General features: G+C 37.1%; 1 protein-coding gene across 1 annotated transcript; it reads right to left on the bottom strand.

Annotated features, from left to right (window-relative positions):
• Positions 1-45577: 45577 nt before the first annotated feature.
• Positions 45578-101306, bottom strand: slc6a2 (solute carrier family 6 member 2). The gene is made up of 14 exons (XM_036584161.1): positions 101012-101306; positions 95696-95827; positions 95295-95535; positions 67267-67405; positions 65704-65838; positions 63866-63969; positions 60164-60288; positions 59107-59219; positions 57736-57864; positions 55494-55593; positions 53276-53376; positions 48826-48993; positions 47978-48049; positions 45578-46306 (listed from the first exon to the last, which is right to left on the bottom strand). Exons 1-14 carry the CDS (start codon positions 101304-101306, stop codon positions 46283-46285), a joined length of 1878 nt encoding a protein of 625 aa, XP_036440054.1. The 3' UTR covers positions 45578-46282.
• Between the last annotated feature and the right edge of the window lie 13061 nt (positions 101307-114367).

The following is a 114367-nucleotide window of genomic DNA, read 5'->3' on the forward strand; positions in this document are numbered from 1 at the left end:
GTGTGGAAAAACTTTTTTTCTTTGAGGAACTGAAATTAAGTCTTCCAAAGAAATGGCAAAATTGTATGTAAATTATAGTTGTTGGGGCTTCTGTGTAATTATCTGTTAAATACATGCATTCTGCTTTTTCCCCCCAATGCTGAAAAATGAATAACTTATACTTAATGTCTGTGTGTGTGTGTGTGTGTTTATGTATACATGAATACACGTACACCTACTAATTCATGGAATTATCTAATCGACCCATCATGTGGCAGCAGTATAGTGCATAAAATTATACAGAAACAGGTCAGAAGCTTTAGGTAATGTTCACATCAACCATCAGAATGGGGAACAAATGTGATCTCATTGATTTTGACCGTGGCGTTATTGTTGGTGCTAATATCTGGTTTAAATATTTCAGCAGCTGCTGATCTCCTGGGATGTTCACATACAGCAGTCTCTAGAGTTTACTCAGAATGGTACAATAAAGAAAAAACATCCAGTGAGTGGCAGTTCTGCAGACAGAAATGCCTTGTTGATGAGAGAGGTCAACAGAGATTGGCCAGACTGGTTCAAGCTGACAGAATGGCTACAGATAAACAATCTGTACGATTAGGGTGAGCAGAAATTCATCTCAGAATGGACAACACATTGAACCTTGGGGTGGATGAGCTACAACAACAGAAGATGATGTCAGGTTCCATTTCTGTCAGCCAAGAAGAGAAAGCTAAGGCTTCAGTGGACAGGATCACCAAAACTGGGCAGTTGAAGACCAGAAAAACATAGCCTGGTCTGACGAATCTCAATTTCTGCCTAATAATTAATACCAATCAATCATCTCTTGAATGCCACAGCCTATTTGAATATTGTTGCTGACCATGTGCATCCCATCATGGCCACAATTTACCATCTTCTAAAGGCTATTTCCAGCACGATAACGCACCATGTCACAAAGTAAAAGTCGTCTCAAACTGGTTTCATGAACATGACAATAAGTTCAGTGTTCTTTACTGGCCTTCTCAGTAGAACACCTTTGGGATGTGGACAATGAGAGATTCCCAGCATGAAAGTGCACCTGAAAAATCTGCAGGAATTGCATGATGTCAACATGGACCAGAATCTCAAAGGAATGTTTACAACACTTGGTGGAATCAATGTTAATGCCTGAGGCTGTTTTGAGAGCGAAGGAAGGCGCTACATATATATATATATATGTATAGTAGCACTTTTATTGTTAACATGAGATTTCATCTGGTGTTTCCATTATTTTGTCTGCAGTAGAAGCATGCAGTTGTAAGGTACGCATAACTATAGTAGATTTGTGGTAGGTTTTGTTTCACCTATTTATCCTATTGAATTTTTCCACTGTGACTTTCTGGCCAGAAGTATGTACACAAACAAAGTTCCAGCAAGTTAATAGTTTACAGTAAACTCACAAGCAGAAACTGACTAGGTCTGGTTTCATTTGACTGTGTATGAAAGAACAACCATTTCATTTGTGCACATTCTGTATTAAAAGGACACATTTATGTGCAATAAACAGTTTATATTTACTCAGGGCAGACTATGAATCTTGTTTAGTTTATGCATTTTATCAAGTAGCTGTCTTGGTAAATAATAAAGGCAGAGAATTTATAAGGATAGCTTCACCACTGGAACTCAGCCCAAGGCATGCTTGGAATTATGGCATCATACTCGTCCTGCCTTTGGCGCTACAAGCAGCCACTGTAATAACATTAAAACCAGCTGCACCAAGAGGACTGAATCTGTGTTTGAACAGTTTTGTGAGTCTGTTGGGTGATCCTGACATATTCTCATTTGTGTGTTTTGGTGTTCTTAGAAGTTGGGGAGATGGGCCCTGTTGTTAAAAGCTTGTAGGAACGTTGGCCTTAACATACTTATAAAGTATTTTGTGCTGTTTTTCTTACAAGAGTATACATTTTAGAAGTTCAGTAGAAGACTGCTGTTTTCTATCAAGGAACCGGAAAGAGCAGGGCCTCTACAACAAAAGTAGAGCCTGTAATTACTGCAGGCCCTTCTATTTTAAGACACTACCACCAATCCACCACTTGTATTTTTTCCAGCATTCATTTTATTCTTTTTCCAGCAGACATGCTGCTTGCAGTCGTGTTTTCTTCTTTTGGTGTGTGTGAGTGCCTGTGAGAGACACTTAAACCCCCAACATTACCAATACATATAATTTGTCATATTGTCTCACTTTCAAATTGTTGTTTCAGATGCTGTAAAACTAAGCAGTAGCCAGAAGTTACTTGTTTCTAAAGGTGTTATTGTTACTTTGAGCCCTTTTCTGTCTTGTCCCTGTGGTTTAGATTGCTACTGTCTAATAAACATTGGTTTAGTTGTGCAGTGAGTGACTGTGGGGATTATGAGCAATGTCTGAGAGCAATACCATCATTGTAATTACTAGACAGTCAACAAGCAATACGTCTGCACGGATGCACAGTCGCATTGTGCTATCGATAGACAAACAAAGTCAGAGATAAAGTCTTATAGGAAACAAAAAGATTAACATGGAGATTAGATTGAGGTACTAAATAAATAATGTGATGGGTCATAACCTACACTGTGTATCAAAATGTTGTAGACACCTGCTCATCCAAAGTTTTTTTCCAAAATCAAGGGCATTAATAAGGAATTTGTCCCTTAGTTGCTGCAGCACCATCACTACCTCTTCTGGGACAACTTAAATCTAGATGCTGGAACATTGGTGTGATGATTTGATTGCATTGAGCCACAAGAGCAATAGTGAGGTCAGGTACTGATGTTGGAGGAGCAGTTTTGGATCACTCCATCTCATCCCTCAAGGAACTGGATTTCCTTCACTTCAGAAAACACAGTTCCTCTGCTTGACAGCCCAAGGCTGGGGGGCTTTATACCCCTCAAGCTGACGCTTGACATTGGACATGGTGATATCAGGTCCCTGTGTGGCTGCTCTAGTGTCCCACTGCATTGGCAATTTCATGTGGCTGTTTCACGGTTTTATTTGTTGACTTATTTATTTACTTAATTACTTACATATTACTGAGGTGTGTGTTGTTGTGCTGCGTTGGTTTACATTTTTTGTAAAAGTTAACTCAAGGGTGTACATTATGTTATTGAATTTTATATGTATGCACACTAGCATAGTTGCTGTTATTTTATTTCATAAGAACCTTTACTGAGTAGATTGAAATATTAGACACCAGAAGTTATTTTGAGATGATTTTTGGCAACTCTGAGAAATTATTAAATGATATAATAATATAATGCACTATACCATAACTATAATAGTATAATATAATTACATACTTATAAACTGTAAATTACCTGCTATAATTGAGTTCAGGTGTGTCAGCCACACTGACAGGTGCATAAAATTAAGCAAAATTAAGCATAAAATTAAGCACATAGCCTTACAGTCTCCATACACAAACACTGACAGTACAAGGGGTTGTACCAAAGTGTCAGTGACTTTAAACATGGCACTGTCATAGGATGCCACTTTTGCTACAAGCCAGTTTATGAAATTTCTGCCCTGCTAGATCTTCCCCAGTCAACTATAATGAAGCCGTTGACCACACAAACTCACAGAGTAAAGCCATTGAGTGCTGAAGTGCATAGTGCATAAAAATCCCATCACTCTCTACAGTGTTCCAAACTACCTCTAGAAGCAACATCAGCACAAGAACTGTGTGTCAGGAGCTTTATGAAATGAATTGTCATGACTGGGCAGCTGCACACAAGCCCTAAGATAGCTATGCTCAATAGCAAGCGTTGGCTGGAGTGGTGTAAAGTGAAGTTTTTTTTGAGCAGTGGGAAACATTCTCTGGAATGAGGATTTATGTTTTACTATCTGGCAGTTTGATGAACATATCTGGTTTGGCAGATGCCAAAAAAGTTTGGTGGAAGGACAAAAATAGTTTGGGGCTGTTTTTCAAGGTTTGGGCTAAGCCCCTTAGTTACAGTGAAGGGTAATGTTAATGCTACAGCATACAAAGACATGTAAGACTATTATGTGCCTCCAACTTTGTGGCAACAGTTTGGGCAAGGCCCTTTCATGTTCCTGCATGACTGTGCCCCTGTGCACAAAGCGAGGTCCATAAAGAAAAACATATTACTTGAATCCAGTGAGACTGTGATTTGGAAAGTGGGCTATTTTTATGCTATGAAAGTTCAAAGCTGAGACGGGGGGGAAAAAACTTTCCCATATGTTATCGCAGTGCACTCCAGAGGAAGGCTTGGGGTTTTAGACTGTAAGAAGTTCTGAAAATAGCTGAGGTCAATCAGTGTCATGTAGTGCTGTTAAAAGCAGAGATCATGCTATTTTTATCCAAGGCTGACCAGAATACATTCTTTGTTATCTTCTGCAAGTAAATTTTGGAATTAAAAATCATTCACATGGTGGGATACTTAATATAGTGCAGTTAGTAAGAAGAAGAGAGAGTGGACTATGTTCCAGGAAACAGAGGGAGGGGCATCTGTGGTCAGCTTCCAGCTGTGTCACAGGAAGTGGTGAACGTAATCTTCCCCTCAGAATTTAGACTTGCTATGTTGTATTTTCTCTCAGGGCTGAGGGCTGTGGATCGAGAACAGCCCTCGATGAGAAGTGCCAGGAATCAAAGGTCACTTTCTCAGCACAAAAATTCTATCAACAGCATAATATTATGCTAAAAATGTTTTTCTCTAAACCAAATATTTTCTTAAACATTTTATGAAGTAACCTAAAGAACGTCGATAAAATTTACCAACTATTTAAGTGTCCAAATACTATTTAGGGCCATGGTATCTTGCTTGATGTAATCTACTATGCATAAAAAGTGCCAGATTTTTCTGTTTCAACACAAACACTAAAACAGTGAGTAAATTGGGTACAGAACATATAAGTGCAGAAAATTAAAGGGCAACAAAATAAGTTGGGAGTTATTAACAGATAAGATGGGAGTGGGTTACCCAGGCCTGTCACCTGCAGAGAAGGCTCTTCAGACCCTGACAGAAGGCATGCAGAGACAACAAACTTCAGGAGGAAGTGCATGCCACAGTTACATAAACAGTTTTCAGTGTCTACATTTGCTGATATATGATTCTTAGAAATCTACATTGTTCTGATTTGTTAAAAAACAGCAGAAAAGGTCTAAACTTAAGGTCTGACACTAAGGCACTGGAAATGCAGCATCTGGCACCCTCTTGAGGTTGACTTTGTATTTGACATTCATATGGCAGTTGGGACTGTAAGGAAAACTTTGCCTGTGCAATAAATTTATGTAACGCAAGAACTGATGTTTAAGCTGTTACATCATCTAGGTTAATGAACATTTCACTGAAATACTCATCAAACTCCTACCATTGATTAGCACCTACATTTCTTTTATATTGATTCTTTGGGTTACACTTTAATTGAATTCTGCTACATAACTCTGACATAACCATGACATGAACATGGCAAATTTCATATGTAGTCATAAGTTTCATGACAGATTATATCCAGTAATATAAGAGTGTCACTTTATTATTACTGATGATTCTTATGACAGGTGTCATAATGTCTAATAGATGTCAAAATTATTGCATCTGTCATGAAAGTTAATGAAACATGTCATAGAAACATGTCAAAGACACTATTATATTACTGAAGAAAATCTGTCCTGACAACACAAAATGGCATACGACATCTGCCATGTTTATGCCGTAGTTATATCAGTGTTATGTAGTGGAGTTCAAGTAAAGTTCTACCATTATTTGTTATGTTTCAGAGCGTATGTACATATATAATTTAGATATTAATATAAATCACTGAATAATGCAGCTTCCATCTTGGGGACACCCTGCTCTGCACAATTACTTCTTGAGCTCTATCAGGATTCAAGTACTTGTTGATTACAGTTGTGCAGGATCAGGTGTGTTGGGGGCATAGAGTACCTAAAACCAAGCAAAGCAGTAGGTCACCAGGACTGGAGCCGAGAACTCCTAACCTGTAACATGTAGCAGAGCTCTGTGGTTTTGGTAAGTGTTGTGATTATTTGTTCTGGTGACAAGACATTGTTTTTGTTCTAACTGTTTCCTTTCTTTCTTGAGATCTTAACCCCTGCCAGCTGGCCCAAAGTTTTGTTACACACTTCTATTACCTAAGAATAGCTCAACCAGGTTGCATTAAAGTCCCTGTAGTTACTGAACAATAAGCCTTAGTATGCAATAGGCCTAGGATTTTAAGGGGTTAAGTGTATGTGTGATATAAACACAAGCAATTTGTGACACTATCCTGTAGATGTAGCCAAAGTTCCATTAGAACGGTAGGTTCATTCTAATAAGAAGCTTGTTCAAATGCCACAAGGAGGCAGTGTTTGCTTATAATTCAGTATTTGTGTTATAACTGGATAGTTAAATGAAAGGCACCGCGATGCTGGCTTATCACAAAATGAAAAAATCTTTAAATCTGTCACTTCATTCATTCATTCATTCATTCATTTTGTTATTTTGTCACTGTGTTTCCACTCACTGGCCACATAAATGAAAACCCCAAGCCTGTTTGGCCACTCATTGGCCACTTTATTGGAAACCTCAACCTCGTATGCCACTCACTGGCCACTTTTTTGGAAACCCCAACCTTGTGTGCTACTCACTAGCTACTTATTGAAAACCCCAACATGTTGTATAATATAGTGCATATTGTTGGCATTGCTGAAATAATACAAGTTTCAAGATTCTTTATTGTCATTCATCAGCACAACAAATGTACAAAGAGAAAGAGTTTAATTTGGCTCTGTGGTATGGTAATATATTAACAATATAAATTAAACACAAACAATCAAATAATAATAATAATAATAATAATAATAATAATAAATATAAAACATGTCAACAGAATATACAAGCAATGTTGTGAAAGTGTATGCACATAGTGTGCATATGCAATCAAGCTATGTTTTTTGCAGCAAATATCTGTATACTTTGTCATTCTTGCAAAAACACATCACATTTTGCAGATCAATTTGGCATGTAAGTACTGTAAACTACAATTCCTGAAAAGTTTATTTAACAAGTCAAAGGTACAGGTATGTGATGCTTATCTGATGCTTATATTCTCAAATTCTTGAAATTATTTTCAAATTTTAAAAGGAATTCGACATTGTTCTGGCACTTCTTTGAATCTTGAGCTGAAGCGTGAATTGGCTTGCTAAATCACAATCAGTGAAGGGCCCCATGACCCCCAGTAAAGCACCCAGCTGTACTGCTTGATCCCTCCTTGGAGCTCAGATCAATCCAATAACTACAGCCCTTTCACTTTACCAGGCTTACAGACCTAAGCTCACTCTTCATTGTTTCAAGCTCTTGAGAGAGTCTAGTAGTAAAAATGGTGGGCATGCATTGAGACAGTGTCACAGTGAAGAGGCTTAGTGTTTGTCTGTAGACAGATTAGACTTAATTAACATTTTCATGGTGGTCTTAAATAAGACACCCCTGCTAACCTCCTTTGCTAAGTGAGGATGTGTATAGTGGCCAAATATATAGTATATTTTAGTATTGCATCCAAGTAGCCTTTTCAAGAACTTATTTCTGGAATTTAGTTAAGGAATAATTCGGTTTTTAGCCTTTTGAGGCACCCTACTACATTGGGAAAAAGGTGTCGTATTTGGTTATTATATCGTAATATTAGTGCATGTGCTTTCATTCTTAGAATTAAGGATTACATAAAAAGGGAAAAAAAACCAACATCAGTACAAAGAATCAAACACAATTTTCACTATAGCCAATAACTGAGTGTGAAAAGCTAAACTGCCATACCTCCTATATAAACGCACATAAAAGGTAAGGAAATATTTCATAAGAACTATTGTAATACGGACATTTCACAAGATGAAACGTAATCTCATTTATCTATAAGGATAGACTTTGTGCATTTTTGAACAGAACGTTCTACTATGATAAACTTATCAGATTTGGCGATTCTAAGCATAAACAGAGGATAGGCCCGTGTAGATTAAAATAGTATTTTATGAGGAAACTCATGGAACCATGTCATTTTGTTTGAAAGTTAGCCAGTTTGAACTAAAGACACTTTTATGTACAAGGGTCATTCTACAGAAACGTCCATTTTTGTGTCCCTAGCGTTTATAGATATATTACACTTAGAGTTACAATTTATTTATATTTTAAAATAAAACTAAGTTATTTTAACTATTACACCTTCTTGAGCCATCAATTAGCAAATATTATTATTATTAATAGCAAAATTGTTTTTTTAATCAATTCCAAGCACCACAAAAGTGCTTGTCCCCACAGTCATGTGTGAAGGGTGAGGCCATATTTTGAAGAAAAAAACATGTTTTTCTGCAATTTTAACTACAATAATCTATACATGACTATGAAATATGTGAATTAACTGACATAAAGAAAACAAATGCCAAATAAATATTATAAAATATATAATGAAAGTTGTTGTCCCCAGGAGTTGTGTTACTGGTGTTTCCGCGTAACAAAAATCTCTTATTTTGAAATAAAAATCACACATATTCTGAGGATCTATGAAAAAAGCACATGGTAAGTCCACTGTGTCTTTTCAGTTATCAGACGTTTTTTCATTTAGCTCATGATTTCATATGAAGCTTTTAGTCGATATCACTGGTATGACCTACTTTATTCTTAGACAATTGTGAAAAAATAGAATACAAATGGATTAAATTACATATTTTAGTGGATATTCCATGATTGACAACATGTGGTTTGATGCTCTGTAGCAGCCATTTTGTAAAATGCATTTTTCATTAAAAATGTCATGCGTGTTACTGTCACTGGTGTTACCTTTCTTATGTGTTATGTTCATTTATGTTTAGATCTAGTATTTGAGGAGGAAATGGAAGGTATTTGACTTCTTGTGGATTAACCACTTAAATGGCCAGGGCCCACCAGTGGGCCCAAAGTCTTATTACACTACTATAGCCTAAGAATAGCTCAGCCAGTTTGCATTGAAGTCCCTGTAGCTGCTGAATAATAAGCCTTAGTATGTAATAAGCCTGGGATTTTAGGGAGTTAAACTCAAATTTGTTACACAGAGTGAGCATAATCATCATCTTGGTATAAGAAAACATGATAAGGATCCAGTGTTTGCACCATTAGGATCTCCTGGCTTTGAAAAGAGTCAAAGTTTTGTACTCCAACTTTGTGAAGCCCAAACTATAGTTTTGCAGCACCCTCTGTATTTGATGGAACTGGTATCTGTATTAGACAACAGTATACAGACAAAAGGTATATTTATTTATACATGTACTGGTGTATAATCAACTACTTTGTACATTCTTAAAAAGAAAGAATGCACTGATGAGCCCAGAAACACCAACAGGCCCTGAAGACCATGTGGTGGATTAGAGAGCATTCTTTTACTAGTGAAGAAAAAGTCCTTCACAACAGTTAGCCAGATCAAGAACACTTTTCATGAGGTGTCTGTGTCAAAGCCGACAATCAAGAGATTTCACTAGAGGAAATACAGAGGGTTTTCCACAATATGTAAAGCTGTAAAGACAGCATGACCAGATTAGAGTTTGCCAATTTTTTTTTTTAAAAAGCTGTACAGTTTTGGAACAACATTTTAAACAGATAAGACCAATATCATCTTGTACCAGAATGATAAAAAGAGAAAAGTATGGAGAAGGGAAGGAACTACTCATGATTCAAAGCATTCCACCTCATCTATCAAGTATGGTGGAGGTAGTCTTATGGCAAGGACAAGTATAGCTGCCGGTGGACCTGGTTCCCTTGGATTTGTTGGTGATGTGACTGCTGACAAAAGCAACAGGATTCATTTTAAATTTTAGAAAGTGTTTAAAGTGCTATATTATCTGCTCAGATTCAGCCAAGCGTTTCATGCATTGGATAGAGATTCACAGTGCAGATGGACAATGACCAGTGACATACTGTGAAAGAAGCCCAAGACTTTTTAAGACAAAGAAGTGAAATGTTCTGCAATGGCCAAGTTAATTACCTGAGCTCCGTCCAATCAAGCATACATTTCACTTACTGAAGGTAAAAATGCTCAAGAACAAGCAGGAATTCTATTGGTTTCGGACTTCAGGCAGTCATTGACTGCAAAGGATGTGCAACCAAGTATTAAAAATGGCAATAACCCCAAATTAAAGGTCTGTACTTTGAGATTTTTGTTGACTTCACATTATACAGTAAGTAGATTCTTTCAACTTGACAGGACTTTTCATATTTTTAGCTTCATACTGCATATTATAATATTTTCAAGAATTTTCAATGGTTACTTTCATTTTTAATAATAATGCGTACTACATGTTCAATTTATCTCTATCTCAAATAAAAGTCTTGATTATATAGTACAGTTAAATTTAGGGTTACTAGTATGTGGTAAGATCACCTATAGGTAATCTTATTGCAGTACTAAGAATAATAATCTGATATATAAAATATTTCAGAATTATTTTATGTATTTTTTAAAATTATATATATTTTCTTCATTGTGTGATGTGTGAGCCATTAGCAGGCCCTAATAGTAACCAATGGTTCTTCCATTGAAATGCCCCAAAGAACCCTTTTTGACACTTTTAGTTTTAAGAGTGTAGAGAGAGCCTACAAATGTAAGTGTGAGTGTATCATTATTGTGCAAACTTTTCGCAGTGATGATCAAAAATAAAAGCAGGTCTAAGCAGTGGTTTTGATGCAGATGCTGTGGAACAATTCTAAAAAGGTCACATCCAGTATAATGGGGAAAATATACAATTTTAAGAGTTTTTGTAATGAATGATGCTCACCGCCAGTATGTCTGAGTTGCAAAAAATCCATCACTGTCCTTAAATGATCTTGAACTGTTGGTCCCTGACCCAGTGTTCTTTTTTATCGTGTGGATTTCCCTGAAATTTAGTGAAGCTTTTGGAAAATAAGAGACAAAGACATATCTAAGTGTTCAGATCCAGACACAGATCTAGAGGACAGACCTAAGTGTTCAGATTAACTTGAATGGCAAGACACAAGTACAGAAAAGTCATCACTCAAACTAGAACTCTTAGGGACTAAACATAATGTTCTGAAGGGCTTTTCTTTTTCTTGAGATTATGATACAGAGCCAAATTTATTTTCCCAGCTTTATCTGTCACACTTTATATATATTGTGGGCCTACACCTGTGTGCACCAGTGTTGTTATAATCACAGTAAATCTTAACCTTTCATCTTGAAAAGTCCACTGGAGTATACAGCACTGAGAAATCTAATTTGCCAAAAAGATAGATTGCACATCCTCTAAACATGATCCCATTCTGTCAGCCTAACAGCTCACCCTCAAATCCCTTTTGGACAGACATTTTCTTTAAAATAAAACTGTTCCTCAGACCCTGTCAGCAAGCATTAATGCTAGCCAGATGAAAACTGTTTCAAAACTTTGATCCCAGGTAGTTGTCAGTGCACACCTTTGCTGTTGTGCTCCCAGACTCTTTAGTTGTTGCCATCTGTCATGGAGACCAAAGGGGCACCGGAGCACCTGAAGGCTGGAATGTTGTGATTTACTGAGTATTTTTACAGTCCCGCAGTTTCATCCTTCTTTTTCACTGCTGTTTTAGCCGTGTTCTGACTCCAGATGTTCCACTACAGCACATAAATCTACAAAGATAAGAGACTGCTGATTTTCCTTTCTTTAATGGCACTGCTTACATGGTCCTTGACACACAGTGGTACCATGTTGCAGTGTTTGTGGGTAGCAGCTTAGTGTGCGGTTCACCTTCTCTGTTCAAACTAATAGCTGAAGCTATGCAAAGCTGAGGCTGCCACGGAATGTATATGGAAAACCACTAGTAAACTGTAAAACAATTGGCTAAATTTGACATAACCTGTTTGATATGGATCATTCTAACTATCTGGTTCAGAGTTGAAAACGCATTTTGGACTTTTAACTGACTTGGATTTTAGACTAAAATCCTTTTGCTTTGAATGACCCTGTACCTTAATTATATTTATTTTATTAAAACAAATAATAAATAATAATAAATAGAACTTTAATCAGTTTGTCATGTTTGGAGGAAGAAGGACTGTATGATGCCAAGAACATCACACTCACAGTGACGTATGGAGGTGGGAGCATCATGATACAAGACTGCTTCTCTGCAAAAGGGCATTACACGTCATCAAAGGACACCTGGATTGATATACCAGGACATATCAGAAGACAATTTAATCTCATCGGTCAAGAAAGGGAAGAACATGGACGTTTTAAAAAGGCAGTGACCCCAAACATAAAGCCAAATAGCTCAAGACTGGTAAAGAAGGTAAAGGTGCTTGCATGTTTTATCGGTAAGATTCCCTATAGATTTCTTTGTTCTATTTTTTAGCAAACTTGAACACAATGCCTCATTTTTGTAGGTCTGTTGTTATTTGGTATGCAAATGCTAACTCTCTTACAGAAAGCAAGCCTTAGATATTACTGTGCTAACACTACATGTCTGCGTAGTGACATTTTACAACATGCCTCCAACCTCCTAAAGTTTGAAAACAGAATTGTAAATTTACTTTTATTATTTGATATGTTCTTTACATCATCAATCCCTTGTTCTGTATCAACTCGGCAACATTGTAAATGAGGGTAACCCTCAATGTTCTCCAAGATTAAATAGGTTGATTGATTGATTGATTGATTGATTGTATCAGAAAGCAAGATATTATGCGGATGATAATATAGTTCCAAGTTTAACATAAATGTGTAAATAAGGTCTATCCATGCCATTTTACTATTTTTAAATAGTTTATCAACATAATTCGAAGCACATATTGAAGATTTTGGCATGTATTTCTGAAAATGGTTTGGGTGACTACTGACCTACAGTGTTTGTTAGCTCCGTTAGCCTAGAAGCTCTGGTGGTAAACTAAAGAAGCAAAATTTGTCTTTGCTGATCGAAATCTGGAGTAAGAGGAAATCATGCTGATTTGATTTTTCACCCAACTATTCCTTTAAGAAATGTTTTCTGTATCAAATAATTATAGATTTCAATACCATAATCCCTGACCCATCAGAGTGTATGTGTAATTTAGCTAAGCAAAGCAGAACAATAGTAGAACAGTAGAATTTGAGTAGATCAATACAGTTTAGCTGAATGACCAAATTCAGTTTCACACTTGACCATAAAAAATAGCATTTATGGTCAAAAGTGCATGTATTCACTTGTCCAGCCATAGGCTCAGAGTGGGGTTCATGAAAAAAGTTTGTAACTAGGTAAGCATCTTTTTTTGGATTTGTCAGCTCAGCTAAGGTGAAACTTCAGAGCTGGTGTTCCTGAGTAGGCAGTGCAGCCGGGCATTGATGTTTTGTGCTGGGGGCGGCCTCTTGTTTTTTAAGCACTGCTAGTTTTGCTCCAGCCAAACACTGTGTAGGCTACAATGTGTATCTGTAAGCTCTGTTTGTGTTTCAGCATCATGTTGAATATACAGAGAATCAGACACAGCAGTACTGTTAAAGTTTTAAACACCCCAGTGTCACTGCTGGACTGAGAATAGTCCAGCGTCCTGGGACTGATTTCTGAAGAAAGACTAGAGGATAACCAACACAAACTGTGCAGCGACATATAAGCTATCATCTTTGACTTTATATTTATGGTGGACTGGCATGCTAGGAGTGTCTAATAGAGTGGACAGTGAGTGGATACAGTGTTTAAAACTCCAGCAGTGCTGCTTTGTCTGATCTACTTATACCAGACACTTCAGTGCTGAGAATGATCCACCACCCAAATAATACCTGCTCTGGGATGGTCCTCTAAGGAACAGAGTAAAAGGGGGGCTAACAAATTACGCAGAAAAACAGATGGATTCTGTAATTATAGATCTACAAAGTGGTAAATAGTAAAAATGATAAAATGCACAATGAGTGTAGGTGTACTTAATGAAGTCATTGCTCAGTGTATATTGCGATTACTCCTCATGTCACTGAACAGGGCTGTCGCTAAGCCAGTTTTAGCGATGCTTTAAATGTACATTATTAATTTAAATCATCAATATTTTTTTCTCTGTCTTTCTTCTTTATTCAGCTGTGCCATAATGTGTCTGAATTCACAATATTTTGTAATAGCTGGGTGCAAACTGGGGGAGGCGCTGCTACTGCTGCTCTCATCCACCTCTTTGCTACCAGAGATTTTCTAACATAGCTTGAAGAGCAGATGGCAACCCTCTACTGTTTACCATTGGTGAAAAGTGTAACCCATGGCTCAGCCAATCACATCAGATCTTGTAAGTTGAATGCAATCATATCAAACTTAGGGGAGCGGATTTGGTGGTTATTTCACTGAAAATATCAGTGGTGTGAGAGGATATTGGTTCCAAGCTGTGGTTACAGAGTGAAAATACCTACCTACAATGCAGATTTGTGACAAATTGTGGTTAATATAGCAGCTATCGAGTTTTCACTGGTTGCTTCTTAGCTAGATAATTCTAGGTTTAAGTTGCATGAGGTAAAGAAAATGGATAGGCTATTTAACTAAAAAAAAGAAATAAATAAAAATAAAATAGATAAATAATGTTAGCTCTTTATATTCTTTGTTTTCGTATTTCTCTTCAGTATTTGAACAAATCACATCAGTAGTTTCCACAGACTGTTGTTTACAGTAAGATAATGCCAGTGAAAAGATCATACGATGTTAATTACATCCCCTAGTTCATCAACTTGCAGATGGACATTAGAAATTTGTTTTGGAGAGGTGACAGCTTTGATGAAGACTGTTCAGGTGAGAAGATTGTTTCAGTTAAAATTAATGATACAATGGATTGATAATCTTCAATTGATAAAATGGATTGGATCTTATTAAGCTTTGGGTTCTTATAAATCTGATTTAAAAAAAAAAAATGTGGTTCTAAACACAGGCAAGGAGAGGGTGAGAATGAAGCTGAAGGAGACTGACAGAGCTGAAGGACCAGGTCTGATCAAGTACTAGTCTGTAGCCTGTGTATTTGAATAAAATATTTAGAACCTGCAGTTTTAATAGAGTGGAGATAGTATTGCTTGACGTTAGTACTGTTGCTTGATCTGTGCCTGATGTAAATGGATGGATAGTAATCAAATTTAAAACTTAAATATCCAGGGCCCACCAGCAGGCCCAAAGTTTTTCTTGAACACTTCCTTAACCTAAGATTAGCTCAGCCAGTTTGCATTGAATCCCTGTAGTACCTGAATAATAATCCTTAGTATGTAATAATGAGATTTTCGAGGGTCAGTGGGATGTGTGCCTAACACAGGAAACTATTAATAGACAGATCTTCTTAAATGTTATTTTCTTCTTCTTCTTGTCATCTGTCTCACCTGTCTGTAGTCTGTAGCCCCACTCTCTCATTAGTCCCAGGTATTTCTGGTTTGTTCCTTGTGTATTTATACCCCTAGTTGTGTGCTTTGTGTTGGCTTGGCATTTTGTTCTCACAGGCCCTGGTTATTTCATATACAGATCCTTGTAATATGACCATTCACACACTTTAAAAATTAATCATTTTAAATTAACACTCTAAATGTAGGTATTTTGACAAATACTGTGTGCCAGAGTTTCTCATCAGGTTGAATAGGATGTTTGTCAACACAGCAATGGTAGCTACAAAAGACAGTGTTTGTAGGAGTGTGAATATCCCACTTACAATAGTCTAACATTAAGTCTGATGTAAAAAAATACTGATGAGATGTGTGATAATCTTTGAGAGTATATTGTTTGCTACATCTAGTAGATGATATAGCAAAGGTCATGAACCTCTATGTGTACAGTTTGCCTGAGATATTAGATATTTACTGCAGTTTTTGAGCTGGTTGGGGATGGGCTGTGATAGAGAGATTGGGAGGGTGAAATAAATGAAGAGAAGAGAGAGAGAAATGGTGAAGATGATGAGGAAAAAGCAGCTCAGGCCTGGAGATGATCAGATACAGATGGCCAGAATAAAATCAGCTGCGTTTTGTCTTCTGCAACAGCTACATTGTGGAGAAAAGAGAGGAAGAAGCCAAACGTGATTAAACAGAGACGGACCTCCAGAACAAGACACACACACTGCTCTCTCTATCCCCTTTGTTTCTCCTTTACTCACTTTCTTCCTGTCCATCTCTTTGTCTTTCTTTCTCTTGCTCCCCCTTTTCCTACTCTCTTTCCTCTTTCTTCCTCTCTCTATAGCCCCCTCTCTCTTTCATCCATCTCCTTGTCTATCTATTTCTATCTCCCTCTCTTTCTCTTACTCCTCTCTCCTTTCTCTCTCCCCTCTGTTTTTTCTTTCTCTCTTCCCTCTGCTTTCTCTTTCTTTCTACTCTGTCTCTCTATCTCTTGCTCCCACTTTCATCACTCTCTCTCTTTCCTTTATCTTCTTCTATCTCTCTATTCCCCCCTCTCTCCTTCATCCATTGCTTTGTCCCTCTGTCTTTCTTTTTCTTTCAATCCTCTCTCCTTCTTTCTCTCTCCACTCTGTTTTTTTCTTTTCTCTCTCCCCCTCTCTCTCTTTCTTCCTACTCTTTGTCTCCCTCTCTCTTGCTCCCACTTTCCTCACTCTCTCTTTCCTTTATCTCCTTCTATCTCTCTCTATATGTCTTTGTCCCTCTGTCTTTGTCTTTTTCTTTCACTTTTCTCTCATTCTTTCTCTTTCCCCTCTCTTTCTTCCCCTCCCCCTCTCTCCTTCTCTCTTCCTCTCTCTTTCTCTTTCGCTCTCCCTCTCTCTCGCTCTCTCTGTCTGTCTCTCTCTCTGTCTCACTCACTCTCTCTCATTCTATCTCCCTCTCTCTCTCTCTCTCTCTCTCTCTCTCTCTCTCTCTCTCTCCCTCTCTCCCTCTCTCCCTCTCGCTGCCTCTCTCTCTCATTGTGTTTTCTCTGTAGGTCTGTAGCTGCTGAGATATGATCTGTGAGTCCTTCAGCACCAGGCTGGATGTCCAGCTCTAAGCCTGCCTCTGTTTGTTTCCCTTTAATGTTGACCGTGTTGTCACGGATGTTGATGAACTTTTACACGTGGGAAATATCCCCACTGCTGCTACCGCTGCGTTTGCTTTAGCCTGATTATGTAACGAAATGCAATCTGATCAGCACATCTGATAACATACCGGTCTGTCATGCGACTTTTATTTAAATCTCTGTCGGAAGTATTCTTTAATTTATACAAACATCTAGGGTTGATTGTATTTCTCTGATGATAACACTGCTTCTTGGAAAGGGATGAGACAGTTGTCAAAAATCTCCACTTCCTTTTCCAGCCTACTACAAAAGATTTTCTTAAGATGTAGATATGAAAACCTGAGAAAAGAACAATGTGCTTCAAAAAGAAAATATACTAATGCTACCATTGCCATTTTGTTAGAGATTAGATGTAAGATAATCCACTTAAAAAAGGAAAGTGAAAGTCAAATTTAAGTAAGTGTAAATAAAGAATTGTTTGTAGAGTTCAAAAAACTTATTAAAAGATACAAAGAAAGTGGGGCTCCTAAGAACCATGCAAGACCTGGTAGACCAACAAAACTCTCAACATCAGATAAACAGCATTTAAAGCATTTCATCTTAGAGAGCTAAGAGAAATCAAGCTCCACTCTTTCTTCAGATCTGAAAACATCCACAGCTGATTCTGTCCATTCTTCCACTCTGAGAAGACTGTCTTTTCAGGGTCTGAAAGGATGTGTAGGTGTCAAGAAACTGTTGCTGAGAAAAAGAAACACAAAAACACATTTGCAGATTAAACAGAGAAGCTGCGGATGGTCTCAGAACAACAGAATGACCACCCCAGAGTCCAGACCTCAACATCACTGAAAGCGTTTGGAATTACTTGGATTGTGAGCAGCAGAAAATGAAACAAATGTCTAAGACTGAACTTTGGAAAAAAAAAATCTCTGTGTAGATTTCTTTTAAAAGCTGACAGCAAGTCTCCTGAAAAGAATGGAAGCTGTAATAAAGGCAAAGTGTGGACACACTAAATACTTTTATATTATATTCTTATATGTTATGCTTAGTTGTCAAGTCTCCTGCATAATTTTCTGTTAAAACATTTTTTTCTATTAATTTGCTCAAAAATCTGTTTTTTTTATTATGCTGCAACATAAATAACTTTTTACATTATGCTCTGTATGTGGGATCATCATTCCATATATACAACAAAGGCATCAAAGTGGTCTGGTGGTTTGTGTATTGATGCTTTTGGGATGTTTTTTGTTATTTTGTCATAATAAACCTCTTAATACTGAAATAACTGTATGCTGCTCTTCATGCATGTTAATGGAGATTTTATTCAAAGTAATTCTGGGTCATTTCTATTAGTTCCTTTGTTATGCAGTGTTCACATGTAAACAGCAGCTGGTATTTTTAAATGAAAAACAACAACAACATCAACAACAACAGGAACAACAACAACAGCAGTTAATGGGTTTTGATATGACAGTGAAGATAAGCAAAATGTTAAGCTTATGATACACAGGAGTTATGATTTCAGATATCTCCATTTGATCAAGAATGTTTGAACTGTAGCTTGATGACCTCCAAGTTCTTTACTTTCAAACGTTTCTTTGAAGTTTGATGTTCACAGTGCAAGTACTGACCACTTGCAAGTATTTGGGATACACCTACTTTAAGCTCAGACCGTTTATTTTCTTTGGCTGTTTAAGGTGTTTGAACGAAATGTCAAACATTTCCACTTGAAACAACAAAAAAGAGAAAGTGTGGCCTCCGGGCTCTGCCTGTCTTTGTTTGAAGCACGGTAAGATAAACACAATTAAGATGGTAAGTGCCCTTTACCTGTCGTTTGTTCAAATAAAGGAGATCCTGAAGGGATTGGCCTGTGTCACTGTGTACTTTACACATCTTGTGACCTCTGATTAACACATGGACAATACCACAGGAGACTGTCATGCTGTGACTTCATCAGTGATGTGGTGGGCTTTGTTGATGTTGGCGAGCACTTTGCAAAACACATAAATGGATGTTTCATAAACACTCATGACCCGACGAACCTTTGCCTATCTCTGCTCCTCAACCCTTCAGCACTTTCTTTCGCAAGATGACACACGTCAGGCCTGGGGGTGAACGCTAATGTTCGTCAAGGAAGAAATTGTTTATTGGCCATTTCCTTTTCATGACTCAATTGATGCTATAAGATAAAGAGCATACAGTAAATGTAGCAGAACTGTGCCAAAGTGCACTTTACATCTTAATCCCTAATTTACGCAAAACTGCGACCTGAACAGTTACTCATGTGCACCTGTAGTAGCACTTTGGAGAAACATTGTTGAAGTTTTAGATTGACAGGGTCACCATAGCAGCAGTGGCAACTCTTTGAACCCAAAGCCACATCAACACGCCCTCGCAGCAGACAAAACAAGATGCAGAAGTGCAAACACAAAACAGCTGCACAGGAAACATGCGTGCCGGGCACCGTTAAACAAACCTCCATGGTTCTGTGATGGACTGGAATAACCACGCTCCAGCAGAAACACGTGCAGAGTGTTTTCCATGGCTTACATTAGGCCTGAGTGGGTGAATTTAAAGTTAAAGTCCTACGCTAAACCCTCCATCACATGGGGTGACTTTCTTATATCATCACTGAGAACCTTTGAAATAAGATCAAAATAGCACTTTTTAGACAAAGTTTATTGTTAGCACTAAATATGTAAAGTTGTTAATAGAAATGCTTTGATGCTACAAAAAATCCAAGACCATCTCTGGGTGGCTAATCTGCATAATTCATTGGTTAAGAAGTAAACAAAGTATTTTAGAATGGTTTGATGTAAAATGCTTCATTACTAAGTCAGAATCGTTCATAGTGGTGATAGGAAACATGTGCCCAAAGGGTTAAATGCCTCTAAAGGCTTCCTTATAGACCCTACATGAAATGGTTATGAATACTCTGCATAGTGCCTGATACACTGTTTTACAATAGCTTTGAGATGTAGTTTTGGCCTCAGTAAAAAAAAAAAATCTGTATTTAGACCTATTATTATATTAAGAAGGATTAATTAATAGCATTAGCATTAATAGCAATAAGCTACATATATACAAAATCATGTATAAGGTACTTGTAAATATGGCACTTAAGTAATACTTGCTTTTTTAATGTGTATTTTTTATCTTTCGGTTTTTTGTTGATTAATCTTTTTGAAATGAAGCTGAAAGATTATGATTTAAAATGAGTTTAATTTTAAATAAAAAAAAAATCCCCGCATTTTCCTGTCACTACAAAGCACAGAAAGTTTTAATTCATAGACAGAGCCTGATTTTAGTCACACCCTGCATTTTTTTCAATTTTTTAATTAAATCTTTTTGAAGTGAAGATGAAAGATCAAATCAATAATGAGTTTAATTTAAAAAAATCCCTCACATTTTTATGTCACAACCAAAACACAAGAGTATTAATCCATAGGCAGAGCATCATTTTAGCCACACCCCTGCATTTTAGAGCAGGAAGAGAGACTGCATCACTGTCCCTCATGGCCACATGGTGAGCGGTTAGATTTCATTGTTTTGAAGTAAATGTGTGCCAAAGTCTGAAAATCAGTGCGTAACATTAGGAATTGTCACTACCAAAACATATATTCTCTATAATTATGTAAACCTTTTTGTGTTAATGAAATGTATTATGATTTTATGTGTTCGATTCTGTCTTTGCTAATCAAGTATTGGCTACATTTTAAAATGATTTTTGCTCAAAAGAATTTGGTAAAGTTTCAGTAGTGTTATGATTGTTTTGGTAATGACAAAATGGAAAGTTTAATAATTTGTTTTAATAAAATAAGCATAAACAAAGCATAGGGTCACTCAAAGCAAAAGGATTTAAGTCTAAGTCGGTTAACTCTGACTTTTCAATTTGGTAGAATGAGCCATTTAGTGACACAGTGCTTTATTACTATTACTATCTAAAGGATAAACACTTTGATATATGTCACAACTAGTATGTAATTTCCAAGCTACTTTTACTACAGTAATCCAACAAAAATCAATTACATGCATGTTTGGAAGGCATAGATGGGAACTCATGCCATCCTTAAACCTCTAGGGTGTAGCGTTAGCTGGTAGGCCTCCGAGTGTTGATGTCTGGGGATATAGAATTTAATTTAGAATTGAATTATATGGATTTAGAGTATTACAGTGATTTATGTACCACATTCTCAGACATATGATGGTAAAATCTCAGTAGTCTCTAAAAACAGATGCCATGGATGTGCCCTGTTCAAATCAATTTCTCAGCATTTGATTATGTTGTATCATATTTTAGGTTTACATTCTACATGCATTAGAGCAAAACTGTAAAACAGTACAGTTCAAATAAAGGTTAGTAAGATTCAAGAGCTGTAAAAACTAGTTTTATGGGGCTGACTTGTTTTGTTTTTTTTGGAAGTGACCTTTGGAGGCGGCCATTGTGAAGTGAATGAAAGCATGCTGTAGATGGGCCTCCAAACACAACAGGGATGTATTACAGTAACATGACTTTTGGGAACTTTAAATCCTCATTGTTGTGTCTTACTGAACCATCAGGAAAAAAACAAATGTTGCATAGACAAAGGAAATGACACTTGCTTTCAACAGTTGCTTACTATACGTGATAATGCACTCGTAAAGTGTCTTACATAAAAATCAGTTGTTTACTAACTACAGTGGGGCCAAACATCTGAAACCACTTTGAAAACCTAAGATTGTTTTCATTTAATCCTGAAAATAAACAACATTATGTTTTAGAATTTTAAAAATAATTAAACAAGCAATAATTACAAGAAGTAAAAGGACGAAGGAATATTCAAGTCACTAATTTTAGGTCACTGTATGCAGGATGAAATTACTCCATAAACATTGAAATCAGAGCAGCCAATGATTTAACACGCTATGTGATCATCACACATCACTACATAAATATCTATTTTTAAATGCTCTTTAATAATCTTCTGATTTCCATGTGTTAGGAAACAAAATACAGATCGTCAGTTGTCAGCATTTATGTATGAGCAAGAACTCAAATATCAAGCAACCTATTGACATAACTGTAAAGGTTTTACTGTAAACTGTAAAGTAATTTACTGCCAGCTTCTTTGCCAGTAACATACTAAAAATAAGAGGTTATGGACTCTTGACATTTTACTGTAATTCTACAGTATTAAAATTATTTATTTATTTATTGGTATTTATTTGAGAGATATATTGTGAATGAACAAACTGATTATAAACTATTATTACTTACAAAAAAAGATTAGTTGATTTACATTTGACTCTTGTAAATAAAGGGATTCTGATTCTGATTCTGGGAGAGATCTTACTTTACTCCACATGTGTCAGACTCCACTCTTTGTGGGTCAAAACGTTGTAGACTTCAGCACACAGCACACATCCTCATTAACTACACCTGATTCAGCTCATCAGCTAATTACCTAAACCAAAGTGAAAAAAACATATAAACAAGAGTCAAATGATACAGTTGTCTCATCTCCCTTTTCTTTTGCAGTTGGACTATAGACCCACGCATAACAGAACCGGAGGCTCATCCGGGATCACAACCCAGGAACTATTAAACAGAACTTCTTAGAACCATGTTGTAACAATATGTCATCTTCTACCCAAGGTCTTTTAGAAACCTTAAAGTGTGTTAATATTCATCTTCAAACAAAATGTTCTATTGTGAAATGTGACCTTTGCACAATACTGCTTAATTTAACTGATTTATTACATTTTCAGCAATGTCAACAGCTAAGCTAAGACAAGCTAACTTAGCCAGCTACAGAATCATTGAATATTACTGAACGTTATTTATGGCCAGACATTTTATTAATATGGATGTTAGTAAATACAGTCACCCGGCTTGGAGCTGCTTGTTAATAGTTTTGCCAGTGTGGTCTTCCACATAGAATAAACCAAAACTCTTTTAGGTTCAAGAATAAAAAAAGTACAGCACCATCCACCAGATGATCAGGATAGCATGTGTCTGAATTAAGTGTTCCTCATTAACCTCCTTTCAGCTCTCTTCGCCTAATAATTGTGACTAATATACCGTTATAGTTCTCACTCCAGGCTTGGTCTCAGGAGTCTTGTCAAAGGTTTGTTTACTCAGCTGTTGGAAGAAGTAAAACAGCTGCTAAGCAGTGATTGGTGATATGTCAATTATTATTTAGCAAATGGTCAATTATGGTTCACAAGATGATTTTAATTTAGATCATTTAGATTTAGATAAGAACCATAATGGGACCAGCCTCTGCCCACAGGTGATGATACTCTCACCCGTTTACATGCCTGTTAAATCTTCTTGTCAATAAATTACAATAATAGTTAATAATAATTGTCCTTTGCTTTTTCAATTTTCTTTTGTAGAGATTTCTGGGACTGGTCATTTTTTACACACAGAGACTTGCTGTAAATTGTACAGTAAACTGCTGAATGGACATCAGCTTCTATAATTCACGGCAGAACACAACATACCATAATTTAAGTAAACAATTATGCTGTTTTAAACATTTACTGTAAAATCACAATGATTCTTTACTAAAGATATAAGTACTTTATATTTCTACAAGTTATACAAAAAGGTATTTGGTGTGATAATTTGCTGGATTACTCAATGAGTATTGTTTATTTTGATCAGCCAGTTTTCTCATTCATATAAGCCTTTGCCCTGAGGAGTGTTAGTTGAGGAATAAGAGTCAAATTAGAGATCAAAATCGGTTGCTTAAGAAATAATTTGTTTCAAATATAAACAGTTAAGTAGTAGACTTAGACTTACACATGTAGTTTTCAACAGCTTGTGTAGGACCTTCTTTAAATCTCTTGGAAAAGTATCTGAGGTGGTTCCTCTTTGAGCTGCTTGAAAAAATGAGCCCCTACAATGGAAAACTATGTATTAACCATTCCAACCTGTCTTTGTATTATCAGTTATTTTGTTTTCTCATTTATTTTGTACAACCTTTTATACTGAGAAGCCAAACTATGCTTTATTTACATATGTAAAGTGTGTAAAGTTGCATCAAAGCAAAGAAGGGTTAGAACTTACAATAGACAATTTAAATGTATTTGTTTAGATGTTTTGGGTCACTTCATGATTCCATATGTTATTTCACCGTCATAGTGTCTTTGCTATTATTCTAATGTGTAAAACAGTAAAAATAAAAAAGACCCTTCATCAAGTGTTTCTGAAGCTTTGACTTGTACTGTATGAGCCTTTAATGATTCACTTTATGAAATAAACATGCTATTGTGCACTACATGGCCCTGACTTAACTACTGTGGTTAAGGCGCTTTTTATTTACAAGTTATTTTTCCACCAGCCACGAAAGTTGCTGGATTTTTAAATCAAGTTACATGGATATGCATAAAATGTTGGCTTTAACAAACTCATCAAGATTTTGACAAACTACTACTTTTACATTTTGTCATTTTACACCTCTGTTGGAAAGCATCTCTTATTTTTATGAGGAACTTTAAGTGTGTAATGCCCTGAAATCATGCAGCCTCTTTAACTTAGGATGGTCTATATGTTACCAGGCCATGGTTGCAATAATTTTTCTTAAAGCAACATAGTGGAGATTCTGTTTGTTTGGCAAAGAAGGGTACCAGAAATGTTTGTTTTTTTTCTTTTCCAAAAATACTACAAATTCTGTCAATATTCATCAGAAATGCCTTATTTATTTGCCTATCCTGGTCAAAAAAGGAAAATAAGTACATTTAATTTTACCTATTACTTTATGCACTGCTTAATTGTATGCTCTGTATGTAAAGGAAAAAATGTTTTAATGAAACTTTTTTCTTTCTTTAGTAGTTTGGTGTCTATTTTGAACTTAATTATAGTACATGGGAGGCTTTCAGCTGTATGTGTGTGTATGTGTGTGTGTAAGTAAGCAAGTTAGTAAGTGAGTAGGTGGTTCAATTTGCTCAAACAAACAACTTCAAGCTCCATTGCCCCCAGCATGTTATTTAGGGTCCAGAGTTACAAAAGTCTACCAGAGGGAATAGCAGGCCAAGTACAGTGCAGAATGAACTCACGGCTGGACTCAGTCTTGCCTCTCTCCATGCTCATCTTTTGGCCTTCAGCAGCTGTGCTAGAGTTTGTCTGATTGCAGTTGTGCCCCCTTGCAATCCTTTTTTATTAGAAGGGCAAAATAGCTTTGATTGGGTGTGACTTCTGCCAGCCCTGGAGGTTAGGAGTCCTCCACCTTTCAGAGAGTTATACACAGTATAACTTTGGGTTAGTGAGTTAGTCCTCATCAGTGTTTAATTGTGTCTCACCTATTAAACTAACCTGGATATATTTACATAAAGTTTCTGTGAGTTGTATATTTGAAGCAAATAAAGCTCTTGTTTGGTTTATTTTAATCCCTTAAAATCCCATGCTTATTACATACTAAGTCTTATTGATCAGTTATGACAAGGACTTCAATGCAAACAGGCTAAGCTATTCTTAGGTTATAGAAATGTGTAATAATACTTTGGCCCCGTTGGCAGGTTCTGGCCATTTAAGGTGTTCACAAACATCTTCTTGTCATTTATAATGCTACATTTCGACAACTTCATCTATTTAAACAGGTTACACTGCTTGAATTCTGAACTCCATATTAATGTCCATGGTCTTGGAAAGGAATGTCCAACAAGCTTATATAGGGGTGAGGGTCAGGTGTCCACATACTTTTGACCATATAGTGTACATTTCTGCAGTTTGAGACCACCAGTCCTCAAAGAACATCTTAGATTTAGATAAATGAAATGAGTGGGTCTGAAGAGTGTTAAAAGTTAAAAGAACCTCAACATCATTTAAAAGTTTTATAACCATCAGCACTTGATTTCCAAGAACTATCTAGGAACGTTTCAAAAAAATTGTCTCCATTTTTTTGGTTATTTTTTAATTTTTCTATATCATTTGAGTACAGTAGTTACCCCTTAAATTATGTAAACATAATTCATGATGAATGGACCAATAGAAACGCTCAAAAATTGCTTGGAATAAAATCTCTTTGCCTTAACTTAACATATTTTTGCCCTCTTCTGTAAAGCTGCCATTTTGGAGAATTTTTTTGGACAGCGTGCTTATTTTTAAGCACCCACAGATAAGAGTCTGGGTGAAGACCCCGAATGAGCCCTCCTGAGGGCTACTACAGGGATAGTGTCTGAGCTCAATTAGATATGTGTGTGGTCTGAGACTTCTTGCAGGGTAGATAAGGTCAGTCTGAGGTACTTTCATTTCATTTCTGTAGACATACAGCACATACCAGCCTTTGATTCAGCTTATTACAGTCAATCAAATTCCAGGCTGGTTTCTATACAGTTGAGTGATTGAATGAAAGTGAAGTTGATGTACATTCATACTGATAAGAAAACCATAATGAAGAACAAAAATGGCATTATCATTTCCACTCGAACATGTTGCATCATCACATGTATCCACATGTAGTGCTCTAAGTAGCAAAGGCTGAGAGACATATGTCTTCATAGAGTAACTTATACATCCTTCTGTAAACTTTCTCAGCAATAACAATTAAGTTTTTGAGCTTACAGTTGTTCCGTGTCATACGATCAGGGTTTCCCCCCACAAACCTGAGGAAGCAGGTTCCCCACATACCCTGGCCTTTCACAACTGGACTGAAAGGTTGAGGAGTAAACAGGAAATGTGTGCTGTACATCACCGCTCTGTGCTCGTGGGAGGGAAATAGAACCCTCCCACAAACTGTGGCAGAAAGGAATGCTGTGTAATTAACAGCACTCTCTATGTACTGTGATGACTGTGAGATTCCTTTGAGCCCACTGGCCATGGTTTAAATAATGATGCCAGACTAGAGAATTGGTCTCTTGTGGGCTGTTCAGGATCAATTGCTCCCACAATACTCAGGCTTTTAATGAAAATGATCTACTATACCTACAGTTGCAAGCAGATGTGCAACGCTGATGTGAGCCAAAGAAAACAGTCTTTCTTTGTGAAGTCAGATGGATAGAATAGTGAACAGTGAAAAATGGAGGGGAAATTAATATAAACACAACAACACGTTCTTAACCCTTTACACTTCAATAGTCTATGAGTGGTCTTTAGCGGTCTTTAGTTAACTTACCCAAATGAATTTGCCATGCTAATGGTACATCAGTCCAAGCTGAGTCTCAAATCTGAGATACGAGTCTGATTCGAATCTTGACTCTCTGAGTTGCGAGTCCAAGTCGAGTGTCTGAGGTGCAAGTCTAAATCGAGTATTGAGTCTCTGAGGTGCGATTCCAAGTTGTGTCTCTTATGCTAACCATACACTAGAAGACTTTTAAAAGACTAAAGTCTGACACCCTCTCACACCTAAAGACAATCACAGAGTTTTTAGACACAGACTATGATTTTGCAAAGACTGAAGAACTTGCAGGGTCACTATTTGCAAGACTGCAACTAGATTTTTGAGAGTATTTCCCATCATGCACCAGGTGGAAATTTACAAGCAGAGAAATCCTTTTTCCTTCTTCACTCTATAGTAGTAGAAATGGAAAGATACGTCAACTGGGCATGTAAAGATCTGGGGCTCAGTCCAGTTCACTGTAGAACTTTATACTCTGGCAGATCATCACCCAGAATTTTTTAATTAACCTGTAAAATGTGCAGTTACTTTTTTATTTAACATAAAGATTTTGCACATCAACAAAACGTGCAGTGATTCAACATTGTTTATTGGATATTATGAACTAAACCATAAAATAAGTAACAAACAAAACAAGAAACCACTGTAACAGAGAGCCAAAAAATGGAAAAAAAAAATATTGAGGCTTCTTCAGTAATGCCATTCTTAAAATCCTCTGCACATTTCCTTACATCACTGTTACAGGCTCAATGAACTTGAAATATTAAAACAGCCAGCTTAAATTTTTAGATAAATATGGTTATTGTTTTAAAGTTGAGTAGATTTGTCTTTTTTACAGGGATTTCAAGCACTCATGCATGCATTCTCTTTCTTTCTCTCTCTTGCTGCGCACATGCGCTCACCCACTTGCTCTCACATGTGGCTCTGGCACTTTACTATTTGCATGAGCCAAGACTTAAAACTTACGATAATATCAAACATGGTTGATTTTGTCGTAGCGTCAAGACAAAAAAAAAGACTGATTTAAGACAGCCGTCCTGACCACTTTACACTAAACGATTGAGATGATGGGAGCATGACGCAACTCCAGCAAGACTCTCGTGATTTTATTCCGACATTGGATATTTGTCTGCGACGGTGAAATCGCTTGAAAAGTTGTTTGGTGTAAGGCCGGCATTAGATGTGAGTGCAAGTGGAGTCTTAAGTCTCTGAGGTGTGAGTGCAAGTTGAATCTCGAGTCTCTGAGGTATATGTCTGAGTCGAGACTCCAGTCTCTGAAGTGCGAGTGCAAGCAGAGTCTTGTGTCTTTGAGGTGTGAGTCTGAGTAAAGTCTCGAATCTCTGAGGTGCAAGTTTGAGTCAAGATCTAGTGTTTGAGGTGTGAATCTGGGTTGAGTCGTGAGTCTTTGGTAGAGAATTTCAGTCTGCACCTGTCAGGTTCAACACAGCTTTAAACAATGAGCTTTTCATTGTAGAAAAACCTTCGGTCAGAAGGACAGAACTGAAGTGCTACGTGCAGTAAATATGCAGCTTAAAATGAAGGGGCAAAACTCATTGAAACGATTGGTTGGTCTGTTATTTGTAAGTGTAGTTACTAGCAAGCAAAACAGCTAATCCAGCTGAGATTTTTGTAAATTTTAAAGGCATGTGATCTGTAACTAAAACTTCAGCTAGATTAGCTGACAATTTTTGCTTGTTTCCTTTAAATACTTAATTTACTACATGTGGTGCTTGATTCTGTCCTTCAGCCTGAAGGTTTTTCTATAATGAAAGGCTCATTATTTGAAACCGTATCAAACCTGTAGCCACGGCAAGCTGCAAGGTGAATGACATTAGAGTAACCCATTAGAGTGGTTGCGACAACTTAGAGGAGCTTTTCCCATAACTAGCTGGAGGGCCACAGTGAGTTTAACTTTCCTGTCGCTCTGGTGTAATGCCCATGTTTAGACAATTTCCCTTTTCTAAAAGAATGAATTGGACTGGAATTTCAGTGAAGTGCTTGGCATTTCCTTGCAGAAAGTTCACTTATTAAACAAGAATGCTAACAAGAAAAAAGAAATATAGAGCATTTTTGCACCACAGCAGTCACCACAGTTGCCAAGGTAATAATGTATGTTAACTACAGTACCCATATCCAGTGCTCTAAACTCTGCACATCACCATAGTAAAACTGAAAGGCATAGTCATACATTTTATGTTGGAAACAAAAGGTTCTATTGCATAAGATTGGTGGTTCTGATTCAGTAAGTTTTGTTCTTGCTTTTATTTCTCTGGATGGAATTTTGCAAGTCTTAAGTTTCAAGTCCGAGTCAAGTCAAAAGTCAGTAAAGTGCACATTCAAATTGAGTCACGAGTCAGTGAAGTGCATATCTGAATGGAGTCATGAGTTAGTAAAGTGTAAGTCTGAGTTGAGTCACAAGTCAAGTAAAGCATGAGTCTGAGTCAAGTCAAGTGAGAGAAGTAAATGTCTGAGTTAGTGTGCCAGTCAATTAAGCGTGAGTCTGACAGAGTCTTAAGTCAGTTAAGCGTACATCCAAGTAAAATCACAAGTCATTAGTCAGTTAAGCACAGGTCCGAGTCAAGTCGCAAGCCACTTCGTGAATCGTGAGTCAGTTTAGTGTGATTCCAAGTTGAGTCATGATTCAGTTAAGTACAAGTTGCCGATTTGACTCCCCATCTCTGATCTCTGCTAGATTACCTTAAAATAAATACTTTAAATAACTTACTATAAATTATTCATTTATAGTAACTATGATATAATAACTGTATAATAAGCCTTCAATTTAAGCGGTTAAACCAATATTAGGATTTATCTTGGCCAAAATATGACACTATTTATAAAAAAGCTTTTTATCTAACATTATCCAGCTAATTTTGAAACAGAGCTCTACAAGGTATCCTCCTGTTTTTGTGTATGTGCTGTTTTGTTCAACTTAATTTAGTGTTTCACAAATTCATAACAAAGACTGCTTGAGCCTGATCATGACAGGTATGGTCAAGCAGCTCCAGTAGACAAAGTTCATTGCTTTCACCGCGTTTCCAGCATATTCAGACCAGAACATTTTCCGAAAAACAACTGTTTCTTATCTTAGAGATTGACTATGAATGCACCCAACATGTTTGGCTCAGCTCACTGGAAAACCCAATGGCACATTAATGTACATCAAAACCCAGAACGTTTGTAGCCTCAGAATCAGCTGTCGGTTGCATTCAGCCCTCAGAAACTCAGCAAGGATAATGTCCATACTTCATTTTTCTTTCGCTGTGTGGTCCAGTCCAACAAAAGCACAGGGAGTATTTACAGTACTGAAGAAGACTATTGATGCCTGACTTCCTTAGTCACACCCCAAGTACTCCCCTTTTAGGGAGGAAGCGTCCCGTGGTGACCCTCGTTCTCTAATATTAGCCTGATGGCTTTTGGAGATACACTCTGGCTTCACACAGAGAAGCTGGAGTTGCAGGACTGCTGGGTGGATTCCTGCTGAAGAAAAAAAGGCAGGAAAACAGAAACACAGATCAGATTCATGAGGACACACTGAGCTTTGTCCATCTGGACATGGTCTTTGTGATCACTCACACATTGAGAAATGGTCATGTTTTATACATGATGATTTTGCATGATATTGAGAATACATCCAAGGTGAATTATTTTATTCCAATGACAATGAACAGCCCAGAAATTCTTGTAGTGTTGCAAAATAAAGCAATAAGCCATAAGAGGCCTTGTTTTACCCTCCTAAGACCCACACTTGTTGTTTTTCAATAATAAAGTGCATTTTTAATTTCTCCTTGTTATTTGTAACTAGTAGCACCTGCTAACTACAGATCCAAGAAAAAGTATGTGAACCCTTTGGTGGAATTACCAACATTTATATGCATGAAGTCATCTTAAAATATAGTTTGGTCTTTTTATTTTTAAGTTACAATAAAACAAACACAGTCTAATGAAACTAATGATTTAAAATTATGTATTGTTCTTGTCTGTATTGAATATATCATTCAAACATTCACAGTGCAGGATGGAAAAAGTATGTGGACCCCTACACTGTAAAAAAATGGCTCACCAGTTCAACCTAAAAAAATGACTTCATTTAGTAACAAGCACTTGAGCTAATTTCTTCAACTGAAAAAGAGACTTATTCAAGACTGAATAAAACTAGGTAATTTACTTGTTACCACATTAAATAATTTTTTAGGTTGAATGTATGAGCCAAGGCATGAAGGAGTCATTGAAACTGGTTAACATTTCTGAATCTACCACTCAAAATACATTGAACAAGCGTGGAGGAAGCTGCTCTCCAAAAAAAAAAAAAAACATTGTTGCCAGAAAACATTGCTGCATGCCTGTTTTGTGCACTGATAAAAGTTGTTCAGGAAGGGGCACTGCATACCATTGTGAAAATATCATTACAATGGTGAAGTATAGTGGAGGAAACATAATGATTTGGGGCTGTTTTGGTCTCTCTGGGCCTGGTCCAGTTGACATCATTAAGGGAAAAATTAATTCCCAGGTTTATCACAGTATTCAGGATCATGTCAGGGTGATTGTTCATCAGCTGAAGTTCAGTAGAAGCTGGGTGATGCAGCAAAACAATGACCCTAAACATCAAAGTAAATCTACTACAGAATAGCTTCAAAAGAACACCTTTTAGAGTGGTCCAGTCAGAGCCCTGATCTTAACATAAGAGATGCTGAGGAATGACCTCTAGAGAGCCATTCACAGCAATGTGTTATCCATGTTAAAGACTTTAAATCAGTAACCACTAGGCACTACACATGGATCAAAATCAATTACACTGAAAAATCACTGTTTTTTCCCCAACTGATTTGTGCTATCCTTTCATTCACCACCATTACTATTACACAAGGAAGCCAAATGTGATGTACTAATTTTAGGACACAGACTCTCAGGAGATTAACATGGTTATAAGATGTTATCAGTCATGATGCAAAGTGGAGGAAAAACCCCTTAACCACAATGATGTAACAGAGCCTCAAGTACCTTATTGATTTTATAAAAACAGCAACAAAATATAATTGTTCAGTGTTGAATATATTATTATGAATAACCTCAATAAAAACTATTTTGCCACGAATTGCAACTTGTTTACAGTAGAACAGTGTGGCTTCCCAACTATGGTTACCAAACAGCAGAACAGTCAGTGATCATTTACCCAAAGATGTTTAATAACATGTTGCATTAATTAATGCAGAACTTATTTGATTTGTGTGGTTTTATGGCCAAGTGTCAAGCATTTTGAACATGGCTTAGCCAATTTGATTTTAGAGCTGGAGCTATCTGTTTTATAATCTGTAGTATACACAGCATTTGGTATACAGATTTGACATTCAGGTATAGTTGGAATTCCTGAGTGAGAATTGATCCAAATCCAAGCCTCCCCTTGCAAAACTGGCTTTAGGACTTTTTAAGTCCTCAAAACATCAGGTGATCCTAATCAAAACAACCATTCAATCAGTGGAAGATTACATTTCTTGAGGAAGAACTGTGCCTTTACTTTTCCACTGTAGGATCACAGTGTAGGGCTGTTATTCTGCTGACTGCAACACGTAATCACATCAGTAATGGCAATCTGGGTTTGTTCAGAGGGGAATGTCAGCAATTAACAGGCTAGACCAGGTAAAGTTCTTTTGGAAAGCCCCATACTTTTTTTGGTTTGTTTGTGTGTGGTTTTTCTTGCTTTTGAAGCCATTCACCATATCAGTGTCTAAAAAATGACCATGTTGAAACACATGCATGTAAGTGCCCTATATGTAGACATACAGTACTGTGTGAAAGTCTTCTGAGAAAATAACACATAAAACTATTTTTCAGGGCAGTTAACTTTTATATGTGCAAAATATACTAACATTAGAATAAATATTTTGAAAAGTGAACAGTACCTTGAAATTTTGCTGTCTGTCAATGTGTTAGCTTAACCCCTTAAATGGCGAGGGCCCACCAGCACACTTCTATAAAGAATAGCTCAGCCAGTTTGCATTGAAGTCCCTGTAGTTACTAAATAATAAGCCCTAGTATGTATTTAGCCTGGTATTGTAAGAGATTAACCATTTCCAGACCTTTCCTAGAGGAAGCTCAAAATTTACAGTCATCATCCAATACTTGGTTTGGCTAATCAGTCTTTCATAAAATTAATTCAGATGTGCTGCTAATGGAATTGAGCAACAGTATTCTTCAACCAAGATATCCGAAAACAAAACATTCCCAATACTTTACTGTATATGTACTTATTCTAATGTTATATACTGTTTGCATCACACTTACTGGTAAGATAAACAATTATAAACTACTGCCTATGTTAATGGTTTTTGAATACTTCTAGTCTCTTTTGCTTTGTATTTAATTAGATTTTTATATGGGTGTGCAGCACTGTGCAAAAGTTAGTTGATTTAATTTCCAGTCAAATCAGCCATTAAGTACAAGTTTCAGCATCAGGAAAAAGCAGAAAACTTTTAACTGGAAATTACACAGAAGCCTCAGCAACTAAACATAATATCTAATTTTTTAGTATTTAGAGCATCCACCCTTTGTTGCGTCCCATTTTCTCCGTATCTTGAACTCTAATTTAGGAAACTCCTATTTTTAAATTTATTTTCCTTTGACTTTCCACTTCCTTATGCAAGTGTATTACATTATATCTATTCTGTAGAAATACTATTTATTAATTCACAGCCCCTGATTTGTTCAGGCTCCTTGAATCATGTCTGTCTTGGCTGCAGTGTTTAACCTCTGTGTAATCAAAATAATGGGAGAAATAAGGAGCTACTTTATTGACGTGTAATGCCTCTTGCTGTCAATGCTGTACACTTCATTTTGGCTTTCACCAGCCCTTAAATTAATCTTTTCACTAATAACATACTGCCTGTCTCTGTTTATGGCTTTTTTTCTAGCTTCAGTCCCAGCCATTGACAAAAGGAAGGATTTTATCAGTGTGGTCACATGGATTAATCTTGGGAAATTGGATTATGAGCAGAGGACAAGGCCTTTGATGTGAGAAGCGTGGCTTAAAAAGTTCCCGAGCTCCTCAATCGCATTATGGCTGCACTGGGATTGCAATTAGGCCTCTGTTTGTGGACAGCCTGCTTGAAGAACATCGTTTTGACATTTTTGGCATGTTAAGGATGATTAAAGGGCTCATATGCTGTTTTTCTTGAATTTTATTTTTTCCTCGAGGTCCATTTGTAACATTTTTGTGGTTTTATGTGTTAAAGACAATCATAATTCATTTTTACATAACCATTTGCATACATGACCTCTCATTATCCCTTAGAATCAAACAGTCTGTTTTTGTTTCGGACTCTTTAAGACTGGTACACTGTAAAACACTGTACTGTAAAATAACAGTAAACTACTGACTAATAGTTGAGTTACATCCACAGTAATTTACTAAACCATATTAACAGTAAATGACAGTAAAATAACAACTATATAATCTCCACAGTCTCTTGGACCACAAGATTACTCTGATGAAGCTGTATTCTGCTGTATACTTACAGTAATAAGCTGTAAGTACAGTAATAAGCAGCCAGTAATTATCTGTAAATTTAAATGTAAATATCTTGATTTTTAATTGTATCAGACCCATAAATATGTAAAATGTTCATAATTATTCACCAGTTTTGCATGTGTGATCCCACAGTAATAAAATAAATAAATTTAAAGAATTACAAGTATCTATTTACTGAATTTAAATGAATACTTGTAAAAGTATTCAGTCTTTTGTCAAGGATTATATTATTATCTTTCTATACTTTAATCTATCTATTACTACCATAAAGATAGTAATAAGCTTAATATGTACAAAATCATTATTTATAGGTTACTTTCTATTTGGAGGTGGTTGTCTCAAATTCTAACCCCTTTCAACGTGAATTTCTTTTTCAAAGATCTCGTTGATTTCTTTTAAAGACTGCATCACTATCCCTCATGGCCACATTGTGAGCAGTAAGATCCCATTGTTATGAAGTAAGTGTGTCCCAAAGTCTAAAATCAGTGTGTAATTTTAAGAATTGTCACTACTGAAACACATATTTTTGCAATTAAGTCAACTTTTTTGTGTTTTAATAAAATATTCAGATTTTTATGTGTACAATTATTCAAAACTGTATTTGCTATTAATATACTGGCTCGCATTTTTGAGTTCTGCTCAAAATTTGTTAAAATTGCAACAACACTGCTGAAACATTTGGTAAAAATTTGGCAGTGTTTTGTTTGTTTTAGAAGTAACAAAATGGAATGTTTAATCATCTATATTAATAAAATAAACATAATTAATTAAGGTATAGGTACAAAACAAAGGGATTTGAGTTTCAAGTCCAAGTCAGTTAAAAGTCTGAAACGTGTTTCAACTCTGACTTTGAACCATTTCAGTAGAATGATTCAAAATTTGAACAGAATGTCTTAAAATTGGCCTTTTTTAAATATAAACACACATATCACAGACGTTTTAACTTTGCTTTTTGGCAAAAGCAACAACTAATAAACAATGCCATTTTTGTCAGCACCTCAGTGTTCCAGCATTTAAATAAGCAAACAGATAAAAAAGTGTGAAACTTTAGTCTTTAAAACACAAAACCTGAATCACGCTTGTAAGGTTTTTTATTAACATGTTAACACCTTTTTAACTTCATATCCCAAAATGCTATAATGCTGTGTGATATAGCTCAGTGTCAACCTCACAGAAATTTACAGAAAATATGTTAAGATGAGTTGATTTCACAATAAATTATGAATACAGTATTTTACTCTGGACAATCTGTGTTAAATACTGTGAAATTCTGGTAGTAATTAACAGTATATATGTAAATGACATCCGTTCTGACTGGCTGCCATACCTTGTGTCTTGTACATAAACCAGGCTGAAACATTATTTATAACTTCAGTGTGAATGGGCAGGTCTAAAGTGGTGTAGGCTGAATAGGCAGATATTGGGAATGCATTGGTTTTTGTGACACCAAAAAAAAAAAACAGAACTCAAAATCAGACAATTTAGAACAGTGTAGATTTCAGATTTGGACAATATGGACTAGGGAGATAGATGCAGAGGGACAGAGGTAGAAATCAAGAGAAGCAGAGGATGAAACTGTGTGTGACTCAGAGCTCTTATCTACAGTGAAAATCTCTGCAGCTCAGGAACGGCTGGAGAAGAGTCTGTGGAACTCAGAGCAAGTCATCTCTTTCTCCTATCAGCAGAGGAAACACAGACAGGAAAAATGACAAAAACACAAATAAAAATGAGATAAAAGAGATCCTGCTGCAGAAATGATATTATCTCCACTTAATCAGTGCTGCTTTTGCTGCTTCACTCTCCAGTCTGGAACACTACATTAAGGCCTGAGTGGTTTAACTCCTTAAACCTCACGGATGTCCACATCCTAAAGCTTGTAATTCAGTTACTATGTGGAAAATAATACAAAATTATTCAATTATGAGTTTGAGGGAGGGATGCTAGGGGATTCCATCCCCCTGGGGAAAAAACTCCCACCCCCCGACCTTTCTATTCTGTTTTGCTTAATGATAAACTGATATTGTAATTCCATCCATGGTTGAGATTTACACACCAAGTTGCCTTATAGGTATTGGGAGTTATTCATTTCAAACCAACAAGTTATGATCAGGCAAATATAAAATGGTTCATAATCTTTGTTTACTTTTTTATTTTACAACTTAACTGGTTATTAGTAAGTAATATTATTGTTATTAAAGAAATTGAAAAAATTGAACTGGAAGTTTTGTGAATGTTACAAGGTTAAAGTCTACAGTAACTATTGATTGATAATGTTATGCAACCGGCATGATACCTGGATTATCCTTGGAGAAATCCAGGGTCAACAAAAAGAATGCGTGTGATCAGATGCTCATTTTAGATGACCGTTCAACAAATGTAGAATGAGACAGTAGAATTGAACATCCAGAATTATGAGCTGAACCATACACACTGATGTGCAACCATCCTAATACCATAGTTAGTTCAGATACATTAAATGTCTAGTGATATAAGCACAAGTGTGCTAAGCTTAACTAGTTAACTGCGCCTCCTAGAAATAGATCTCAGACTTTAGGAGAGGTGATACAAAATATGCACTGACCAAGAGGGCACTTGTACAGTCTGAAGGCATGCAATCTCCCTAGACAAACAATGGCTGTAGAATGGGTCACACTGAAGAGCTCAGTGATTTTAAACATGAAATTATAAAATGGAACCATCTAGGAGCAACAACAGCTCAGCCAAAAGCTGACCACACAAACTTACAAAGCAGTGCTGCCAAGTGCTGCAGTGCATAGCGCGTTAAAAACACCTATCCTCTGTTTCATCACTCATTAGAGAGTTACAAACTGCCTCTGGAAGCACAAACTGTGCGTTAGGAGCTCTATGAAATGGGTTTCCATGGCTGAGCAGCTGCACACAAGCCTAAGATCACTATGTGCAATGCCAAGTGTCGGCTGGAGTGGTGTAAGACAACTTTGGGGATTGCCCTGTGGGGAAGGCCCTTCTCTGTTCCAGGACGAGCACCTGTGCATAATACAAGGTCCATAAAGACATGGTTTGATGAGTTTAGTGTGGAGGCCTGCACAGAGCCCTGACCTCAACCTCAATGAACACCTTTGGGATGAAATGGAACGTCGATTGCAAGCCAGACCTTCTCGTCCAATATCAGTGCCTGATGCTCTTTTGACTGGATGGGCTCAGTTTCCCACAGACACACTCCAAAATCTTGTTGAAAGCTTTCCCAGAAGAGTGGAGGCTGATATAGCCCCATGGGGTAGGGGGGGAGTTAGGCAACTCCAGATTAATGCCAGTGGTTTTTGAACAGGCTGTCCAACAAGCTCATATAGGTGTGAAGGTCAGGTGTCCACCATATAGAGTGCTCTGCATATCCTATTCTCCATTTCTGTTCACTGTGTCAGTTTTGTCAAAACCAAGTTTGCCACATTTACTGTAAATTCTTAGTCCTCAGGGACACTGAAAAGATGTTTCGCAAGGAAATGTTTCCTGGCATCCTGACTGTACCCACGTTTTGCTATTGGAATGTTTTTAGTGTTTTTCAGCTTCTGAATTCTGATCAAACGTTTGCACAAGCCTATATGATTAACAGTGAGACAACATGGATCACGTCTGCCCCACACTAAGGAGGAAAAAATGCAGAAACTTTTCCCATGAAAAAGCATTCACGCACCACACGGAATATTTTCCACTGCCAGCCATACAGATGAAAGTTTCAAATACTTTCCTTGTGTTTTTTTTTGGGGTCCTGTTCTTGTATATTTGTGTGCATGTGCATGCCTGTGAATTTGTGAGGATGTATGAAGAATATAACCCAGATTTGTGAGGTTTCTTTGTACAGATCTTAAGACAGCTATTTATTATGGAGAGACTAATGCTGTCACGCAGTTGTGCATGCAACCAACAGCTAAAAAAACAAGACCAAAGTGTCAGTGTGGCCTACACTGCTATGTTTTTATGTGTTGTGTGGAAATATCAGACATATTGGAAGGCTCACAAAAATAGGGCATCCCACTATGAGCTAAAAATGCACATTATAGTCACCAGTATTGAATTAGCTCTTACAGAATGCAGTTTCTTAATGCTGCCTAATTATCCATAATTGGCCTATTCACGCTCAGCCCACAAACGCGTTCTGTTGTGAGGTTGGACAGGTTTTAATGAATGCTGGCAAAAATTCTATTCGACCTAATGAGAAATTGTAGCTCAGTTTTTTTTTTTTTTGTCAACATACCTACATTAAAAGTGAGTTGTTAATTTTAAAGTATATTTCAATAACACCTTCTAAGAATCCTAAATTCATAATGCATTATAAATGCATTTGTAATGCCTAGCACAAGCTTGTATAATTGCTTATAAGCAGTTATAGTTACAGACTTAGCACTTTGTAAAGTATGATACCACTTTATAATGTCAGGTTTCCTAAAACATTACAATACCTACTTATAACAACATAGTGTGAATGTTATTATGCATTATAACACTACATTGCAATATTTTCTGCATCACAGCAGACCCAGATGTACATCCTGGTAAATATTTGCTGGGTGTAATCACTTGCACCACTAACAACAACAAAATTTAAAAAGAATTGTTTTTTTTTTTTTCTTTTTAAAAGCATGATCTGTTATGTAAAGTGTGAATTTGATAGTGTTTTTATATAATTAGCTATCTGGAAACTATATTGCTAGGCTAGCTGGCTACAGGTGCTAGACTTTTAGCAGTTAGCAACCAAAGCAAAATGGTTAGCAGAACATAGAGCTGATTTATGTTAATCAGCAGATAACAACAGTAAACAATGGCTGGCTTGTTTAGGAACATAGCTAATGGTAGCAGTAACTTTAAGACAGCTTCACTAATTTAAACAATTCCTGTATTGGAGCAGAGCAATACATCCACATCTGATGCTTAGTGTGTAAGACTGTCCCCTCAATGGCAAGAAGCATAGAGTGACTTTCCCACTTCACACATTTTGCATATGATTATCTCACTTCACCTAAAGCCTATAAAGAGCATTTATACTGCTTTGTAAGATTTCATGCACTGAAATAAAATTTCCTTAACATTTGACTTCAATTCACTTTTTTTTATTTCACTTAAAGCCTGTAGTAACACTGTACTAAAGTGTTACAGTGTATTACAACATTAGTGTTTACACTGTTCTTATGAACAGATATTATAGTGCGTTATAGAAACTGACTTTATAAATTCAAGTGCTGTTGCTTTAATAAGTGTTGTGCATATAATTATAATTAGATCGATATAACAGAATCAATAATGCAAGCTAATGCTTGTATGCTTAAAGCATTATGAATGTATGCCAAATAACACCTTATAAATGCATTTATAATATATCATAAATACAGGATTGGTAGGGAGTGTTACCTATATTTTTTTATATGTGTCTGAAAGGTCACATTATTAGGATAGATCAGATGTATTTTGTTGTGTAACAAAACTAACATTAGCATGGTGGCAAATTTGGTGTTGTTTCCAACCTTCCAGCCTTGTTTTGCTTAGCTACAACAATATACGACTGGGCCAGATGAGATCTTGTAATGAGAATACATGTCTGGGGACAGCCTACTAATCTTTTGCTGCTGGACTGTTGCAAAATCTGGGTGTAAAACTGCATGGAATGTGTTCTCTCTACATGTGACACAAATCTAACATGCTTGATTAAAGTTTTTTGGGGGACTTTTCAGACATGATAACTTCTGTTATGTCCATTGGCTAACGATAGGCTTGTTGACCCTGCACCATTACCCTCTACTTTGAGCTCTGCCTTCTCGAAGAGTTGGATTGGATTGGTTTCATAATTTAACACTTAAGTTTACCCCCCTTCCCCTTTTCCACCCACATTTAGCTCAGAATTTCACATGGTTGTCCCCAGATGTTCTTGTTACGAGATCACAATGAGACTGGTAGTATACCATTTTAAACTGAAAACTGAATTATGTGGAGAATCTAAACTCCAACTTTTTTTTGACTGAAAGAGATTTTTGCCAGTGCCCTGTAAAGCATGCTTATATAATATTCAAAATTCAAGACTTTAAAAATAGGAATTATATTTTAGATACATAAGATTTCAGTTCTCACTTAGAATTCATGACATTTTCCAATTCATTTTAATGGGAGGAACAATTTTACTAGTGTTTTACTAGCATAAAATGTTAACATGTTCACAATTGTTTCAGCCAAAAAGATATCTGTAGATGATCATTTAGACTCAGTTTCCATTTCTCTAAAGATATGATGGATGGACAAGGGAACACAGCACTGTCTTTTGTAGTCAATGAACATTGTGCCTGAGGAGAGTATCACTTAACAAAACAGTATCCAGAGCTCACTGTGGGACTATAGTGTGCTATACCATATACATGGACTTATATACATGTTGGCAGTGCCTGGTGCAGCAATGACCCTGATGACCAATCGACCCAAGTGAACTGATCATTTACATAATGAGAATGGGAGAGAATATGCCAGTGAGTGCAGCCAGCACTGTGGTCGTAAAGCAAACTATTTCTGTTCTTTTCTTTGTAGAAGGAAAGAGTTGTTGCTGATGGTCAACAGCCCTTTGGCTATACAGAAAGGGTCAGTAACAGAGACAGACAAAACACAATGGGGAAAGTGACAGATGGCAGAATGACCATGTCAGCCTGTGCTCAGCAAAACACAAATAAATAAATTAACCTTATGGCCTGGCCTCTGTTCCTGTCTTTGTCTGTATCTGGCCAGTAATTTAGAGGCAATTATTAATCAGAGACAAATTGCTTTTGAACCTTCAGATCACTTACCTGCTTAATTACATCACTCAGCTCAGCTCCAACATGAGGAAATGCACTTTTATATCAGCATAGTATAATTTCCCACAAACCCATTCTTGTTCCCTGAAAGACAGACAAAACATTCCCCTCCTTTTTTTGTCATTGTGTGGAACGTTCTTTATTGTGGTAGTGTGCATATTTTGACTTCATCATGGATAACTATCACTCACAATCAACAGAATGCCTGTACTCATTCTGTAAACATTGCTCCGAAACGCTGGGCTGAACAGTCTACATTCACGCGGCTGAGCCGCCCCAGTTACACAGAAGAACATATTTGTTTATTTTTCGTTTGGTTTACCTTTACCTACATCAAACACGTGATATAACAATAGACAGTCTACATTTAAAATACTTTACATTCACGTTTCATTATAAAGAATCTGATAAATACAAGATTAGATATATAACAAAAGAATATATTTATATATATATATATTTTATATATATATTTATATTTTGTAACCCACAGTTGTGGCTTGTTTCCAACCAGTTACCAAGTTTACAATGTAATGTATATATTTGAATGGACTTCCACTCTAATAAATAAAAATAGAAAAAAAAATATAAAGGGGAAAGATTTTGGCACTTAATACTGTTCTTCAAAAAAAAAAAAAATCACACAAAGTAGTCATGGCAGTGACACTGGTACATCTTTACAATAAGACTACCTTCATGAGTGGGTTTAAATTAGTTTATTAAAGGTATATTGGGTCTAAAAATAATTAATGAGCAGTTATAACACATACATAAAAAGGACAACAGTGTCCTATTGCTTGCCAAATAGTGAGCCCACATGGTCTATAACACAAGTGCCCAATCATGGTCCTGGAGATCTACCAGCCTGCAGAGTTTAGCTACCTAATTTAGCACACCTGATCTAGGTAATGAAGGCCTTCAGGGGCATCTTAACATCAGAGCCAGGTGTGTAAGATCTAAACTTCCCAGGGTGGTAGACCTTAAGGACCAGGATTGGGCACCTGGATTTATACTGTTAAACTTCAGATTTGGCTGGTTACTTATCTAAATTTTCTCCATCAGTCAGCATTATAACTGTCATCAGATATTCATATTCATCAGACATAACAGCTCACTGTTGCCCTTTTTATGTGTTTTACTGCTTATTAATGATTTTAAGGTGTTTATGACCTAATTAATAAACTAGCTTTAAACCATTCATAAACAGTTTACAAGGGTAGTCTTATAGATCCTTTTCAAACTTTTGTATTTGATGCAGGGCAAGGCATAGTAGTAGGATGAGAATGAGAATGAGAACTAGGAATGAAAATGTAGACAATATTCTCCTTTATAATGTCTCTGATGTAAAGGACTTATTTTATAGTCTTATTAAGGACTTTAACTGTTCCACAAAAGATATCATTCATTTGGTGGAGCAGTTTTTTTTTTTCCAAAGAGAAGCAAGCTTAACCAGGTCTACATGAAAAGTAGCACTACAGCAGTGGATTGGTGTGCGGTATGAATATAAAGAAGGTAAAAAGCTGTCTGTGAAAGAGACAAAGGATATGTGATGATATCTATAAATAAAATAAATTCTGTTGGTGTCACCTTAGTAAGGTAACACTAGACAGATGAGCCAGTGAGCTGTGATTGTTTTGTCTGGTATGTTTTGTTTGTATAATAAGGTAATATGATATTACAGCTTAAACAGTGAAGTGATTAAACAATGCAAAATGTAAACATGTAAAGGTAAACTACATAAAGACAAAAGTCAACAAGGTATTACTAACTACGACTAACACTTGACTATATTTTAATAAACATTAGCAGCTGCTTTTAGCCAACCTTATTGGGTAACTTGTCATGAGATCCTTCACTTTCATAGTCCTGTAGGTAATACTAAAAAACAGACTGTAGCTTGTTCCTCTATGAAAATGAAAACGGCACCACCAAATCAAGGATGTCTTTTGTGGAAAAATTAAGGTAAATACCTTAATAAGGATGAAGAGAGTCATATCAGAGACATTATAAAGGAGGACCGCTGCTGTATTGTTTTCCCTGCAGTGACAATTTCTGCTGGGTCAAATACAGAAGTGTAAAAAGGGCCTGTTGTAAGGTGGTACTGAGACTTTACTACAAAAACAGAAATTCTGAGCTAATTGGCAGACCTCGATCACATAGACACTCACACACATTCACACATATCATCAGGGGGAGACTGTGTTCAAAGCAGACATGACAATTAAGTTGCATGACAGGAAATATGTAATCTTTGTACATAATCTGTGTAATCTTTTCAAGCTTGCAGTCCACAGGTTTCTGAGGAAACAGGTCAAACACTATGCTACTGACTGCTAGTTTCCCACAATCCTCTATAAGGTAAAAGTGGCCATTCATACACACCCAAACGAACCAAAAAAAGCCTGTGGCTCTCTCACCTTTCTGCTTATTCACTCCACTCTTTTTCCTCACAGTGTAAAATCTCATTGACTCTTTCCATTTTACGACTGGTGGCTCATAAATCAAAGTTTTCTGCAGCCTTACTGTTGGTAGAAGTTTTATTTGTAAATTTCTCAGTGCCACTGATGGCAATGAATGACTTGTATTCATACAGTACTGTGCAAAAGTCAGAGACCACCGGTCAGTTATGTAATTTTAAGTCAGAACAAGTTATTCATTTTTCAGAGTCAGAAAAAAAGCAGAAAACATGAAATGCATTATTCTGTTTTTTTATGATATACATTGTTGGGAGTGGGCTTTCTACATTATGATTGATACTATCTTTATTGGAGAAATAAAAAAGTGTTTACCTTTATACATCAACTGTTATTGTTTTCAAAATCTCTTCATATCTAAAATTGTTATTGCAATTTGGAAGAAAACACTTTATATATTTAACAGAATTAGAATAATATTATAATAGAATAATGTTTGAAAAACTCTTGTTTTTTGCTTATTTTCCATTGATTTGGTTCTTTCTTATGCACGTAACCTACATGTAATCTTCTCAGAAATATCTTCTGAAAATGAATAGCTTGGATGTAACAGCTATTTTGACTGGAAAATAAATAAATGAAGGGTGGTCTTTTGCACAGTACTGTTTACATGGAACATGGACTAAGCCATAATGGAGTTAGCATCTGATTCATGTGGTCTACAAATATAGAGTAATACTGAGTCTATAATGTAATATAGACTCTCAATCACACAATACTACAATACTACCAGGCTGGGAGGGTGAAGGCTAGCATGTGCTTCCTTTAAGGCATGTGAAGCAACATCACATATTTTCAAACTGCCTCTAACACAGCATCATAGGATAGCTCAACACGCTTGGAGGAGAACACTAACTGCCAATTCTGTTATGTTAGCTAACAGATACCCGCACTGGTTAGCAATGCACTGAGAGATAGGGGAGTGAGGGTCATCCAAGAGCAAGGCCGATTATGTTCTACTTTGTTTGAACTTTTATTCGTATATCTATCTTTGCTCTTTTCTTCTTATGACTATGTTCTATGAGCTTTTTGAGCAGTTTCGAGGACCGGACAGTAGTCCACCTGTGCCACGAAGGATAATAATAATAAAAAAACGTGGATTTTTAAGCACTACCATAAAACCTGAAATCCTAACATTATAAAAAAAACATTTGCAAAACTTTCAAATTTGAATGATTTATAAGCCATCAGTTCATTTATTCACACATGAAAATTCATTTGCTAATGTTAATCAATGCACAAATAACATTTTATTAATGATTATTAAGAAATACCTAACACCTCACTAATGATGCATTAACAAATCTTATTACAACTGATTACCCAATCAGAAGAAGAAAATTCTTTGTGTAGTGCAAATTCAATAAAGACTGAAGAAAAAGCAACAAAAGTTGCCTCAAAGATGTAAAAGGTCCTGCATTATCATAGTACGGCATTAAATTTAGCTCCAGATTGTAATTACAGGTTATCTGTAACTCAAGCCTTGAAATGATCTTTGAGGTGTAAAATGTACTGTTCCCTTTTTATCTTATACATATAAACAGAGGAAAACTTTTGATCTCTTAAGGTACAACTAAAAGCATAACACCTGGCCCATTTGGAAAGCTGATAGTATGATGTGCCTTTGGTTTTGTGAATATCAAAAATGCCAGTAATTTAATGCTTTAGTCGCAGTGAGCACCCAAGTTTAGGGTTTATGCGAATGAGTAGCAAATCTATCGATTAGAAAGTTGACAGTAAGGCACTGACATTGTGGTGCATGTCTAGAAAGCAAAAATGGTTTCAGGAATTACCTGCAAGCTAACTTTTACTACTTCAAATGAGGTTCTGTGGTACAGGAAAGAGTGTGAGAGATCCTTGGGCAGTGATAGAAAGGCCAGGGTAATTCTGTTCTCCACCAAACACTGGGCTAATGAAAGGATATCTACTGCATACCTAACTAAAGGTGTGTAATACATTATATCTTGATTTTTTTCTTTAAAAAAGACTATTATGTGTTAGTTTACTGGTCATGCTTGCTGACACACACATGCAACTCACTCTTGCAGACATAAAATTACTGTGTTTTGGTACGTTTCCATCTTTACAGACACTGAATGATTTACATTGGAGGAGAAGGGAGCCACAAAGTCAAAAAAGAAATATAAAATGAAAAAAACCTAAAAACATGGTCATCAAAAGTGGAAAATACCTGTAATGTCCCGGCATGGCACCCCTATGAGGAGCTTTCTGAGGTTTCAGAGGTGTAATGTCAACATAAAAAAAATAAAAAATAAAAAATACAGACATGAAGAACACTGATTTCATCCACCAATAGGAAAAAAAGTCAGCCACAGGACAGACGCAGAGTGGCGTGGACGGTAGGGTACGTGGTTGAGAAATACATAGAAGTCATCGCTTCGCTTTGTCTACCTCACTGGAGGCGCCTTTCTCTCAGGAACCACACGCACAGCACATTCTCTCCATCAGCCACCTGGGATTCGGCATGGCACTTCATCTCCAGTGGCCACATTAGATGGCAAGCCAGTGTTTTAGCTGCAGGTATAGAATGACAACTACCTTAGTATAGAGAGATGAACCAGTGAACTTAATAGCACAGTAGCAGCATATCCAGGCCTAATGCTCTCATTTAAGTGCATACAAACAAAGTTTTAAAAAGCACATATTAAGGAATACTTAGTTGTACTCGCCTATTTATAAATAAATAGGTTTAATGTAACATGGTTCAGGTTTCAAAACATTGACATCCTTAGTCCATACAGTCCATATATGGAAATAGCTGCAACAGTAGACCATAGAAATAAACTGTTTTTTTGATGTCACAAAAACTATGCTTTTACATAGATTCAGTACTCGCAGTACTTTAGCCCTACCCATTTTTAAGGAAGTGTTTCAGCACATTCAGCAGGCTCAATACAGGGAAGCTAATCAGAACAGAGGTCATTTACCTATATCAGTCTTAAACGCACAGTAACTGAAAGAGCCTGTTTAAACCTAAAGGATAAAGAGAGGTTGACAAAAGGGAAAAAATAAAATGCAAGAATATTGTCGGATATGGCCCTTTAAGCAGATGCATGTAAACGGCATTCAAGATGAGCTAAGCATTACAGATTATCTGGCATGTGATGTTAATGGTTTTGATTATCCTATCTTATCTATTATGGACTATCTCTCAACGACATTGTGGTTATTATTATTATGGTTTTCATTACAAGGACACTATTTACTGATTGAATATTGTATATTGGACCACTTGAGCATTTGAATATAAGCCTTATGAGCTTGACTGAGACAAAAAGAATTTTGATGTTGGCTCATCCAAGTAAATATTAGGCTCTGTCATATTCGTTAAAGTGAATAAGTGAAATGTGTTTCAATGTAATATGAATACACTCACATGCAAAAGTTTGGACTCCTCTGGTAAAATGGTATTTTATTGATTTTCTAAGGTAAAACTAAGTTCACATTCTGCACAGAGATCACACTTCTGCATATTTTTAATGCAAAATTACTGTTTATTTGCTGAATTTAACATACTGGATTTTGGAAAAAATAAAAAATAAAACAAAAAATGGCCTATGCAAAAATTAAGGCCCATTATATATTTTATGTATTTTTTTCCAATATGTTAAGCATAAATATATAGAAATTGTGCCTTAAAAAGGTCGTATTTAAGTTTGTGCCCAAAACATCTCATTTGACCAGGGCTGTGCCAGCTTTTGCAAATTGTAAATAAATACATATGTAATGTATATTAAAATGCATTCAATAAATGTTTCTTTGAAATGCGTTATATGCTTTGGTGGCATGCTTTTTTTGTTCCTTTACAGCACTATATTGCCAAACTGTGCAAAGGTGTAAGCTGTGGTAGGTACATGTTTCAGTGTAATTTTGAATGATGTCCATCATGTGAGATTTATGAGACTGAATACCTCTGACAGTGTCTGTGTGCTTTACTGTACTCTACTGGAAACCTGCAGTTTGAACATGCATGTACTTTCCAAGAGGATAAGTTTTCTGGTTTTGAATGAAATAAAGCCCATTGGATCAGGTTGTAGACAGTGTGAGTGATACATGTTCAGATATCAAGCAAAAACAAACATTCTCTGTCAATGTCACTTAGGATCCCTTAGTGAGAACCATAATCTTATGTGACATTTCACTTTAAACTGTAAATAGACTGTAAGCTATAAGAGCAGGTCTTACCTTAAACTGCCTCACATTCCCCTCTGCCACCAAGTGATGTTCATGCTCGGGAGTAATGCAGTACGCTATCCGCTGCAAACGAGACCAATTGAATACAGTTGAAGAGCGAGAAAGCCTGAAAAGTTAAGAGTACTTGGAATGACAAAAAAAGGTTTTAAGGTTGTTTTCCCTTGTTTGCTAAAGTTTGAATCAGATTTTGGATGTTTGAGACACTGTATCATTTTATTTGGTTTGGTTGGTTGCAGACTGCAACGACTGAAGTGCACCAAATTACACACAAGTGCTTGTTTATTGGTTCATTTGCAAGCATTCATGCAAGCTGTTGCCATGTTTTAAGCCAAAAAACTCCAACTTTGCATGAAAATGGAGACATGTAACATATAAATGCATCACAGTCAAAGAAATAATAATAAACATTATTTGATAACAGATCGCTGATGCAATATGTTCTGTAATCCGTGTGCTAAAATTAAAGACAAGTTATTTAGCCGTTATTAACAGCAGCTCATGGTATGAGCATCTTTCAAGAGTCAGACGTTAAAACAGAGAGATTTTGGGGACAGTAAGCATGAAAGCAGAAAAGCATGCTCTGCTACTGAATTGCCTTGTTTGGCGTGGACCATCACAAAAATGTGCCCCCACCAGCAGCGAACCCAACCAGGGCTCATCTGGAAGCCAACCGAGACCCAGACCATTTCTTTAGTGTGCACCTCAGTATGGGTGGAGTGTTCACGCTTGTCAAAACGGACCTAACTAAAGAAAAGGTTCAATAGGTCCGCACCAAACAAGGTGGGTGTAAAAGCACCCTAACACTGTACTAAAATAGATATATGATATATAAAACTAACCTGCTTAAAGGTGCCTGGCAAGCTGAGGAACTTGTAGATGGCGTACAAGGGCACGAATATCATTGAGGACATGGCGATGCCCCAGCCCACCAAATTAGCCCAGTAAGGAAAGACGTAGTCATCATATTTGAGCTCATGGGTGGTGACAATGCTAGCTATGACCACAACCTGCAAAAAAGAAGAGAGACTGTTGCACTGCAGCATAACACAGTGTCAGAAAATGCACATTTAAAGACCATGAATCTGTGTTCTTTGTGACAATTTTGACCTCAGACACTAAAAGGCATGTCCTGCGCTTGTTTCAAACAGAACATTAAAGGAAAAATCACAACACCATGCTCTAAAGAAATGCCATCACCATTACGAGTGCACACTGAGGTTTATTACTGTAAATTTTCCTTCCAACATAAGCATAACGGAAACCTGTGAAACACTATCCTCCCCTTCTTTATGGCTTGTGAGGGCCTTAATGCAAGATGAAATACAGATTCTTTTTTTAAGAGGTGGCTTACATTAACACTCCTTTTTGTCTTTCTTTTGTTCCCCATTTAACCTAACAGAATGAAAAGCTGACAGGCTTGTTAGTAATAAGCAAAGAGTGGAAAGCGTGATCCAAGTCTTAGTCTATGTAGAAAAATGTTTTATCCTGAAAGGATCATATGCTTCTCATAATCCTGTCCACGGAAACCTTTTGACACAAACATCTGTATTTCATTGTCATGAAACATTTGTTATGTCTGCAAAGTGACCTAATCTGCTCGGGATTGCATTTAAAGGTTCTGCTTTCTAGCGTACCTTCATGGCCCTGTGCTTAATATGAAATGAGAGGGAAAGTGTTGTGCAGTGTAATCAATGTGACTGTGCCCACTTCAGTGTGACAAGATCATTATTGTTGATAACGCGTGACTGGACTGTGGTAATTGCACCAATGCACCAATCAATTCAATGCAGTTTTTTTTTTACAACAGGACACAGAGCCACTGGCCCAAGCAGTACTGAGCAAGTGAAATATGAAAGCCATGAAATATATAGATAAATAAATATTACTTTCTACACTAATAGGGACTGCTCAGACTTGTTGTTGTGAGTTATGCTACCTAGACTTCACAGAAGCAGCCATGAAGTCAAGGAATTTTTTTCCAGAAAATAATAAAGGTTATTGGTAGCCAAGCAAAGATCCAACATATATCCTTGGTAAAGAGAGATTTAATTTTAGGCTGTAAAATAAGACACCAGTACCGCCAAAGTTTAGTCGTTTTTGTAACTTCATAACACAATTTGAAGCAATGTAGTTTAATATGAAGCGCATTATTTAAGAGGAAATTAAAGGAGAATTCCACTGATTTTCAAAATCTCCAATCTCTATAATGATAAATTTACAAGTGAAGGAAAAAAAAACATACTATACATATTTTAAGTCAATGTAACCACACTTTTTTCCAAGTCATGTTGGGCCATTTCTTGCGGCTCATTTTATCATTTATTATGAAATTTACACACAAAGTAAAGGGCAACAAGTATTTTCAAATTAGGTAAAAGAGCAAAAAAAAATGGAGGTATGTATGAGATTTTGTTATGACAGCAGCAAAAGGTTTATTTTTCTATATATTTCATGTACAATTAGCTTATTTTGAAGACATTATTTCCCTCAGCATGTAGCCCTACATTCACCAAAACAGAGTCATGTCATCTTTCAGTTCGCTAGCTTTATACATTTAGCGACAGTCAAATCTGTGCCCTCTCAATATTTTTTATGGCTTAGAATTCTCTCTCATGAAGAACTTGCACAGGTACATTCTCCTCTTCAAACACCTTCTCAGCCATGTCTTCAGCTTCTCATGTTGGTCAATAATCTTAAACATGTGTTTTCCTTGCCTTCAATTATCCTATAATTAAGAGAAATTATGTTATGCCATGCTTGAGTGGATTATTAAAGAGAAATTTGACTGTTAATGGAAAAGGTAAGCATGTATGACAATTTCACTTAAGAAAACTCTTAAGTAACACCTAAAGGATTTTTATGTAACACATTTAACCTTAGAAAAATGTAGGAAATACTTAGGAATGCTAATCTTACAGGAAAATTTAACTTAAGGTGTTTTATGCAACTGGGCACAGACATTCAATGCAGAGTATAATGAATCTAAAAGCTCCCTCACAGAAAGTCGTTACATGAAAAGGTTAGAAAATACACTGCTTGATGCCTGAGATGTTGTTTTATGATAGTTTTGAGAAGATTTTGGGCTGAATTGTATTGGTTTTAAATCCATTGCAGAGGGTTACATGCAGGGTATTGTGGGGCAAAATAACCCCCAAAGAATTTTTTTCAGATTTATTACTGTTTTACCATTGTCAGCACTACATTAAAAAACCCAGACTATAAATGTATGTCCACTGATGATTTTGGATTTTGGGTGAATAAAATAGCTGTATTTGTGTTGTAGACATTGCAACCCTTGGTTCCTGTCACCATCACTGTAAAGAAATCCAAATCTTGAGAAATCAGTGGAATTCCCCTATAACACGTCAGCAATAAAAGTCACTAAAAGCTTCTTCACAGGAAGCTATTACATAACATAGGTATAAATAATACATCGCCTGATGTCTAACACATTGTTTTATAATAGTTTTGAGATAATTCTCAGCTATTGAATAATGCAAGTCTTCAGTAAAATTCCCCTTTAACAAGTCCCACAACACATAGGAGCTTAACAAAAAATCATTTTTATTTTTTCAAGGCTATGATGTTAAAATTGAGCAGTCAATGTTGAAACAAGAGACAAATGTGTTCCAGGCCTGGCCCCAGAACTAAACCATGAGTCGGACATCCAAAAACCATGGAAGGGCTATGCAGTTAAGAAAAATATGGGGCAAGAAAATCCATGATACATCTGTCTAGGGGAGTTATATATGTAGGAGAGCACTAAAGGTCTGTCCATTCAGCAAACCTGTATGCTGATTTCTCAACAACATACAGTGCTTTCCTAAAATACAGCCAATACAATGTAATGCACGCAAACTGATGTTCATCAGTTTAACCTTTAAACTGGCTGCATGTCGCAATCAGTGCTGCAGCAACTTAATTTCTTACGTTGATTTTTTGCCGCTTGCCACTACAGATGCATGTACAAAACAGTGCCTCACTAAAAGACCCCCTGAAGTCAGGCCATGAATTAAACTTTATTACTGCAATAACTTGAAACAAACTTTTTCTCAAATTGAAACAATAGCAAATATTTAGAGCTAAATATATACAGTCATAATTTAGAGATTACTTTCTATTGGGAGGTGGCTGTACCAAATCCTAACCCCTAAATTTCAACTTGTGAAAATAATGATACTATATATTAAATTAATAGGAGTACTTTTTTTGCATTTTTTCTTCAATGCTGTCTTTAAAAAGATCATTAGTTATTTTTCTTCAAATAAAGTTTATTTTATCGTAAGTTTCACTTTTAAAATAAAAAACAAGAATTAAAAAAAAACACTCCCACGTTTTCATGTCACTACCGAAACACAGAGTTTTAGTCCATGGTTGGAGCCTTATCTTAGCCACACCCCTGCATTTTAGAGCAGGAAATGGGACTGCATCCCTGTCCCTCATGGCCACATGGTAAACAGTAAGATCAGTAAGTATGAAACAATAAGATGTAGTTAATTAAAAAGTTAACTTTTTTGTGTTTTATTAAACATTATTATGATTTTATGTGTGTACAACTGTTCAAAGCTGCATTTGCTAGTCATGTACTGCCTACATTTTTGAGTTATGCTTAAAATGAGCTAAAATTATCACTACCGAAACAGTCACCTCCGAAACATTTATGATTGTTTTCATAGTGAAAAAATTGAAAGTTCAATCATTTATTTTAATAAAATAAATGTAATTACAACATAGGGTCACTCAAAGCAAAAGTATTTTAGTCGCTTAAAGGTCTGAAATGCATTTTCAAATCTAACTTTAAACCAGTTCGGTAAAATGATCCATATAGCCTTATTTTGAGGAAAGAGAAAACACCCTTTACATTTTTGCCATGTTCTGTCATTTGTTAACATTGAATCAAAAGGAAGAAAGTCAGACTAGAACCTGTCGTTAAAGAGTGTAAATCAAACGTAAATGTAATTCTTTACATAACTATGTAATTATCCATATAATCATGGTATAGCAGGACCTAATTATCTTCAGTCCCAATTTAAATACTTCAAAGGTCAAAATGCTAACATAAGCTACGAAAGCTAGTAGTTTGTAACAAGCAGTCTGCATAATACTAACAAGGACTGGTTTCTTATCCTTTTTTAGCCATGTTATCATATAAATTTCATCCTAGTCAAATTAGCCCTTATTCAAGGGAAGCTGATCCTGGATCAGCATTCTTACTCTAAGGTGATTAATATGTATGGGTCTAATCCTGTTACAGCTGCACTTTTTTCCCATGCCTTCATCATCACTCACCAGTAGAAAAACAGGGCTGACGAACTTCCAGCAAAGCCTCCAGTAGAGTCCTGGCTTGAAGCCCATCATCCGTTCAATGTCCTCACTGAATCTGTCCACGCCTGAGGGGCACACACATACACAAACATCCAGGCATCATTTCCAGCAAGAGAATACACTGATACAACTTATCAGCAAAAATCTGCACTCTCAGCTTGACCTGAAGCCTGTGCTGATAAATTATGCAATGAAATTACAGTGAAAGGGAAGGAGGGGAGACACCAAGACTGAGTAGGAAAGACGGGTGATAAAAAAAAGTCTGTGGGTGATACTGTCAAACTTCAGAGTCTGAGAGCACTTTGATCGGTTCCTGCACTGTTCAGAAACTCTGATTAAAAGCTAGCTCAAATGAATCCTTGCTTAACCCCCTAAGCTCTGGGCTTATTATTCTGTAATAATCTTTAAAATAAGCTATAAAAAATTGGTAACTACTATGAAACTAAAATGTAAGTTACACTATACAGCAGAAGCTCTGCAGTAATCTACCATATCCCTTAAATACAGCACATTCCTGGACAGAATCGTGGTCCAGCGTCTTGTCAAAAAAGTTAAAATGTTGGATTTTACAGTAATAAGCTGTTATTTGAAAAGCATATTGGAAAAATAAGTGCTTTTGTGTCAAGCAGACTGTCCCGAACAGCCTGTTACTCTTACTATTATAATTACTGTTCCTATTACTATGAGTTTTGTAGTGATTGTGGTTTTTAAACTTTACTCTAGTAACACTCTGGATGGTCCTTTTCTTCTTTGGCCTGGAGAATATGAAGTCCATTATTCCCATAAACAATCTAAAAGGTTGACCCTTCACACCACAATACACTTTTCCACTGTGCATTAGTCCATTTCAGATAAGATCAAGGCCAGAGAAGCTGGCGTTCCTGGACGTTGTGGACATGTGACTTACACTGTGTAGAGCACAGTCTTAACTTGCATTTGTGGATGCAGCAATGAAGAGTGTTTGTTGACAGTAGCATGCTGGTTTGTAATGCATTGCCATTTGAGGCCATGCCTCTTTAAAAGACTCTGGCATATAGCATAACTGCATCTGCTGGTGACAAGCTAGCATTTAGCTTGATAAACAAACATTGGTTTCCTCACAGAAGTGTGCAGTTTTGTAAATGTGGTAAGGGTCAGATACTTGAATGGCCTTTCCTTTTTTGAATATTTTGAGTGTTGTATTTATTGAATATTAGCAAATATTTGCTGCAGCACTAGAAACAAGCAGAGATATTGTGTCATAAGTGTAGATTCTAAACCTTCAGTCAACAGAACATTTGTGTTTATAAGTAGAGGAGGAGATATTTTATTATGACTTGAATTTGTCTTTATGGCATCAATGCATTGACATTGAAACAAATATAAATGTAATTCCTTAGGTAACTATGTAGCAAATTCTATAATTGTGTAATTGCATTTGAATAGTTTAACAAAATTACAATATCAACTAAGGATTGAGGGGTCCTGGGATTGGAAAATTTTATATGACTTTTTGATTAACTTTTGGTAATCATACAGTAGCCCCTAGCTATAGACTTCCATCACAGCTGCCTCACACAAGGAGCTTTAAGCATCATGGACTGAGTTGATTCAGGACTTAATCTTAGTGGCTTCAGAATGAACTGCATGTGACCACTTCCAAACCTGAACAAATGTCCTTCAGTCACACACTCTTTTTATAAAGAACATCCATGCTAATCCCATTATTTGCAATAGAGAAAAGTCTTTTCATTTCATAATTGTGTTTATCAACTGGTGAATGAATGCATTTGTGCAAAAGAAATGGAGACAGTCCTTGAATATTAACATTACGTTATTCTGGAATGATACAGCTTCCACAATCTATTTTTTGGTGAAGCAACCCACTGTTGTAGTTGAATCATAAACAGTGTAATTTTAATCCACCTGCTGACTCATAATTTGACAACATAGTTAAAAAATCATAGCTGTTTGAAATGTAAAGGCTTGGGATATCAAATGCAGTCTAATGTCCTGTGGTTAGTAATGTTTTGTGGAAATTTGTTTATTTACTGGTCATTTCTTTTGGTGGAAGGCAGCCCAGAAATGGAAATGTCACAACCATTTCTCAGCATGTGCAAGATGGGGTTATAACTGCAAAACCTGTGATTGGTGCATGGTGAGTAGATGGCATATAGGTTGCAATTAATGAGGAAGCACCTACCATAGAACCAGGACACTCCTATGGCCTCCACGAGAACCCCAAATAGAATAGACGTCCCTGCAGCATAGGTGTCCAGCAGAGTGAAGACATAGATCCCTCCCTGTGGATGAAGCGATTCAGCAGAGAAAGAAAAAAAAAAACTGAGATACTGAAATCTGCTATCAGTGCTGACTATGAAAACTGAAAATCTGGATTTTAAATGATTTTTTTTTTCATGTGCTACAATGTCTTGTTTTTCCAAGTCATTATTGTCTTATGTTTTTATTGTTATTTTATTATTATTATTATTTTAGAAGTTTTTATTTTAGAAGTTTTTCTAAGTATTTCTCTTCGAGCTGCTTTTAAATGTATGAAAGGTGTTACATAAATTATGCTTATTATTAAGTTGACTTGAAAAAAAAACAACAGTTGTTCTTTGTTGTCTTCTTTTTATTATTATTCTATAGTCAAAACAGGTCATGCTACTCCTACAGCTTTCATGCTAAAACAAACAAAAAAAAAACTTTGAACTTTGAACCTGAATAGTTTGCCTGAGCATTTGTTTAAGTACAATTTACATAGGAATGAATGGGGGAATGCTCAACATCCTGAAAGAAAGTCATTCCACATACATCATATTTACTGCTGATACCTCTACCTCTTATTCCACCACAGTCAGTGTACACTCTGTAGTCAAATGTTTTTGGACAACTCATCTTATGCTACCATCATACAATTACGCTGGCTATACCTTAGCAACCAACTGGCATCACAGAGCAATGGCATAGCGACACCTCAGCAGCCCCCTTGGGATACTATAGCAAAGGCCTAACAATACATTATCAACCACCTGGAATACCACGGCAGTGGCCTAGCAACACCTTAGCAACCACCTGGAATACCACAGCAGTGGCCTTGCAACACCTTAGCAACTGCCAGTGATACCAAAGTAATGGTCTAGTAACACCTTAGCAATTACCTGGGATACCACAGCAATGGCCTAGTTACACCCTAGCAACCACCTGGGATACCATTGCAATGGCCTAACAACACATGGGACACCATAGCAATGGCCTAGCAACACCTTAGCAACCACTTAACAATATCCTAACAACAAGTTTAAATACCATAGCAAATACTTATAATTACATTATATGTGGTGAAAGGGCTATATAAATGAAACATATTATTATTATTATTATTATATAAACCCAATTAAGTTTTCAAAATCTATCACAAGTGTTCTGCAACTGCTTTAATCTTGAAGTATTACCAGCTGACTTTGCCAATTTAAAGTTTGTTATTATTTGTCATTTTTTGTTATAGTTTGTTATAGTTTGTTATTGTTATTATTATTATTCTGTGGTACATCAGTATTGCTGGCACATTTTTTGCTTTATTTACACGTTAAAGGTATGTATCATTTCATTTGTGTAGATAAATACTAATTCAGCCTTCTTTTTATCTCTTAAACAATGTTTTGCCTTTGCAGGCCAGAGTATTCCTGAAATGTTCCCTACTGTTCTCTGAGCACATGTATTAAATCATATAAACCATGGCATGCGAGTCTGAAGACAATGATCCTCTGTATTTGTGAACCTTCAGGTCAAATGACAATTCTTGCTCTTGTTTTCTCAGGAGTCTATGAGCAAATTAAATGTTTCCTATGAGCACGAACATGGCGTCTAAGTCTGAATGTTATTATGTCTTTTCCAATAATGGTTGGCGTAGCTCTGGAAGGAGATTAGGATGAACATCAAGCTGAGCATTGTGAATAAGGTCCAAGATTTTGGAGGAATGTTTTGTTGCTGTTTAGACATACTACAATATTCTTCAAAATAAAGGTTGCAAAAAGGGTTTTTTGGAGTGATGGCATAGAAGAACCACTTTTGGTTCCTTAAAGAACCTTTCTTTAACCTTATTATGACTAAGGCTTATTATTCATTAACTAAAGGGAATTCAATGCAAACAAGTAGAGTTATTTTTATGTTATAGAATTGTGTAACAAAACTTCGGGCCCAAGGGGTGGGCCCATGGCCATGTAAAGGGTTAAAAAACAGTCCATAATGTAGAGCTTCTTTACAAATGAAAAGCATTTTTCTAGAATCATACATCCAAACCAGGAACCTTTACAGAACTTTTGTTTTTAAAACTGCAGATATAACTAGTACTATTAATTTGTAAAAAAAATGTAACTTCTAAACATCCAATTACTGAATGATCTGCTGATTTTCAAAACTTTATGTAAGAGAATGAAACGTACTTTGGTAATGCACAGTAAGGCAACCAGAAAGGTTCCAAATGCGGTGATGAAGGTGAACAATTTCCTGTTCCTCCTGAGGATTTTGAAGTCGTCTGTGAGTCCAGTGATGACTGCTTCCATTCCACCCATCTGAACAGAAAATGACACAAGAATGAGCATTTGTGTTTGTGTACATACTGTTTGAAAAATGTGAATGTAAGGAGTGTGAGTGTGTGTCTTATGCTATTTTTTCTTCAGTTACGAATTTCCCTTAAGTGCAATATTTCTAGAACATTTTTCACAGTTTTTTGTTCTCGCAAAATCTATTGTTCTGACATGTTAGTGTTGTTGAGAAATGCTTCATTTCTAAGTATTTTGTAGTTAAAGGAATGGACCAGCAAAAATCCAACACAATTTTCCACTTACCCCAGATGCAGTCAATCAGCCAATCAAGACATGTTTGGTGTCCAAATTTTGCTTCTGTATTTTTGTGTGGTAGCTACTATTCTAATGTACAAACACATTAAGGCAACAGTCACCCAAATCATTTCTGTAAAGACTTCCCTCAATCTCAAACCACATCCATGTCTTCATTAAGGTCACACAGACCTTAGGTTGGCATAGTTTAGGATACAGTATGACTTGTTTTGAACTATAAATATGAACAAAACTTGGGCGACTACTAACTTTTAGTGTTTGTTAGCAATGTTAGTCATTCCAGCACTGAACTAATTAAGCAAAATTTGGACACTAAGCATGTTTTGGCTGATAGACTACATCTAGGGTAAGTGAAAAATTGGGATTTTTTATCAAACCATTCCTTAAAGTTATCCATGAATGTTAATGTAATGAGATTTTATAGTCCATTTATCATGCAATGTTGACACAATGTAAAGGGCAACTGGTTTGGATACAACAACAATGATACAAAACAATATTTCTGAAGTTCAATTTTTCCTAAGAAGTTCCTGGTGCTGAAAAAATCTGATCAATAACTTAATGTCTTTTTTTCTCATACTGCATGAAGATCCTTGTTATGCGTACTAAGTGAAAATAATCTTTGGGTCATATTTCTATATCCATCCGTGCCAAGCTTGAGTTCATCCATCTCTTATGTTCATTAACTGATGAATGACAGACTTGATGGAATACAGTCTAATAGTCCAAATACACCAGAGATATATTAGTAAGATTTAATATATTTGGTGACAAAATAGAGAATGTCAAAATGAAAGAAATGACAGATGAAAGAAAGAAAACAGCATTTCAAAAAGGGAACATTCAAGAATCCCACACACATTGCACAACTGCAGCAATTCTTCACACTTGATTACAAACCACAAGCTACACACAGTAATTATAGATCATTATTATGTACAGTGATTCACTCACAGAGCTGTCGATGCCGAGGGTCAGGAGCATGATGAAGAAGAATATGGCAAAGAAAGTGGAGCCAGGAAGAGTGGAAATGGCCTCTGGGTAGATAATGAACACTAGACCAGCCCCTGCAAGCACACACACACAGACCACCCTTTATATATTTAATCAAAATGGTCTGTCAAAACAGCCTTCCGCCCAGTGACAGCTGGGATAGGCTCCAGCACCCCACTGCGACCCAGAAGGATAAGCGGTTTAGATGACGGATGGATGGATGGTCTGTCAAAACAGTTTAGGTATAAGTATCAAGCCATTAATTTTTCAGCATCAAGAAAAAGAAAAAAAAACATTATATCAAATCTTTCAGTACTCAGTGCGTCCACACTTTGCCTTTAGTACAGCTTCCATTCTTTTCAGGATGAAGTTTTTCAAAGAAATCTGGAGGAATATTTTCCCACACCTCCAAAGTTTCTGGATCCAAGTAATCCCAAACACATTCAGTGTTGAGGTCTGGACTATGGGGTGGTCAGCCCATTGTTTTTAGAACACCAATAGCTTCTTTATTTGATTTGTAAATCTTTTGTAAACAGCTTCCTGAGAGCTACACCTGTGGATTTTTCAGATCTGAAGTAAGAGTGGAGCTTGATTTTCTCCTGTCTCTGATGAAAGCTTGAAGATGAAAGCTTTATAAGTGCTGTATATCTGATTTGAAAGTTTTGGTGGTCTACTAGATCTTGCACAGTTGTTAGGAGTCCCATTTTCTCTGTTTCTTTCAGTCATTTTTTAAACTCCAGATTTGGAAACTTACTTTCTTTTAATTTTCTCCTTCCTTATGCAAGTAGATTATCTTACATCTACTCTTCTCAGAAATATCTCCAGACAAATTAATAACTTGTACTTAATGGCCATTTTGACCAGAAATTAAATAAATTAAGTTTTCTGAGTTTTGCACAGTTCTGTAAATATCCATGAAATACAATCAATTATTGACTAAATGTATGGCAGCCAAAATCTAATATAAATATAATTAAAACTGATGAAGAGATGAAAGAGGATAGTGCACTACACATACCTTCAGTGGCCACTTCCTTAATGCTGACACCATGCTCATGGGCCATGTAGCCCAGCACTGAGAAGATGGCGAACCCTGAGAAGAAACTGGTGACGCAGTTGATAGTGCTGGTCAGGATGGCATCCCTGCAAGAGCACAAAGTAACAATACACATTCAAATTAAACATGTTTTTTTTTGCAGCTTAGTTTCTGCATATGGAAGAACTGCTAAATTTTTAAATTTGAACATGGTGAACATACTACATAGTCTTGCAGGACCAGATGTGACTTTGTAATGAGAATGTGTTGCAACATCTATGAGAAATTCTGGGCTAAATATGAAAACAAACTGATTGGTTTCTAAACCCATGGCCTTGTGAGGCCAATTAATCTAGACTATACTTTAGCTTTGGATGATATCTGTGGGCTAGTGATAAGAGTTAGATTAGCAGTGGCTGACTGTGGCTTCTGCTTTTCACAGTTTACACTTGGACAAAACTAAATTATCGAGCAATGGTCCTGAAACATTATTTTTAAGAATGAACGTTAGCTAACAAGCACTAGTGTTTCGCTAGCTTGCTTGTTTTGCTTGTGTTCACAATTACACTAAAAAAGGACACACTAGAGGAATATTAGGGTATTTTAGGGGGCACACGCTTGTTTGCACCAAAAGTTTAACAACATGTCCCCAGAATTCTTCAAAATTCTCATTACAAGATCTCATCTGCAAGACTACATACTACATACTACAACTCTTTTATTAAAAAAATAAGGACAATTCCTCACTTTCGTTATGTTATGTTATTAACCATCACTTAGCAAAACACTGGGCATCGGAATTGGTAAAATGACTGACGTTCACGATTTTTGAACGTGGCATGATATTTGGTGATACTAGTGCCGGTTCTGGGTCGTTCTGGGCTTTTTATACATTCCACTCACTAGTTAGGTGTCCCCCAATCACACAATACCACCAGTGCTAGGCGGGGGAGCAAGTAACAAGAGTCCATGGAGCCATCCTGTTTAGTGTATTGATTATCCATGCTGGCCATCATAATTTGTGCACGCATGTACAAACTGCGGCAGCTGTCAAGCACCTGATCATGCTAATATGAAACTGTTGGAGGTAGTGTTGCATGTTAATTAATTGTTTCATTCTTGTCTTGGTTTCAACATCATTTGCACTTGATCTTGTCTTAGTCTCAGGGTAAGGTGGACTCAAGGTGGAATTGATTTCAAAACCAGACGATTTTCCTTTAGGAACAGCTATGTCAGCTTTACATTATATTCATAAAGATATCATTTTAAGGTTGCTGTTTCTGTTGGTGAATTTGTAGGTTTTTTAAGCCTTTTTTATCAGCCTTTTAAAATTGTACATGGTGCATTATCTAGCGTGATAATGCGTCATGTCACAAGCCATGTATCAGTGAATGGTTTCAATAACATTAAAGCATTTACATTACATCAGTGGCCTGCACAATCACACAGCCTCAACTCTATTGCACAACTTTTGGGATGAGTTAGGGGCTGTTTATGACAAGACCGTTGCTGTAAACTGTTGCTGTTGCTGTTCATTTTGCAACAAATGTGCAACACAGTCGTTTCCACATGGTACAACATCCCTGCATCCAGCATCTTGTAGAATATGCGCCTGGCTAAATTCATGTTGTTCTGAAGGGCAAAGAAGACACAGCAACTACATAGGTGCGCCTAATAAACTGACACAGTGTATATGTCAAGGTGAAAGGACATAATTTAAGCCAGTGACAACACTACCACTATCTATCATTCCTTCAAAAAGATAATCTGTGACATTTGTTACAACACAAACAGACCCAAACCACGTCCAGTTTGAGTCTTTCAAATGTGTATGACGCATGGACTCTTTCAACAGCTCTCTGATGTTTCCGAAACAAGACGGTAAATGCAAAATTACATTTTTATTGAAACCAGGTCTTGGCTGTGAGCAACATTTCATCATGTTATCCAAAGGCAAGGAGATTTCGCTTTCCCACTAGCGTGGATTCATGGCCAGTGCCAGGCCATTGTTTGTCGAATAAGGGCTGAATAAGGTTAATGAGGAGCGGGGCCCTTCCGCCCACTGTGCGAGATCCCATGTTTAATTGCCCCATCAGACCGTCACTGGGCCAGCGAGCTTGATCCCACGCTGTTTACATGCCTCACAAGATGACCTTGGACAACCTTCATTTGGATATGGTGATTTTTAATTTCACTCTCTGAAATAGGGCCAAAATGAACAACATTGTGCTTGAAGCTCTTAAAATCACATTTGCAGTATAGAGAGTATAATCTGAAACTTAATATATGACAGGGGATTTAGCTGTCTTGATATTTGAGACCAGGCATCTTGGTGCTATACATATATAAAATATATATATATATATATATATATATATATATATATATATATATATGTATTTTTTTTTCCCTACAGTATACAGTAAAACCTATGAAGCTGCATAGCACTCCAGTATTTCTATGTTATCTGAAAGCAATGGGAATTCTTTTTTTTAAAACATAAATTCCTAATTATTGAACAATGATTTCAAGCTTTGAATGGTGTGGTCATGGGAAATTGGCTCCCGAAATTAGTTTTTATTTAAAATATGAATACAATCATCAGGTTCTGCAGGCATGGTGAGGACCACTGCTTTAGACAGTGTTGGGGTAGGTACTCAAAAATAGTAATACATTACGAATGATTCATTTCTTCTCTCAAACTGTTATGGAACTACTTTAGCCTATCAGAGTAAATATCATTTAAAAGGCAGTCAGTATCCCTGCCCTGAACAATGCACAGCTAATTATAGAAAGTAGCCAGTAAAAACAGTCCAGAAACCGTTGCCTCAAAATTAAGTCTTCATTAATAAAATTTAAAGCTTACAGAGCTTTTCCTGAAGGAATCATGATCCATCAGTTTTATATTAGTATGATTAGATGCTTTGACACATTGTTTCAGCATTTCCCAGGCTCACGCGCCACTGTTCACATTCAGTTGCAGTTAGCGAAGTCAGCCGTCGCAGGTGGCACACGCACACACAAATTACACATAAAGCTAATACATATGGTGAATATTGTTCTCTAAAAGACATGTTAAGTTAGTAACTGTAATGTGATTAGAAGATTTTAAACAGTATTGTGTTATGCTACTTTGTTTCAGCAAAAAGTAATCATGTTGCTGTAACATTACTCCAGACAGTAACTAGAAGAGTTTTGCTACTGTCTTACTGTTTTACCTAACATTGCAAAATGCTTTAATATACCATGTTATTATAGGCTGTAATACTGAAAAATGTATTGACATTTTCAGTGTTTAAGCTGGTCATCCTTGATACTTGCCACAGAAACCTAGCTTTACTAGGACACATGCACCTAACAACAACACAATTGCCCTTATCAGCGAGGCAGGGGCAGAGGCTTGGGGCTCCTTCTGTCTGACATGCTCTTTGGAGAATGACACAAAGCAGAGATGCTATTGGCTCAGTGTGAGCAGAAATCTGGCAGCAACTGTAGCTCTGAATTTAATTAGGCAACAGCTCCAAGGAGAAACCTGGAGATAGCTATCATTTACTTGCACTGTGATGCTTTTAACAAACCAGAAAGGTGTGCATGAGACTGACTAAGCTTCTCATTATGCCACAGCACTGGTGATGGAGGTCGTGATATCCAAACCCTATGCTTTGTATCAAAGCCCTGTCTTACCTGTAGCAGTTATTTTCAAATTTATTGTAGCTGGCAAAGGCGATAAGGACTCCAAAACCTGCCCCTAGAGAGTAGAAAATCTGAGTGGCAGCTTCAATCCACACCTGCAACACACAAAGCACACATTCTGTACAGCAAAGAGTGATAGGAAACCCTGCAGTAAGATATGAACAAAATAAAATGCACTCACTGGCCACTTTGATAGAAATAGTTACCTTCTATTTTCACCTTGCTGGTATACAGTAGCGCTTTTGAGGATGTATAATTTGTGTTAAACCCCCAGCTAAACCACACTGCTTGTTATACTACCAAGGCCTGTATGCTGCCGTCAGTCATGTACTGTCAGTTTTGAACCAATTAAGGCACAGAACATGGGCAATAAGACAAAGAACGGTGCTTCTTTCCCAACACCAACATGTAAACAAAAAATTTCCCTGCTCATCTTTACTGGGAACTTAGGTGAGCTGTCCTACTTCCAGGCAAAGGTTATAACTTACATAGCTTGTGAGTTAGGTAAGTAGAATATATTGAACATGGTAAAGATACATAGTCTTTGCGATAACTGTCTATTTGTGGCAAAAGCACTGCTGCCGTCATTCAGTCTCTAGTAGGAACAAATACCTAGGAATCAAGGTGCACTGTTTTACAGTGGCAGAGATAAAGCTTGTACTAAGCTGCTCAAAGTTTAGTTTCTATTGGTAATCGCCATGTCGCTTCGCTCCTTATTTGCATAAAGTTAAACTCCGCTCAACTTTGTTGCGTCGCTGACTCTGCCCACTTCGCATCGCCAACGTTCGCGCCGCCTCCTGTTGCCAGAAATCGCCAGCTTTCATTGAAAATGAACGGCCTCTGGCCACTTTGTCGCGTTGCGCCGCTGCCAGATTGAATGCAAGGTAATAGAGCGCACAGTCAGTGGATGTTTAAATACTCCAGCAGCACTGCTGTATCTGGTCCACTCGTACCAGTGTAACACAGAATAACACATCACCACCACGTCAGTGCAGTGCTGAGAATGATCCACCACCCAAATAATACCTGTTCCGTGGACGTCCTATAGGGGTCCTGATCATTGAAGAACAGAGTAAAAATGGGCTAACAAAGTATGCAGAGAAACAAGGTGAGTGTACTTAAAGTGGTCGGTCAGTGTATAAGGCAAATGATCATGGGAATTAAGCACAGTGTAGGTGTTTCTGTTAAAAAGGACACTTAGCATATGTGTCTACAGATATATACTATTGTGACATGCACCTGTCCCCTGGGCCCCAGTGATGCTGCAAGACCCGAATTTCGAGCCCAGATGAAACCCCATAAAGACAGCAGTGAGGCCATTTTAACTTGCCTCATGTTCGATTCTGGTGGCCAAGAGCAGGGGCAGTGATGGAGGCAGAGCAACAAGCTCTCTGTCCATCTCAGCTCAGGAGCTCAAGCTGCCCTTAATGAGAGCCAGCTGATGCTGAACTGGCGTGGCAACATGGGCACGTTTAAAAGAGCAGAGAGGGAACAGAGAGAGAGAGAGAGAGGGACGAGCAGCAGCAGTGAAAGAGTGAAGAGCTGGGAAACTCGAGTGAGAAAAGGACTGAAAAGTCTTGTTTGAAGCCACTGAAAAGCGGCCAGCTTAGCATCTGGTTTTGTTTGGTTTGTTTGTGTTTGTGGGGTAGATAATGAAGAAGTGGCTGCTGCAAATGTTTCTCCTGCCTCCAGCGTCCTTCCTGAGCCCAGGGTAGCACAGGGTGTGCTTCAACTATATACAGGTATATACACTAGAAAAGTAATGATAACATTCGCATGTTTAATTGTCAGTTTCCAGGTTATTTTAAAATAAATTTAAACTCACTCACTTGAGGGTTGTTGAGCTTCTTTAGGTCAATGTGGAGATACGCACGGATTCCATTCAGAGCGCCAGGTAGAGTGATGCCTCGAATCAGCAGCACCAGCAGCACGATGTAGGGCATGGTGGCAGTGATGTAAACGACCTGCACACATATACATACAAATGGAGTAGCATTAGATTAAAGAGGCACTTCATTTTTAACCATTCGAAAGTATACAAAGTTATGAAAAGATTTATTGATACACGCCATTACTTTACCTAAACTCTAAACTTAAACTCATCACACACTGTTTTTAGGAACACTTTACTAATACTGGGTGAGGCCTCCCTTTGCTCTCAAAACAATTCTTTCTGGCATGGATTCCACAAGATGCTGGACATATTTATTTTAGATTCTGGTTTGAGATTTTTCAGGTGTACTTTCCCATTCTACCCCATTCCAAAGGTGTTATATTGGAATGAGATCTGTTGACTGGGAAGGCCACTGAGGAACACTGAAAACTGTCATGTTCATGAAACCAGTTTGAGACGACTTCTGCTTTTTGACATGGAGGTAGCCATTAGAAGATAGTAAGTTGTGGCCAAGATGGGTTGCGCATGGTCAGCAACAATACTCCAATAGGCTGTGGCATTCAAAAGATAAATGATTGATACTAACAGGCCCAAAGTGTGCCAAGAAAACATTCCCCACACCATTGCATCACCTCCGCCAGCCCAGACTGATGACACAAGGCAGGTTGGGACCATGGATTCATGCTGTTGGTGTCAAATTCTGATCCTACCATCTGTGTGCCTCAACAGAAATTGAGATTCTTCAGACCAGGCTCCATTTTTCCAGTCTTCAACTGCCCAGTTTTGGTGAGCCTGTTCCCACGGCAGCCTCAGCTTTTTGTTCTTGGCTGACAGAAGTGGAACCCAACGTGGTCTACAGCTGTTGTAGTAGTACAGAGTGGTTATCTGAGCTACTGTAGCCATTCTGTCAGCTCAAACCAGTCAGGCCATTCTCTGTTGTCCTCTCTCATCAACAAGGCATTTCCTTCCGCAGAACTGCCACTCACTGGATGTTCTTTTTTTATTGTGCCATTCTGAGTACACTCTAGAGACTGCTGTGTGTGAAAATCCTAGGAGATCAGCAATTATAGAAATACTCAAACCAGCCCTTTTGGCACCAACAATCATGCCACAGTCCAAATCACTGAGATCACATTTGTTCCACTTTCTGATGGCTGATGTGAACATTACCTGAAGCTGCTGGCCTGTATCATGATTTTACGCACTGTCCAACTACTACATGATAAGCTGATTAAATAACTTCATGAATGAGTGGATGTACAGGTGTTCCTAATAAAGTGCTCAGTGAGTGTATTTGACTCCTGTAAGCAGCTGTAATGTCCATAATGCATATTCTAAATAACTATAAACTTGAGACCAAGTGTAGATTTGCAGTATATATATTATCTATTGTATAGTTTTTTTCTGTTGACACTCTTTCTGATTAGTATTTTTATAAATAAGCATAAACAAGACAGACTGATGAAAATTAGTACCAATACATTTAGGATTTCCATACCTTTCCAGAGGATTTAACACCCTTCCACAGACTGAAGTAGAGAATGAACACCACCACCACGAGGCAAAGGGTGAGCTGCCAGCGAGGTTCTTTCAGGTCATGAATCCCTTGACTCTCATGGAAGTGCAGCACTTCACGTCTGGCAATAGAAAACATATGTGTTTGTATTTCAGTCTTATTAGAGTCTGTGATGTTGTCAAAGTTATCATGATAATGTAAGTGAATTATCCTTGAACTCCACCTTATACTATTCTTACCTCTTGGCATGATCCCACAGAAGAACCATTTTTGCTACCCTAAAAAATGTATGGTTCCTTTTTAATGGATGGTTCTTTAGATAATCATTTTTGTGAATGAGATTGTGCGAGTGTGAAGAACATTTTTTTGCTTTCACGTAATGCAACGCTTGTGGAAGAGCTATTAAACTGGCAGAGATCCTTTTTATTATATAAAGGTTCTTTAAACTTTAAAAGGACTTCTTGCACTCACACACTTATTTAGGGTGGTTCTTCTAGGGCACTGCTCAAAGAACACTTTGTAGCACTTTTATTTTGAAGAATATGCTGTACATGACTACTCTGCAAGCTTAATATGTGATGCAATACTGAGTTGGAATGGAATGGAAATGAGTTCATATGGAAATATATTTTATGTAAAGGGAGGCCTTGGGGACTTCAAAGCTTTTAGAGGAGGCCAAATGATTTTTGTGAAATGAAAAATCCATGTCTGTAATTTTTAGGTAATTTTTATTAAATATACTCATCATGCTCATTGTATTTACACTCTGCAAGTACTCTACTACTACTCCTATTTCTTTGGCTGGAAACAAAGGAAAACATTCTAGAAATGATCAACAGAAAATTGTCCTATTTTTTCCACCATAGTAACTAGGTAGATACGGACAAGCAAGCTGTTCAAATGGTTGCATTTCATGTTGTTTGTTCAGCAGCTGGTTTAAAGGCCTAATCCAGGGGTCAGCAACCCATATGTTAAGAAGAGACATTTTGTCCTTTGAAAAAATATCAAACCACCTTGGAAACCACAACATTTTATGTCCATTTTTGCTTTAAATCTGTTACTTACTTTGCTCTGCTTTATGCTTTAGGTCAGCTATAGCTGCTTTTCTTGTGTCTCCAGCATGAAACTTTTTTGCGAAAGGAAAATAGTTTCTTGTAAAATGTCTCTCAACATTCAATTTCTTATGAGGCTGCAGTCAGCTTCTCATTTGTCAGCTTCTTGTTAAAATTTTCACCTTAAATGCTGCCTGAGGTGCCAGAATGTAACTGCTGTGCCATTTAAGGAAGAGCAGGAAAATTCAAACGAGAAGCTGGTGAACGAGAGACTTCAGCTTTGCGACTTTAAAGTGTTTGACAGTTTCTCATTGCAGATGAAACATATCAGAAAACAAGCCGAGTGCTCATAAATGCAAATAAGTCAGTTTGTTCCCAAATCACTGGTGTTCGTTTTAAATCTCTCTTTTTACTTTTTTTTTCGGAGCTGCATGTTGCCAACCCCTGGCCTAATCTGTCCGATTAACCTGATTAGGAACTGACAGCAGAATCAACCAATCACAGTGGGTGGGACCAACTTTGAGAGAGAAAAAATCACTCTAGGCCTTCTAAAAGTTCTTTATACATCACTGACTGTCTATCTAGTCAGTTTCAGGTTCCATCAGTTTCAGTCAGTTGTTAGAATGGAGAACAGCGGCAGCTCTATGTCACAGATCTTTACTGAAGGAGTCAGTGCAATCATGCAACAAGGTAAATACATAATTAGCACTAACATATTGCTAGAATCCCATAGGTGCACTACCTGAAATTAGCATCACTGTGGAGCTGTAGGTGCTTTTTTCCCACATTTTTGACATGTATGGCCAGAAGGTCTAGCACAAATAATCATGGTTCCTGGTGCCCCAAAAAGTATGTATTTGATAAGATTAACACATTTGAACAAACATTTGTGTAATCTGTATTTGCATTGTACATCATTTCCTTCTACACTGAAGTGAAGAGAATAATCAACAACCCACAAAGGTTTAGACAGTCTACTGTCCCCAACAGACTCTGACTAAGTTATGATGTCTACACCACAACATACAAACCTTTCATAATTGGCAAAAACAGAATAAAACAGATGACACAGTTATGAGTCAGTAGTGGTCTGGAAGGAAGGTTTACACACAGATGAGATGAAAGTAAGTCTCTACTAAAGAGATGGTAATGGGAAAGCTTGGGAAAAAAAAACTGCAAGTATCCAAAGCATGCTATTTGATTAGCAAAACATGGAAAACATAGTGTCATATGTTTTTCTGAAGATTGATAATAGCCTCTGGAACTTTTTCAGCAAATTTTTAGTCATGCTATAATTCAATTTCATTGATAATGGCAGCAGCACAGAGTGAACTGTAACATCTCATCTACCTGTTTAAAGAGAAGTCTGCTCCATACACAGTGGAGTTACTTCATTCTGCATCAAGCCAACAGTCCAGAATATATCGCCAATGTCAACATCAGGGGAAAGTTCAGACATCGGGTGATTACAGGTGTAAGTTCCTTAGGTGTACTATCCAAGTAAATCTCACTATTTACATCCAATCAAACTCTCTTTTCAATCAGCAAAGAACAAGACAGTCATGTCAGAATTTTCCTCAGAAACAGTAAGAAAAGAACTTTGGCTTGGCAATTCAAAAAAGCCAGCTCCAAAGAAAAGTGTCTTTTTAAGAGTGTATGTGATGCACAAGATTGGACTATATGTCCCTATTTTTATATATTTTGTGCATTTTTATGAGGATATCTGGACATGCTTCTGTTGCATTTCATGTTGTTTGCAAGTGCTAATTTACTTACATTTTACTTTCAAAAGCAATGATCAGATAATCGCCAGAAGCTGGACTCTTGAAATACTGATAGCATCTTTGGAAATACACTGGGGAGCTGCAGGTCTTGACTCCTATATGGAACTCATCTTTGTTTTTATCTGTACAGGGGGTCTGCTGAGGCCTGATCCAGTATTTTATGGCTTCAATTCTCGTTCTCTGACAAAACACACACTCTCTTTAACACACACCCAGCCCCCATATCAATGTCCTCAAGCAATCTGGCAGATCACAGCTTAGCAATAAGGCCCTGTGGACCCATTCTTCTCCCTGAGGTTCTTTTCCTGTTCTAGGTGGAGGGGCTTTCAAAGTTCCAAGAATTTTTATGGTTTCATAAATACAAAAGTATGAAAAGAGTGAGAGATATATAGGGCCTCACCTTTCCTGTGACAAATATTTTCCCTGCTGCATTTCACTTTCTGTGTCAATGAAAAAAAAAATATATATATAAAAAAATAAAAACCATATCAGCCCCACACCGTGTGAGAAAAGGGCTGCTGAATGCGTCAATCTCGAGAATGGTGCTAACAATTCTGCTAACCTCAGAACTGTAAAAGGAAATGAATTTAAGGCCATTGTTCTTAAATAATAAACACGCCCCCCCCCTATAGAAACATACTGTTTTCTGCTTTTCCTTCCGACATTAGAATCAGGAACATGGGATACTGTTTCCTTGTATTTTCCAGTTTACAGCTCAGAGGTGGGGTCAGTGTGAGAACACTTTTTGTAATATTTAGTTAAATCACCACATTAGTAAAATATATGCTCACAGGCACTGTTCAGTTTGAGAGGATGCCATCCCCCTGGTCATAAAAAAGACTATTCCCGAAGAGGTGGTCATGTAGCTTTCACTTGCATGTGATTCTACATGACCACTCATCGTCAGGGTTGCCAGGTCCACAGTTCTCCTAGTTTGTGTAAGTCCTGTGCTAGTTTGAAAATGCAGTTGCATAAAAACATTACGAAGTTTCTGCTACTGGAGGGAGGCTTTTAAGCAAACTCTGAGCTGGGGATATTTGCTTGACCTGGCAACCCAACCTGTCATAGAGAACATTTAAAATACAGCAAGAACTGTGGATTATGTTTAAAAAGAAAATACAGCATTTACCAAAGATAGATGCATGAAGTTAATGCAACTGAACATAAGATAATCTTCAGGAATTATTTAAATATTTTTTTTGTAATGATAGGTAAAAATAATATAAAAGGCATCACTGCCAGCTGCATCACCAGAATGAGAATTGCTGCAGCGTTACTAACACTATGAGGTTGTTTGTTAACATTATGCCTGATACTCCAAATGTTGCTGGTAATTGCTGCAGAGAGATTTGTCAGCAATAAATAAAATGCCGGTTAAAGAGCTAACATGTCAAAAGGCGCCAATAAATTATCTAGCGATTCATAGTAACTCAGCACATAGTAGCTCAGCACAGTTTTCTTAAAGATCTCTTTGCCAGAAATCACAAAAGTCCATGAGTCTGAAAGGGGATGTGAGTGACCACGATGCTAACTGACGACTGCAGAGCTAGTGAAGGTTTGTTTATATAGTGAGTGGAAAAATGTATCCTAGCCTCCTAAGACTCAAGCTTTTGTTTAGTGCAATTTAAATTTTTCCTTGTTATTTGCTGCTAGTAGTACTATTAGTAGTAAAATTAAGAACATTCTTGAAAAGGAAGTAGTGCAAGAAATTATGTCCTCATATGAGCACAGTATGTTTATTTTCTTGTACCATTTTAAAATTGCTTGAATGTTAAAACTAGTACCTGACATGAGTCAGCATATCCTACAAAATAAAAACACACTTAAAATAACAGTACACTTCTTACATTCTGCAGTTCTCTAGTTTGGTCTAAAAGTGACTTCTTTCCTCCAGCATAAAATACTGAAAACAACTGCAGTTACTTTACATGCACAAGAACACAGCGTACGAATTATTTGCTGCAAAATAATGTAAACAAAAATATACAAAAAGGCTGAATAGTGAGTGTGACACGTGATTTAACATATGTGGTATTCCAGGCTGCACTTGGTTTTCTAAGATATTATAGTGCTAGACTTATATGAGCACTACATGTTTATTGCCATGCTGGCTTGTAAACAACATTTAAAAGTGTCATACTGGTGCATCAGACCAAACTATGAACCTTGATATTAGGAGATGTGGCTAATTAAATAAACTATATAAAATAATAATTACATATTTTGAGAAAATAGTAAAGTAACTAATTTCAGCATCAGCATGAATGTTTTTCTTGCACTTGTTTCTATTGTTATGGGCTTCTCCAATAAGATGTGTTTACCTAGATGGGTGGCACTTTGGTATAACTGATATCACTACACAGCAACAAAATCTATCTTTATTTCAGAACATCAGTGGGTATAATAATGTAAATCATAGTTGTCCAAAGAAAAACATGCATCTCCAAAATAATAATTTCACAGGAGAAGACGGCAAGAGAGAAAAGAAATTAAGCATTCTTGGGCAAAGATAAGAGTGAATATTAGAGGGGCTTTCCAACGCTGGACAGAGTTAAAGGAAGTTAAAATGCATTAAGACTGACTCCAGATGTGCTCTATATGTGCTAGACAGATAACACTTTTGCACTGCACATTTTGTTCTAAAATGTGCAGTCACTGTAGCTAAGTAGCAAACTAAGAAACGCACAAACTATCTCAGCTAGCTCCATTAGAAATTTAAAATCAACTAGCAAAGCTAACAAAATAATCAAGGGACTTAACCCAACAAGAATATTGCTGTTGTTGGAACAATACCTTGTATGTCCAAAATGGTAATTTTACAGGAGAAATAAAAACCTGCTTTACTTTTAATATGTCAATAGAACCAGACTTTTTTTCCAAGTAATTTTGGGTCATTTCTTTTGGTCCATTCATCATGAAATTTACACACAATGTGAAGAACAACAGGCATTTTCAAATTACGTCAAAAACTGCAAAACAACAAAAATGGGGATACAAGGGTTTGTTCCGACAGCAGGGATATGTTAGCTAGCTTCTGTGTTAATGGCTAGCAAAGCTAGCATGGACCAGCTTGGCTGGTCGCCAGCAAACCCAGCATATATTGTGTTTTGGATGCTGGTATGTTAGTCAACCACAATGACCATGCAGGGTGACTAGCTAAACCAGCAACAGACCAGCACTAGACCAGCATAAACCAACATTAACCAGCTTAGACCAGCATGGAATTTGTGCTGCACTCATGTTATCATTTTACAGTTGATGACAGGTTTACATTCTTGTCACATTTTAATATTGCTTGAATGTTAAAAGCTAGCAACTGATACGGGAACATATTCAGGCATTCTAGCCTATGAAGGACTCATGCATGTGTTTTGTGTTACAGAATTTGTAAGTAACCCTGAAGGAAGGGCTTTAAAACAGCTAGTCTCAGCTAAATAACATCAGAAATAATGAGTATACCTTTAAGTGGTAACTTTGTGAGCTATAGAAGACATGAGCTTTGATGATGAGTGCGCATCATTGATGAAACCTGGAGGAGCTGTACATTTGTTCTGTAAGATTTACTACCCTGACCACAACCACTCTTATGATCATTTGGGAGTATTCTTGCTGCAGTGTAAAGGACCACTAAATTGGTTTCTCCATGACATATGAGCAAATTGTTCTTACATAATCTAACACAGACTTAATCTGTCTTGGCTAAAGTTTCCACAGCCAAGGTTCAAAAAATCCATCACATCTGAGTAGTCACTGAGGGAGCGCATCATTTTGCCATTGCTTTTTCCTTTTCTCTTCCCATCCCAGCACTAGCTGATTTATCCTCCAAGCATGAGTGATTCAGTGGGTTATGTGCTTCGTCTTACTTTGATGATGTTGAGCGATAATAAGAAAACATTCCATCTGGATCTGATAGCTAGGTTTGGTTCTAGTGCTCCCCTCTGAGAGAGGAGGTTTTTGCCACATTTGAAAGCCAGTGGCACACGATAAACTTGAGAAGGGACTGGGCCTGTCTTATGCTGATGGTGATCAAAGCACAGCTGCGAGGTCCACTGGAAGTGAGCAATGAAATCGATAAAGACAAAGAGATGGGCCCAAAGGACCCTTCTGGGTTCTAGAGATAAGCGATTGTCCCTCATGGCTGGGCCCGCCTGACACACTTCTGTGATGTCTCACATTACGGTAATTATACAGATTACGTCACAAGGTAACCTGTGCCATGGACCCATAGTGTGACCTTTGTTCTATTGTCTGTGACCTAACCTCTAGACTCTAACCTCAGAGCATCCTCTCTTACTCTCTGCACTGATCTCCTCTTTCGATATCACTATGCTTACGCAAGAACCTTCTCCTGTGTCCCCCTTCAGGCCTCCGAAAAAGAGAATAGCTTCCTTTCTGAAGTAAAAAGTTGTGATTACAGCTAAAAGAATGTTATTTTAAAGCGTTTCTTTCACAAAGTCAGACTGTGAATATAATCACAAACATCACTGATCATTTGAATCACATGTTGGGTAATTGTCAATGTGAGCGTCTTCTGTTCTCAGCAAATAATGTTCTGATGGAAGCTATCCATCATGGACAGGCGTTAAATTGAACACAGCTGTGTCAACAAGTACAAAATCAAGTGCTGTTATTAAAACAGGAGATACTGTACATTGTGACATAAAGGGCCTATAAAGAATGCAGAGCACATGTTGGTTTAAACATAATGTGAAATAGAGCTTACTGTATTCCTGACATCATAGCGACATCACAACTGGAGATTGAAACCAGACGAAAACTTTCAAGCCTGGCTCTTTTGTTGTTTGTAACTGGTTAAGTTGCTTGGACTACTGCCATGGCTGGCCATATTACTGAGCCCTATCTGAGATAGTAGAACCCCATTTCCAAAAAATATATATATTTAATCAAAAATAGTACAAAGACAACATATCAAATGTTGAAACTGAGAAATTTTATTGTTTTTTCAAAAAATATGCCCATTTTGAATTTGATGCCAACAACATGTTCCAAAAAAGTTGGGACAGGGGCATGTTTACCACTATGTTCCATCACCTATTCTTTTAACAACACTCTGTGAGTTCAGACCATGCCTTCAGCATGTGGTAGTAGTATGAGGAAGAATTGATTGAGAGAGGGGGCAGAACTCTCAGAACTTGAGCTGGAGTTCTGGGCAGCTTCTGCGTGTAGCTAGAAGGCCAGATCCCCCCTCATAGCTGTAGTAGGCCTGATGCAGGACTGAGGAATGGGGAGGAGATGGGGTGGCGGTGGGGATTGCAAACACATCGTCATGGGAACAGAAGGTGAGGATGTGAATTTATAGGGCGTTAGATTGAAAGATGGAGAGGTTTCAGCCATGCTTCTCCCCTCAAACTTCAGTTATAACATAAATACATTAAGCATCTGGGAACTGAGGAGACCAATTGCTGTAGTTTTGAAAGTGAAATATTTCCCCATTCTTGTTTGATATAGGATTTCAGCTGCTCAACGGTTCAGGGTCTTCTTTGTTGTATTTTTTATTTTATAATGCACCAAATGTTTTCATTGGTGACAGGTCTGGACTGCAGTCAGGCCAGTTTAGCACCCAGACTCTTCTAATACAGAGCAATGCTGTTGTAATGCATGCAGAATGTGGTTTTGCATTGTCTTGCTGAAATAAGCAAGGCCTTCCCTGAAAAAGATGTAGTCTGGATGGCAGCATATGTTGCCAAAACATATATAACGTTCAGCATTAATGGTGCCTTCATAGATGTGCACGTCACCCATGTCATGTGCACTAATGCATCCCTACACCATCATGAATACTGGCTTTTGAACTGTGCACTGATAACAAGCTGAGTGGTCTATAGCCTGGAGGACACAGTGTCTATGATTTCCAAAAAGAATTTCAAATTTTGATTCATCCGCCCACAGGACACTTTTCCACTTCACCTCAGTCCATTTTAAATGAGCTTGGCCCAGAGAAGGTGGCAGCGTTTCTAGATCCTGTTTATATAGGGTTTGTTCTTTGCGTTTTAGAGTTTTAACCTGCATTTGTGGAGAACTGTGTTCTGTGAACTGTGGCTTTCAGAAGTGTTTGTGAGCCCATGCAGTGATTTCTACCACAGAATCATGTCTGTTTTTAACGTAGTGCCACCTGAGGGCCCAAAGATCACAGGCAGCAAATACTGGTTTTTGGCCTTGTCCCTTGCATACATAGATTTCTCCAGATTCTCTGAATTTTTTAATGTTATTTTGTACTGTAGATGATGAAAAGTCTCAGTCTTTCACAGAGTGGTGAACCCCTTCCCATCTTTACTTCTGAAAGACTCAGCTTCTCTGGGATGCTTTTTATACCCATATCATGTTACTGACCTGTTGCCAATTACCCACCAGGTGTTTTTTAGCATTACACAACTTTACTAGCCTTTTGTTGCCCCCGTCCCAACTGTTTTGGAATGTGTTGTTGGCATCAAATTTAAAATGGGCATATATTTTTTAAAAACAAAACAATTTCTCAATTTCAACATTTGATAGTTGTCTTTGTACTATTTTTAATTAAATAATTTGCACATCATTGCATTTTGTTTTTATTTACATTTTGCACAGCATCCCAACTTTTTTGGAAATGAAAAAAAAATGAAAAATGAAATTTTTCTCCATCGACAAAACTGCCTGAAGAGCATCACAACTCTTTTGCTGCCAGAGAAACACACCTCAACCAAACACAGAGTTTAATAATGCTGAGATTAATAACTGATCATCACATTGTTTTATCTGTCTACTCAGGCTTTAGCAGAGTTTAGTAATGCTGAGATTAATAACTGATCATTACATTGTTGCATTACATCACATTATTAATACTTGTATTCCATTATATCTCAACTCTGTACATGGGTTGGTTCAACAGTGAGAATTACCCAAATTCTCACTGTGATTCTTGTTGCTCAGCCTGCTAAAGCCAAAAATAAACTATTTAAAACCGTTACGCTCACATGCATTAACACCTGTCAAGCAACCTAGCACAGCAATAAATCCACAGCTGAGGACCCTAACTATGCCAAAGGTTATCTTGCCGTAAACCACACACGCGTAAACCTCCCACGGGCATCTTCCTGAGCACCGTATGCGCAGCGATAACAGCAGCTTTTCTTTCCTCCAATCAATGGCTGTCTCATATAGCCATTTGAAAGAGGCTGAGCCAGAAAATCAAACTTGTTTAAGCAAGATTCCCTATTATTGAATGACTGCATAAGGCTGGCAGGCACTTTGGCCAGCTTTTCCTCCCTAGTGTTCTCTCTCCTGTCTGAAGTCTTTTCACTTCGCTGTCAAAAGCCAAGCATATCTGATTACCTAATTTCACAAATAATGCATAAACTCTTTGCCAGTAAAGCAATTACAAAGTCTCAGAATTATTGTGCTTATCTGCAGGCTGTAGAGCTAGGGATGTCCACTTACACAGGCCAAGATATCTATACCTCTTGTCAGTAAATGTATCTGATTAGACATCTTCAGACATGCTTTACATTAAGCTCTTAAATCCTAAGGGCCTTACTCTAATGACTACATTTTGGATCATGGTGGTTAACCTTTTATTGTCTACACAAAAAGCATATAATTCTAACTTTTAATCTACTGCTGTCCTGGAATAACATGATCTCTGACTAATGTCGCGTTTCTTTTGATAAAGATCCAACAAAGCTGAAAACATCAGAGGGCCCAATTAATAAAACTGGGTGGTAACAGCTCTACACCATGCAAAATATGTGGCATAGTAAATAAGAACTATTCCAAAAGTCACTGTGGCAGACATTAGCGCACCAGTATCCTTCTAACACTACTCTATTTTCACCTGTGTCCTAGATAAAAGTCAATCAAAAGATAAGAGCCAGTAAATAAGGTCATATATGTTAAACACACACACCAAGTGAAGCTCTGTGTGGCTGCCAAAGTGGACTTTTAATCAAGAAACAAAGCTTCTTTGTCAAAAAATGCTGTTGATACAAAAAATATAACGTATACAAAAATGAGAAAATCTTAAACATTTACTTTTAATTTTCATTTAGCAGGTAAAATTTCAATTAACATTGGTAAGAATTCAAGCCGTCTTCCAATTCACTTCAATTGCAGTTACAATTTTTACTAACATGAATTAAAGTTTCAAATGTGGTCATTTTTTCTATGCAATTAAAAAATAAATTTATGTGCTAAAATTCTAATTACTATGGCAAGTCACTTTTGCTTTCATTTCCTATTTTCAGGAAATCAATTGGCACATGTGAAAATTTAAATTCCCCTAGTAACTACTAAATTTTCAGTAGTAGACATGTCATAATCACATGTGTAAATTGAATTCTTTGTAAAATCCTTTATAAATTAAAAAATAGAATTAAAAGCTAAAACCAAAAATCACTTTGAACATGTAATTAAAATCTTCACATCAAATTATTCTTCACTTATTCGGTTTACAAGCTAAGCCTGATTTCATTACAGAGGAAAAGGATTTGTGAAACACTGGATTTGATACCGGAAGAATAGCCCAGTTTATGTGCAATGCCATTTAAATGTGCCAATCAGAAATCCTTCTCATGCAAGTCATCTTCCTCCTCATGTACTGCTATAACAGCAGTTAGAGGGTTTCATGGGGCAAGTTATCGTTAGAGTGGTTCTGGTGTTATTTTGTGCAGGATTGTGTCAGGTTATGAATCGCTACTGGCACATATAACGAAAGAAGGCATGGCAGTGCCTCACATTGTGCAAGTGGTAAAACTTGTCGGAAATCCTTGTTTAAGAATGAGCAAATGTGTTACGTCATGGTAAATTTGGCAGTGCCAGATTCCAAATATTTTATCTCTCCAGTAAAAAATTATAAACTCAAATTCTGCGTTGACTTGTCGTAGCTCTTTGTGATGACAGAGAAATCTTTAAGAACCTGGAAAACAGCTTCAGCTCTTGCCTCTTGCTTCCAAACACTGCAACATAAATAAACCAAGCATATTGTATGGCCACTGTATGATCTGCAACAAAAATTAATGTGACTCGATGGCTTTCATTTAAATTTTCCCTCTGTTTAACTACATCCTTTTCTATTCCATTAAGCCAAAAGCATCTGCTAGAGCATTTTGTCGAAATGTCTGGTGAACATCCATCAAATAACGGAGAACACTTATCTCCTTGTGTCGTTACAAAGTCGTTACAAAAAATTTAGCTAGTCTGAGAACAAACACATTGGCAAAACAGCATCACCCTATTTAAAAGGAAAAACTGAAAAGAAAAAACAAAAACCAACAATAGGAAAAAAAAAAACAGGAATCCGCTGATTCCACGCATTAGCAGTGTGTACTGTGTTCTAGTTAGAACTGTGCAATCATTACCAAAATGTAAGAAGGTGATGCACAGCTGGAAATGCCATTTATATGCACTCTTTTATGCAGGAAAAGAAACAATAAAGGCAAAACAAAGAAAAGTTTGAAATAGAAGAGTAGAAATAGAATAGAGTTGTGAGACAGAGATGCCATAATTTGACCACCCATCCAAAAGAAATTGTAATGTGACTGAGTATTAAGTTAGACAGGGTTTAATGTCAGTGATAAAATCAAGTCAAAATCAAGAATGCATATAATGCACTCATTTCCACTGGGGTTAGACCTGCCCACCATCTACACGCTCAGAAATAAGGTATAGGTTTATAGGATAGGTTTGTAAATGAGTCTTTGCTTAGATGCTTAGTTTAGCAAAAACCTTGGTCACACTGTATCTGGACAGCCCACTGTAGATGCTTTGTAGATGTTCACTTTAAGGTTAACGTACACTGAATTAAGTATCTATTAACCTTTTAACACAAAATGGGTGACATACCCACACTAAAAGGAGTGCTATTCCCACATACTTTGGTGTTATGTACACAAAGTGGGACCAAGACCTTCAAGTAGCATAAAATCTCTACATTATGTGGATCTTCTTTCAATTTTAAAAACATTCTGCACACTCACACACTTCAATAACTATCCACTGAAAGGTTAAAAGTGGTTCTTTTATGGCTGAAGTACCCTTCTTAGCACTTATTTTAAGAGTGTACATTCATCAAAATCAATATGCCAATTAATCTTTCAGTAGTATACAGCATGTCTAAGCTTTTTTTCTATCCCTCAAACTACTGTCACTTATTTACTGGCAATTATTTAACTTGCATCTAGCTTGCATTCCTGCTTCATAAGATATATTTTTGGTCATAGACTAAAAGCGATTTCCACTGGAAAATCCTTTCTTATAATGTGATTTAGTTCAAGATTAATGTGTGTCTGGAAGACCTCCCCGTTGAGATTTTATTTGTCCCCTTTTTGACAACAGCTATTACTCTCTGCCCACCAAGGACATAGATTGACTGGCAAAACAATGCACTGAAAAGAAATGTGGGTGGTTAGCTAGTTGATGAAACTTTTCCTTTCTTGAGGTTGTCATACAACATCACACTACGCTTTGTCTGGCTGCCATGATTGATTACCTACTTCAGAAGAATTTGTGGTGACATGGGCTATTGTTCATTTGTGGTTGCCGACTCTATCTATTGCTGCCTGTTCCTAAAGCGTGACTGCATGGTATCGCCTTCTATGAAGATCTTTTCAAACAGCTTTATCAGACCTATCTAATCATTCTTTGTTTGAGAAAATCACACCCAAAACTCAATCAGTTAGCCAAACACACTCAAACTACATGCAAATTTGCATCTTCAACCAGAAGCACTACTGATTTGGCTGTGTTGACCTCTGAAGGATAGCATACAGCAGAATTAAAATCCAAAATGGAGGAAAATGTTAATGTAACCACTGTCTAAACACAAACTTTTCAACATTTCTATATTACTTGCTATACACCGATCAGGCATAACATTATGACAACATTCTACGCTCATTGTCCATTTTATCAGCTCCACTTACTATATAGATGCACCTTGTAGTTCTACAATTACAGACTGTAGTCCATCTGTTTCTCTGCATATTTTGTTAGCCCCTTCTACCCTGTTCTTCAGTGGTCAGGACCCCCATGGACCCTCACAGAGCAGGTACTACTTGGGTGGTGGATCATTCTTAGCACTGCAGTAACACTGATGTGGTGGTGGTGTGTTGGTGTATGTTGCGCTGGTCTGAGTGGATCAGACACAGCAGTGCTGCTGGAGTTTTTAAACACCTCAGTGTCACTGCTGGACTTAGAATAGTCCACCAACCAAAAATATCCAGCCAACAGCATCCTGTGGGCAGCATCCTGTGACCACTGATGAAGGACGAGAGGATGACCAACACAAACTGTGCAGCAGCAGGTGAGCGATCGTCTCTGACTTTACATCTACAAGGTGGACTGGCAAGGTAGGAGTGTCTAATAGAGTGGACAGTGAGTGGACACAGTGTTTAAAAACTCCAGCAGCACTGCTGTGTCTGATCCACTCGTACCAGCACAACACACACTAACACACCGCCACGACGTCAGTGTTACTGCAGTGCTGAGAATGATCCACCACCCAAGTAGTACCTGCTCTGTGAGGGTCCATGGGGGTCCTGACCACTGAAGAACAGGGTAAAAGGGTGACTGTGTATCTGTGATGTTGGCTAACCACAGCTGCACATAAATCAGCCAGCCGCCGCCAACTTGCATGCACTTTCTTGCTACGGATGAATGTGCAACAGAATGCTGTGATAAGTGTATAATTATATCACGTTTGTATTTTTACTGTTCATGGTATATGAGTTAGCCAGCTTCCCTGATAGAAAAAACAGCATAGACCAGCATAGCTGGTCACATCACCTGAAAAACCAGCATGTGTTGTGTTTTGGGTGCTGATGCTTTTCAACCAGCATGACCATAACCAACATAACCAACATAAACCAGCTTAGACCAGCATGGAACTGTTTTTTCAGCATGGTTGCTTCCTAATATGTTAGCTCCTTAGCTAACCACAGCTGCACACAAGTCACGGCACTGCCATCAACCATATCATTTATACATGTTTTTGCTACAGAGCAGTGTGCACCAGTATGCTATGGTGCGTACATAATTGGGTTAACTGATATAAATATGTTTACTTTTGTGTTTCTACTCTTTATAGAAGGTGAGGTAGCCAGCTTGCTAACTGTTAGCTCCATGGCTAACCACAGCTGCACAAAAGTCTCCCCATTGCCACCAATCATATTGGTTATTTATATATATTTGCTACAGATCAATGTGCGGCACAAGACTTAATTAATTGATAAATTCTATTGTGTGTTTGCTGTTTATGGTTAGTGAGTTAGCTATCTTGCTAATTGCACCAAAATATGTTTTTTGTCACCAATTCTCCAGACCAGCCTTGTAATTGCCATTTTGCAAAGTGATGGAAACTGCAAATGTCTAGTGTGACTGCGGCTTTAAAATAAAGGTGCCAAAAAGGGGTATTTGGAAAGGTTCATGGAAGTACCTGATTTGGTTTCCCAAAGACCTGTTCAATAGATGGTTCTTTGAATGAATGATTGTGGAGAACATTTGTAACATTTAAAACTGCACTATATAAGTTTGGGGGATATGGAGACCTGTCTGGTGGAAATGGAAATTGTAAGACGCGGAAGAACACTTTGTAACATCGGCTGTGACCCCTTCCCTGAGAGGATGAATCTGGTGATTGAAATCAGGCAAAACTTGGTGAATGACATGTCGTCCAAGGATTATCTACTATTGTCATTATATCTTAATTATATCATAATGTTGATTAAGACCTAAACACCAAGCTAGGCCTACTTTTTTGACACATGATGTGAAAAGCCACCTGTGGGTTTTAAATGACTATTTCAGGGTTTACAGGGTGACTTACAGCAGTGCACGCACACACCATATTTTAGCATGTTAGGTTTTTTCTCATGTAAGGCTACTTCTTTAAATTTAAAAAAAATAAATTTACAGTACAGCTTTAAAGAACTTCCACATAAAGTAATATGTGGATACCAATTAAATGTTTTCCTAGAACCATACATCCAAGCCAAGAACCATTTAGGAATCTTTTAGTTTTAAGAGTAATAGTTAGGTTAGGTTGTCTTGAAAGGCCTCATCCATCTGGTTTCCACAGTATAGGACACCTGCTGTGGATGGATTACACTAATGAAAGGGCCCTGGGGTGCTGTGTGCTCAGACTTGATGTCAGGGTTAGTGTTGGCCAATGACTGCTACAAAAGACAGAGAGAAGCATGAAGGAGGCAGCCAGAGGGAAATGACAGCCTTCCACATCCTCTCAGGCAGCCAGGACAGCTGAGGAAACCACCCTTCAAAGCCTTATTGTGTATGAGACCAGAGGCCAAAGAAAAGGTAGACAAGTGGGAAGCAAGGAGAGACAAAAATTTGTGGAAAAAGAAATTAAAGGTTTAATGAATCAAAAAATTAATATGGTCTTAAAAATAAAATTACTTAAAAGGTTCTTTGGAGTGTTCACAGAAAAAAAACATCTTTGGTTCCTTAAAGAATAAACCTTTACATCATGTAGAGTAGGGGTGGATGATAAGACACATACAATATCTCAACATTGTTTCTTGATACATGATATCATAGTTTGATAAGTTGGAACAGACAAAAATAACCAGCATCAGGAGCAAAATAATTTCCGAATCATGTAAAATTAACTAGAAATGTCATAATATTTTGCACTTAAAAGGGAACGTCACCATTTTTTTTACATTTCTGTATTATATCATAAAACAAGATCAATTTTAAAAAATGTAATAAATTTCCAATAAATGATAAGATCATTGCAATATCATTATAATTAATTTTCATTGCAAACATTTTTATTTTATTTTATATTTTTATATTATCAGTTTAGACTTTGTATTAAGTGCAAAATATTATTACATTTTGGGGTAATATTACACAATTGGGAAATTATTACATTATTGGGTTCTAATTGCACTCTGTTGAATTTAACAGGACTGATCATGCTCTCTTTGTCATGGTCAGTGGTCATGCTCAGAAAGGTGTATTGTGGTGTATTATTTGTTGTAATAACAATAAAATTGTCATATTGCCCAGCCTGAATGTTCTTTCCACTTTAAAAAACTCAAAAATGCTTCTTGAAAGAACCATCCACTGCAAAGTTCTTAGAGATCATTGCTTCAAAGAACCTACTTTGGGCCTTTTTTTTAAGAGTCTATAAGCAAAAGAAAGCATCAGAATAATAAGAGGGGGATGGAGACAGGGAGAAAAGCGAAAGTATCTGGACTAACAGGCGACTCTAGATGTCTGCTTCAACAGAGACGTATTTTACTGTCTGTAAGTGTAGGCGTAGTATAATGCAAGTGTCTGTTTAAAGTTTATCTCTCTGCTGTTCACTACCTTACATACACATTAACCAGCTTTACAGTGACGTGCTCTGAGTTCCAGTTTAACAAAGAAATCAAACAACACCCGCTCCTGTTTAGAACTTGATGAACAGTGTTAGGACAAAAGCTGTGTTTATTGAAGAACCCCTTCTACACAAACCTTCTTGTACTTCTTGTATTTCTTCTTCAGGGTTTCTCTCTTTTGAGTAAATATCACACAGTCATTCTCCATGAAAAACTTATTTTAGACTACTCTTAGAAAAATGGGATCTAACCACTCACCATGTGACCATGAGGGACAAGGATGGAGTTTCACGTCCTGCTCTAAAATGCAGGGGTGTGGCTAAAACAAGTGGACTAAAATTCTTTGTGTTTCAGTAGTTTCATTTTTCGAAAGTTTTTTTTATTAAAAAATTAAACTTATGATACATCTAAATCTTTCAACTTAAAAATACATTTTAAAAATCTTAAAAACAATAAAAATACAAGAAAATATGTAAGTATTATTTTCACATTCAAATTTAGGGGTTAGGATTTGGGACAGCCACCTCCCAATAGAGAGTACCCTGGAAATGATGAGTTATTATCTCTTATCTCGAATTGTCGCCTTGGGTTTAAATAGATCATAACACAATTCTTGTTAATACCTAAGGTCTGAATGCTTTTTTCTTTTTTTACTGTGGGACTGCAGTCTGACACAATTCAGAGGAATAGTACATATATAGGTCCAATAACTTGTATATCAGATGGCTATTTAGTGCTATATAGACATATAGACATTTACAAAAGTAAAACAACAAAAAAGCACAAACCACTGTCTTAGGTTATCTTTGCAACAGGCTCAGGTGCATCACTCCCATTAGAGCATCAATATCCAAATGGTCCAAAATGTGAGGCAAAGCTTTATGAAGTTTTGAGCTGGTTAGAAAATACCTTTTGTTTAAAGATGGAGCTTATATTAGTAATATAGACATATTTGATATCTTGTAGAGTGTTACACAAAGAAAAGAACTTCAAGCTGAAGTTCCAGATGAAGGTATTCCACTGTTTATTACTGTCAAGCTGTGCTGGAGTGAATGTAATGCTATTAGAAGGATTTAAGCTGATATGAGCAGAGCCACTTTTGTTTCCACAGCCTTTTTTGTTTGGTTATGTGTTTATGAAGAAGCACTCTGATGTTTGTTGCTTTCCTCATCTGCATGCTGTGCTTAAATGTAAGAAGTATTGTATGTTTGGATAGGAAAACCAGATTATTACAGCATTAATAAGAGTTGTTAATGTCATTATAGTCATATTTGTGTAGCCACACATATTTCAAATGAAACAGTAGCTGTTTTATATTATTATTATTTATTTTATTATTTTTATTATTTTAACAGTTACAGTTTCCTTTTTTTCCGTTCTACTTTATGCGTCGACAGGGGGTACAGCACCCCTACTTCCAGCGGCTATGTATATAGAACATTTTTTAAAGGTTCTCTCATAAAGCATTTATAACAGGTGCCCAATCATGAATATCAACAATATAATTATTCAAATGATTCAAATTAGTTATCATAGTTCTATTTTTTAAACTCTTGCCTTTATTTCAGAAACCCTTTTTAAGGATCTGCCATTTTTCTGTTTATCCGTTTATCGTAATGCATACATTGTTTAATAATGAATAAATAAAGATTTTAAAAAGCTCTTCACTTAGAAAATGAAAGATTCCTAAATGGTCCTTGTTTTGGATGTACAGTATGAAAAACTTTCACATTATGTAACAGTTCATTCAACTGTAAGAAACCATTAATCTAAAGAATGAATGAAAGGTTTTTTAATGCCATCTTTCAACAAACACCTTTTGGTTCCATTTTGCTGCCATTATTTTTAAGAGTGTTGGCTTAGACATCTGGTTTTACACTTTCTGTAGAACAATGCCATAGAAGAATCCCTAAAGAACCTTATAGGTATTCAAAGAACCCTGTTTGTAAAAGTGATGTGTGAGTTTGAACAAACCTTTTTAAAGTTCAGAGAACCTCAACCAAATGTAATGATTCTTTACCAATTAAAGTTTTTTTTTTTCTCAGAACTGTGCACCCAAGCCAAGAACCACACAGGAACCTTTGTTTTTAGGAGTTTAGGAAAAACCTTTTAAGTGCCTATATCCTACATTTTTCTTGTATTTTATTTTTTCCTGAAGTCCATTTATAACATATATGTGGTTTTATGTGCCAAAAACACAATTTATTTGTATAGGGCCATTTTCCAAACTCTAGTTTTATTCCTTAGAAGTAAACAGGCTGTTTTTTGTACTGCTCCTTTATGACAGATATATGTAAATGACCTCTGTTCTGATTGGCTGCCTCATTTAAAAAACAGTCTGCGCTGAAATAGTCCTTATAACTTCAGTGTGAGTGGTTATTTTTAAGCAAAAAGTGATTCTTCTATGGCGTTGCTCCAAGTAACCTTTTTGGCACTTTTATTTTCATCTATTTTTGAATTTGGTGAAAGTAAAATGTCTGTTTGATCTCTCAGAGAAGAGAAAGGTATCAGAGGGAGGGTTTCCTTGAGCCATTTCTACCTGAGATCACAAAATTCTTTCAGGAAGCTTAAAGGAGATTTAGCATTAGACCAAAGAATGCATTTGTTTGGCATAAACATATTAGCATGATCAGAAATTGTGAGGGGCAATGTGTAAGGGGGAGCTCACGCTCTCAATAGGCTGCATTCACATGGCTCTTAGCGTGTTATGTTTGAGGCTACAGCTAACGATTGGCACATCAGCTCAAAGATAAGCCCTGTACATTGTCCCAGTCACTGCTCTGGCTTCCTCTGGGCTGCAGAACCCAATCTCCACGCAGACCCGGAACTGCCTTTCTTTGAAGTGCAAGCAGAATGCCTTTCTTCCTCCCTACTTCAAACGTCAGACGCTCAGTGTTTTGCATAGCCCAGAATACGGCAACAGGCCGGAGGCAGCCGACTCCAGGGTTTGGGGTGTAACAGAAAAGTTTCAATGGGGGTTTTGGTAGTGACCCACTTTTACTTTTCACATGCACCAAAATAACATGTTAATGTCAGGCATTCATAGGAGGAGGCTATAAAAGAAATGACGAACTACAAAGCGTCTAATCAGTGTTACTGCATCACTGTATGGTGCATGCACTTGCTGACATAAACAGATGACTGGGACTAGGCACAGTCTGGTTATCAAAAAAACTGTGTCCAGGAATTATCTTCATCCTCATGTGGCAAATCAAAAACCTACTGTCTAAAAACTAAACAGAGTACATAAGTGATACTTTTTCAGGCTAAACACTGGCTGGACCAACCTTTTTAGCCCATGACTTCATGTTAAGAGTTTAACATAACATAACATAACATAACATAACATAACATAACATAACATAACATAACATAACATAACATTACATAACATATCATAACATAACATGGTTTATTGTATAGTTTAGATATTTTCTATATTATTAGTCTATAAGGGTAGTTTAGCTGTGTCCCTTAACCTCACTGTCACATTTACCTTGAGCCCTACTCGGATGGGATTAAGTTTACATTGGATCCTGGAGTAATTACCTCTTTTACAGGCACAACTCAGTGATTTTACTTCTTTCCAGATTGACCATGTCGGTGTTTTTCTGCCTCCTCCCCTGAGAAATTACAGGCCTAATTACCTACTGCTTTTCACCAAATTCTGCCTATAAATTTTGTCCAGTCAGTATACAAATCTCTGTGATTTTGATGGATTTCCCCTTCCAAAAAGTTCAACTTCAGCAAAAAACTCCACTCATCTTGTGTTACTCCTCATGAGCTAACCAAACACAAAAGATGATGGGTAAAATTGAACCAGAGAGCGAACGTGAGCCCGCCTCACCACTGTAGAGAAATACAATGTTGTGTCTCTTTGCTAGCAGATCTAACAGCTCTGAACACACCCTAAGGTGCCAATATATCTGAAAAAAAATCATCCATGGTCTTACTTACAACAACTATTTGACCTGGTTAGTTTAAAAACATTTCTTGGTGTTTGCACCAAGGTTATCCAGTTATAATAAGTCTAGTGTAAACCATTATATAGGCTTGATGTCATGGCTGTATATATAACACTCAGTAAAGCACTTCCTCTTTCAAAAATACAATTAGAAACACTTTTTAAATAAATAAATATAAAATAAATAAATTTGTTTAATTGCTCTTACTAAGTGATGTGCTCAGACTGTGAGTGGTGTTGTACCAGTTTATGTAAAATTTTGAAGTGACAAGCATGCTGTACAGGGACAAAATGAAAAGATATTGCCACACATAAGAAACGCGCCAAGCCATCAAACAAAAAGTATTGTGCTGTTATAATCATACTGTCGTTAGTGAGAGGTACATTACACGTTTTGTGTCCTTTGTGACATGAAGATGCATTTTGTAGTATAATCTGCAAGGCGAGATTGAGGAGTAAATGTATTATTCAATTTGGTTTCAAGTTGGCTTTTGCTCTGTTTGCTCATTGCAGAACAAAACCTGATATGCTCTCTCTCTAACTGATGGTATTTACATGTATATTTGACTGTGTGAGAGATTACTTAGAATTATTTAACTCTCAAATAAAGTACAAATAAAAAGAACAATACTGCAGTAACTAGGACTACAAGAGAATATATGACAGTAAAGAAAACCTGGATCAATTGCTGTTATGTTAGAAATGTGAATTTATAGAGTTTGTAAGCTATATATATATAAGGGTTACTGTCTCTTGAGGTTGACACCTATGTAAAATAGTGGTAAACCTAAAAAAATGAGATTTAGATGCTATTTTGCCTCACAACATCCTGCATGTACCTTTCCACCATGAACGGATTTGGAAAATATGTTTTGTGGCCAAATGCTTATCTCAAAACTATTGTAAAACAATGTTTCAGGCATCAGTCAACATGTTCATAACCATTTCCTGTAATAACTTCTTGTGATGTAGCTTTTAAAGGCAATAAAAGTTTCAGACGTTCCTATCACCACTGCTGTAAACAATTCTTGTTAAGTGTCACAAAGTGCCATTTTTACTTCACACCACTCTCAGTGACTTTGATTGTTTGATCATGCAGAAATTTTGAAAATTCTATGGAATTCTTTCAAATGCCTTTCTTTCAATTCACACTTATGCAAAAAGACAAGTATTGGTTACAATGAAATTATTTACCAAAGTAAAGGTTGCCTGCGTACTCCTTTTCCAAAATGCCCACAGAAAACCACAATTATAGAAGGTAAACTAAGCATAGCCGCAGCAGCTCAGTATTGTGTGCATAAAGTTTCAAGTTAAATAGACTCTGACTCAACATTTGTAACACTATCTTTCCAAAGAATTGCACAGTAGAAGCAAGTCCCACTTCAAAACCTGGCCAGTCCAGCTTCAGTCACAATCTGTAGTTTTACCAAAATGGTAAGCTCACACTGCAGGTAAAAGTGTCCCAAATAGGGTCATTTTCTTCATATGTGACACATATTTGTCTTTTGTGTGACAGTCAACCTCAAATGGGCTTTTGACTGAATGAGTAAATGTACTTCAATTAGTCTTCAAAACGAAATTAGGCTTCAGTAAAGGGATGTTCCTTTTAGGCACCCATCTTTCATAAATAAACAAGAGAGTATATACTTAATGTCATAAAGTACATAGATTTACACTGACCAGCTCCTTCACTAAGTAAACCTCCTTGTTTCTACACTCACTGTCCATTTTATGAGCTCTACTTATCATATAGGTACTTTTTGCAGTTCTACAATTACAGACTGTAGTCCAGCTGTTTCTCTGCATACTTTATTAGCCCTCTTTTACCCTGTTCTTTAATGATCAGGATCACCACAGAGCAGGTATTATTCGAGTGGTGGATCTTTTTTAGCACTGCAGTGACACTGATGTCCAAAAAAGCAAAACAGACATTGAATCTGACAGTTCCAGTTACGATTTTGGCCTCTTTTGTATGTGGTACTGAAATCGGATATGTATCTGATACACGGCAATGTAACCTCTATTTGTAGAGTCAGATTGGAATTCTTGTGCAGGAACAACAATGAAACTTGATTTCTTTGTATAAAGACATTATAAATACATACCAACTTAATACTGGATTTTGCCGAGCATATCTACATGTGCTTTAACCCTTTATATATTAACCCTAAGGCTACTATGAAGTAATTAGCTGGAAAACAATGCAAACTGTTTTTTATTAAAGCTATAATAGTGAGGAATGGAAACTTGGAACCACCAGTGGCCAACAAAGGGGTTAACTACAGCAGTACTGACTGATGCATCAAAAATAGCACTACCAAAAGGCTTAAAACTTGAAAAACTGAAAACAATGTGGAAGTGGCTCTTATATGTGTTAAGAAAACAAAGTTGATATTACTTGAACTGACCTTTTAAAATGTACTCTAAGTGTTAGCGTTGAAAGAGTATAGTTATCGCAAACATTAAATCAGCCAAAGTCAAACAGAAAGTCAAATAAAAGGGAATGAATTGTGTTTTTCCAAGTTTCACGGGATTTCCACTTGCTATTACAAGACGCATACCCAAATAAATTACAGCTGTTGTACTTAAAATAGGATGTACTCCACATTACTCCACAGTTAGGGGAACCTTTTTTTTAAGATGTCATATGTTCAAATGGGATTTTTGAGTTTAATTAATGTGTTGACATTTAATCTGTTGCCATTAGCAGCTGGAGGGACTAGCACAGGAGACAAGATTTTATTGGCTCCTGGTTCGATCTCTTCTCCTTTCTCCTTGGTGTCTTTCCTATGCTTACATTTTTTATTTTGGTTAATTGCCAGGCCTTGTTGTTAGCTGTAAAAGCATGTTACCATATTCTGTATTGCTGAGTGTGGTTCTAAACTGAATGGGCACCTGAGTAGCTCTTTTAATCCAATTGTTGTAAGAGTAATTGGACCAACATAAGTTGATACCTTATGGTAGCCTAAGTTGGTAGCAGGGCCAGATTATGGTGTTAGTTTGTGTCATATCTAGAATTTTGTATCATATTAGATGGTGCGGTTAAAGTGTAAAAAGTGTGATTCAACATTTCCAAACAGTCATGTACAATGGGGTCAACATGTTTCATGGATATTAGAGAATCAGATTTAGATTTTTCCATTAGACAGCACATGTTGTTGTAATATCTACATGGTCACCAAAAAGACCTAAATTTTTTTTCTTTTGAAGATGTATCACCTGGGTTTAACACAAACCAGTGCTTAGTTCTCTTATTAACCCTAAATTTCTTTTGTAGGGTGGTCAGTGGTCTTATTCAACCTAATGCTAAATAATGTGTTATGCAGAACAATTCCTTGCAAATCAAGGTCTGGAAAAAAGGCACACCTGTTAAATTACAAACAAAAATCTAGAATTTCTCTTAATAACTTGAAAAGCAGATTAGTTCAGTTTGGTTTCAGTAATTCAATGAGGCAGTGATCAAGTCCTGCAGCAAAACACCACTGGATGTATAATGAGGAGGTCTGTTTGACAGCGATCCACAAAGAGATACTGTGCAAGTCTTGCTCAGGGAGAGTCATTAATTTGACATTTCCTGGTGGAAAGAGATCTTTTTAAGCTTCCATTAAAACTTTCACTACACACACAACACAGAGAGAGTGATTGCTGGAATGCAACCTGCTCCACTTTCACACAGCAATCTGATGCTTATACGCCCCACTGCTTTCGGCTAGACCAAATCAATTATGGCATCCTCCGCGGTCTACTACTGTTAATGATTAATGCCCAGAACCTTTCAACACGTTCCATCAGTAAAATCCCATTTTAAGCATGTTTTCCATCTTTCATCTCACAGGCGTGTTTTTATTAATCTGCCAACATTGTGCAGATGTCTTACGCAACCCCCACTAACACAGAAAAAACAATATGCACAATGGGGCCAAAGAGATAAAAGATGGAAAACAAATGCTAAATTAGAATGGAACGGGCGAGAACGGTCCATTAGGAGCTCTATCGGCCAGCTATAATAGGATGTAATGAATGACTGGGACAACATGACAAAGTAGAAGAATATGATAAGAACTATTCCAAGTACTTCTAATGAATATGATAAGCATTATTTGGCGCGCTTAGTACAATAACAGTAAAATCCATCTTATTTGAAGTGGAAGTTTTTCATTTGCATGGAATTTTACACTAGAGACCAGTGACTAAATAATGGCCCATTTTGAGGCAAATGACAGATGTTTGCAAATGTCTTTTAGACTTGCTGTTCTTCAGAAGTTCCTAGTAGGCCTCACACATGCCTCACTTCAACTTCAAGTTACTAAAGTGCAGTCAGTGACAAGCAACGCGTGCAGGTTTGGGTTGTAACAGAATACATGTAACCAGGTTACTGTATTCTGTTACAGCTATGGAGCAAAAGCAGTAATCAGATCACAGGCACATTTGGTTGATCTGTTTTGCTACATAAATATGTCATGAGTTGTGTAGAATAGGTCCCTTCACAAGCAGCAGTTCACGACCTTTCATTGGCCAATCTATAGAAATTTTATCAATTATTGTGTTGTTATTGGCAGAACTAAGATCAGAATTTTCCCAAAGATATTTAATGCAGCATTTACCCTGGTTTTACATTATGCCTGATTCTATAACAGCAAATTGCAAGTAAGCTCTTCTTTTCTAATTTTTTTTGCCACATAAAATTCTACAGTTTGATGAGCTATAAATCTAAATTTGCTGAAATGAGGCGATGTTAACCAAGAATAACATGGAACAGTTTTATAATGATGGGTACAAAAATGTTAAAATGCTCATTCTTCATTATTGGTGAAAACAATCATCTCTCACTTTTAAAGCTCATTATTATTTTATGTGGAGGAATGAAGGCTTATAAGCTGGTACAGACTTTTAGCAGATAGAAAACTGATGATAGGCAGTCAGAGTTTTAGAATGTCCTCTATTTATAATTATTGTTATGAGGGGTCTGAAAAGAAGACATCCACCAGACTGACCTTTTGACTTTGGTATAAAGCGCAGACAATTAGCTCACCTATTATATGTCATTTAGCTTCATATAACATATTGTTCATATAGCTCACCTATTATATGTCATTTAGCTTCATATAACATATAGTTGTCCTGTTTGTCCTGTGCTGAGTTAAAGTTATCTTGCTGAAATAGTTTTTCTCATGTCTTTATTTAATTGTATGACTTTATAAAAACAAGTGATCCAAAAGTAATGAAAAGTAATGAGATTACATTACTTTAATATATTAATCCCTTGGATTAGAGTACAGATTACCATTTTTAACAGGTAATCTGTACCGGAATGCACAGAATTTAAAATTAAATTTTGTAAATGTTTACATTTTTTAATTAATCTTCACCACTTTAAATGGATGATTCATCACAGGCCAGGTAAAGTCAAGCAGAACTACATGTTAACAATAAAGGTTCCTAAATGGGTTTTGGTTTGATGTACGATGTACATTTAGGACATCCTTACACCACAGTGTTAGGTTTCATACTGAAAAACGACTTCAGTTCCAGGAAAAACACATGAGAGAAACACGTCTCAGCTCTCGTTCATCAGGCAAAACAGGTTGTTTCAAATGGCCTCAGGGAAAGAAAGGCAAAGGGCTAATCTAAGGGACCACAAAATGAATTGATGTTTGTGGCCAAACTTATATTAAGAGTGTACCACAACCAAGACCGAATTTTGCTTTATGTTTTATGATTTTATTTGACAAAGATTAAGACTCAACTCATATATATATATATATGTTTTCTTCTGCACCCACTTCAGTGTAAGGAACCATTGGAAATTTACAGGACAAAACAGGAAAAGAAACCCCACCCCCCAATTCCAACCTGGTTTAACTGTTTACCACGGTTATTTTCCACATGGTTACAAGAGAGCTCTGTTATTGGCACATGCCTACTTGCAAATTCCAGGGACTTGAGAATGTGTTTTAAGTTAGGGGTGCTGAAATTTTAAGCAGCATACACTGCTTAGTTAGTCAAATTATCTCACTATGTTTAAGATTTAAGATCATTTCACTTGCAGTGTATAAGTGATGTGAACGGTGACATCATGCAAAATGATTTTCCTTTTTTCATTTGATTTTTCTTTTTTGATAATTTACAGCAAACAGAAGATACTATAATATGCAATAATGTAGTGAGTGACAACAATATACACTTATAACTGACACATGCACACCTTGCTCACTCTGCTCTCTGTCCTTCTGGATGAAATGTATGCAAACGAGCTGAGTGCTGACTAATCAGACTGTTAATGTGTGTCACTCAACCATGCCAAGATTCAACACTGGAATGCATATCTAGCTGGAGATGTAGATGTAATGTTTAAAAAAACAAAAACAAATATATTCAAAGATTATTAGATTTTAGACTTTTAAAGTTTAAAAACAATATTAGGCAGATTTGTGGCTCAAAAATAACCAACCACTCTGCACTTTCCCTTTTCGCACCACAACCTGCTTGTGTTTTAACAACACGCACTCAAAGCGATCAGCTGTTGGCCAGGCAAGCAATCTGGCTCGCTTTGACGAAAGGACATTGTTGACTTAAACAGTGCACGACTACTGCAGGTTTTGAAAGTATATCAATAAATAAACTCCACTCTAAAACAAGCACTCAGGTCTATAGATGTCTGTACTATGTTCAACTCAATTGAAAGTTCACGTCTTTTTATTGTTATTATTTTTTTTTTCAGCAGCAGTCAATCCTGACATCTGGATCTTCCTGCCTCCCTAGCATATTCTGCACAAATTTCCAACAATTAAAATTATGAATTTCCAAATTTCCAAAATACACTTTAACTGGGGCATTAGACTTTAGGGTCAAAACTCATAGAATCCGTGGTACTTACTCGTAGAATTCTGCAGCAGGTGTTCTCTTGTACTTGGCGTAGGAGGTTGCATTGCCAAGGAAGGAGGAGCCGTTGATGAGCTTGGGGTCTTTGCACAGGGGGCTGTTCCACGTGTTGTTACAGTGTTGCCAGGGCAGTTCACTCGTGAATGAGGAGAACAGGTAGTACAGAGACCACGCTATGATGACGTTGTAGTAGAAGCCCACATACAAAGCTATGATGATCACAGTGTAGCCAACGCCTGCAGACGGAGAACATATGCCCTGATAAATGCTCAGAATGACCTGAAACTACATTATATGAATGAAAATGCCTTCACTGTAAAATAAAGCACAACTAAGTGTGTGGATCAGTCTAACCATATGAAGCTAAGAGAAGAAAAATAGACTTCATAACCAGACCTTTGAACACAGGGCAGATTTTCCACACAGTAGCTGCACCTTCTCTGTTGTACTGGCCCAAAGCCAGCTCCATGTAAAAGAGTGGCATCCCCGCAATGAACAGGAACATGATGTATGGGATCAGGAAGGCCCCTGGAGGAATGAATAGCATAGATTTTAGCATTGCAGAAACAGAAAGAAAAGAAAGAGAGGACGCTTTATAGTTGTACTACACTGAAATTTGCAAATAGCTTATAAGGTGAAAAAGTGAATTCTGCAGTTATGTGAGAATTATAACATAGACACTCCATTTATAGTCATGTGCAAATGTTTTGGCACCCCTGGTCACTGTGGAGCCTGTATATACACCGATCAGCCATAACATTAAAACCACCTCATTTCTACACTAATTGTGGTGGATCATTCTCAGCACTGCACTGACACTGACGTGGTGGTGGCATGTTAGTGCGTGTTGTGATGGTATGAGTGGATCAGACACAGCGATGCTGCTGAACACCTCAGTGTCACTGCTGGACTAAAAAACAGTCCACCAATCAAAAATATCTAACCAACAGCATCTTGTGGGCAGCGTCCTGTGAGCACAGATGAAGGACTAGAGGGTGACCGACACAAACTGTGCAGCAACAGATGAGCTACATATCTTGTATAGTTATGTAGTTATTTATATTTTATGCTTTTTACCAACATGTTGTGCCCTAAACTTAGTAAAAAAATGCCATGATCCCTTTAGAGGATGGATGTGTTAACTTATTTCACTTAGAAAATCAATAAAACATGTAATTAGACCAGGGATGTTCAAATTTTGCATAACTGAAATTAATAATTAATAATCGCATGAAGAAACTTTAAAAAAAAAAAAACTCTAGAACTTCTTATTGGCCACTGCAAAAGTATATATTTAATACATTGATATCAATATCCATAATATTTCTAATTTTGAGATTGTTGTAATAATATTATATGATTATATACCTTATATACCTTATACCTTATAAACAGATTGATTACGGTGTTAGTCTTAATCTACAATATTAGTCGAAAGTTTGGACGCATCTATTCATAGAACACTTCTTGACTTTTTATTATTTTCCACTTTAAAAGCAATGGTGAAGACATTAAAACTTGGCAATAACACAAGCTTTACACACTCTTGATCATTCTCTCAAGCAGCTTGTTGAGGAGGTTTTATTCAAGCATATGAGCTTTTCCAAAAGGATTAAAGAAGATACATGTGCGCTGAGACCTTGCTGTTTTGTTTTAGAAATAATTTCATACATGGGCGTCAACTTCACTGCTGGCAATTGTCTTAGAAACTAATTTCATTTGTATTTGTAAATAAGACTTTAGATCAAAATGACTTTAAGACGATAAAGACTGCATATAAATATTCCAAACTTTTGACTGGTCTATGCTGTAATGTCATTCTTGGGCTTTAGCTTAGCTAAAGTACTATTTGGATGGACATCCAAATGCAATCCATGCAAATTGCCATATTAGTAATTGTTAGGGCTTAATGATTTTGGGAAAACACCTAATTCTGATATATCTTACCATTATTGGGAATGCAATTTATATGTCAATTATTTATATAAATCAAGACCCAGGCCTGTTTTTCGGCCAAGAAAACCAGCACTTCCTCTTTCTCTGGCTTGAGATTTAAAGACTTGTTGTGTGATTATGAATGCAACACTTTAATTACTGTCTCACTTATCTGTAGGCAGTTCACATGCCTTCTGCTATTGGGTTAAATTTCTCCACTCACAACTTGTTAGGATAGAGCTGTTGATAATATAGGTTATTATTAAATTTGCAACTCTGGTGACTTGAAAACTGCACTCCTTCAAATGAATGATGAATTGTTTAGCCCTAGTAAATACTACATCATATCCTGTGGAAATGAGTTCTTGTAGTGTTTCTTAACCGTAGAAACGCTCAAAGACTTCTACTTTATGCTCTGAGACTCAAACCAAGCCGATATTGTCCTATGTCAGGTGTACAACTCTGAACATTAACACATTTATACGGCAACACTGACTGTTGGCTACACATTACCAAGATAATAACAATGCTAATGACACGTTACATTCACTTAAGACAGCTGGTTATACGATTAGTGTGAAGGACATTATGATTAAAGTAATTGCATTAATGGAGTAGCCACTCCCGTCTCTTTACTAAGATTTTGTATCCTGTTTGAGTTACAGAGGTCCTGTGGGGGTAAATTACATAACCTAAGGATGGGGAGGGATACTTTAAAGATGTATTCTGGTGCAGATTACTAATTACCTGCTAAAAAAAATTATTTGTAACCCAATCCAAAGGTTTACAATCTTAAAGTAACAATCTGTTTACTTCCCATTACTTTTTAATCACTTTTTTTTTCACAGAAAAATAATTTCATCAAGATGAGCTCCTAACACAAGGTAAACAGACAGAAACAATAAAGGTGATGTATAACAGTGCTTTATGTGTGCTGTGTGTAACATTTAAACATGTTATTAAATATTGTAGTGGAGTCAATCAGGTATTAAAGAAAGGAATGTGTAGTTTGTAAAATAAAAATGAAATATTGGATTATTATGCCCCCCAGCTTTTCATTCATATTTTGTGACCTACCCTCAAAAAACTGCACTCACATGAACGATATGGATTTCCTGGCTGAGCAAACTGCTCAAACCTTTCAGCCGAAATAAGTCTGAAAGATATGTGCGGTACTCTTTTGTCTGGTTTACTTTCTGTGCCATGTGGAAAGCTCAATTAATGTCTAACTTACACCTGACTTCCAGCTAGAACGCAGACCTACATCATTCTCACTGGTAACAGAAGTGAATGAAGCTGTAAAAGAAAAGCAAAATTTACTGCATAAAAGCTAAATTGACCTTATCTTCATTTAGCTCACAGAAATTAACACAGATAAGAATGTAACCATGATAAAAGTGGTTTTAATGTAATCTTGCTGGTACCTGTTACCTGATTACTATCTTTTTTCTGTAACAGAATACCTGATGACCCCACCTCCCCAAGTAAAACTAGTCCTGTCCTTATAGCACTTAAGTGGACTAATGACAATGACTTCAAATACAATAAATATGTAAAAATGCTCCTCAACTGCTGCTTTTGAGAAGTAAGTACAGATGATGTGCAGTGTTTGTTCAGCAAAACACAGGACTGCTGTTAATTTGTAGGAGTTAACTGCTTCCTGACAACTTCTGGAAAGTTGCTCTTTCAGAACTATTCATTTGCAACAGTGAGACAATCATTGTGGTTTGATGTTGTAACTCAAATAAACAGTCTTGAAAGGGGCACTTGGAAAAAGAGCAGTCATGTTTATGTTGAGTATTTATGTTAAACATGCGCTGGTCCAGTGCACAGTATACACACACTGTAAATTAGCTGACTTAACTTAACAACTGAGTGAAGTTACGTAACAGGTTCAAGTTTAAATGACTTTATAATTAAGTTATAGGTACTTTATATTTTTCAGTGATCCACACTTATTCAGCAAGTAAGGTTCAAACAGCACAATCACTTTAAATAGTCTCAACTGAGCAGATAGTACTCTTCTGTTCACTATGTTTTAATAGGGTTAACTTCAATCAGTATATTCATCTATGTGCAATGCACTGGTGTTAACTGTGCTCCATTGTTTTAAATGGAAACAGAAGCCAACAAAACTGCTCAGAATGCTCTGAAGCCTTTCAGGCAAAAGACTCTTCAGTCTCTTGGACTTCTTCAAATGAACTCATCTTAACAAGATTTGCGTAAGTAACCTAGGATTATACAAGAAATACTAAGAGTTACTAATTTGTATTTGTAAGTTTAACATATGAGCGCACTAAAACAGATTAGGTTAGTGCTATTGTTATGTTCTGCAGTGCAGTAAGGTCACCTGTTTTAAATAGTCCACTGGGAGTTTATTTAAAGGGGGTTATTCTGCTCTGGACACAATAATGCCATAATACTACAGCCCCCAAGTCATAATTTTGTGGAAAGCCCTGAAATGTTCCATCAGTTCCTGAATGATTCACTAAACAATGGCAACACCAGCCTGCTGGTCAGCAGCAGCCTACAAAACGGGTCAGGAAGATCTGACATAAACAGAGTAGCAACTTTGTTACAGATATCCACAAAATAACTCATCTAAACTTGGAGAACTGATATTTTCATTCACTTTACATTTTACTTTGAATAATCAAATAGCAATAACCTTACCTTGAACAGTAAGTTAGTATGAGCAGAATATCAACAGGTCCAGCATTAGGGTCTGTTTTGAAAACTGCATGTATCATTTTTAATAGAATGAAATACACTTCAGGACATCAGGTTATGCGGGACAATGTACTGTAAGTAATGTCAATCTAGGACATGCATGCATTAGACCTTGAATGCCAAACTCACTGTTTTGTTCAATTTCCCACTAGAAAATAATTTAATGTTATGAACCTCTTTAGAACTAATACTGATTTGAAGTGCTTTAGAGATTGAAAAACAAGGCTTCTATTTATCTTTGTCAATCTAAACTACTGTAAAAATGATCTCAAAGTAAGTAGCCTGGCTACCTTCAAATTTTGAGTTAACTGGACCTCTCACAGCATTTTAAAGGGCCAATACTCTCATTTTATAGTTTCCCGCTTCGGTCCACTTCGGCCATTGTGTAGTTTTACCCATTCATTTTTACCTTGAAAACTTTCCAATTGCTCTTCATCTCCTACAACTAAACAGGCTGTTTTTCGTTACTGTGCCTGTAATACATATATATGTAAATGACCTCTATTCTGATTGACAGCCCTGTAATGTGCTTTATTTAAAAAGCAATCCACACTAAAACACTCCTCATAACTTCAGCGTAACTGGACAGAGCTAGACTGCTGTGGTTTGAATGGGCAGATTTAGTCTATGGAAATGTGTTAGCTTTTATGACATCACAAAAACAATGAATTCAAAGTAAGCTGTGTGTGTAACTAAGTTTCCACAATATGGACTACATGGACTGGGGCGTGAGCGGTACTCTTAGAAACTTTAACCATTTTTATTTCCTATGTCAAACAGCTATTTTTTAAAAAGTGAGGGAAAGTTTCTGTGATATGGGCTCTTTAACATAATTTGGTTTTACGGATCTTTATTTGACTTGAATAAAACCAGTACAACTGCTTGTTACCGCAAGAAGGGCATGCTTGAAGCAGGACTGACAAAACAATTTTACAGTGAAGAGTGTTGTAAAGTATCTATGATACATATACGTATATAAGTGTTGTAAGGAGGTCAGAATGGTGCACAAACAGTAAAGAAAGAGTAAATAAAGGCGATAAGTTTTACCTCCTCCGTTCTTATAGCACAGATAAGGGAACCTCCACACGTTGGCCAAGTCCACAGCAAAGCCTATGACGGACAGCAGAAAGTCCAGTTTCTTGCCCCATGTCTCCCGGTCTTCGTGATCGGCGGAAGAGGAGGTGAGGGGGCACGCGCGCGAGCCCGCCACGCTCGAGTTGGTGTACTGGACGCCGTTGTGCTCCTTGACCAGGATGAGCTCCACGTCTTTCTTCTCCGCATTGTACGGCTTCAGCGGCGCCACCGAGGACAGCTTGTGCTCGGGCATCACGTACACGTTCATCGCGGATCGACGGTCGCGCGCCGCTCCGGGAGCTCGCCGCGCTCGCGCTCTCGCTCTCGTGCGCCCGTCGGTGTGGCGAAAGGGAGACGGGTGCCGCTGCTAGTGATGATGGTGATGGTGATGATGGCGATGATGATGAGGATGATGATGATGGTGATGAGGAGGAGGAGGAGGAGGAGGAAGAGGAGCGTGGACAAAGCGCGTCTCCGCTGAGAGACTTTGCGTCGTGGCGAGGTGGAGACGGCTCCTCTGCTTCATCAGCTGGATGGAACACATGCAAAAGAGCAAGAAAATGATTAATACACAGTTCAGCAAGTGACAGAGAGCGCGAGAGGCGCGGAGCACAAACAAGTTCACATTTCAGTTTTGAAAGCAGTCAACAACAGAGAAAGAGCCTGTGCGCAAAGGCACAAGCAGACACAGCAAAGCAGTTCAAAGAGCGACGAGGAAAAGACCAGCTTTTCTAACTAACATCTATTTATCTTCTCGGCTCGTTACCAGCAGTGAGTTCTCATGCTTCGATCAGCTCAGCTACTAAAAAGCCCTCCATGCGTTTCCAGCGCGCTCACAGTCAACAGGTTAAGCCTCAGAGTCGCTCTGTTCAGCTCTGCTCTGCTCTGTTCTGCTCTACTGCTGCTGCTTACAGTAACTCTCAGCGGAAGTTTGAGCGTAGTTCGTACTTGTCACGCGGAGAGGCTTCGGCCATGGCCGGCTGCTGCTGCTGCTGTGGTGCGGATGTGAATGAGCGCCTGCCCATCCTCATCCAAGTTTAAGTGTCCCCTCCCCTGGAGCCAGAGGCAGCGCGAGCAGGGAGGATGGAAATCCACATCCCCCTCTTCCACGTGATGCTTTATATCTTAGCATGCGTGAAACTTTTCTTCTTCTTCATCATCATCATCATCTTTTTCTTCTTCGTCATAATAATAATAATAATAATAATTATTATTATTATCATCTTCATCACCATCATCATATTCTTCTTCTTCTTCTTCATCTTCTTCTTCTTTTTCTTCTTCTTCACAGTTATCATCTTTTTTTATCATATTCTTCCTTTTCTTCATCTTTCTTATTGTCTCCTTCTTCATAAAAATAATCATTTTCTTCTTCATCATAGTTATCATCTTTTTATCATCATCTTCTTCCTTTTCCTCATCTTCTTCATTATCTTCTTCTTCCTCTTCATAGTTATCATTTTTTCTTCATCATCATAGTTATCATCATTTTTATCATCATCATCATCATCATTTTCTTCTTCTTCTTTTTCCTCTAACATCTTCATTGTTTCATCATTTTCTTTCAGCATCATCTTTGTCTTCTTGTTAACGATCATAAAATCTTATTCTTCATCATTATTCTTCATCATCATCTTCATTTTCTTCTTTTTCTTTAACAGTCTTCTTCTTTTTTCTCATAATTCTTCAGCATCTTCATCATTTTCATTTGAATCTTATTATTCTGTCATCTTTTTACATCTTTTTCTTATCCTAATTGCCTTCTTTTTCATCATAATTATCATGTTCTTCTTTTTCTTCCTCTTCATGTTTTTCATCTTCTTTTTCTTTCTCTTAATTTTCAGCATTTTCTTGTTTTTCTTTTCCTTCATTTTCATTACCATCACATTATCTATTTCTTTTTCATAATCATGATCATCATCATCAAAGATCATTTTCATGATCTTTGTCATCATCATTATCTTCTTCTTCTTCTTCTTCTTCTTCTTCTTCTTCTTCTTCTTCGTCTTCTTGCTTCACCTTCTTTTTAGTGTCATAACAAGTCATGGCCTATAGGCTAGATTTTACTGTGTTGGAGATTAAAAGCTCAAATACAGTAAAGTGCAGCAGCTTTGCACAGTAGCTCCAACTAGTAAAATTCAGGTGCTGAGATATTAGGAATCACTTGAAGAGAAATTGAAATGAACCTGAAGCCAGTGTTTAACACACCCAGTCCTGAGACCACCTGCACTCTACAGTTTGATGATTTCCTTGCACCTGACTCACATCATTAACTAATGATCAAGTCCTTTCTTAGCTGAATCAGGTGTCTTAATGCAGGAAGACATGAAAATGTGCTGTGGATTACGATGATGAAGTTGGAAAACACTGTCTTAAGCTGCAGATAGAATGTTGTCTGAACTTTGCCTTCACATCAGTGCCCATATTATCACCAAAAGTTTGGGAAAGACAAATAAATAAGTAAACGAGACCTTCTCAAAAATGTTTTATTCTTCCCTTTAATTGTCTGTTTCTCCTCTCTTCTTCTGCATAGATTCAATTACCTGGTTTCTAAGAAGCGGTAAAAGCATTGTGTTCCATGTGTAATCAAATCTCACACAGCTTTAGCCAAAGGCTACGATTTCTATTAGATATGGGTGATCAGTTCATCCCATTAAAGTCAATGAATGTCCCTTTAAAGCTTTCCAGTGCTTCTTTTATGAAACCTTTACAGGCCTGTTTTGGGGTGCTTTTGTTGATACTCCGGCAAAGATTAGATAATAAAAATAAGGAACCTGGTTACACAAGCTGATTTATGCACTCATTAAAGGCACTTTCCTTCTCTGGAAGTTGGAATCTGCACATGCTATTTCAGGACGTTGCCATACGAAGGGGAGAAGGTGACCCCAACGAGGGTCTCGGACAAACAAACAAACAAGATGTCCTTGCACTTCGGCGTAAAGTACCCTACACTTGGATCGTCCACCATCATCAATCTGGTGAACAGCATCCATTTTGTCAAATGTTGTACTGATACAGTGATGTAACTTAAGGCCGGTTATATAAGACTACAAGAGTTTCATAGACACTATCTTATCTACATAAAAGCTCATAAAACTTGTGAAGTAAACACATTCTGAAGTGATGTCTCTAGTATGTACTGCAGTAGTTGGACTAAAATGATGGTTCTATGGTTCACGTCATGTCATATGAATTGCTGACCAATCTGTTGCCAATGGTTAAAGGGGCATTCTGGCTTAAAACTAGAATTTAATATGCTATGTAATATTCTGTAGCATAGCACTCTATCCCTCAGTCTCATCTGTTTGACAGAATTCACAAAGTTATGTGGTTTTCATGTTTTCGTTCATTATGCGCTGTTTAAATATGTCCCAGTGGTGTCAACTAATCCTGACTACTAGCTTAGCCACTGATCTATGCAGTGCTGAGAATGATTCACCACCCAAATAATACCTGCTCTGTGGTGGTCCTGAACACTAAAGAACAGGGTGAAAGGGGGCCAATAAAGCATGCAGAGATACAAATGGCCTACAGAGTACCTGTATGGTAAATGGACCTAAAAATGGAGTGTAGACACAAGGAGGTGTACTTAAAGAAGTGGAAGGTCAGTGTATGTCTTTAGTAGACAAAAGCTTTTGTATGTTTTGTACAGTACATAAATGGCATTGGCCTGATATTTCATTCTGCACCATAGTGAGGATTGCTTGGTATGTTTGATTGAGGCATAGCAGATAGCAAGTTCAAGCTGTGGGCTCCGGTCAGCTTCCACAGCATTTACTATGCAGATTGTTTTTCCCTTGTCCTTTCTGGCATTCCTGGCATATATGCTTTAAAATCAAACAAAGTCTATGTCATGGCTATATACTTTTTTGAGCACATGCTTTCAAGGTGTGTCACATGGTTTTGTTCTCTGTTTGTTCTAGCAAAACTGTTTCATTCTTCAGAATGCTTTGTGTCAATCAGGCTTTAAGTTCCTCCATCTCTGGCCTGTGTACTTTGCAGTTCCTCCTAAGTCTTTAAAGGGAGAAAGACAGAGTTAGGGAGATAAAGGAGAAAGAAAATAAAAGAAAGAGGAGACCTGAGGATGCAAAAGCCAGGTGATGGACAGCCTTAGGGTACAGAGTCAAATGTCACCCAGAAAGTTAAGTTACACAAACAAACGTGTACAAAGCCAGACCTGAATTTGTAATGTATTTATTTTAGCTAATAATAATTAATTTAGCTCACCGCTGTCGGAAAAAATCTCCATTTTTGTCTTTTTTCAGTTTTTCACATAATTTGAAAATGCCTGTTACTCTTTACATTGTGTGTAAATTGAATGAAGAATGGACAAACAAACAAACAAAAAGAAAAAAAAACAAAAAACGCCTGACTGAAAAAAGTCTGGTTCAATTGACTTACATTAAAATAAAGAATTTTTCCTTCTCCTGGAAAGTTATCACTTTGGAGATATAAGATTTGTAGATTGGATTGCTTGGTATGTTTGATTGAGGCAGAATGTTCAATCAACCAGCACTGCAGCTGGGTCAAACTGAGCGTCAATCAAAACACGCCAGTGTGGCCTACTGGAATTGACTGAATTATCCCTGATCTATAAAACCCATGTGGTTCATCACAGCAGCAGCATTCAGCAACAACAAAACACCAACAAGAAAACAGCATGTTTCTGCCATTCAAGTAACACAGTTTCTTCAAAATGTTTAGGCACTGCAAAACTGTAAAATCCTGAAAAACAATGCATGTCAGGAGCAAACCTATACAAAATCTATTTTGTACTATATTGAAAACTTCACAGGTACACAGTGTCTCATTATGAGGTTAATTGTCTATATATATATATATATATATATATATATATATATATATATAAAATAAATTTATAAATACATTTAAAGCTCATTGCTCAAGCTTATGGTAGAAGGTTTTAAACCATGCTATGTTTGTTCAGGGACTGTAGTTTGCCTATTCACAACATTGAATTAATCGATCTCTGCTCCCCAACTTCAAGAATACCGTGGAAAAGATGGATAGAGGGTATGTTTTTACATACCAATGAAAACTGCAGTAACAGATAATCTAAAAATATATCAGAAATAATGTAGCAAAATATTTGAACCAAAAGAGCTGTGGACACCTGCACAGAACATCTTAAATGAATTTTGCACTGCACCAGTTTTTCAAAATCTCTGCATAAATAAAGCTCTGAGATATTAAGAAAGTCATTCGGAGTTGTTTTATGTGAAATGATTCATGATTCAGAAACATACTTACTCCAGTTTATTTACAGTGGTGGTGATAAGAACCAGGATGTTTACCACACAAATATAGGCTTTTTATTTACCATTTGAAACCACCATTGAACCAACATGTGACTTAAATGTAAAGCTGAATGGTAAAACAGAAGTAAAGAAAAAAAAAATCTTTGGGGATTGCTAATAGATTTTAAAAAGGCCAAACATTTATCTCAAAAGTATTGTAAAACAATGTCTCAGTATTCATAACAATTTCATGCAATAGCTTTCTGTGAGAAAGCTTTATAGGGCAGTTAATTTTGTGCCAAAACTTTCAAATAAAGTATAAAATCCACAAGCAAATATTAAGTATCAGAATGTCAGACATTTGTTCAAATACAAATAATTAGAGTTAAATCATACTTACCTTTTCAAAAAGATTTTACTCATTTTGGCTCATTTGGGTTTAAATTTATTACTTATTTTGCCAGACTTTGCTTTCAATTTTTCAGATTTGCTGATTTTGCTGACACATTTTTTGCTTCTGAAATTTTTCTTCTGCTTCTAATTTTTGGTACTTTTTTAAGGGGGCAGGTTTTAAAAGAGGGCGTTCACTTGCACTTTCTATTGGTCAACTAATTGGAGTGACAGGTTTTCTGAACACATAGGAACTCGGCGTGAACCACCCCTGGCATGGCAGCACATGTGTGGCTTTGTACGGGCATATCTGATGTTATGAGCAATGTTTGTCATATTCTTTTACATTATTTATGTAACATATGGTTATTGGTCCTGTGTCGACCTTTCTAAAAAGAAAAAAACTCTTTCTTTGGACATTGACGAACACAAATTCAGTTGTTTATGAATGAATGAAGCTGTATCACCTTTCGAGTTTTAAACTGCCAATGCTACCTAGCCTAGCAGTATCCTCTAGGGCTAACAAGACGAGCCATACTGGTAGTGGAACTAAACTGCTTAAATATCTAAAGTTAGTTCACTGCTTTAGTGTAAAGACAGTGATTTGGATCGTCAGCATTTGGTAAACGGGTGTGCTGTGATACAAAGCCTGTTTCAGTGACTGACATGGAGGCACTCTGTGGGTAGAAACAAGAAAAGATTGACACAAAAGCCTTTATAAACACTACAACGGAATGGCCAACCATGACATGTCAACATTATTTCCTTTGTAGTGATTAAACTTTACTGCTTATCAGCTATCTCACAGCAGCAGTAAAGTAGCTGGCAGCAATAAGCAGTAATTTCCACTTTTTACTGTTTTTTACTGTTTTTTTTACTGTTTTCAGTGTTTTTACTGTTTATGCCAGTGCTACCTTAATGTTATTTCCCTCAACTCACAGCATTGCAGTTTCATTATTTCCTGACCCAACACACCTGGTCAGCTCATGAACGACTCAGCAATCGGTTGATGAGCTACATCAGGTGTTTTAATGTAAGGAATAGTTGAAACCATGCAGCCCTGCAGATATCCAGCAGCAGGAGTAAAAAACGTTGATTTAAACAGCTGCAAAGCTGTCACTCCAAATCAGTTGAGCAATAGAAAATGCAACTGCTATATATATTGTGCCAGACATGCTCACAAGTTGCTTCATGCGAGTCAGGTTTTGAGTCTTTAGTAGAAAATTTGAGTCTTGTTATTAGCTGCACTTCTCAGGTTTGACATGGCTTTCATCAACAAGCCTTTCATTACAGAAAAACCTTCAGTCTGAAGGGCAGAACTGAAGCACTACATGTAGTAAATACAGTGTTTGAATTAAAAGGACACTTTGAAATGGTAAGTTTGTAGTTTGTTACTATGCATGCTAATCTAGATAATACATCTGAACATCTGTGTTGTAAAAGGTTTTGAAGGAATATGATCTGTAATTTACTAAACCTTCAGCTAGATTATCTAACAACTTCAGCTGAATTATGTATTGCTAATTTGCCTCTTACCACAATTGTGCATAGTGCTTTGTTATGTCCTTCAGACTGAAGGTTTTTTCTGTAGTGAAAAGCTTGTTATTTGAAACTGCATAAAACCTGTGAGGAGAACAACATTAGTGACGGTCACACCGAACACTAGTAAAATCTGCCTAGAACAAAAGCCAATTCAGTTGAATGGAAAAAGAATCAAGGATGCCAAAAATCATTCCACTTCTGGTTGTGTTAATTTCGCTTTGTGCCGAGTTCAACTAGCTGAACTTTAACCCCACAAATAAGCCAACTTTGGAAGCATCCTCTGCTAAAAAAAGCCAGCATAGATCAGCATCCTGGTCAGCAAATATTGTGTTTTGGATGCTGGTATGCTGATCTGCAGCAATGGGCGTTAATATGCTAGTCACCAGCAAAACCAGCATATACTGTGTTTTGGATGCAGGTATGCTGGTCAGCCAGCATGGTCATGCTGGGTGACCAGCTAAAACAGTATCACACCAGCATAATCCAACTTAGACCAGCATGAAATTTATGCTTATTGGTGCTGTTGTTTTTCAGCAGGGTCAATCAATAGGAAACAAAAGGGCAATCTGTGGACTCTTCTTTCTGAAAAATACTAAACAGAAACATTCTTCAGTCAATAAATAGTCAGTTGCAAAAAAACAAACTAGTTAAGCAGCTAACGTTAATCGATTACTGAACTACATGCTCCCTCCAAAACCACCTCAAATCAGGACCGCCTGACTTTTGCTCCACCCCTGCAAAGAAAAAAGGCAAGCAGAGGTCTGGTTTCACTGTAGCTTTACAGCGGCTTTACTTCTGTTTATCTCTCCCGATTTCTGCCTCCAGGCCATGGTCATGATGACCCAGGGGAGCTTTTCCCCTAGCTAGCTCCAGGGTTCTTCTGCCACTCTGGGATAATAACTACATTTTAGCACTTTTCCAAAAGGATGACTTGGACTGGAATGAAAAAAAGAGAGCAATAACATAATGACGTAAATTCACTACAATACCCATAATGCAATGCCTTCAAACCCCAAAACTGCACATGACCGTAGTAAGACAGATTCACACATGAATGTAAGGCTGGAAACAAAAGGTTTTATTCATTTACCACATTAAGTTTGGTGGTCCTAATTCACTGAGTTTTGTTCATGCCTTTTAAGTCATGAGTCAGTTAAGAGCAATTGTGAGTCAAGTCAAGAGTCAGTTAAATGCCAGTCAGAGTCAAGCTGCAGGTCAGTTAAGTACAAGTCAGAGCTCAGCTAAGTGCGAGTCTGAGTCAAGTCATGAGTCAGTTAACTGCGAATTTGAGTTGAGTCACAAGTCAGTTAAGTATGAGTCTGAATCAGTTAAGCACCAACCCAGTCGTAAGTCAGTTAAGCAGGAGTCTGAGTCAAGTCACAAGTCAGTAGTGCAAGTCTAAGTCAGTTAAGCACCAGTCTGAGTTGAATCTCGAGTCAATTAAGTACAAATCAAAGTCAGTTAAGTGCAAGTCTTAGTCGAGTAGCAAATCAGTTAAGCACAAGTCTGAGTCACATTACAAGTCAGTTAAGCACAAGTCTGAGTTGAGTTGCGAATCAGTTAAGCATGAGTCAAGTCACAAGCCGGGTCAACATTTGACTTGAGTCACCATATCTATAAAGTATCATTCTGAAAAATTTATATTATTTGTGTGGGATGAATCCAATTTTCATGCCACACCTTTAAACTACTATAAGATACATACAAAGCAGTTCATACCAGTATAACTGTGTAGATAATAAGGAAACCAAGGAAACCAGTGAGTGGCGTAAGAAAATTAAATCTAGATGAAATCTGCGTTAGATAAAGACCATATCAACTGAAACAAGCGTAAACTGGGTACAAACTGATAATGTTTCATCTCTCCTGGTGAAAATCTTTAGTATTTTCATGAATACTTTTAAATTTCAGTCAAGTGATGTTAAGCATCATCTTTGCTAGAGTTGCGGCCCACAGCATCTTCATTGACTTCTGCTTGCACTTTGATCCAGGAAACCTGGAGGCAGTTCTCTGGAAAGCAATCAACCCTTAACTGCATCCGGAGAGATACAAAACACACATTGGGATAGTGCACAAAGTGTGAAATTGGACTTTTTTCAGCTTTTTTTTGGCTTACCTGGTTCTTCTGCTTTTAAGTCAGATATTATGGGAAATCTTTCCTCTGTAGAAGAATGGGACAGAAAAAAGTCAACATGGTGTCGTCCAGCGGTTTCAAGGAAGGGCGGTGTGCATTTATGTCTCGCCGTCTTGGAGGTGCCGCTATGGCTTTTGTCCCAGATGGCCAAGGCCGAGGCTTTTTCCTTAGATCAAAGGCAAGTAAGAGTGCAGGTTGTGTGTGTTCAAGACGGATGGGGTTGGGGAAGCTGAGTGAGGCTGCAAAATATTTGTGGTATGGCAACCACACTTCAAAAAACACAGCCACACACAAACCCACACAGAAATATGACGTATCACCATGAACAGACACAGAGTTGCCAGTTTATTAGGTTTAGATTTATTAGATTAAATTTCAGTCCAAAAAATTGGGCATTAAATACAAGTTGTTCATTTTTCAGCATCATGAAAAAAGAAAACAGATATTTAACAGAAAATTACACAGAAGCCTGAACTTAAGCAAGGCCTTCCCTGAAAAAGACATTGTCTGGGTGGCAGCATACATTGCCAAAACCTGCATATATCATTCAGCATTAATGGTGCCTTCACAGATGTGGATGTCACCTGTGCCATGTGCACTAATGCACCCCTATCCCATCATGAATACTGGCTTTAGAACTGTGCACTGATAACAAGCTGAGTGGTCTTTAGCTCAGAGGACTCAGCATCCATGATTTCCAAAAAAGAATTTCAAATGTTGACTCGTCAGACCACAGGACACGTTTCCACTTCCCCTCAGTCCTTTTTAAATGAGCTCAGGCCCAGAGAAGGCGGCGGCGTTTCTGGATCCTGTTTATGTACTGTTTCTTCTTTGCGTTTAGAGTTTTAACTTGCAATGTGCACCAACGAACTGACAGACAGTGGTTTTCAGCAGTGGACTATAGAATCATGTCTGTCACTACAGAATCATGTCTGTTTTTAAAGCAGTGCTGTCTGAGGGCCTGAAGATCACAACTAGCAAATGTTGTTTTTTGGCCTTGTCCCTTGCATACAGAGATTTCTCCAGATTCTCTGAATTTTTTAATGTTATTACACACCACAGACGATGAAAAGCAAACATTCTTTGCTATTTTATGTTGAGAAATGTTATTCTTGAATTGTGCATTCTTTCACAGAGTGGTGAACCCTTCCTCATCTTTACTCACAGTGCTAAAAAGAGCCTGATATTGACTTAAAAGCAGTCGCTGGCTCTGTAGGTGTAAAATACAGAAAGAGGGAGAGAGAGAGAGAGAGAGAGAGAGAGAGAGAGAGAGACAGAGAGAGAGAGAAAGAGAGAGAGAACATACATCACTGAGAGAGGGCTTACGCCAGTCTAAAGAGGCACCATAGTCTAAAAAGGAAGGGAATGTATATATCAAAAAATGAAAAAAAAAATGTGCACATAACAGCAATGACTGGATGCAGAATGTCACAGAGGTCACTCAGAAAAGAAAAAAGGCCTTGGCTGCATGCACTACCCATTTTCTTGCCCATACTTAGACAGAGCCTTTGGTGTGTTTTTGCAGCTGTTTCGCAAGCTGTCAATTAACCGTCCTGCTCGTCAGCGCTGACCTTTCTCAGATGAGCATCTGATCAGTCCCTCCTTCATCTGTGTCGGCAGACAGCGACTTTCTGAAGCCCCGATAGCCAGCACTCGTTCGGTTCGTGCAAATAAAACCAGATTAGTGACATTGATTGTCCGCGATTTGACTGGACAGACTCGACCTGGGGCTGCAGCGAAATGGATACAGCAATATCAAGAAGAAGTAGGAAAGTGGGGAAAGAGAGAGAGAGAGAAAGAGAGAGAGAGAGGCAACAATGTTACTTAATTGATCCCATGCCATCTCATCAATTGTGATTAAAATGAAATGGGCTCCTCTCGCCTGAAAAGGTTAAAACAAATTGAGGGTGCAAATCGCAGCTGCTAACCACAGCGTGCTGAACAGCAGGGCTTTAATGAAGTGAGCGCCGCTCCATCCTTCATCTGGCTGGACCTAACAAGAGAGGAACATCCGTCTCCTGTAGGACATCGCCATCATCATCGTCGACCCAAAGCATTGATATTGAACAGGCAGTAGTGCTCATCACTTGCACTAATGCTCCCTCACTGAGTCTGTTTCAGTGTGTCTGGGTGGTACATATGTACACGATATCTATGATTGCTACAATATTCGTTAAAATAATGGCTTGGTTTCATGATCAAGCTTACTATTGGACTATACAGAAATGTCAATGGCCTTTCATCATTAAACATGGGCAGTTTTTGCAGCTTTGTTTTTCATATATGGACTGTATGGACTGGGGGAGTGAATGGTACATTTTGAAACAATGTTTGCTAAATATTCATCAAACTTTTTTTCAAATTTGGTTTTCTATGACATTGTCTATTTAGAAAATTGACATGAGGGGATATGGAAAAGTATCTAACAAATAGCTAAATAAATATTTTCATAAATACTTTACATGTTTTGTATCACTGGTACAACCTACTGTTACAACAGACTCCAGTAGTGGGTTAGGTTGCAACATTGTAACTCTTTATATTTGTTTGTTTTGTGAGAAAGCAGTAGATTTCTACACTGCTGTTATTTGTAATGTGCACAAAAAAGAAAAAAACATATAAAATGTGCCAGAACTTTTGCACAGGCAACATTTTATGTTTTTTTTTTTTTCAGTTTTAAACAGTAATTGTGTGTTAACATGATTGCGTATATATATCACTGCTTTAAATGTATAGAACAAACAACGACTGAGCTACACAATGTTACTGCTCTCCTGGTCTCCACTACTGTGTAAAGTCTTGGGCCACCTGAGAAAATTATATCTAAAGCTATTTATCTAGCCAGCTTATTTACTCTGAAAAATCACTAACATTCTAATGAATGCAAATAAAAAAATAATACAATACATTGTCGTTTTTACATCTATAGTGTGTTAACTTATTTATTTCTAAACCTTTCTGGGTTATACAGAAGAGAATACAAATCAAACCTCTGTTGTTGAGACCATCTCACTTCATACACTACCAGGCAAAAGTCTGCACAGACCTGACTGAATCTATGTTTTTCATAATCTTAAAGACATTTTGAGCAGCATGTCGCTTAAATGGTTGAAAAATTGTTACCAAAACTAACACCTATGTATGACAATTTTCTTTTCTTTAGATTGTTTTTTTCTTTTGGGAATCCCCTTCAAAAAGTGGTTCTCAGCAGCCAAAAAGGTCTCAGTATGTGTATCTGTTGGAAAAGCATGATCAAGCATGCAGAAAGTTGACATGCAGGTAAAATGGTCACTTTTAACAATATAAAATTTAAGAATTTATTTATGTATTTATTTATTATTTATTATTCATAACACATCCTCTACATGGACCACTCTTAAATAAAACAAACTACATAAAATAATATAAAAGAAAACATACAATTTCTGTTTATGATTCTTTATGCTGTGTTTAACATACACTTAATATACATACATTATGAATCTAATATTCACACACATTATCTAAGCTGCTTATCCTCCTTGCTCGCTTGGGTGGGGTGGGGTGGGGGGCAGCGGTCAGCGGGTGTAAGACAGGACACACCCTGGACAGGTTGTCAGACACACAGACATAAACATTCACACACACAATTCACAATTTAAATGCCAGCTGCTGTGCACAAATATCAAAAAATAAACGTGATACATGGCTTTGACATGCCAACACCTTTTTCAAAGTTTGAAGTCTTCACTTTTTTCTAAAATGTGTGATAAAATAAGACTAAAAATGAGGAAGACCCTTCTTTGAGAGCTACTTCAGACTTGTGTCTCAACTTTTGTCTGGCAGTGTATCAATAACTTTATTGACAACCATAAAATCTTGTTTTAATGTATTTATTCTAATATTATGTGCTCTTTTGAACCCTTACTGTCTAGATAAACAGTGATAAATTATTTTATTGGCTGGTTTAAGGCTTTTGCACAGTACTGAAAAATTCATAGTAGTTACTGAACAACAGATCTTAAG

Source organism: Colossoma macropomum, unplaced genomic scaffold, assembly GCF_904425465.1.
Source record: "Colossoma macropomum unplaced genomic scaffold, Colossoma_macropomum, whole genome shotgun sequence".
Classification (NCBI taxonomy): domain Eukaryota; kingdom Metazoa; phylum Chordata; class Actinopteri; order Characiformes; family Serrasalmidae; genus Colossoma; species Colossoma macropomum.

Coding starts and splice junctions, on each gene's coding strand:
- slc6a2 (XM_036584161.1), bottom strand. CDS start 101,306: ATGAACGTGTACGTGATGCCCGAGCACAAGCTGTCCTCGGTGGCGCCG. Junction 65,839..67,266: donor GTGTTAAATCCTCTGGAAAG/GTATGGAAATCC, acceptor ATATGTGTGCAG/GTCGTTTACATCACTGCCAC. Junction 48,994..53,275: donor TCAGCCCTGTTTTTCTACTG/GTGAGTGATGAT, acceptor TCTTTTTTGCAG/GTTGTGGTCATAGCTAGCAT.